Genomic DNA, 144,179 nt, shown 5'->3' with positions numbered 1-144,179 from the left:
CATTTTTACGCCCGTTTTTGGAGCTGTTTTTCTATAGAGTCAATGAAAAACGGCTCCAAAAATGTCCCAAGAAGTGACATGCACTTCTTTTTCGCGGGCGTCTTTTTACGTGCCGTTTTTGAAAAATGGCCCCGTCAAAAACGCCCCGTCAGAACAGAACGCCATATTTCCCTTTGAAATCAATGGGCAGATGTTTGTAGGTGTTCTACTTCCGGTTTTTCAGACGTTTTTCGGGACGTTTACGGCTCAAAAAACGGCTGAAAACACTACGTGTGCACATACCCTAACACCTTCTGTATTCTTAAATAGACTTTGCAAAGGGGCTTAATGATTTATTCAGATCACATGATTAACATAACATTTTATAAAATTTATAGCTAATAATTGTCTTTAAACCAAAATAACAGCATGATCATTGTGGTGACTGTGCTAAAAGGAAGGTCTTTTGTCAGTTACGAGCGCCAATATCACAAAACTACACTAAACTTTTCCAAGATTATAAGCCTTTTCAGATAACCTTTTATATCTAGATATAACGTCTGCACAGTCAAATAAAATGAATCGTTTTTTAGTCAAGTATCACTTTTTTCTCACTGAATGACTTTTCTAAAGATCAGAGTTTATAAGCCCTGATGGAGCTGACAATAAAAATACCAGCATACAAAAGAGCTGAGAAGTAATCAGTGACATTTCCATTGGTGTCAGAGGAGGTTATTTCCAGTATTGATTTTCATAGATTGCACTAAACTGTAATAGTATTGCCTAGTAGGTTCCCTTACTAAACTGTACAAAGAGTTTTACTGTTTTGTACACATTTTACAAATTTCTAGCATAAGATACACTCAGGTTTGTAGGAAGGATAATGTTGAGTGGGGGGGGGGGTCATATTATAGGCAAAACTTACATTTTCATGCTTGCCAGCAATTTCTTTGTAATACATATAAAAACAAAACAAACTGCTGGAGAAAAGGGTTTTAGGGTTTACCCAAGGCAGTATGGTACAATTCTTGTTGTTTTTTTCTTAGACAAACCCGAACTAGAGATCCTATAAAGGGGACGTGTATAAGGGAATTACTTATGCAAATCTTTCCTTTTTTTCTTTTTACTTAATCCCAGTTGGGTTCAAAATAAAGAAATACATAAAATCTGCAGGTAATTTCCTGATACCACAGTGCCACTTCCCACAGTGCCAGCAACAGGGCCCCCTTACAGTGCCAGTCACAATATTCAACTGAAAAGTTACAGCCACAGTGCCACCCATAGGCCAGTCAGAGCCCCATAATAGTGGCAGCTACAACGACAATGAAAGGGCTATCAGCAGCATACCCAACAAGGCAAACCAGAGTTCCCAAAAAAATGCCTGCCACAAAGCCCTCTAAGAGTTTCAGATAAAATACAACCTAACAGTGCCAACTATCATACTCCCAAAGCCCAATTAACACTGCCAGCCACTGCCCCTTGCCAAGCAAAGTTCCCTTTAATAGTACCCCCAGAGTAATCCTTAACAGTGCCAGCCTAAATTCCCTTCATAGTGCCAGTCAAAGACCCCCATTACCAGTGCAATACAGAAAGGTGGTTTTGCAAGTGGTGTTAGGCTTTAAACAAAATTTAAAAAAATAAGACAAAGGGAACCAGAGTAGCACAGTTTTTCAACATCACTGCAAATATGGAACAAAATCATTCAAAGCCCATATTATCCATGTTAAAAAGCAACCGCACCCTTACAATCAAGGTGTATTTATATTCATTTGACCCTTCTTAATTTCCCTGCAGATAGGTAATATAGGATCCAGAGTAGTGAAGATATATATTGTGGGACTTCCACAGTATGCACTCCCTTAGAAACAAATATAAATATAATGAAATAAAATAAAAAAGGTTGAGTGGGCATGTGCAGGGTTCATATCTGCTGTCAGGCTATTTCTATTAGCTGCACTGCAGTGAGCAGAGGATCACTATGTAGAGAACTTGCTGTGGGGAGAGTGATTGAGCATGTGTGTCCACCAGCACGCAACTCATTAGGTGGACATGCACATTGCTATACATTTCGAACACCGGGTGGCACCATACTATTTAAATAAATGTCATAACTCACTAAATTGTTTTTAACAACATGTAAATGGCAAACATTTTTCATTTTTTATGATCTATACAATGAATATGATATTAATTGGTGGGACAACTCTTTTAACTTATTCCCTAGTACTCACCCCTGCCCCCTTAAAGAATCTCCAAATCACACTTCTAGAAATTTCCAATCTGTGACAGCTGCAGACAATAAATGTAGTGAGACAGGAACCGAAGGCAAACCAACAGGTATGAAATGCGGTACCAGGGAACAGGCAGAAGCATAACCAGAGAAAAGAGCCAGAAGTGGAACCAAAAGATCACAGTCAGGGGCGTAGCTAAAGGCTCATGGGCCCCGATGCAAAAATTCTTACTGGGCCCCCCCCCCGCAAACTTCTCATGGCGGACGGTCCGCAGCTTTCAGCTGCAGCGCTGGGTCTCCTAAGTGACCCAACAATGCAGCACTAGCAGCCGGGGGCGTCACTAAGGCTGGGTTCACACACCCTATTTACGGACGTAATTCGGGCGTTTTAGCATTGAATTACGTCCGAAAATGCGGCTCAAAAGTGTTGGCAAACATCTGCCCATTCATTTGAATGGGTCTTACGATATTCTGTGCCGACGGTCATTTTTTTTTACACGTCGCTGTCAAAAGGCGGCGCGTAAAAAAAGACGCCCGCGTCAAAGAAGTGGCCGTCACTTCTTCAGACGTAAATGGAGCCGTTTTCCATGGACTCCATAGAAAAACAGCTCCAATTACGTCCGTAATGGACGCAGTGAAAGACGCCTGCACATGCCATTACGGCTGAAATTACGGTGCGGTTTTCTTCTGAAAACCGCACCGTAATTTCAGCCGTAACAGACGCTGCCATGTGAACATACCCTCAGGGCTTAAAATGTCAGGGAAATAGCCCCAATACATATGTGTCCGCCCAAAAAAAATGTGTGTATATGAGACAGCAAAGCATATCTATAGCACTACGACCCTATAAACTATGGATAGGATTAGATACAGTGGCTCAGCAGACAGTACCACACATGATAGGATTAGATACAGTGGCTCAGCAGACAGTACCACACATGATAGGATTAGATACAGTGGCTCAGAAGGCAGTATCACACATGATAGGATTAGATACAGTGGCTCAGCAGACAGTATCACACATGATAGGATTAGATACAGTGGCTCAGCAGACAGTATCACACATGATTGGATTAGATACACAGCTCAGCAGACAGTATCACACATGATAGGATTAGATACAGCAGCTCAGCATACAGTATCACATATGATAGGATTAGATACAGCAGCTCAGCAGACAGTATAGATACAGGGCCCAGCTCGCTGACATTGCGTCTCCAGCGCTGGACCCAGGATAGGTAAGAATAATAATTTTGCTTCTTTATGTGTTACTGATTATTTTTGTGTGATTGTGTTTTTTTTACAGGTTCGGTTGTTGGACTTCTTTTTTTTATTCTCAATAAAATGGTTAATGAGGGTTGTTTTTTTATTTCAATAAAATATTTTTTCTATGTGCTTGTATCTTTTTAAACTTTATTATCACTGCCTTAGTAATGGCCGCTGGCTGATTGACAACCTCCATTACTAAGGCGGGGCTTAATGTTGGCCGGTGCAGAGGCTACACTAACCCCCATTATTACCCCGGTACCCACCGCCACCAGGAGTACTGGGAAGAGCCGGGTACGAACCAGTACCCGACCATCTGTAGTGACGGGCAGGCACAGGGGCGGCCGCAGGCTGGTAGTATTAGGCTGGGGAAGGCCAAAAACAGTGGCCCTTCCCACCCTGGTAATGCTGCCTGCTGCTGCTGTGTGCTATCTGGCTGGTTATGAAAATTGGGGGGGACCCCACATCGTTCTTTCCAATAATTATTATTATTTTTTTTTTTTTTAAATGACGTGGGGCCCCCCCCATTTTTCATAACCAGCCAGATACAATAAAGCACCAGCAGCCTAGCATCACCAGGGTAGGAAGGGCCACTGTTTTGGCCTTTCCCCTCCTGATAATACCAGCCTGCGGCCACCCGAGTGCCCGACCATCCATACAGATGGTCAGGTACTGGATCGTACCCGGCTCTTCCCAGCACCCCTGGTGGCGGTGGGTACCGGGGTAATAAAGGGGGTTAGTGTTAGCCTCTGCATCGGCTAACACTAAGCCCCACCTTAGCAATGGATGCTGTCAATCAGCCGGCAGCCATTACTAAGGCGGTAGTAATATAGTTTAAAAAAAACCACAAAGACATAGAAAAAATATTTTATTGAAATAAAAAAAAAACCCACAGCCCTCATTAACCATTTTATTGATCATAAAAAAAAAGCCGTCATCGAAGTAGTCCTGGAATCCGACGTAGTCCAACGACCGAACCTGTAAAAAAACACACAAAAAATGATTAGTAACACAGGTGTTAGGCTTAGATACAGGGCCCATGTGTGATACTATCTGTAGGACCCTGTATCTAAGCCTACCACAAGGTAGGCTTAGATACAGGGTCCAGCAGACAGAATCACACATGGGCCATGTATCTAAGCCTACCATGTGATTGGCTTAGATACAGGGCCCAGCAGACAGGATCACGCATGGGCCATGTATCTAAGCCTACCATGTGATTGGCTTAGATACAGGGCCCAGCAGACAGGATCACACAATCTGTGATCCTGTTGTCAGGGATCATTACCATGTATATTTGACACTGTCTCATGGGCCCCCTAAGCCTGCTACATCGTAGGCTTAGGGGTTGTGCAGTCCCTAAACATTGATGGCCTATCCTCAGGATAGGCAATCAATAGCTGATGTGTCTCTCGGGACCCGCAAATCAGCTGTTTTGAAGGGGCCGCAGCACTCGTATGAGAGCTGCTTCCCCTTCATTTCACTACTCGCCCACACTGTGAATCGCCGACACGGATTCACAGTGTGACCGGAATGAAGTGACAGGAATGAAGGGGAGCAGCTCTCGTACGAGTGCTGCGGCCCCTTCAAAACAGCGGATTGGTGGGTCCCGGGAGTCGGACCCCGCCAGTCAGGGCTATCTTACCTTCCTCTTCGGCCGCGGCGGGAGTTCTGCCGTCTCGATGCTGTGCGCGGCGCATAGCGCTGTGACGTCATGCGCTGCGCACAGCGCTTGACTTCAGGACCTCCGCTGCGATCCGGAACCAGGAAGGTAAGTAAAGTATGTTACTATAGTAACAGGGGCCCGCGGCCCGAGTTACTATAGTAACTTTTTATTGATGTGGTGCGGGGGGCCGTCGGCCCCCTGGCTTCGGGGCCCGGTCGCAATTGCGACCGCTGCGACCCCTATAGCTACGCCAGTGATCACAGTGGCTTAGTGGTTAGCACTGTTGGCTTGCAACACCGGGTTCATGGATTCAAATGCGACCAAGGACAACATCTGCATGAAGTTTGTATGTTGAGTGGGTTTCCTTTGGATATTACTGTTTCCTCCCACACTTCAAAATAATAGTGATAATTTAATTTTTTATTTAGATTGTAAGCGCCAATGGGGAGCCAAGAACCAGAGACAAGTCCAGATGTCAGATGTACTGAAATAATGACAAAGGAGCAATTAGTAGAGGTTTGGACAGAATGACAACGATAACCTGCCAGCCAGGAGGTCTTGATGACCCCATCAGAGATAGGCAGAGGTTAAGCGAGATATGCTTGGTAACGAGTCACAGATGGGGTTAATAAGCAGGAAGAGGGGGACTTGGCAAGAAACGTCATAGCTATAGCAACACAACACCTCCTGTATACAGAAGCTGACTATGTAAAGGCATGTCTGATGAAGAGACCTAAGTAGTCTGGAACTTCGAACTCTCATTGTGTATTCGTTATTCCAAGATGAGAAAGACTGTTGTGAAATTATTGGATGCAACTCTTGCTCTTGGCGCAATAACTTTTTTAATTTGTGGGGGCATTAACTTTTTCACAGCAATGGTGGGTTTGTATTAAATAACATTATTACTTACAGGGGAATTCAGCAAATATATTTCATTTTTTATATAATGAAATTTAATTACATTTTGCAATATTTATAAGTTCTTCACAACTGTTTTTCTTAATCCCTACTTCCTGTCATTCAATAGGAATCTTCATGGTTTTCTTCTAGGGGATAAAACTCTGTCCCCTGGGGGTAAACAATGAAGGTTTCTATTGATTGACAATAAGCAGAGATCTTGTAAAGCGTTAGGAATTGATACAGAAAGTATATAAGAAAATAGTACCTTTCTGTTATAAAACAATGTATTTGCCGAATACCACGCAGTACTCCTTTAAATGACTACAGTAATACTGGTTATAAATAGGCAATATTAGGAGGGGCAAATACTTATATATATAGTGAAGGAAATAAGTATTTGATCCCTTGCTGATTTTGTAAGTTTGCCCACTGTAAAAGACATGAACAGTCTTTAATTGAGTCTGTGGACAGGAGTCTTTTATACAGGTGACCATTTAAGACAGCTGTCTTTAATGCAGGCACCAAGTTGATTTGGAGCGTGTAACTGGTCTGGAGGAGGCTGAACTCTTAATGGTTGGTAGGGGATCAAATACTTATTTCTCTGTGCACAATGCAAATAAATATATATAATTTTGATAATGTGATTTTCTGTTTTTTTTTTTTTAATATAATCTATCTCTCACTGGTAAAATTAACCTAGCCTAAAAATTCTAGACTGGTCATGTCTTTGACAGTGGGCAAACTTACAAAATCAGCAAGGGATCAAATACTTATTTCCTTCACTGTATATATATACACACACACCGGCACAACTAATAATATATACAGTATTTGCAAAATACGCAATTGTCTTCAGACAATTGGTTTCAACTGTGTTTTTATTGAAAATTTTTCAAAAATATACATATAACTTAGAGCAGCATGAAGGGCCATGCAATTCACATAGTAAGACAGTAACTTTCAATAGACAGACAAAACATCTGGGAAAAAACACAGGGGTTTAAGGGGGTGAGGAGGGGGGGATAGTCGGAGCTCCACCTACCACCTAATCTTGAGTTCCCTGTATCCAATACTTGTCCCACGGGTCCCACACCACTTTGAACCTGTCCAGTTCATTGTCAATAGAGGCCGTCATATGCTCCATTGTACGTATTTCCCTAATTCTAGTTACTAAGTCGATGTGGGAGGGAGGGGTTGTCTGTCTCCATTTCCATGCTATCAACGTCTTAGCGGCTGTGAGAAAGTGTCGAAAGAGTCGAGCTGGTGATTTCCCCAAAGACCTAGGGGGAACATTTAGGAGGTAATGAAGAGGGTCTAAGGGAATATCCTGCTGCAACACCGCCAATGCCAAGTTCTTAACTTCCAACCAATACTGTTGTACCAGTGAACAGCTCCAGAAAATATGGAACAGATCACCTCTCTGACCTCTACATCGCCAGCAATCCGACGGAATACCCGGATTGAAGCTATGCAGAAAGGCAGGGGTATGGTACCAAAACATAAGGATTTTATATTGGTTTTCCTTATATGCAGTGCAGATGGAGGTTTTAGCTGCTTGCGACCAAATAATCTGCCACAATGAGAGCGGGATGGATTTATTCAGTAAGGCCTCCCACTTCAACATGTATCTATGCCCAGGCGGAGGGGAACCCTCCGGGGATAGCAATAATGCATAAATGGCTGAGATAAGCCCCCTAGTGGTGGTAGCATACCGACATAACCTTTCGAAGCTTGTAGGTGCAGTAACCCGCGTGGATCTAAAAGTTTGCTGCATGTAATGTCTAACCTGAAGATAGTGAAAGAACGCAGCGGAGGGAATATTATGATGTTTTTGAAAGTATGAAAACGGGTGAAGCTCTTGCGTGTGGGGATCAACCATATCAGCCAGGTGAAATACCTCAATTCCCGTCCACAATCGGACTATTCGGGAGGTAGTGCCCCCCGGAATAGTGGGAGTGTAGAGTACCGAAGTCAAGGGCGGGCAACCCGATGCCAAATGGAAGCGGTTTTTACAGGTTTCCCACACCTCCCTTTGAAATCTCATGGGACCCAATAAAGATGCAGTCGGCATTACCAGTGGGTCACCCCATAACAGGGAGTTTGGGTGGACCGGGGCCATCCATAGCTTCTCTATTTCGGTCCATTTATTGTACGCCCTTAAAGACACCCAGCTGGGTATGCGACGGAGGTGTGCCGCCCAGTAGTACTTCACCACATCAGGGACCGATAGCCCACCCGCAGATCGACCCGATAATAAAACTGATTTCGGAATTCGATGTCTGCCGGAGTGCCATATGAACCTGAGGATAGAAGACTGCATGGCCCGCAATTCCTTCATAGGTACTGCTACCGGCAAAGTCTCAAAGTAGTACAGTAATTTAGGGAGCAAGGTCATTTTGACCGCTGCTATGCGCCCAAAAAATGACATGGGAAGAGGATCCCACCTGGCCATTAGCTGACGTAGCTCTACAAACAGAGAGGGGAAATTAGCCTTGTAAACCGACATATAGGAGGGAGTGAGTTGAACTCCTAAGTAAATCAGGGAGGTTTCCTTCCAGTTGTAGGTGTAGTTGTGTTTGAGTAGCTGGAGCTCCTGGTGTGGGACATTAAGAGGGAGCGCTTCCGTTTTAGATGTATTAGTTTTATATCCTGACAGCCTCCCATACCTACGGAGAACTGTAGTAAGGTTAGGGAGGGAGGTATGAGGTTTAGTGATAGTCAAGAGGACGTCATCTGCAAACAGGGAAACCTTAAACTCTTTATCTTGTATCTGGACCCCCGCTATATCCCTGGATTTCCGTATTTGAGCTGCTAAAGGTTCTATGCATAGCACAAATAAAAGTGGGGATAGGGGACACCCCTGACGTGTACCATTCCAGATTTGAAACGGAGGGGAGGTGGAGTGTGGGAGTTTAATTGCCGCTGTTGGTTTGGAGTAGAGACCACGCAGTGCTGTCAAATAAGGGCCCGAAATCCCAAATGAATTTAGAGTTTCGAACATAAATGGCCATCCCAAGCGGTCAAACGCCTTCTCTGCATCTAGACTAAGAAGGATCGCCGATTCCTTTTGCTTTTGGAGGGCATCAATGAGGTCAAGGGCCCTTCGTGTGTTGTCTCCTCCTTGCCTAAGAGGCACAAAGCCCACTTGGTCTTTGTGAATCAAAGAAGGGAGCCAAACATTGAGTCTATTAGCTAGAAGACGGGTGAAAATTTTTAGATCCGAATTCAGAAGGGCTATGGGTCTGTAATTGGAGCACTCTGCGTGGTCTTTACCCGGTTTAGGGATCAGCGTGATATGAGAATGCAGGAATGTTTGAGGGATGGGAGAACCCTGTAGGAATTCATTAAATAAGGAAGCCATCCGTGGAACCAAGATCTCTGCAAAGGTCTTATAATACCCATATGTAAGCCATCTGGTCCAGGGGCCTTACCACTAGGGAGGTCCTTCAATATATCAAACAATTCCTCCGCAGAGATCGGGGCATTCAGGGATGAAAGCTCCTCATCTTTCAGTTTAGGGAGAGCACAGGAAGAGAGATATGCTTGCAGCGTTTCCCTCCGACGAGCCGGATCAGGTGGTAAGGTATTTGGCAGGTGGTATAAGGATTTATAATAGTCATGAAAAAGTGTGGCTATCGTGTCTGGGTGATGCTGGAGTATGCCCGCCTTATCCCGAACCGCCTGTGGAGTACGAACAGTGGCCTGATCCCGCAATAGTCTGGCCAGAAGCGAGTGCGCCTTATTACCTTTGTCGTAATATTTCCTTTTTGTGTATAGTAATGACTTTTCTACCCCCTTCATAGCTAAGTCCTTGAGTTGTGCTCTAGCCTCTATCAATTTCCGTAGTGTCGGGACCGCCGGTTTAATCCCCATTTCTCTCTCCAACTTAGTAATTGTCCGATGGAGAGCCACCCGCTTGGCCCGAGAGTCTCTTTTCAATCTAGATCCCATTACTATGCATTGCCCTCTCATCACCGCCTTATGCGCCTCCCAAAGAGTGGATACTGAAGGAACCGATCCCTCATTAAGTGCATAAAATTCCCGCATATGTCCGGCCAGGCTGTCCCTAAGAGCAGGGGACTTAATCAAAGTTTCGTTTAAGCGCCAATGACATACTCTCGTATTTGGTTTCCCTATCTGTAGGGACACAGAAACTGGTGCGTGATCTGACCAAGAGATGGGGTCTATATTCGCCCCCTGGAGCGCACGGAGGGCAGGGACATTACCAAAAAAGTAATCTAAGCGTGTATGAGTGCTGTGCGTATGGGAGAAGAAGGTATAGGACCTATCACCTGGGTGATCCACTCGCCACAAATCATAGAGCTGGTGCTCTCTAATTAGTTGCCTAAAACGTGTAGAAAGTCCTGTAAGGGTGGGCGTCGGAGTAGCGTGTGTAAGAGAGACCCTATCCATGGACGTGGAGAACGGGACATTAAAATCTCCTCCCACCAGCCATGCCCCCCTAGGAAGCTTCTGGAGTTTAGAAAGGAGTCTACGTAGGAATGGAATCTGTGCGGTATTAGGAGAGTAAACGTTACATAAAACAATGGGCTGTCCAAGCAAAGTCCCCTCTATTATAACATATCTGCCTTTCGGATCTAGATGTGAGGTGTGAACTTGTATGGGGCAGGAAGCTGCTATCAAAATGGCCACCCCCTCCCTTTTGCGACCTGACGAGGCAGAGTACACAGCAGGATACGCCCCTCGGGCAAATTGGAAAGTTCCGGATGAATCTAAGTGTGTTTCCTGCAGAAAAGCAACTTCCGCTCCAAGCGATTTCAACTCCCTGAGAAGCAAGCGTCTCTTCACATTGGAGTTGAGACCCTTGACATTAAGTGTGACAAATTTAACCATGGTCAAAGATGTATGAAAGAGCAAAGAATGATGTGGAAAGTGCGGATGTATACAGCTCACAGTTATGTCGGGGCCAGTCCCATGTCGGTTTCAAAGCAAGCAGTGTTCTACGGCGTCCTTCTACCTTGGAGGTTCTTGGAGGATTCACTGTCGTCTCAAGTGTTATTTCGGATGAAAGTAGGAGGGGAGGGAAAGACACTGGGGTAAAGACGTACCAGGGAGACAATACACATATCTGCAGTGAGAACAAAGAGAAATGCATGAGATCAATGAATTTCAAACACACTCAGAAAATACTACCAGGGAGAATACTATACCCTGGGGCGGGTGATATTAAAGCAAAAGAAAACTGGTAATACAATATTACCCTTTGCAACTCTCTCTAAAAACAGAGGGAGAACTGCAAAACAAATTACCCCTATCAAAAAAGGAGGTCGGGTCTCAACAGTCGAGGAACCTAGTACAAAAGTACGTATAAATACGTACAGGCCGAGAAAAAACAAAAAGGGGGTGAAAGAGCCAAGTGTATCCCGGGCAATCGCGCCCTGCCACAATTTACGTTAACGAATTAAAGAGAAACAACATAAAATCAGAAATATAATCCTAAATGCATTTTTAGCCTAGGATAGTGCAACTGGCGAAGGGAGCAGCTGGTATGGGTGACCAGGCTCCTTCACATATATTACGGAGGTGCCGTGTATCTGCGCAGCGTCCATCAATTCAAATCAGGTCTTGGTGAACTTCGGGTAGACTGTCGTCTTGGAGAGGTCCTCCGCTTATTTCGGACCGACTGCCAGACTGGAGGTGGAGACGAAGGCGGCAAAGGAGTCTCCCAATTCTGCATCTTGGGCGTTGGTATACCAAGGGAGTCACAGAAATGAGGCAAATCCCCTGGGTACCTCAGGGTTGCAGAAACACCATCTCTTCGGGCTGTAAGGGAGAACGGAAACCCCCATCGATAAATAATATTGTGGTCCCGTAGGGCTGCGAGAAGTGGACGAAGCAGACGTCTTTTCTGTAACGTAATCCAGGAGAGATCCGGGAATAACTGAATCGGCACACCGGCATACTCCAGGTCTTTACGCTGACGGGCTTTAAGCATAATGTCCTCCTTAGTGCGGAAATCCTGGACACAGCAGATGATATCTCTGGGCTGAGATGTAATGGATTTTGGTTTCAGTGCTCTATGCGCTCTGTCAAGCGGTATCCGATTAGACGGGGGTGCACCCAAAAGGTCGTTAAAGATAGTCTCTAACACGATGGGAAGATCTTCAGACCCCGAGGGCTCCGGTATGCCCCTTATCCTTATATTATGACGGCGACCTCTGTTATCCAAATCCTCTAGATGCAGTTGCATATCTCTAATGGACGCCAGCTGGGAGGACACTGAAGACTGTATCACAGAGACATGGCGCCTAGTGGCATCGTGGTCATCTTCTAGAGCCTCCACCCTCGTAGCAATCTGCTGTATATGCTGCGACACCCCCGCCAATTCTGAACGAAAAGCTGCCTTCACTTCTTGTATCATACTCTTAAAGTCCTCTTTAGTGGGCAACTGTGAGAAACATTCCCTCCACATAGGGGGCACATCTGAAGGAAGTGAGGCTGAATCCTCCAGGTCAGAATCTGAGGCATATGCAGGGGCCTGGGCATAGGGGGTCAAAGATGGTGTATCCCCCAGATCGTCTCTCCTCCCCGGCTGCTGGATCGTGGGCCGTTGGGGTTTAGGTGCAGGCCAAATCTGTAGGGCCATTTGTGCTGAGGGCTGTGACATTGGTGGTTCAAGCAGGTGTACTGGGGCCTCTGACTGAGCTGATGCTCCTCGTGGCCTGGCCTCCATTGCTCCTGGGATAGGGGACCCCCTTCCCTGCTGTTCACAGGACGAGGTGGAGGACAGCTTAGGGGAGCTGGGAGGGTGAACTTTAGCCATCCGGCTATTCAGCTTACCCTGTACGTGGGGCACTGTCTCCTCTCCCTGCTCGGACATCTCCCCTTCCTTCTGACACGAGGCTGTCCAAGATGGCTGCGGCTGAGGGAGCGGCGTGTCTTGCCGCCGAAGAAAGTAGCCGTCGATCGTTGGTGGAGCGGCGGCAACCTGGTGCTGTGCTGCAGGGGTGAGTCTAGACCCTTGGGGTCTTTTTTTCCCCATATGAGGCACCTTTCCCCGCTGTAGGCTGCTGGATCTGCGTGGCAGGGCGCGGAGCTCTCAGTTTATGCGACCGGCGCCATCGACTGCTGGCCACGCCCCTGTCTTCAGACAATTGTAAAGTAGTTTAGAAACTGGATACTACACAGCATTTGTGTCTAGATTATTTTTGCTTATGGTTGCATTTCTGTAAAATTGTTATTGAATGTCCTCTAATTCCTAGAGTGAGAAGAGAGCGGAAAAACTCCCACATAATCCCATAAAAGAAAACTTAACAAATACTCCCAGCAGAGGAAGAACATAAAAGGGAACGGAAGATAACACAGCAGACAAGAAGGTGTCTTTAGCATCAGCTACTCAATGCTAAGTCACTTAGAAATCTGCAGCCTTTTATCAACCATCTACAAAGTGGATTGGACGGTAGTGCTTTGATCTTCCTGCCAACGCTCACAGCAAATGTGCCATCACGAAAAATGGTTTTGACAATTTTCCCACGTTCTTCTGTGTAATTCATTTATATGTTCTGATTCATATTTGCTTTACATGATCATAGTTAGGCAAAGGAAGAGTTCTGGCAGTGAGCATCTCAGCAGAAGAGTGTAACACTTGAAATTATTTTCATTCTGTGCTTTACAGATTTTTTTCTTAAAAACAAAATAAAAGCAGAAAGAAACCATCTAAAATCTTTGAATGTGTTGCAGAGATGACTGAACTGTAGTATCGTATTCTAGTTTTATCATATTAACTTTAATCAGACCAGGGGAACATCAGCATGGAGCTACTTATGGTTTCCTTGAACTTCCTTGAGGTATTCTGGTTTCCTTCAAGTGTGTTAGGCCAAGTTCCCACGGGTCTGATATGCTGCGTAAAAGTACGCAGCGTATCCGACCAAGAACCTGTAAGGAGTTCCACTCGAAAAACGACACCAAGTTATAGTTCAGGTCTATGGGCGGAATTTCCACTGCGGAAAGTAGAGGTAAAGAAAAAAAAAGCTCATAATCGCGGCTGTTGTCATGGCGACACTTCTGTCTGACAGTGCAGCCCGGCCCCCTGGGATGATGCTGCAGCCCATGTGACCGCTGCAGCCTGTGATTGGCTGCAGGAGTCACATGAGATAAGGAGGCCGGGCTGCACTCAGTACCATGCAACGCATCTCTATGACAGGGTCCAGGTGTAAGTATTAGCTTTTTTATTAATTTTAAATCAAATAATATTTTTTATTTTTTTCACTAGCGATTTTTGAATCGCAGTGTTTCCGCCGCAAAAGTCGCACACTTGGCTTTTAGTTGTGGGTTTAACATCCCCATTGAATTAAAATCTCATTCACCTGTCTGCTACTGTAAATGCTGTGGAATTTCCGCACAGAATACGTTACGTTACGTTACGTTACGTTACGTTACGTGGGAACCCGTCCTTAATGTTCATGTTTTAAGTGGGAAAATTAATTTTTAAGATTAGCTGGGGGCAGGGATTGAGTAGGTTCAATACATTCTTTTTAAGTATATTGCATCTTCATCTATGGCTCAATGTTCAATTGTCACGCTCAAAATGAGTTTCCTCCAACAAATTGCGCAAAGTCACAGCAAAAAAAGGTAACTGACCGTGACATGTGAACACAGCCTTAGGCCTCATTTACACGAACGTAATATACGCGCGTGCGACGCGCGTGCTTTGCACGCATGTCGTACGCACCTATATTAGTCAATGGGGCAGTTTAGACGATGCGTGAATTGCGCTCAGCGCGTGTGCGCAGAAAAAAACTCACGACATGTTCTATAATCGTGCGTTTTTCGCGCACTCACGCACCCATTGAAGTCAATGGGTGCGTGAAAACCACGCATGCCGCACGGAAGCACTTCCGTGCGAACTGCGTGATTCGCGCAAGAGCTGTCAAACTCCTGAATGTAAACAGAAAAGCACCACGTGCTTTTCTGTTTACAAACATCCAAACGGAGTGTCAAATTCGAGATGAGCGCACCGAACTTCACCGGGTTCGGCCAAACTCGTTTTGACCGAAACCGGTAAAAAATGTTCGGGCACGCGACGTCAGGAGACAGTCACTGTCCACGGTGCTGAAAGCGTTAAACTGGTTCAGCACCATGGACAGTGACTTCCGCACCGAAAATCCATGAACCTGTAAAAAAAAAAAGACGTTCTGACTTACCGATAACTCCGGTCCGACCTCCCGGGATGACAGTTAAGTCCAAGTGACAGCTGCAGCCAATCACAGGCCAAGCACAGGCTGCAGCCAATCACAGGCCAAGCACAGGCTGCAGCCAATCACAGGCTGCAGCGGTCTCATGGACTGCGGCGTCATCCTGGGAGGTGGGGCCGGATGACAAGAGAGGGACGCGTCACCAAGGCAACGGCCGGGAGCCCGGACTGGGGGAAGCAGGAAGTTCTTGGTAAGTATGAAAGTCTTTTTTTATTCACAGGTTGCTGTATATTGTGTTCGGCATTCACTGTCGAGGGTGCTGAAAGAGTTACTGCCGATCAGTTAGCTCTTTCAGCACCTTGGACAGTGACGGACGTCGACTAGCCTCATCTCTATGATGGCGGCTGCGCGAAAATCACGCAGCCGCGCATCATACACGGATGACACACGGAGCTGCCAAGTGCCTTTTGCGCGCGCAAAACGCAGCGTTTTTTGCGCGCGCAAAACGCACACGCTCGTGTAAATGAGGCCTTAAAGTGTCAGTAGTAATAAGTCCATCTCTCTCTCTCTCTTCTCTGTCTCTGGCTCTGTCTGTCTTTCTGTCTCCACCCAAAACGAAGCAAAAGGGACATGACAACGGTCACATGGGATGAAACGTCATCCCAGGATGGTGGTCTGCAGCATGTCAGAGGGCATTTATTTTCTTTATTTATTTTCTGTTTTTTGGCTAAAAAACTGTGTGGTTTTTCGGCTGAAATTCCCTGAAGGAAAATTTTAAAGCATACCCATTTATTTCAGTTGAGTTTACAGCATAAGTCATCATGTGTATAACATCAGTTTTCCCCCTCTATGGGCTCCATTTCTAATTGTCAGTTTTTCCTGAGCTCAGCTCCAAAAATACCAGGTACTACCTCCTATGATATTCTCCCTCACAGAAGCACTGATTTCTATCCCCAGGCCACAATTCTGTGCCTGCTCCTAATGAACCAGCAGAAGTCCTAATCCGTGTCCTGGGTGAACATCCCACGCCCTCCCAGCCTCAATGATGTGTACAATCATCTGCTCATCCCTGAGAGATCAGAATTGGCAGCCTGTCTGCTGATCCCTCCCCACAAACATACACAGCACCAGAGTGTTTAGTACATTACAAATAAGCTTTTACACTGAAAGCACAGAGTAGTGCTGCCCTTAATCAAGCACTGGTGTTGTAGTGGTTTTTCAGTGAGTGCAGAGATTCTGAACAGTTACCAACCATAGCCAGGCATAGGAGGAAAGAGATCTCCAATAAGTGGAGAAAGAGACTTTTTTCTTCAAGGGGTTATCCGTGAAGTGAACATTTTTTCTTAGGGGCTGCAAATGAAATAGTTAAAACAAAAAAAACATTACTTATCTATCTGGCGATCCAGCGCTGTTGTTTAAGCGGCACTCCCGGTGCTTGTTTAAACGCACGTAGCATGTGACCGCTGCAGCCAATCAAAGGGCTCAGCGGCCATATGTTGTAATTTTGGCATTATGCCAGAAATACAATTTGTCACCAGAGAGCCCTGCTGAGCCCTGTTTTTTGCAACGGTTACATGATATGTGCATGTAAACAAGCATCGTGACTACCACGGGAGCAAAGGTGCTGGATCGCCGGGGGCAAGAATAGGTACAGCTAACAGCCCAGGAAGCATTTATGGGACAGTACTGGATCGCCATGGAGATGCAAAAAAACTAACAAAAAATAAATCTAAATTTATATTATATATAATTCAAATTTTTATGATATCAGTATTTTATTTTACTAGAAAACAGCGGCATTTCTATTCCAATTGCACTCCATGTAACAGAATGCTGCAATATCTGAGGAGTGAACCATCTAAATTTTGTAGCATAGGAACCGTAATATCAAGCTACTATTAGTCGCTATACCTGTTATTTCCTCTTTGTCAAGCTCAAATGTAAAAGTTTCCTTTCCGTATTTATCTAAATTTTTTGTTAGTAGCAATTTTGTCTGTCTCAATTTTTTGTTAGTAGCAATTTGCAGTAATTGATTCTGAGAGTGTATGTTTTATTGCTATACTTCACTTATGGAAAACCATTGGTACCTTCTGTTTCCTCGCAATCTGCCCCCCTTAATCATTATTTATTCATACAGTAAAAGTGGTCCAGGCATTTTCTTTATCTGTAAATAAAGCTAGATTGGATTTCATGTTCTGGAACTTGAAACTATTTTGACATATCCACTTTAGTTTCTAGGTCATATAAGCATCTAAAGAAAGGCCTTGGGCGCTGTTCACATTAGCTGTAATAGGGTCCATTGGGCTTTCTGGTATTTTTGATGGCATGAAAAGCACAGTCTGCATTGATACTCTTGCCATCCAAATACTGTATCCCCAATTGGTCCCCAACATACCCCTTTAAAGGGAACCATGACTGGGATGATGGTCATGCAGGTTGCATGACAATGAAATCCAGTTATTGATGTCCCCGGCGCCACAATCACAAGTGTATGAAGGCAGTCCTTACATGTCAGGCGTTCCGGACTCTCTTCACTGAACGCTCACCAGCCCCTCACATCTACTCTTAGTGACATTTCTAGCGTCCAATCAGGAGGCCTGTCAGTATATGGCTGGGTTCACACAACCTATTTTCAGACGTAAACGAGGGCGTATTATGCCTCGTTTTACGTCTGAAAATAGGGCTGGAATACGTCGGCAAACATCTGCCCATTCATTTGAATGGGTTTGCTGACGTATTGAGCAGACGACCTGTAATTTACGCGTCGTCATTTGACAGCTGTCAAACGACGACGCGTAAATTGACTGCCTCGGCAAAGAAGTGCAGGACACTTCTTTGCAACGTAATTTGAGCTGTTCTTCATTGAACTCAATGAAGAACAGCTCAAGATTTACGAGCGTCACAGACGCCTCGTAAATTACGAGGAGGAGCATTTACGTGTGAAACGAGGCAGCTGTAAACAGTCTGTCTTTTCACACGTAAATGCCTCTCATCGTGTGAACATACTCTTAAGCTGTCAGTCTGACCATAGGTGAGAAGCTGGGGAGCGTTCAGTCAGTAAGGCTGGAGAATTGACCAAGAACTGTGGTACTTGCGATCATGGCGGGGACATGAAAAACTGGATTTCTCTGTCATACAACCTGCATGACAGTCACCCCATGTATGGTTACTCTGCTCACCCCGTACTCCATATAGCATTGTCATCAATTTTGAGGGGTCAAAACTAATGACAGGTTCCCTTTAAGAACGCACCGTATTTTGGCCTTCAAGACGCAGCAATTTTTTTTCTTGTTTTTTCATTAGCAATTTCTTATAGCTATCATTTTTTGGGGTATTTGAAGCTAATTTTTGCAAGACGAGTTGGATTTTTTTAATGGTACCATTTTCGGGTACATATAACTTCTTTATTAACTTTTAATAAATTTGTTTTGGGGGGAAACCCATTTTATTTTTTTCATGCCATTTATCGTATAAATAACATTTTACTTTATTCTATACACAATATCAGATATTTTGAGTTTTTTTCTATATATTTTAATACTATTGCATGATAAAGGCATTTTTCATAGAGAAAAAATGTTTTTGTACAGCTGCATTCTGAGAGTTATAACTGTCTTTATTATCCCACCGAATGTTGGGACGAATCGCTTTTCTCTGCCGAAACTGTTCGTCATACCGCAGCCAAGTCTGGCCACCATACGACCGATGCGCCTCGCCTATAGCATCCATGTACCCGAAAAGGGCGGAACAATTTTCCGGCGCCTTTTCCCCTATAACACTTGCCAAAATGGCAAACGCCTGCAACCAGTTCACAAACGTCTGAGGGATTAAACGGTATCGACGCTTCTCCTCCTCCTCCTTTTTACTTTCCCACCTTTTACCCTTATCTAAGTTAAATTTCTCCAAGGGAAGAAGCGAGAAGATTTCGACGTATTCATCTTTCCAAATCTTTTCCTTCACTTCAGGTTTTAAATGCGCACCCAACAAACCCTCAAAACAAACTTAAACTTCACCTTTTGCTTTGTCATCTTCATTCCTGCACTTTCCCCCCCCCCACTAACTGCGGACATCAACCTACTACTATCAACATCCCTAACTGTCTCACCCTGGGAACCCCCACCAGCCCCGGGGGATCTAAATATAGCTGGAAACGTATGTAAAGGTGAGAGTGACTCACCAGACTGCGTGGGCGCTGAGTTCCCACCAGCCGGGGCGACGGGACCCCCACGACGACCATCCTCCATCGGCACACTTCCATCCTCGCCCACCTCCGGACATCTGGGGCCTGATGCCGCGCCGCAGGCTCTACAGCCGTGTCCACCAACCTGGACCTCCGAGTCATCATGCGTCGTCAGGGGCCGTCCCGACATCCTCCCTCCATCAGCCACCTCCTCCACAGTCCTCCGCTGCATGACCTGCCGATTGCTGGTGCATCGCCAGATCGGCCCGCCGCAGCTCCACGAGGCATCGACCTGGAGACGGGAGGCTGTCCCTCCAGCCTGGGATCCTGTCCTTCTCTCTCCGTAGGGCCCGACCGGTGACTGGGATTCCTCACGGACCGGGACCTCCGCCCCCTAGCGGTGGAAGCGGAAGCCCGGCCCGAAGGGTCCCTTGAGGGGCTCCCAAGCCTGCGCTGAGCCCTGGGTAAAGTGTCTGGGCTAAGACGCTCCGGAGACCGCGACCGCCTGAGGGGGGATGTCGTCACCTCTGGCGATGCCCGTGTCCCGGCAGCAGACGTCCCCGCCATCTCCTCCAGCCCTGCAGACAGCTCCCGCTCCGAGACCACCGGACCAGTCCGCCCGAGCTCCTCCTCTAGCCAGGCCATACCACGCTCTGCCACAGCCTGCCACACCTGCTCCAGTAAGGCCTGCATCACGCCTCAGGTCAGTTCCGTGTGACAAGGGCTAACCTATTTTTAGGCGTGAATGGCGCGAACCCGGCACTCATCCACCTATATGCCCTCGTTAACCTCGCCCCTTCCAAGCCACCCCCCCTTTTCCTTCCTCCCTCTCAACCACTTGAACTTTTAACCTCCCTCCTTCTCCCCTGCAACCCTGGTCATGTCTAGCTCTCCCAACCATTTCATGTTGTGTCTGGCCATTTCTGTAGGAAAATGATCTGAAGCACACACTGAATGGCCCAAAATAAAATAAAAATTCAGATGAAATAAAGATTAAGCATCAAAGATAACAATGAATGTATATGTAAAATTAAGTTTTAGGGCATCATAGTAGGGTGACAGTTTGTTGTACTATTAGCCCAAACGATACAAAAATATTGTGGCGTTTGGCTAATAGCACCTATCAAAGGATACAGCGGATTCATAGTTATCAGTCATGAAGGGAGCGCTCCTCCAGTCTTCACCCGTCCCCCTCACCAGTGGCTGACTGACGGCTGCCATGTATATGGATGTATAAATAACAGCCATCAGTCAAGGGTAACAGATTCCCTTTAATCAGTATGTTTTTTAGAGTATGCAGAAAATCCAGAGTGCAAGCATTGGAGAATACTCAAAATACATGTAGTTGGTGCCCCTGGTTAGTCTCAAGCCTGAAAAAGGCAAAGGGAACTCAAGTGCTATAAAGACAATTGTGCTAACCACTGCTCCTAATGCTACATTGCACTTCTGTATCATAAAATAGGAAACAGATATAGTGACATCAGGCCAAGGTCTGTATATGTTAACAAACACATGCATTGTTCCCTTGGAGACATAGGTCAATTAACACAAATATCTAGGAATGGACCTTTCGGGGGGATGAGGGGGAGGGGAAACATAAAACAACAGGAGTGTAATTTATCTCCTGGCATGGTCTCCTCACCCCCTATTCTAGAATTGATAAAGTTCTGGACTAATGTTTTCTTAAGAACATTTGAGAATGGGGAGTTGGATGAATGTGGGTTTTCCCACATCTAATACATAGGATCCTACAGCGCTTGCTCCCATACTGAAGCATAGCAGGCAAAGCACGACGCTCTGTCTCCTACTGCCTAGTGGGCAGCCCGGAGCACATCCCGTGGCTGGTCCGTGCTGCAGTTTAACATCAATGTACCATAACACAATGATTTAGAAAAACTATTACTTTGTAAAGTTTAATAGTTTTTCTTTAATAACTGGAGGATGATTGCTCTATTGGGAGAGTTAACATCGTCCTCCCCTCAAATGGGCAATACCATCTGGCCAATATCTGCGAGCATGCAGAAATTGCTCTATGGATACTGACTTTATAAATGAGAGTCAAGATCTGCATCGGCAATTTAGAGATAGTGGATATTCTCGAAAACCCGTCAGGAAAGCATACCTTCGAGCCATAAAATGCCCCAGGAAGGACCTTTTAAGGATTAAAGTGGTTTTGCCACAATTAACATTTATCATTTATAAATGTATGATCTATAGACCCTATAATTAAAAGGACATCACCAAATAAAATAAAAAAAACATGTATCAGGTATCAATACAATATACAACCTATATATAAAGGGGTTGTCAAGGCTGGGGGCTGTTTTTTATACTGATGACCTATGCACAGGATAGGTCATCAGTATATAAGTGGTATGGGTCCGACAAACAGACCCCACACCGATCAGCTGTTCCCTTTGCCCCCAGGTACCAGAAGCTATGCAGGGTCGGTGCCGGAAGTTAATAGCTCTGTTCACTGTATAGCGGCCATGCTGGGTTACTGCAGCTCTGCTTTTATTCACTTGAATATGAGCAGAGCTGCAGTACTGCAGCATGGCCGATATACAGTGGTCCGAGCCTTCTGCTTCAGGCACCGACCCTGCATAGCTTCTGGCACCCGGAGGCAGTGTCGGACCCGACCGATCATATACTGATGACCTATCCTGTGAATAGGACATAAGATTATTTGTAATCTACCACGTAGCCATGTAAGACATACATGCAAGTTAATAGTGTTCTATCAACATTAAATAGCAAGATACATAATTCTAAAATACTGCATACCAATTATATCCACACCATGTATTCAATATCAAAACAGCTATCACCGCCAATACTAACTCTGTAACGTGGATACATCGTCCATCCTTCACCTCACCCTCTAACACACGTTTTGCTATGTGCTTCCAATGGGAATAGGGAGGTGAGTGAGTGCTGGAAAATACATAGGGAAGATTAATTAGCCTATGATTGAAACTAACCGACCACTTTAATACTGGCCATCTGAGTGATCGTTATGGTCAGCTGCTGCCAGGGAGAGGTCATCAGGCGCACAGAAGTACTGCGGCCTCCCACAAAGAGGGCAAAATGAGCAATACGTACATAGCGTCAGATAGCCATTGTCTATAGAATTAACAAGTATATAGTTATGGATCGAGTTCATACAAACAAGGGATATGGACACCCCATATAGATAAACACAAACACCAAGTACATATCAATATTATTAAGTGCAACATGTATATAAATTCAAACAACTCATTACAAAACATTTTAAAAATACATATTAAAATGCATATTAAGTATATATATATATATATATCTATGAGTGCTAGTGTGACAGAATCTTGAAAGTTTATATAGATTAGACAATTAAATGAATTAATAAGACTAAAAATATCAATAAAAAATAATGTGCACGTGCAGTATGAAAATACATTACCAATTCCTGTAAATAACAAACACATATCCCAATATACATGTGAATTCTCTTGTGTTAAATGCCGATATATATATATATATATATATATATATATATATATACACACACACACACACATATATATTTTTATATCATATGGTAAATATATGATCCTATATTCAATATATAGTTCACCACCCATATCCTTCTGTATCCTATTTGTCAGAAACCCCATAGTCTCAATCACAATTATAACGGAGGATTGCTTATTCCTAATACATTATATATTGTAAATAAAAGTAAATGTAATATACAGTTTTCTAATAGCTATACTACACACCCACATATACCATATTGAATACACCAACTACCCATTCTTCCACAATATAAAAGGACAGCGACAATATGGCGGAACATTTTTCCCATTCTTGAAAGGATTGTAATTGATGTAGACCAGTTGTCAGTCCCAGATTCCTAATTCAAACACCGAAGGAAGATGTTCAGTCCCTATCGTTGAAATGAATGACTTGAATGGGACAGCGCTGCAACACCTTGCATAGCCACTATGAAAGTAACGGCGTGTGCAAGTACAAACAGGAATGAAACCCGAGGTAAACAATGCAGAGACGGCATCGCTCGTGATCGGCGGGGGTGCTGAGAGTAGGATACCCACTGATTTAATAGAGACAGTCTACACCAAGGATAGGTCATCAATTTTAAAATCCTGGATAACCCCTTTAGGAGAAGCAATGTAAACCTATGCACCCCGAATAAATAATGATGATGGTTTATTATTTACACTTAAAAAATAATGTCAGATAAACATACTTATCCATTGTGTTGTGTAGCTTTTTAAATATATGAATTCATATTTATAACAACCAGGGAAGTTTTTTTTTTAGTATCAATTTTTGTAATAGAGGTTTTTTTTTTAGTTAAAAAAAAATAAAAATAAAAAATTCTTGCCTTCAGTATCAATAAAAGTCAGTTTTCATTTTACAGCTAAATGTGCTTTTGTGAGGACAAACAAACATAAATGGTTTTGATAGATGTCAAACCCGAGCTATCATTCAGAAAGTAACGGACGGCATAGCTTACATAATTCTGTAGGGAAACAAAGATGCATATGTATGCTGTCTTCTGTTTTCTTTGACCTTTCCAGGAGTCAAATAATAGCCTGAAAATGGATTGATGAGTGGGATGAGTTTGCCGCCACTGTGTAGTCTCTGACTTTTTATTTTAGTTCATCATATTAATACCATTTTATATAGGAAGTTTTCAAACCTTACAATATTACATAATAACACTACAACATAATAAATGATCAGTAATAGTTTATGGCAAAGAAAAACTCAATGGGAAAGTCTATTTAAAGAGGCTCTGTCACCACATTATAAGTGGCCTATCTTGTACATGATGTGATCGGCGCTGTAATGTAGATTACAGCAGTGTTTTTTATTTATAAAAACGATCATTTTTGACGGAGTTATGACCTATATTAGCTTTATGCTAATGAGTTTCTTAATAGACAACTGGGCGTGTTTTACTATATGACCAAGTGGGCGTTGTACAGAGGAGTGTATGACGCTGACCAATCAGTGACCAATCAGCGTCATACACTTCTCCCCATTCATTTACACGGCAGATAGCGATATAGCTATATCGCTAATTGCAGTCACATAAACACACTATAACATTCCTGCAGTGTTCTGACTATGAATGTACATTACCTCCAGCCAGGACGTGATGTGTATTCAGAATCCTGATACTTCTGTGATTTACAGCACAGCACAGCGAGATATCGCTGTGAATGACAGTTTACAGCGTAATCTCGCGAGACTACGCCTGCTATGCTGTAACTCACAGAGACGCTACAGAAGTGGTCAGGAGAATGAATATACATCACGTCCTGGCTGGAGGTAATGTATATTCATTGTCATGACACATGAGTAGCGTTACAGTGTGTTTATGTGACTGCACATAGCGATATACACTCCTCTGTACAATGCCCACTTGGCCATATAGTAAAACACGCCCAGTTGTCCATTGAGAAACAAATTAGCATAAAGCGAATATAGGTCATAACTCCGTAAAAAATGATCGTTTTCGAAATAAAAACACTGCTGTAATCTACATTACAGCGCCGATCACATCATGTACAATATAGGCCACTTATAATGTGGTGACAGAGCCTCTTTAAGAGATACAATGTCGACAAACATAAGCAGTGGAATAGGTTGCACTGAAGAACTTTAAATGTTCCACTATGATCAAAAATAAGGACATCATCTGTGCTTTCAACGATATTGATTTATTAATACCAACAATTCACATTAGGCAATGTTTCGGCTCAGGGCTTTCCATAGAGATTCAGTCCTGTAACGACAGCCCTAGGATTGGGCTGTGCTAGAGTCAGCAGGTAGCGGTGTGAACCCTCCTTGTCACTAACAGATTTTACTTGGGGCTACTCCAGAGAGTGGAGTCTAAAAGAACCCCCGGTTTTCAGCCTTTAACCCCTGTATGGGGATGTGGAATTTGCTGCAGTGGAACTCCAGGTTCCGAATAGTCTCCCTTGGTGATGGCTGACGTTGGCAGAGTGGTATACGAAGCAATGGGTCAGGGTCCCCACTAACGAAGCGTTGTGGAGAAAAGCGTTGGGTGTGTAAATGGGCATATTTCTACTGCTACTGATCTTGCCTGTTTCCTCTTCACTTGTTTGCCATTGTGCTTTTACAGTGCACTTTTATCTTCCTGGACATATTTGTTTTGTCCTCATACATGTGTCCTTTGGCTCTCTTTTGCAGACTATTTACAATGTATCAATCCGTGGTATATGTGTCATTGCCAGTGGCCCACTCAGGATTTGTTTGTCTCTTTGGACTCTTTATTCTATACCCCCCTCTTTTTATGCTATTGTTGTAATTTTTAACATGTCTTTCAATAAAATCATATTTTTTATATGCATACATTTTCTTAGTCATTTAACACTGTCAAGTATTGGTGTGTAATCATAACAACCAGTAGAATGAAGTAAAAATATAATTTATACCACACAGTGCATGGGGAAAAATAAACAATGTCAGATTTGCTATTTTTCCCATTCCTTTCCTTTAGAAAAGTTAATGAATTAATTATATGTACCTCAAAATTTTGCCAATAAAAACTCCTTGAGATCCCGCCAAATCAAGCCCTTAAATGTCTACATCAACTGAAAAATATAAAAAGTTATGGCTCTCAGACTGCTTTTATTGAGCATAAATACTAAAACATAAAAATATTTTATATATTTGGTATCGCATTAATCATAACAACCCAATGAATAAAGTTAACATGTTATTTGTACCGAACAGCAAAAAAACAAGAAAATAATGGTAGAATTGCTGGGGTTTACCCCGCCCCCCATAAATGAACAAATGTTAATCAATAAATTAACATTACCCCAAAAAGTTCCAACAAAAACTTCAACTCGTCCCGCAAAAAATAAGCCCTTGTACAGCTACGTAAAGAGGAAAATAAAAAAAAAATTATGGCTCTTGAAATGCAACAATGAATAAAGGCAAAGATCAAAACTAGACCTATCCTTCTGGAGAGATAAAACCAATATAATCACCAGGTGTCGATATTTTTAGACTGAATAAAAAGCTCAAAAGAAACTGTTCATTAAATTATTAAAATGTAGAGCTCATAGTAATATGATAGTGTTTTTAGGTGTTATTAATAGTAATAATAAGAAAAAAAATAATAAGAACAAGAATAAAAATAAAAATAATAAAAACGCTTTAACAAACAAACCCATTATGCTGCTTAATTTTGTGGCCACAAGGTGTCACTGCAAAATGTTCATATTGTCAAGAAGTGGAATGTTAAAGGGCTAATGTGGTAAAAATGCTAGCCACAAATGGATAGAAATAGTAGAATAAAAGCGGATTGCTAACTGGATACCTATGCCTGAGTCAAGAAGAATGGGTTTTAAATTGTTGCTTGAAGTGGAATTTTAAAAGCTGTTTCAAGTACATGCCTTTAGCTCAGTATTAAGTTTCCAGGTCTTGCTCAAGAGTGGCATACTATGTGAGCAGTGATCCGCAAGAAGTGTTTGGCACTAGCACACTGGACTGCATTGTGTCAGGCATAATATTGATACTGTTCTGTAAAAGACTTTGGCTTTTAGTTATGGCACAAACTTAATAATGCAACATTCTGCAAGAATAAAAACAGTGCACATATTTTGGTATTATTTACCAAACAAAAAACGTTATACCAAGAGCTTATTTGGATTCCAAAAGATTTCTCAATTAACTGCTGAATTACTAGTAATTACAGGCTACGTATTCAAAAATGTTCTAATTACTATTATTTAATATGACTATTTCTGTAAAAAGTTTAAAGTGTTGTTCACTTTTGAAAATCACTGGAACTCCCAGCGATCAGCTATAATGGTTGCGGAATCCAGCAGCAAGTGTTCAATTCTCTTGCAGCACCACCACAGGGGAAATAAAGCATTACACAGTGCTTACTGAAGGCAGATCTATATATGATGCATGCACTTCCTTGGTTCTCCAGAGTGACAGATTAGATTCTCTTTGTAGTCACTCTCTGCTCTGGCCAATAGATGAGGGTCCATTTAAAATGTCACTTAACATAGAATTCTCCTAATAAGATACATCAAAATGTTTTTTCTAAACCAGACAACTAATTTTAACACTTCAAATATAACTTATGTTTTTAGATACATTCTACATATTTGGAAGATGGAATGACATTGTTAGGAAATTTTAAGTAGCCGGCATGCACATGGTTAATCTGATGGTTGTCATAGGCCACTGCTTTTTACAGCAGTTTTTGTAAATGCTCATATAGTGTCAAATTTTAACATCTAACCTTGGCAAATTTCGAAGATGGGTCAACATACATCTCCTCAACCAGACTGAAGAGCCATAGTATGGTGAATTTATTTTATAAGGTTATGTTCACATGGGTCCAGTAGCAGACTACCAGAGGTTGGATGGGTCGACCACTCGGGGCCCAGGACTCTCGGGGGCCCATGGCTCCGTGGCCCCATCCACTCATGAAATGCTACTGGCTCCCTGCCCCACCATTTGCTCTCGTAGGCCACAGCCTAATTTAGTCCTGTGGCCTACAAGGAACCGGGATGACAGTGGCATGGCGTGATGATGTCACTGAATCACGCCGTCCGCGCTGGTCTGCTAAACTCATAGGAAGCCAGCTAGTAATCTATTAGGTATAATTAGATATAATTTTATTGTGGCGCAAAGGGGACACTATTAATAGGGGGCATATAAAAGGAGGCATGCTTACCGTGGGGGGTATGAAAGGTGGGGGACTAAATTGGGGGATTATTAGTAAGTGCGGATGAAAAAGGGGCATCAGTACTAAGAAGGTGCATAAAATAGGGAATTATTACTGAGAAGGGGCATAAAAGGGGCATTATTACTGAGTGGGGGGATAAAAGTGGGCATTATTACTGAGTGGAGCATAAAATGGACACTAACAGGTGGAACCGAGTAACTACCGTCCAGTAAGTTTGACATCTGTGGTATGTAAAGTATTTGAGGGTATTCTAAGAGATGAACTACAAAAGTATATAGCAGAGAAAAGTCTAATTACTGATAACCAGCATGGATTCATGAAAAACAGGTCGTGTCTAACCAACATGCTCGGTTTCTACGAGCAGGTAAGTGCAAATCTGGATGTTGGTGATGCGGCTGATATGATTTATTTGGATTTTGCAAAAGCTTTTGATACTGTTCCACACAAGTCTTATTCTGAAGCTAAAAGACACAGGGACTGGGGGAACATGTATAGAAGTGTGTAAAGAATTGGTTAAGGGACAGAAAGCAAAAAGTCGTTATAGATGGAACTTACTCAAAATGGGTTGAAGTCAGCAGCGGGGTACCACAAGGATCGGTGTTAGGCCCAATTATTTTTAATCTCTTTATTAATAACCTTGTGGATGCGATTGATAGCAAGCTGTCAGTTTTTGCTGACGATACAAAACTTTGTAGGATACTTAAAACTGAACTTGACTATAAAATATTACAGAAAGACCTAGATAACCTGGCAGCATGGGCAAAAACATGGCAGATAAAATTTAATGTTGATAAATGTAAAGTAATGCACTTAGGACGCAATAATAGCATTAATTCATATACATTAAATTGAATAAAACTGGGGATAACGGAACAAGAGAAGGACCTGGGTATTCTTGTAACAAATAAGCTAAGCGGCAGCACTCAATGTCAGGCAGCAGCTGCAAAAGCAAATAGGAGTTTGGGGTGTATAAATAGAGAGATAAAACCCCGGGATTCAAATGTAATATTACCAGGCCACTTCTAGAATATAGAATTCAGTTTTGGGCTCCACATTGTAAAAAGGACATAGCAGTGCTGGAGAGGGTTCAAACGCGGGCAATGAGATTATTAAATGGGATAGGAGGTGTCTCTTACAATGAAAGGCTAGAAAAATTGGGCTTGTCCAGCTTGGAAAAAATATGTCTTAGAGGGGATCTTATTAATATGTATAAGTATATGTGTGGTCAATACAGAGAGCTAGCACATGATCTGTTCCTTGCAAGGACTCTACAAAGGACAAGGGGACACCCATTGCGTGTGGAAGATAGACATTTCAGACATCAATATAGAAAAGGGTTCTTTACAGTTAGAGTGGTCAAGCTATGGAATGCCCTTCCCCAAGAAGTAGTGATGGCAGATACTATGTCAGCATTTAAAAAAAGGCTAGATGATTATTTACTGACAAATTGCATTGAGGGTTATAACTAATCAAGCAATGAATGACGCGTAATTTATTGAGAAAGGTTGAACCTGATGGACCTATGTCTTTTTTCAACCTATGTAACTATGTAACACTGTGTGAGGGACACTAAAAGTGTGTGGGGTCTAAAAAGAACACTAATATTGTGCCGGGGAACTAAAAGCAACATCTACTGTGTGGGCCCTATAAGGGGCACAAAAGCGGGTACTATTACGGTGTTGAGCACATAGGGTAGCATTATTATCGTTTGGGGAACTATGTATGGGGAGTTTGTGTAGAGATAGGGAAAAGGTAGGGAGTATGCTGGAAGAGCAAATATCCAAACATCTACTATGGAATCACTCTGAATTCACGCAATGGAGACAAAACAAACTTCTTCAGGAGTGGCAGGCTAAGTACATTAATACTGTACATACACTCTAACTTGAAAGTAAAGCCAGATGGCTGACCAGGGTTGAACTTATCTCAAAATATGGATTAGAACCATTTCAGTGTATCCAACTCTCCCAAATTAAGAGTTTTTCATGACACATTTGATTGATGTTCAGGAAGAGGTGACGCTAATAAATTACATAAAATACTGACCCCTGAACCAGGTGGGACATCTATCTCAACGCTCTTTAATAAAAGTAGAATTCCATCATAAGGCTATGTTCACACAGAGTTTTTTTGACGAGTTATGTGACGCGGAAACCGCGCCAAAAAACTCGTCAAAAACGGCCCGAAAATGCCTCACGTCGATTACAATGGGAGGCAGGGGCGGTTTTCTCCCGCGAGCAGTAAAACCGGCTCGCGGGAGAAAGAAGCGACATGCCCTATCTTCGGGCATTTCCGCCTCTGACCTCCCATTGACTTCAATAGGAGGCAGAGAAAGCTTATTTCGCGGCGTTTTATGCCCGCAGCGCCCAATCTGCCTCAAACTTCCAAACGGAATTTTGAGGCAGAAATTCTGCCTGCAAAATACTCTGTGTGAACATAGCCTTACTGTTCAGATAGTTTTTTTCTTCTGCCTAGGCTAGGCAATTGAGGGACAGTGAAGAAGGAAAAAAGATACTACAAGGCTGGAAAGTGGTAAGGCATACTATCTTAAAGAGTAACGGTCAGTACATAAAACTGTTGACATGACATAGTGACAAATCAGAAGTTTTGATCAGTGGGGGTTTGGGTGCGGAGACCACCGCTGATTGCTGAAACAAAGGGGAAGAAGCGCTCAGCCCCTTCAGTTATACTGGGATAGCTTCGGCTCTTTTCAGGAAGACAGAGTTAGCTGAAGACTCATAGATTTATAAGGGCTCATAGACTTCTAGTACCAGAAATTTTATCTATATCCCGTACTAGTCATTCCTAGTAAACTAGAAAAGGTATGGCAGTCAGACATGGCGCAAGCTATGTAGTCCACAGGGCATACCCTAAAACAACCCTAACTGCAGAGGAGCCCTACCTACATTGGGATTGCCACCCCGATAAGAGCGACCCTACTATCAGGAACCTCATAGTAACCTTCAGCGATCCCTGTTAGAAACTATCTGGGCAGCCGATGACTGTCCGTACGAGTAGAACGGTTCCTGAAAAATAAAAAGTAAACAAGAAAGCGCATAAAAAATCCAGCAGGACAATAACAGTAAAAGGGTAACCAGAAAGCACGTAATAAATCCAGTAGTATAAGTAAAAGGAAAACAAAAAGCATATTACAATTCCAGCAGTACAAGTAAAAGGTAAACTAGAAATCGCGTAACAAATCCTGCAGGATAATATCCACTCCACACTGAACCAAGAAAACTCAGGTTCAGGGGAGATTCACACGAGCGTTGCGTTTTTGCGCGCGCAAACAACGCGGCGTTTTGCGAGCGCAAAAACCATTTGACAGCTGCGTGTGTCATGCGTGTCTGATGCGCGGCTGCGTGATTTTCGCGCAGCCGGCATCATAGAGATGAGGCTTGTCGACGCCCGTCACTGTCCAAGGTGCTGAAAGAGCTAACTCTTTCAGCACCATCGACAGTGAATGCCGAACACAACAGCGAAAAACCTGTAAAAAAAAAAGATAAAGTTCCTACTTACCGAGAACTTCCCGGCCGTTGCCTTGGTGACGCGTCCTTGGTGACGCGTCCTTGGTGACGCGCCTCTCGACATCGGGCCCCACCTCCCTGGATGACGCGGCAGTCCAAGTGACCGCTGCAGCCTGTGATTGGCTGCAGCCTGTGCTTGGCCTGTGATTGGCTGGAGCTGTCACTTGAACTGAAGTGTCATCCCGGGAGGTCGGACTGCAGGAAGGAGACAGGAGTAATCGGTAAGTTAGAACTTCGGTTTTTTTTACAGGTTCATGTATTTTGGGATCGCAAGTCACTGTCCATGGTGCTGAAACAGTTTAACTCTTTCAGCACCATGCACCGTGAATCTCTCCCGACGTCGCGGACCGGAATTTTTTTTGCCGGGTTCGGCCAAAACGAGTTTGGCCGAACCCGGTGAAGTTTGCCTCGGTTGTCGGGGTTCGCTCCTCGCAAAGACACTCCGTTTGGATGCTTGGAAACAGAAAAGCACGTGGTGCTTTTCTGTTTTCATTCATCCTTTTCACTGCTGTTGCGCGAATCACGCTCGTCCCACGGAAGTGCTTCCGTGTGGTGCGCGTGATTTTCACGCACCCATTGACTTCAATGGGTGCGTGATGCGCGAAATACGCAGAGTTATTGAACCTGTCGCGCTTTTTGCGCAGCAGACAAACGCTGCGCAAAAAGCACGGACTGTCTGTACTGCCCCATAGACTTGTATTGGACCATGCGTGCCGCGTGAAAACCACGCGGCCCGCACGGACCGAATACACGCTCGTGTGAATCCCCCCTCAAACAAAGAAATAACACTGACAAGCAAAGAATATTTCATTACTGAAGAACATAGATAAATGTAATAATATATAATTGCTGGATCTGGAGACACAGAACACCACAGAGAAATCCAGACTCAGCCCAGTCTGTACACAGGAAAAACAATAAGGATAGTCAGAGTCAAATCAAAGAGAGAAGTACAATACAACACTACAATACTTGGCAGAAGAAACCAGGTAGAATAAACTATTACTGGCACATGAAGCCAGGAGGAGGCACTTTAAATAAGACATTGCCTAACATAAGTGGACGCCGGACCTGACAGCTGATTGAGCCAGCATCTCAGAACTCTAGCAGGCTGGCCAGATGGATCAGCTGATCGACTGCTCAGCCTGAAAGCCGGTGAGACTGTGACAGCTAGCATTTCTGCAATAGGTTTGCCAAAATACATTTAATTCTAAAATTCAAACATCTTCCTTTTTTATTTTAGACTGAAGAGCAAAATAATTTATAATAAACAGACTCAATTTGCAGTCAGGTCCACTATCCTATCATTGCTTTTAGAAACTTGAAAAAGCCTCTTAAATATATTTGATGAGTAAAGATAAAGGAATCGGTTGCCTGATTTCCTGGTTCATAGACTACAATGGGAGAATAGATTCACCTATTATTCTCATAAATTCACCAGAAGTAAAACTCAAATATGATGAATCAATCACCAATGCATCTTAAAAGCCAGGTTCATATCAGCGTAATAGAGCTTTACGTGTGGATTTGTATAACTTTTTATTTTAAAATTTTAAAAAATGAAAAAGGAATAGCACAGCAGTCAGAAACTATTAGACTGTGAAAGCAGGGAGGTAACAGTTTCCATCATTCTGTCAACTGCTGGCAGCTGGTGATCTCAGCGGACATCCATCAGTAACCATGCATGCTACTTATGCTCTAATGAAGATGATATCAAAGAGAGCATAAGAAAAAGAACAAAAGTTTCAGTGACATTTTATGCTTTTGATAATCACGTAATGGAACGATGAGTTGACTAGTCCATATCCATCTACTTTGCATGGCTGGAGACAGAATGTACCGTATTTATGTATGCTGTTTGGTATGTTGTATATAGCAGAAATGAATGAGCAAGTCTATCAAAGTAATATAAAAAGTTCTTGAGCTGCCCTATCAAGTTGTTAAAAAATTACTTAGTTGTTTCTTAGTTATATCTTTTTTTTTTTTTGAATAGCTGCATGACAACAAATATATCAGCACCCACAATGGTTGTTGCCCATATTTTCCAAGATGCAAATCGGCAGCAATGTGGGTGAGAGAACATGAAACAAACAAAAATAAATGGAATTGCCGTTTAAAAGTGGCAAAGCCTCTTCTATAGCTATAATGGCTGCCATATTAATTAAGACCCAGCCTTACCTGAAACAGTAATGACTAAATAATCTTATATCAACGACTAGATAAAAAATGGGCAATTATTGCAAATGTTTTTGGTACGTCAGCTATAGCTCTGTTTAAACTCTATAATTTGTAAAATAAGAAGATTTAAAAAAAATAAAAAAATACATTAAAAAAAAAAAAGGCAATGACTAAAAACCACCCTTACATATTACAAAGACATTAATTAAAGTCGGGCCTAAGTGCAAAATCTGGAACAAGGCCCCTCCAGCATTATGTGCCATTAATTGTATTGGTGCTCCTGAAAACTCTGCACTACCTTTATTTGCTTCTATGTAATAGATGGATATGTAACTAGACTTTTATAGATTTTATTTGTTAATTGTGGATATTTGCGTTTGTGCAAAATTCATTTTAATCTGCACTAAAGGGTTCTTTTGTGTGCATAATTACTTACGGTATATTCCCGGTTTGTTTAATTTTTTTAAAAGTCTTCATATTATATAAATAGGATGGCCAGAATGTGTCTCGGAAACAAAGGTCTTGCGAGAATATATCATAACATTATCCCTACAATTTTTTTTAGACAAAAGCCAATCTTATCTCTATCTTCAAATAATTTTCCCCTCATCACGGTCCCTCAGATCTTAGATGATAGTATACTTTATTTAAACACCTAAAAATAATACCACCATACAGTGACCAAATAAAACTACTATACAGTGATCAAATAATACTGCCATACAGTAATCAAACATTACCACCATATAGTGACCAAATAAAACTACTGTATAGTGGTCTTATAATACTGTCATACAGTGCCCAAATAAAACTACTATACAATGATCAAATACCACGACCTTACAGTAACCAAATAAAACTACTATATAGTGGTCAAATAATACTGCCATACAGTGACCAAATAAAACTACTATACAATGATCAAATAACACCACGATACAGTGACCAAATAAAACTACTATACAGTGGTCAAACAATTCTGCTATACAGTGACCACAAAAAACTACTATACAGTGGTCAAATAATACTGCCATACAGTGACCAAATAAAACTACTATACAGTGATCAAATAATACTGCCATACAGTGACCAAATAAAACTACTATACAGTGGTCAAACAATTCTGCTATACAGTGACCACAAAAAACTACTATACAGTGGACAAATAATACTGCCATACAGTGACCAAATAAAACAACTATACAGTGATCAAATAATACCACCATACAGTGACCAAAGAAACTACTATACAGTGACCAAATAAAACTACTATACAGTGGTCAAATAATACCACTACACAGTGACTAAATAAAACTACTATACAGTGATCAAATAATACTGCCATACACTGGCCAAATAACTGTGCCATACAAGTTGTCTATAGGCAGCATCATGATAAAGACTAAACAATTCTGCAATGTTCTGCAGCCATACAATCCTGACGTTAGTAAACATCTGGGCATAGGTAGTGATGTATTTCAAATTATACTTACTGCGCTATACACTGAATTTAATCATGTTATATACTGTAAAAAATATAATGAATGTCCACTTCAGTACAAGAAACGAAAATAATAACTCTGTATGTCCGTCATAATGATCTTGTGGGTACTGACACTGTAGATAATACTATGCAAAGGCAGAATATGCTAACATACAGAAGTATGCCAGCATATTGTACTTACAAAATGTTAACTAGTGATGTCACTTTATGGGACTAAAAAATATTACTTTACATAACATAACCACCACATTATCGTAACAAACTGCACTAAAAATATGTACACTTAGTTTAGCTTGAAGACAAACTGGTTTCTTTTTTTGCTTTTACTCCCAAAATGAAATAATTTTTAAATGATTAAATGTTAGTGTATACATACCCTCAAAATGGTACAAAATAAAACTTGTCCGACAAAAAAAAAGACCCAATAAACCTGTGTTGATGCAAAATTAAAAAAAAGTTATACATCCACAATGCCGACATGATTAAACAAAAATGGCTTGGTCCTTAAGGAGTTAAAGGGGTATTCCGGTTACAACAAGTTACCCTCTATCCGTAGGGTAAGGGATAACTTGCTGATCAGTGGGTGTCCAACAGCTGGGACCCCCACCGTTTACGAGATCGGGGAGCACGAAGTTGCCCGTACCCCAAGTTTGAACTGAGCGGCAGGTCGCTCATGCACACTGCCGCTCCATTCATTCTCTATGGCAGCACCGGAAAAAGCCGAACACTGCACTCAGCTATCTCGTGCGCACCCATATAGAATGAATGGAGCGGCAGTGTGCATGAGCGACCTGCCGCTCTGTTCGAACTTGGGGTACGGGCAACTTCGGGCTCCCCTTTCTCATAAATGGTGGGGGTACGAGCTGTCGGACACCCACCGATCAGGAAGTAACCCCTTACCCTACGGATAGGGGGTAACTTGTTGTAACAGGAATACCCCTTTAAATTCAATATTGGACTGAAACTGGATATAAAAGAAACAAACTAGCAGAGTTTTTCATAAATACAAGTATTACATTTTATTGTTTTCATGGTTTTTAGAACAGTTTTTTGCCTTTTTGCTAAAAATAGACATGCTGTATGAGTAACCAAGTAAGTCAGCCATATGGGGTTTAGTAATCAACATTGCTAGCAGGAATAAACTGCAATAACAAAGTTTAATTTACAAAAAAAGAAAAATGAATGTGGAGGCTGAATACATTTACACTTTAATGCGAACACTAATTGATACATCACCTGCGGTTCACGGGTGTCTTATTATATGATGAGATTCAGCAACATACATGAAACCTTACAGAATGATTTACAGCAGACAGATCACTATACATTAGGGTATCTATTATGGCAATATGCTATCTATTCTGCATCTGTGAGCTTTAGGGCATCCATTAAACGCATTATTAACAGTTGCTCAGCAGGTTCTTTTGCACTGAATATAAGAGATCTTGCTCTCCATGTTAAACAGTGCGACCTTCTTGGCTAACTGGCTGAGAGGATCATATGACTGGCTCTATGGATTCCTCACAACAAAGAAGAACGGTTCAGTGGGGCTGGCTGTGTGATCCCTCTCGACCAATCAGTTGAGAGGCAAAGATTTTTAAGGGTTATTCCCACCCTAGACATTTATTGCATATCCACATGATATTTCATAAATGTCTGATAGGTGCATGTTCCATCTTGGACCCAAACCTATCTCCAGAACAGGTATCACCCAACCTCTGTCCCGCCTACTGTGATGGCCACCCAGAATGGCCCCTGTCCTGGAGATAAATGTCCCAGAGTTGGAAACTGCATCTATAAGATATTTATGGCATATCCCATGGATATGGTCTAAGGTGTAAATACCACTTTATCATACAGCACTCTCTTATATATGTTTTGTAGAAAAAAAAGAAAAAACATGAAGCCTATCCGTTTTTTTTTCAATGATAGTAGGGTATGTTTTTTAGCCCAAAGTTTCTTTAACACTGTGTGCCAGCCGTACAGTGCTTCAAATGTCCTCATTCAGTAACTCAAACCCACAGAGCACCCCCCCAGGATTGCCTGCCACAGATCCCTGCCCCAGATTGCCTGCCACAGATCCCTGCCCCAGATTGCCTGCCACAGATCCCTGCCCCAGATTGCTTGCCACAGATCCCTGCCCCAGATTGCCTGCCACCGATTCCCCCAAGAATATCTGCAACAGACTAAGCAGGCTGGAAGGGCTTATAACTATGTTGTAGGGTGCCCAGGATTGGGCAGCTGTACCATTTTCCCGATGCATAAAACAGCCCTAATATTCATAAAATGGACACCTTGTCACATCTGCTTCTCCATACAGTTTAAACACATACGTTTGTCCTGAACAATCTAAAATGTTACATTATACCTTATTAAAACCTTTATTTTTTCTAAAACGTCACTATCTACAAACTTTAGCATTTTTGTAAGAAAATCGATTGTATAATTGATATTAAAGAGCAAAATCATATCAGTGCGCCATAGGTTGTCACTGGAAATGGAAATATATCTCACTCTCATCTGTAATCTCTAATGGAAGCTCCAGCGGTTCTCATGTATCCTCATTACCAGGGGTGTAGCTAAAGGCTCATGGGCCCCGATGCAAAAATTCTTACTGGGCCCCCCCCTCCCCCGCAAACTTCTCATGGCCGACGGTCCGCAGCTTTCAGCTGCATCGCTGGGTCTCCTAAGTGACCCAACAATGCAGCACTAGCAGCCGGGGCGTCACTAAGGCTGGGTTCACACACCCTATTTACGGACGTAATTCGGGCGTTTTAGCATTGAATTACGTCCGAAAATGCGGCTCAAAAGCGTTGGCAAACATCTGCCCATTCATTTGAATGGGTCTCACGATGTTCTGTGCCGACGGTCATTTTTTTTTATGTGCCGCTGTCAAAAGGCGGCGCGCAAAAAAGACGCCCGTGTCAAAAAAGTGCCTGTCACTTCTTCAGACGTAAATGGAGCCGTTTTCCATGGACTCCATAGAAAAACAGCTCCAATTACGTCCGTAATGGACGCATCGAAAGACGCCTGCACATGCCATTATGGCTGAAATTACGGTGCTGTTTTCTCCTGAAAACAGCACCGTAATTTCAGCCGTAACAGACACTGCCGTGTGAACATACCCTCAGGGCTTAAAATGTCAGGGAAAATAGCCCCAATACATATGTGTCCGCCCAAAAAAAAGTGTGTATATGAGACAGCATAGCATATCTATAGCACTACGACCCTATAAACTATGGATAGGATTAGATACAGTGGCTCAGCAGACAGTATCACACATGATAGGATTAGATACAGTGGCTCAGAAGGCAGTATCACACATGATAGGATTAGATACACAGCTCAGCAGACAGTATCACACATGATAGGATTAGATACAGTGGCCCAGCAGACAGTATCACACATGATAGGATTAGATACAGTGGCTCAGCAGACAGTACCACACATGATAGGATTAGATACAGTGGCTCAGCAGACAGTATCACACATGATCGGATTAGATATAGGGCCCAGCAGTCAGTATCACACAAGATACGATTAGATACAGGGCCCAGCAGACAGTATCACACATGATTGGATTAGATACACAGCTCAGCAGACAGTATCACACATGATTGGATTAGATACAGGGCCCAGCTCGCTGACATTGCGGCTCCAGCGCTGGACCCAGGAAAGGTAAGAATAATAATTTTGCTTCTTTATGTGTTACTGATTATTTTTGTGTGTTTGTGTTTTTTTACAGGTTCGGTTGTTGGACTTCGGATTCGAGGACTTCAATGACGTTTTTTTTTTAATTCTAAATAAAATGGTTAATGAGGGTTGTGTTTTTTTATTTCAATAAAATATTTTTTCTATGTGCTTGTATCTTTTTAAACTTTATTATCACCGCCTTAGTAATGGCCGCTGGCTGATTGACAACCTCCATTACTAAGGCGAGGCTTAATGTTAGCCGGTGCAGAGGCTACACTAACCCCCATTATTACCCCGGTACCCACCGCCACCAGGAGTACTAGGAAGAGCCGGGTACGAACCAGTACCCGACCATCTGTAGTGACGGGCAGGCACAGGGGTGGCCGCAGGCTGGTAGTATTAGGCTGGGGAAGGCCAAAAACAGAGGCCCTTCCCACCCTTGTAATGCTGCCTGCTGCTGCTGTGTTGTATCTGGCTGATTATGAAAATTGGGGGGGGACCCCACATCGTTCTTTCCAATTATTTTTTATTTTTTTAAATGACGTGGGGTCCCCCCCATTTTTCATAACCAGCCAGATACAATAAAGCAGCAGCAGCCTAGCATTACCAGGGTGGGAAGGGCCACTGTTTTTGGCCTTTCCCCTCCTGATACCAGCCTGCGGCCACCCCAGTGGCCGACGATCACTGCAGATGGTCAGGTACTGGATCGTACCCGGCTCTTCCCAGCACCCCTGGTGGCGGTGTGTACCGGGGTAATAAAGGGGGTTAGTGTTCGCATCGGCTAACACAAGCCCCGCCTTAGCAATGGATACTGTCAATCAGCCGGCGGCCATTACTAAGGCGGTAGTAATATAGTTTAAAAAAAAAACACAGACATAAAAAAAATATTTTATTGAAATAAAAAAAAAACCCACACAACCCTCATTAACCATTTTATTGATCATAAATAAAAAAGCTGTCATCTAAGTAGTCCTGGAATCCGACGTAGTCCAACGACCGAACCTGTAAGAAAACACACAAAAACTGATTAGTAACACGTGTGTTAGGCTTAGATACAGGGCCCATGTGTGATACTGTCTGTGGGACCCTGTATCTAAGCCTACCACAACGTAGGCTTAGATACAGGGTCCAGCAGACAGTAATCTTATACAGTATAAGATTACTGTGTGCTGGGGCCCTGTATCTAAACCTACAGTGTGGTAGGCTTATATACAGGGCCCATCAGACAGGATCACACATGGGCCATGTATCTAAGCCTACCATGTGATTGGCTTAGATACAGGGCCCAGGAGACAGGATCACGCATGGGCCATGTATCTAAGCCTACCATGTGATTGGCTTAGATACAGGGCCCAGCAGACAGGATCACACAATCTGTGATCCTGTATCATGGGCCCCCTAAGCCTGCTACATCGTAGGCTTAGGGGTTGTACAGTCCCTAAACATTGATGGCCTATCCTCAGGATAGGCCATCAATAGCTGATGTGTCTCTCGGGACCCGCAAATCAGCTGTTTTGAAGGGGCCGCAGCACTCGTACGAGAGCTGCTTCCCCTTTATTTCACTACTCGCTCACACTGTGAATCGCCGACACGGATTCACAGTGTGACCGGAATGAAGTGACAGGAATGAAGGGGAGCAGCTCTCGTACGAGTGCTGCGGCCCCTTCAAAACAGCTGATTGGCGGGTCCCGGGAGTCGGACCCCGCCAGTCAGGGCTAACCTTACCTTCCTCTTCGGCCGCGGCGGGAGTTCTGTCGTCTCGATGCTGTGCGCGGCGCATAGCGCTGTGACGTCATGCGCTGCGCACAGCGCTTGACGTCAGGACCTCCGCTGCGATCCGGAACCAGGAAGGTAAGTAAAGTATGTTACTATAGTAACAGGGGCCCGCGGCCCGAGTTACTATAGTAACTTTTTATTGATGTGGTGCGGGGGGCCAATTGCGACCGCTGCGACCCCTATAGCTACGCCAGTGCTCATTACACAAGTATCCCATTCACAATAAAGCAAAATCTGTTTTACTAAGTTAAATGTTTGAATGTCTTCAGCAATGGAAGATTGAGGTTACAGGCAACTAAGAATAGCACAGTATTGATCTATTCTAAACTGTTCCTCCAGGACAGGATTTCTTACAGAATCATCATAGGCAGAGCGCTAGTGGAAGACGCTTAATTACTTTATGAAAAGCAGTATGACCTATACAAGTAAATGAATTTGGCAATAAAAAGGATAAAGTCAACAGAAGCAAATTACATGTTGTATGGATGCATGCAATTTTTGATACTTTACTTCCAAATCCACTGTATAGACATACTGTAAAGTGAAATGAAAATTCTCGCTTACTACCACCACCACTGTGGGGCTTAGGAGCTCACAGTATACAGTTCTATTATTTAATTCAATGTATAAACAATGTGCAGTAATTTCCTAAGCTCCCCATAGTAGTTGCATTTTTGTATAATTTAAAGGGGTTATCTGAGAGTTTATGAAATGACAGTAGATGCAAGCAATGTTATAAAAAAAAAAAAAAAAATACTCATGTGTTAAATCCCCCACCCCCGGAGGTACCTGCCATGCTTTGGTTATTTACCTGGATCGATGAATGACGTACATCCACGTGACCGCTGCAGTCAATTACTGGCCTCAGCGGTGACGTGCTGTACATGCTAGTATCACTGCTGAGGCCAAAGATTTTTTTTGTAACATTTTCTGCATCTACTGTAATTTTTAAAGAGGCTCTGTCACCAGATTTTGCAACCCCTATCTGCTATTGCAGCAGATCGGCGCTGCAATGTAGATTACAGTAACGTTTTTATTTTTAAAAAACGAGCATTTTTGGCCAAGTTATGACCATTTTTGTATTTATGCAAATGAGGCTTGCAAAAGTCCAAGTGGGCGTGTTTAAAGTAAAAGTCCAACTGGGCGTGTATTATGTGTGTACATTGGGGCGTTTTTACTACTTTTACTAGCTGGGCGTTCTGACGAGAAGTATCATCCACCTCTCTTCAGAACGCCCAGCTTCTGGCAGTGCAGACACACAGCGTGTTCTCGAGAGATCACGCTGTGACGTCACTCACTTCCTGCCCCAGGTCCTGCATCGTGTCGGCCACATCGGCACCAGAGGCTACAGTTGATTCTGCAGCAGCATCAGCGTTTGCAGGTAAGTAGCTACATCGACTTACCTGCAAACGCCGATGCTGCTGCAGAATCAACTGTAGCCTCTGGTGCCGATGTGTCCTCGCTCGTCCGACACGATGCAGGACCTGGGGCAGGAAGTGAGTGATGTCACAGCGTGATCTCTCGAGAACACGCTGTGTGTCTGCACTGCCAGAAGCTGGGCGTTCTGAAGAGAAGTGGCTGATACTTCTCGTCAGAACGCCCAGCTAGTAAAAGTAGTAAAAACGCCCAGATGTACGCATATAATACACGCCCAGTTGGACTTTTACTGTAAACACGCCCACTTGGACTTTTGCAAGCCTCATTTGCATAAATACAAAAATGGTCATAACTTGGCCAAAAATGCTCGTTTTTTAAAAATAAAAACATTACTGTAATCTACATTGCAGCGCCGATCTGCTGCAATACCAGATAGGGGTTGCAAAATCTGGTGACAGAGCCTCTTTAAACTAGCCTAGATGTCAATGCAGAAAAATAGAGCACTGACTACTAAAAAAATATATTAAGAAATGAATCCGCAGAGAATTTGAAACCTATTTAAAAAAACAAAACAAAAACAATGGTGTTTAGGGGTGGAAATTCACCATAAAACCAATTTCAGATTGGCGCAATACAGCCACAAGTTTAGGTTTCATATGACGATATATGTAGTATCTGCACACAAAACCCAAAAAATGGTTTATAGACAAATAGCAATTTATTATTATTTTTTAGATTTTTATGACAGCTGGATCCACCACCATATTACAGTAGATGTAATTCTTTAATTTAGTTTCTTAGAAGCTGAAGACAACTGCTGATTATTTTTTCAGTATGCAAAAGAAAAGAAGCATTTTTTGTAAATTGCTGATAGGCCAATGCAAAAGGACCAATCAAAATGGTGATGGTTCCTGTTGTCTCATTGATCGGAACAGTTGCCTATATATATTATTGTATATTGGTTGATAAACTGTCATATTGACATATGCTATTACATTATAATATATATATATATATATATATATATATATATATATATATATATATATATATATATATATATAAACTTAATGGGGTAAAAATGAAGAGTAGAAAAATAACATAAATTTTTTTTTAATAAACACAGTAATACAGAGTAATACAGTAAAGATTACTAAGTATAGTTTAGCTGACAGCAAATGATTTGCATTTATTTGCCAAATTTGGTATCTCCATAATTGTAACAATTTCTACAATAAATGCAATAGCTTATTCTTGATGATTGGTATTCTTGATGATTTTTTTTATTATATTTTTTTTATTTTTTTTGGTGTACTTTTTTTTTTCTTTCACAAGGAAATCTTAAAAATTAAATAATAGATTTTAATGTTTCTCTATGTTGGCCAACAGAGGGAGCACTTCCCATAATTACAGGAAGGCGAATCAGTAGTAAACGTAGGAGGGACACTCTCCCTACTAGTGACCACATTCAGCACCCCTCCCATTTTTTGCCTACAAGAGGGGTTGCCTTCAAATTGCCTACCACTGTGCAGTCATCATAGCTGTGTCAGCAGCGGCTTCCAATTCATCAAGACTAGAGATGAGCGAACCGGGACAACCGAACCCAGTTTCGGTTCGAACATCGTGAAAAGTTCGGTTCGCAGCTAATCCGAACTTCACCGGGTTCGGCCGAACACGTTTTGACCGAACCCGGCTTATGAGTCACTGATTTTCCGGTACGCGACGTCAGGAGATAGTCGCTGTCCAGGGTGCTGAAAGAGTTAAGCGATCGACAGTAACTGTTTCAGCACCCTGCACAGTGACTTCCGATCACAATATACATCAACGTGTAAAAAAAATAGAAGTTCCTACTTACCGATAACTCCCTGCTTCTTTCTCCAGTCCGACCTCCCGGGATGACGATTCAGTCCAAGTGACCGCTGCAGCCAATCACAGGCAAATCACAGGCTGCAGCCAATCACAGGCCAATCCCAGGCTGCAGCGGTCACATGGACTGCCGCGTCATTCAGGGAGGTCGGGCTGGATGCCGAAAGAGGGACGCGTCACCAAGGCAACGGTGACGCGTCCCTCTCTTGACATCCAGCCCGACATCCCTGGATGACGCGACAGTCCATGTGACCGCTGCAGCATGTGATTGGCTGCAGCGGTCACATTGGCTGAAACGTCATCCAGGGTTGTTGGGCCGGATGTCGAGAGAGACACGTCACCAAGGCAACGGCCGGGAGGCCGGACTGGAGGAAGAAGCAGGAAGTTATCGGTAAGTACGAACGTCTTTTTTTTTTTTTTTTACAGGTTGCTCTATATTGTGATCGGAATTCACTGTCCAGGGTGCTGAAAGAGTTACTGCTGATCAGTTAACTCTTTCAGCACCCTGGACAGTGACTATTTACTGACGTCGCCTAGCAACGCTGCCGTAATGCCGGGTGCACACATGTAGCCACCCGTCATTACAGGAGCTCCATACACGATTTTTATGGGCTTTTTTGAATTACAGGTTCGGTCCGAATCGAACTTTTTCAAGAAATTCGGCGAACCAGCCGAACCGAACTTTTCATAAGTTCGCTCATCTCTAATCAAGACTATGGCGCTGGTCTTCCACCTAGAAGCGAGCTCCTCTGCAGGGCCGCTGTTAATTGCGCATGTCACAGAGAATGCAGTTCACAGCTAGAAGTGCTCCAGCATAGGAGATAGGACCAGCTCCCGTCCCTACCCTCCTATGTGTGTTCAGTATTGCACGTGTGTATGTATCGTGCAGAGACACATACACAGATGCGAATAAAGATGGATGCCCCCACAGAAAGAAAATGTACTACGTAAATTAACATTAAGGCACATAGTAAAATAGTTAGTTAAAGTATGCCCATATATTAAAACAGGAAATAAAAAAACTATTTTGTAGCACCTTTCTTTTAAATTCATGCCACAAACAACAAGGCCACATGCTTCTACATTAACCTAAAGTTAAAATAGTTGTGACTGCTGGAATGCCACGGGGTAAAAATGTAAAAAGGAGTTTTAGTTAACACACAGTCTGTGCTATATTTCGGTGTTTGGACGGAGCAGGAATTTTGTTAGTTATTTGAGATACCATTTAAACAGTCTAACGGGGAATTTAAAAAAAAAACTACGTGTCATACGCCAGTTTTAATATAAAGCTGGAGTAAGATGCGATGCATTTATGAAAAGGCGAGTGTGTAGCATCTTTCGGCCGACCATGTGCCACAATTGTAGCTTAACGACCGTGGCTTTGTGCCATCCATTCCCACATTCTCATCTGACATAAAATAAAAAAGAACTATACTCACCGCTCCTTTACTCCACTCTGGGTCCCATCAGGGACCCTCAGCATGCTGCGGCTCATACAAGTTCCTGACACTGAGCAGTGTATGCTTTACATGCAACGCAGCAATCAATGTCATCAGTGCTGCGTCACTTTCAACGTCCTGACACTACTTGGCGTCAGGACCCTGTATGAAATGCAGCATGCTGAGGGACCCGGAGGGGAGAAGAGGAATGTTTTTTTAATTTTTTTATTTAATTGTACGAAGGGTTGTGGCAAAGCATAGGGCCCAGTATGGAGCTGGCAAAGATTGACACTATAATTTTCCCCAGTTTTAAAAAAAATAATAATACATTTCTTGGACTGATGTGGCTCCGCCCCAATGTGAAACTATGCCCCTTTTCCACAAAACTGGTGAGAGCGACGTAAAAAAGCCAAACTTTTGGGTTCAGAGAACTAGAGTAGAAAGGTTGATAAATTCCCCCTCTAAATGCATTATTGACCATCCTAAAGAAGAGTAAGTATGAAAGTAGGGACACTTTAGAGCAGGGGTCTCAAACTCGGCCGGGTAAGTGGGCCACATATAGAAAAAATGGGAAGTTGACGGGCCGCATTACTTTCAAATTTGATACAATACAAAATTATTGTTAATCAATTAGTTATTTGAACTACTATAATAATACTACTACATTACTATAATAATACTACATTACTATAATAATAGCTCTAGGTTTAAAATTTGAGATATTTCTCCACGTGCTTATTTCAACAATCCAGTCTAAGTGTCGCTAAATGCAGTCCGGCAGCTCAGTTGGCAGCGTTTGGCAGACACACATGTCAAGATTGGGCAGCCCCTTTTTAGATAGTGCCACAGTGCCCTCTGTGGATGCTGCTGCAGTGCCCTCTGTGGATGCTGCCGTAGTGCCCTCTGTGGATGCTGCCGCAGTGCCCTCTGTGGATGCTGCCGCAGTGCCCTCTGTAGATGCTGCCACAGAGTCCTCTGTAGATAATGCCACAGTGTCCTCTGTATATAATGTCACACTGTCCTCTGTTGATGCTGCCACAGAGTCCTCTGTAGATAATGCCACAGTGCCCTCTGTAGATAATGCCATACACCCCTAGATAATGCCACAGTGCCCTCTGTAGATAATGCCACAGTGCCCTCTGTAGATAATACCACACACCCCTAGATAATGCCACAGTGCCCACTGTAGATAATGCAACACACTCCTAGATAATGCCACAGTGCCCTCTGTAGATAATGCCACAGTGCCCTCTGTAGATAATGCAACACACCCCTAGATAATGCCACAGTGTCCTCTGTACATACTGCCAGTGCCCTCTGTAGATGCTGCCACAGTGCCCTCTGTAGATGCTGCCACAGTGCCCTCCGCAGATGCTGCCACAGTGATGTCAGGGGCTTGCCCAGAGCTGGAGTCCCGGAGCAGAGCCGCTTCTAGCACTCTGCCTGGGATTCCAGCTCTGCTCCTGACATCACTGTCCATATATGGACAGAGATGTCAGGGGCAACCCCAGAGCTGGAGTCCCGGGCAGAGCGCTAGTAGGCTCTTCCTGGGACTCCAGCTTTGCTCCTGACATCACTGGGACTCCTGCTCTGGGGAAGCCCCTGACATCATTGTGAATGTATGGACAGCGATGTCAGAGGCTTCCCAAGAGTCCCAGAGCAGAGCCTATACTAGCGCTCTGCCCAGGACTCCGGCTCTGGTGAAGCCCCAGACATCGTGTGTCTAAACATGGACACCGATGTCAGGGAATTCCACAGAGTCCCGCAGCAGAGCCGATACTAGCGCTCTGCCTGGGTCTCTGCTCTGGGGAAGACCCTGACACACTGTCCATATATGGACAGTGATGTCAGGGAATTCCACAGAGTCCCGGAGCAGAGCCTATACTAGCGCTCTGCACGGGACTCCGCTCTGGGGAAGACCCTGACACACTGTCCATATATGGACAGCAATGTCAGGGAATTCCACAGGGTCCCGGAGCAGAGCCTGTACTAGCGCTCTGCACGGGACTCCGGCTCTGGGGAAGCCCCAGACATCGCTGTTCATATGTGGACAGCGATGTCAGGGAATTCCAGAATCCCGGAGCAGAGTGTGTAATAGCGGCGGCTCTGTGTCCCGCGGGCTCCAGATGACAGCCCCAGGGGCCGCATGCGGCCCGCGTGCTTGAGACCCCTGCTTTAGAGAATGCTCCCCTAGAAATGTCTTATGTAATAAATTCTGATTTTAGTTTCAAAATAACTTCCACGAAAAAATAATAATTTGAGTTTAAACATAAATGAAAATAAAAATATAATTTTGACCTGATTATGAAAACATGTAGCGTAATGGATGTTTGCGGATCTCTGCTAAAAATATTATTGTTCTTTTACAGCATAGAATAGATAGAATAGATAGCAGGTAGAATATGATTTTATTTTAAGTTTGCTTTGTAAGAAAGCTTTTAAGATGTTGTTATAGAGGTACTATGAAAGATAAAAGGACTGGTTTGTATTCACCTTCTCCTGTCACCAATTATTTTGGAACAAGACTCACATCTATACTGTCGAACACTCTACCTACTTTGTCAGCAATATCTCACAGCAGCAAAACCTGCAATATTTCAGTATAACACATACGACTGGGCCAGTGGCGGATTAAGTAGACCATAGGCCCTGGGCTGTTACCCAAAGTTGGGCCCCCCTTCTCCACCAAAGCCCTGTAACTATTGTTAACACTTCCTTTTTGTCCAGACATTAACAAATGGGTGTTACTACTCTCCTTGTCAAAAGGCAGTGTCCCTACATACTGACAGTCTCCAACCATCGCTGACAGTATCGCACGATGTAGGGACACAGTCTCCTGACAAGGGGAATAGTAACACTTATTTGTCTATCAGTCCTGGACTGCACAAAGACTTTTTGTGAAATACAAGGATTTCCTATAATAAACATGTCAGGAGAGATGACAGATTGTCTATAAATCTAGTGACTCACTGGTGACGACGTAGTTTTTTCCCTCTTTTCTACTCCATGCGGTCCAGACTTCATGACGACTTTTCCCGGCCATGACCCATTTCTGCAGAATTTGCCACTCAGAGGTCTTTGGCTCCTCACTTTTCCAACATTTCCACACATAAACAAAGATACAATAATCATGGTGCCACACACTGTGCCCAAAAATATAATAGCACCAAACACTGCGCCCCTGAATAAAATAGTACCAAACGCTGGGCCCCTAAATATTATAGCACCATAGACTGCGCCCCTGAATATAATTGTGTCAAACACTGTAAAGCACCACATACACACAGCCCCTGTAGATAGCGCTACATACTGACCCCTGTAAATAGCGCTACACAGCCCTCCCCCTCTGTAAATAGCATCACATAGCCCACCCCCTCTTGTCTATAGTGCTACACAGCAATAACCCTTAGAAATAGTGATACACAGCGCTCCCCCTTCTATATAGTGCTATACAGCAATCCCCCCTTGTATATAGTGCCACATAGCGCCACCCCCCTTGTATATAGTGCTACACAACGCCTCCCCCCTTGGACCTGCAGCTCTTGTAATTGCTCAGTATAATGTCCCCCATCGCTGCCCCCACAGTATATTGCCACCCATAGCTGCCCCATACAGTATAATGCCCCCATAGTTGCTACACAGTATAATGCCCCCATAGCTGCCACATAGTATAATGCCCTCCATAGCTGCCTCTACACAGTATAATGTTCCCCTTAGCTGTCCTACACAGTATAATGCCCTCCATAGCTGCCTCTACACAGTACAATGTTCCCCTTAGCTGTCCTACACAGTATAATGCCCCCATATCTGCCACATAGTATAATGCCCTCCATAGCTGCCTCTACACAGTATAATGTTCCCCTTAGCTGTCCTACACAGTATAATGTTCCCCTTAGCTGTCCTACACAGTATAATGCCCCCATAGCTGCCACATAGTATAATGCCCTCCATAGCTGCCTCTACACGGTATAATGTTCCCCTTAGCTGTCCTATACAGTATAATGCCACCATATGTACGTACCTAATAAAAAAATAACATAATTACTTACCTATCCCCGTTCCCACGACGGGTGGGGGATGCTTCTGAACGCAGGTTCAGTTGGAAGCGGGATCAGCGCGGTCCACAGCGTCAGTTAGTAGCGCTGCATAGTTTTTTAAGATTATGTGCGGTTCGGACCGAAACGCCCATATGATAATCCGCCATTGGACTGGGCATATCTTTCTTTGGTGAACTTTATTTTATAAATTAAACAAAATGAAACAATATACACAAACAATGCTGAACAGTAATAATAGAAAATCGTCCTAAAAAACGTTGTCCCAGTGCATTACCTATTTGAAGACTATAGTAACAAAAATAAGCCTCCTGTAGTATAGGATACTAGAATAAATCCACATTATCAGCTTGAAATGAAAAAAATATATAGAAATAATTTTAACTGATGTTTGCGTCCTTGTTACAAATAGGACCATATTTTATTTTTATACAATTATTTTATTTTTAGGCTTATTAGTGAAAAAAATTAGAAGAAAATGCTATATATTCCTAGAAGGGAAATCAATTAAATGGTTCCACCCTCTAAGGACTTAAAATGTGAAAATGAAACATTTTATAATATAATTACCTTATTAACACACCTACTTTCTTGGACCATTGCTGCATGTGTTGACATGCCCTTCATCTAATGTCATATCATTTTACTGGACCATATACAAAACGTCACCGTGGTAGGAGACCTGGCCACTGAGATCACCTGACTTAAAGGGAACCTGTCACCAGCATTTTAGCTATAAAGCCAGCAATACCTGGTGAAAGTGGGTGAAAAATCATTGTCATCTAAGCTATAAACATGTTCTAAGTAAGCTCTGTAGCTTTAGTATTCCGTTTTTCAGTGGTCCCACACGTATGCAAATGAGCAGAAAAGAGTCAAATCTTCATCTGAAAAGAGTCAGGTTTTCAATCCTCCAGCGTCTCAGAGTGGACTCCACCTCCTTCTTTTTGATTGACAGCTCCTTAGCCAGTCAGGGCCGGACAGGTGGTGGCAGTGGGCGTGGTTAAGAAGCTGCATCCCAGAGGGGAAAATAATTACCATAAAAGGCGGGAAAAGTTTAAACGACTATATTTACTGACAGAGGAGGACTTCAGGAAAGAAGAGAACAGGAACGCACTCTGGACAGCTGCGGCCATTGAGGGGTCAGGTGAGTTTAACAGGTAAGATGTTGATGACAGGATCCCTTTAATGTGGCATGCATGTCACAACATTACACACATTTTCTAAGCAGAGAGGAATATGAACAGAGGGACAGTATAGACTTGGGAATGGAGTTGTATTAATAAGGTATACATGTAACAGATTTTCTTTATTTTTACTTTTTAGTCCTTATAGAGTACATCTCATAACCCAGTACCCGAACTCCTAAAGTCCATGAATAAATTATTCCCACAGCTCCGTTCCACGTATGTTAGTCATGCTCCATTCTCTTGTGTGACAAGCACTGTACATAGCATTCTTTACTTCCCTTTCCCTGCAAAGCCTCCTCCCTGCTCTCTTGTTACTCATGTTGTATCGGCCAATCATACTGCAGCAAGGGTAAAGTGCCTGTTACAGGCCTTGCCGATCCTGTATACTGCTTTCCACGGGCACTGCTTCATTCACCCATTAGCGAGATCATGCATCTTCTTTATAAAACATTTACGTCCAAGGAGGAGCAATGACGGTCTCTGAGTGATAAGATCCTGTTCATATTTCCACCAAATCTTACAGGATAATCTAGAGTTAGACAAAAAAAAGACAGAGGGTGACAAGGGTCTACAGCTTTGAGCATGAACTGGTGTAATGGCAGGAAGGAGGTGAAGGGAAAGTGAGCCCTAATCTACCCACCGCCCTGTCCCTGCCTACTTGCAACGACCCGCCCTAGGCGACGAGGTACAACTGGGCGGCGGTCCCTACGCTGGCTAAGTGCACAGGAAGACAAACAGGGAACACGCAAGGGAAGGGGCAGTAGCCACGGAACGCCACGAGGAAACGGGGCGGCGAACGAACAGTCAGGACCAGGACGAAGTGAGTACACCCGAGCGGGCACGGAGACAGAAGCAAGCCAGGGGCAAAGCAAAGCAGGTCAAGCAGAACTGCAGCAAGGCAGAAGCACGGCAGAAGCAGGCTGGAGCAAGCAGCAGTGGGGCCAGGAATCCAAAAGAATTACAAGCACTGAGGGAGAGCACAGGGCAGGTAATAAAGGGCAGGGGGAGGAGCTAACTCCGACAGACCAGGCCGCGATAGGCTCTCCCACTCCTGAGCCTGCCACCCTGGTTGGTGGGAGATGGTGTCAGTCGAACAGGTCTGGCCTCAGGTGTGGATTGATTAATCCCAGGAGTATAGCTAGATGAAGTACCTGGCAGATCCCTAACAGTACTCCCCCTTTTATGAGGGGCCACCGGACCCTTACTAAGGGGACCCGGTTTAGTGGGGAAGAGGAGGTGGAACCTCCTGATCAATACCCCAGCGTGAACATCACGGGCAGGTACCCAAGTCCTCTCCTCTGGCCCGTATCCTCTCCAATGGACCAGGTACTGGAGGGAGCCCTGGACCATCCTACTGTCCATAATCTTGGCCACCTCGAATTCCACCCCCTCAGGGGTGAGAACGGGGACAGGAGGTATCCTCGAGGGGGACCAGGACGGGGAGCAGCGTTTAAGGAGGGAGGCATGGAAGACGTCATGTATGCGAAAGGATGGGGGGAGCTCCAGACGGAAGGATACAGGGTTGAGGACTTCAATGATCTTATAAGGTCCAATAAATCGGGGAGCAAACTTCCTGGACGGGACCTTAAGGCGCAAGTTCCTGGACGACAACCAGAACAAATCCCCGACGACAAACCGGGGGTTAGCAGAACGTCTACTATCCGCCTGAATCTTTTGTGCGCTCTGGGACGCCTCTAGGTTCTTCTGAACCTGGGCCCAGACAGTGCACAGTTCCCGATGAACCTCCTCTACCTCAGGATTATTGGAACAACCAGGGGAGACGGAGGAGAACCTTGGGTTAAACCCGAAATTACAGAAAAACGGGGAGACCCCTGACGAGTTACTGACCCGGTTATTCAGGGAAAATTCAGCAAGGGGAAGGAATGAGACCCAATCGAATTGACAGTCAGAGATGAAGCACCTTAAATATTGTTCCAGGGATTGGTTGGTCCTTTCCGTTTGGCCATTAGTTTCGGGATGGAAGGCGGAGGAGAAGGACAGATCAATCTCCAACTTTTTACAAAAAGCTCTCCAAAATAAGGAAACAAATTGTACCCCTCTGTCAGAAACGATATTGACTGGGGCCCCATGGAGACGCAGGATGTGTTTCACAAACAAAGAAGCTAACGTCTTGGCGTTAGGTAGCTTCTTAAGGGGCACAAAGTGGCACATCTTGCTGAAGCGGTCGACTACCACCCACACCACCGACTTGCCCTGAGATGGAGGCAAATCGGTGATAAAATCCATGGAGATATGGGTCCAAGGTCTCTGGGGAATGGGCAAGGAACGTAGTAGGCCCGCAGGTCGGGACCTAGGGGTTTTGGACCTAGCGCAAACCTCACAAGCGGCGACGTAAGCCCTAACATCTTTAGGCAACCCAGGCCACCAATAGTTTCTGGTAATGAGGTGTTTGGTGCCCAAGATGCCAGGATGACCAGATAGAGCGGAGTCATGGTTTTCCCTGAGTACCCTCAGCCGGTATTGCAGGGGAACAAACAGTTTGTCCCCAGGGACGTTCCCGGGAGCTGCACCCTGATCAGCCGCGATATCAGAAGCTAAATCAGAATCCGTGGCAGAGACGATTATACCAGGGGGTAAAATACAAGCAGGATCCTTCTCGGAAGGAGGATTGGCCATGAAACTACGTGACAGAGCGTCAGCCTTAATATTCTTGGACCCAGCCCTATAGGTAACCAAGAAATTAAATCTGGTAAAGAATAGTGCCCACCGAGCTTGTCTAGGATTAAGCCTCCGGGCCGATTCTAGGAAAACCAGATTCTTGTGATCCGTAAGGACCGTTACCTGGTGTCTGGCCCCCTCCAGGAAGTGCCGCCACTCCTCAAAAGCCCATTTAATGGCTAGAAGTTCGCGGTTGCCAATATCATAGTTACTCTCCGTGGGCGAAAACTTCCTAGAGAAGTAAGCACAGGGGCGGAGATGGGTGAGGGAGCTGGTACCCTGGGACAAGACGGCCCCCACTCCCACCTCGGAAGCGTCAACCTCCACAATAAATGGCTCCTCTTGGTTGGGCTGAATCAGCACGGGGGCCGAGATAAAGCACTTCTTGAGAGTCTCAAAGGCCTGGACGGCCTCAGGGGGCCAATGGAGGACATCGGCACCCTTGCGGGTAAGGTCCGTAAGAGGCTTAGCGACGACCGAGAAGTTGGCAATAAATCTCCTGTAATAGTTGGCGAACCCTAAAAAACACTGTAACGCCTTAAGGGAGGCAGGTTGGACCCATTCCGCCACAGCCTGAACCTTGGCAGGGTCCATGCGGAATTCATGAGGAGTGAGGATTTGCCCTAAAAATGGTATCTCCTGTACCCCAAAGACACATTTTTCAGTCTTAGCAAACAGATTATTCTCCCGAAGGACCTGGAGCACCTTCCTGACATGCTCCACGTGGGAGGACCAGTCCTTGGAAAACACCAGTATGTCATCAAGGTACACAACAAGAAAATTACCCAGGTACTCTCTCAGGATTTCATTAATAAAATTCTGGAACACAGCAGGGGCATTACACAACCCAAAGGGCATGACCAGGTATTCGAAATGACCCTCGGGTGTGTTGAACGCAGTTTTCCACTCATCCCCCTCTTTGATGCGGATAAGGTTATATGCCCCCCGTAGATCGAACTTAGAAAACCATTGGGCTCCCTGAACCTGATTAAAAAGATCCGGAATCAAAGGAAGTGGGTACTGGTTCCTTACGGTGACCTTATTCAGGTTACGATAATCAATGCACGGCCTAAGACCACCATCCTTCTTCCCCACGAAGAAGAAGCCAGCACCTACAGGAGAAGTCGAGGGGCGAATGAAACCCTTGGCCAGGCATTCTTGGATATACACCCTCATCGCTTCACGTTCAGGACATGAAAGATTAAATATCCTACCCTTAGGAAGCTTGGCACCAGGCACCAAATCGATAGCGCAATCGTAATCTCTATGGGGGGGCAACACCTCGGAGGCCTCCTTAGAAAACACATCGGCGAAGTCCTGAACAAACTCAGGAAGCGTGTTTACCTCCTCCCGGGGAGAAATAGAGTTAACAGAAAGACATGACATAAGACATTCATTACCCCATTTGGTGAGATCCCCAGTATTCCAATCAAACGTGGGATTATGCAACTGCAACCAGGGAAGGCCTAAAACCAGATCAGACGATAATCCCTGCATCACCAGTACAGAGCACTGCTCCAAATGCATGGAGCCAACCAGGAGTTCAAAAACAGGAGTATGCTGAGTAAAATAACCATTAGCAAGGGGAGTTGAGTCGATACCTACTACAGGGATAGGATAAGGTAAATCAATAAAAGGCATCTTTAGAGACATAGCAAATTCCACAGACATGATATTAGCAGATGAGCCAGAATCCACGAAAGCACTGCCCGTGGCAGACCGGCCAGCAAACGAGACCTGAAAGGGAAGCAAAATTTTATTGCCTTTCACATTAACGGGAAATACCTGTGCGCCCAAGTGACCTCCCCGATGATCACTTAGGCGCGGAAGTTTTCCGGCTTCTTATTCTTGCGCCTGGGACAGGTGTTCAGTAGATGCTTGTCGTCCCCACAGTAGAAGCAGAGACCATTCATTCTGCGAAACTCCCTACGTTGTCGAGGGGACATGGAGGCCCCGAGTTGCATAGGTACCTCCGAGTCCTCCGTGGAGGGGCGAGGAGACGGGACCTCGGGGGGGATCGCAGAAAAGTCAGAGGGGAGCACACTGAAGCGTTCTAGCTGACGTTCCCTGAGACGTCGGTCAAGTCGTACTGCTAGGGCCATAACCTGGTCAAGGGAGTCAGGCGAGGGGTAGCTAACCAGCAGATCCTTCAGGGCGTCAGATAATCCTAACCTAAACTGGCACCTTAGGGCCGGATCGTTCCACTGAGAAGCTACGCACCACTTCCTAAAATCAGAACAGTATTCCTCAACCGGTCTCCTACCCTGACGTAAGGTCACCAGCTGACTCTCGGCTAAAGCAGTCCTGTCAGTCTCGTCGTAAATGAGTCCGAGGGCAGAGAAAAAACGATCAACAGAGGAAAGTTCAGGGGCGTCAGGAGCCAAGGAGAAGGCCCACTCTTGGGGCCCTTCCTGGAGTCGGGATATGATGATACCCACCCGCTGGTTCTCGGAACCTGAGGAGTGGGGCTTTAGGCGGAAATACAGTCTGCAACTCTCCCGGAAGGAGAGAAACGTCTTACGGTCCCCTGAAAACCGGTCAGGTAACTTGAGGTCGGGTTCTAGAGGTGAGGTGAGGGGTACTACTAAAACAGCGTCACCCTGATTGACCCTTTGGGCCAGGGCCTGGACCTGTAGGGAGAGGCCCTGCATCTGCTGGGTCAGGGTCTCAAGGGGGTCCATGACAGCGTCAGTGTAGGAGAAAGGGTAGACTAGGTAAGGGCTTGTAATTATGTAATGGCAGGAAGGAGGTGAAGGGAAAGTGAGCCCTAATCTACCCACCGCCCTGTCCCTGCCTACTTGCAACGACCCGCCCTAGGCGACGAGGTACAACTGGGCGGCGGTCCCTACGCTGGCTAAGTGCACAGGAAGACAAACAGGGAACACGCAAGGGAAGGGGCAGTAGCCACGGAACGCCACGAGGAAACGGGGCGGCGAACGAACAGTCAGGACCAGGACGAAGTAAGTACACCCGAGCGGGCACGGAGACAGAAGCAAGCCAGGGGCAAAGCAAAGCAGGTCAAGCAGAACTGCAGCAAGGCAGAAGCACGGCAGAAGCAGGCTGGAGCAAGCAGCAGTGGGGCCAGGAATCCAAAAGAATTACAAGCACTGAGGGAGAGCACAGGGCAGGTAATAAAGGGCAGGGGGCGGAGCTAACTCCGACAGACCAGGCCGCAATAGGCTCTCCCACTCCTGAGCCTGCCACCCTGGTTGGTGGGAGATGGTGTCAGTCGAACAGGTCTGGCCTCAGGTGTGGATTGATTAATCCCAGGAGTATAGCTAGATGAAGTACCTGGCAGATCCCTAACAACTGGGCTCTAAAAATCTACAGCAAGGTGCCGACCAGGTAAATTAATGAAGTAATTTATGCATTACTGGTGATGACATAATTAACGGAGCATATTGAAGAACTAAGTCTGCTTTAATGAGTGTGCCAGAGATTCTTCTATAATCTTTTTGCATATATCTGCAGCATAAGATACAGTACATCGACTAAAAATACCACACAAAGTAACTGGCACTACTTTACGAGCTTAGTGGTCTGTACCAGTGTAAGGTCTCTGGGATAGCCAGATTGTGTAGGGTCCAGTGCAGGTTGTGTCACAGAATAGATAATGCAAAGAAAAGAGTGATGGCATAACATGTCTTTATTTTTAGACCGGTGATAAACGTCACACACATGGCCACAGCAAACACTTCTTCTCAGTAGTCACTGAGAGACACAGTCTTATATGCAATGGTTCAGTCAGGCAGATGATGGCTATCTTGTGGTATATATATGTCGCAGACAGTGCACGCCTCCCTTGATGTAAGGGGTTGTCCACTTGGGCCTTGTAGGCCTTAAGATGGTGGCTGCGTCTGGGTACTTCAGGCCTATTGCCCTTTTTAAATTGTGGTGGATGGCTGCCAACTAAGCAGACCCCTATAGTCCCATTGTATGAGGACCGGCCCTTTACTAAGTGCTTTTGGTCCTGCTAGACACTGCAGGCTCACTCTTGACTATGACTGCTCGAAACATCTCCATTACGTTCTTCCTCTAACCGCCTAGCTTGCTCTCTACAATGTTTGGGCTACTTCCCCAACCACTGCTTGCTCTTCTGGACCCTGCTGCCACTAAAGCCTTCTAGCACGATACAGCCTAGCCCAGTTTTCACCAGTCTCCTTATGGCTCCTCGGTTGCAGTCCTTCTCTCAGACTCGAAGATAAAGGTAGAATAAAAGATGCAGAGATTTACCGTATCGGCGCCAGGCTAGTAGAAAAGGATGGTACTTGGAGATGGTTAGTTGAAGAAGGTTTTCTTTATATAAAATGACGAGTTTCAGGACTGGACCGGTCCCTTCCCCAGGTCTATTACACCTTTTTTTTTTTTTACACTGTCCCTTCACTTAGATAGAGAGGGATTTTTGAAATGTACGTACTGTCAATTAAATGCAATTTCCTGTTTGAAGTAATGAGGTTATACAGTGAAGGAAATAAGTATTTGATCCCTTGCTGATTTTGTAAGTTTGCCCACTGTCAAAGACATGAACAGTCTAGAATTTTTAGGCTAGGTTAATTTTACCAGTGAGAGATAGATTATATTAAAAAAAACAACAGAAAATCACATTGTCAAAATTATATATATTTATTTGCATTGTGCACAGAGAAATAAGTATTTGATCCCTTTGGCAAACAAGACTTAATACTTGGTGGCAAAACCCTTGTTGGCAAGCACAACAGTCAGACGTTTTTTGTAGTTGATGATGAGGTTTGCACACATGTTAGATGGAATTTTGGCCCACTCCTCTTTGCAGCTCATCTGTAAATCATTAAGATTTCGAGGCTGTCGCTTGGCAACTCGGATCTTCAGCTCCCTCCATAAGTTTTCGATGAGATTAAGGTCTGAAGACTGGCTAGGCCACTCCATGACCTTAATGTGCTTCTTTTTGAGCCACTGCTTTGTTGCCTTGGCTGTATGTTTCGGGTCATTGTCGTGCTGGAAGACTCAGCCACGAGCCATTTTTAATGTCCTGGTAGAGGGAAGGAGGTTGTCACTCAGGATTTGACGGTACATGGCTCCATCCATTCTCCCATTGATGCGGTGAAGTAGTCCTGTGCCCTTAGCAGAGAAACACCCCCAAAACATAATGTTTCCACCTCCATGCTTGACAGTGGGGACGGTGTTCTTTGGGTCATAGGCAGCATTTCTCTTCCTCCAAACACGGCGAGTTGAGTTAATGCCAAAGAGCTCAATTTTAGTCTCACCTGACCACAGCACCTTCTCCCAATCACTCTCAGAATCATCCAGATGTTCATTTGCAAACTTCAGACGGGCCTGTACATGTGCCTTCTTGAGCAGGGGGACCTTGCGGGCACTGCAGGATTTTAATCCATTACGGCGTAATGTGTTACCAATGGTTTTCTTGGTGACTGTGGTCCCAGCTGCCTTGAGATCATTAACAAGTTCCCCCCGTGTAGTTTTCGGCTGAGCTCTCACCTTCCTCAGGATCAAGGATACCCCACAAGGTGAGATTTTGCATGGAGTCCCAGATCGATGTCGATTGACAGTCATTTTTGTCTTCCATTTTCTTACTATTGCACCAACAGTTGTCTCCTTCTCACCCAGCGTCTTACTTATGGTTTTGTAGCCCATTCCAGCCTTGTGCAGGTCTATGATCTTGTCCCTGACATCCTTAGAAAGCTCTTTGGTCTTGCCCATGTTGTAGAGGTTAGAGTCAGACTGATTAATTGAGTCTGTGGACAGGAGTCTTTTATACAGGTGACCATGTAAGACAGCTGTCTTTAATGCAGGCACCAAGTTGATTTGGAGCGTGTAACTGGTCTGGAGGAGGCTGAACTCTTAATGGTTGGTAGGGGATCAAATACTTATTTCTCTGTGCACAATGCAAATAAATATATATAATTTTGACAATGTGATTTTCTGTTGTTTTTTTTTTATATAATCTATCTCTCACTGGTAAAATTAACCTAGCCTAAAAATTCTAGACTGTTCATGACTTTGACAGTGGGCAAACTTACAAAATCAGCAAGGGATCAAATACTTATTTCCTTCACTGTATTTATATTTGTATAATCTTACTATATTCCCTACTTCGGGAAAAAAAAAGGGATGGATTGCATATAGTGAGACACTTAAGCTAAGCTGTAATCAACAGACTAAGAACAGTATCGCTAGGAGGGAAAAGCCGTTCCATTTGTTGAAATGCAAATGGTTATATTTGGTAACATGAAAAAAGGGGAGGTTTATAAGGACCTATATACAAGCATCATTTAGCCCATCTAGGGTCAAACTGTGATATTTATAGATCCAATAGGCCTCCCTATTCTTTAGTCGGGAGAATCTATTATTAGCAGTGTTGGGTATCTGTTCTAGAGCTGTGATGGTTACCTCGAAGCTTCCGCCGTGTTGATGGTGCAAATGCCTTGATACATTATATTTGAGAAAATGGTTATTAGTGTTTGATCTATGTTTATTGACTCTTGTTCTAAGTGGCTGCATGGTCCTAACTATATACTGAAGGCCACATGTACATTCTAACAGGTAAGCTACGTAGTTCGAGGCGCAGTTCAGAAATTGTTTAATTGGAAAGGTTTCATTGGTAATGTTTCATATAGACATTGTTTGCCTATGGCTAATAGTATCACAGCACTGGCACCTTGCAGTGTTGCATCTGTACTAACCAACTATTTTGGGGAGGAAGCTTATGGGGGGCTTTATTTTTATTGTTTCTTCTTTATTGTTTCTTCTCTCAGACTCAGCATTTTTATGGTCCAGTCCACCACAGTACTGGCAGACCACTCACTGTCTCAAAAGCCACCACACTCTTTTCTTCTTAAATTTCACAGCTTGTTACTGCTTTTATCTCCACCTGCACTGCAGCTTGTCAAAACTCCTCACTCTCTCCTGCACAGACTTACTTCCTGAGCCAATGCCTGCACTCTGAACACTGTATGACAGGTTCCCTGCTGTTTTATACAATAAGCTCTGCCCCCTGTGCTAATCTCCACATCCAGTGCTAGACTTCGCCCTCAAAACGGCACCCGTGTTGTGCAATCCGTTTGTAAAGATCACATAAAAACGAAAGCACGGAACTCACCGATTGAAAATCCAGTCTTTAGTTAGGTGCTATTGCAGTATGCAATGAGAACAATCATGTGGAGTTCTGTGCTGTGTCTCCTTCTTTTTACATAATCCCAGATGAAAAAACAATCAGCAGGTTTAATTTTCAGTGCTGATTGTGCAGTGACATTTCTTCTGCCCCTCTGAACCACACAGGTGTCAAGATTTATACCCAGAAACTCCTGTGTCCCAGGCAGTAGCTCTTCTCATTGAGCCATCTGAAATGTTGGACAGCTCCACTGCTGAATCTGTTGTTAAGGTCCTCTTGATTCCTGCCGCTCTGTATTCCTTGTCTTGATTGCCTGATTAGTCTCACCCTTTTGGCTTACTATAAAAGTGTGGCCCTTGCAGTCTAGTTCCTTTTTGCCTTACTCTACAAACTGTCCCTGCTCATTTGTGTACTGAACTTGGATTGTTTCCTGATTACGTCTTTGCCTCACGCTCCAACCTGTTGTTGCTGCTTATCTGTGTACCGAACTTGGACTATTTCCTAACCACATCTCTGCCTCATGATACAACGTGTTACCATTTATGTTTGTACTAAACCTTGACTGGTACTTGACTACTCTTGCTCTTTTTACCTCACTTGTCAGAACGCTTCGGCCACTGGACTCCGAATATTTTACAGACATTGACAAATGTTTTCTGCTTCTAAGGGAGTATTTGTAGCAGTTAGGAGCCCGGCTAAGAGGAACCACATTTGATTTGAGATTTTTCTATTCTGCACCCATTATTTTAACATAAGCAACTGAAATGTAACATACATCTCTTTCTAACCTTAGGGATTTGATCCCCACTGAAGTCCCACCCTCCCCAACTGCCCCCAGGATGTTGCCCTGGAATTACCTCCATTTCTAGAGCTTCTCCCATGCTGCACTTATTCTCTAGATACTAGAATGACTTGCCTCAGACCATTAGAAAACCATTAGTGTTAGAATATATTTTTAAGTGAAACTAACAGTTTATTTTTTTATACTAGTTTTTATTGTTTCAATGGACAGACTGTATAGTGATGTTATACTGACAGGTATTTTGTATGATGGAATAGTTGTTTTCCCTGTGTACTGAATGTCTGTAAACACCTGAGTTCAGAATGACAGCCTCTGTTAAAGAGCATTTTCCCCTAAAACAAAAGTACAACAATCAATATATAAGCACTTTAGTGTGTGTCAGTTTACAAAAAGACATTTATAAAATGATCAAAGCATATTATTTAAATATATTTTAAATATTTTAACTATATGCTTGTTTGTTCATTTTAGAACTGTTTTCTGTAAACTTTTACACACTGTTTATGAATAGTATATAACCTTTACACATGATAATTGTGATTGGTCTTCAAGAAATACATAAAAACAGGTGTTTGTTAGAGAGGGTATTCTATAACTACGAGATAGTGTTTCCCGATACACGTCAGTGGACCTTGCTATGTTTCATTATGGATTTTAAACTGCACCAATAAAGAATTCATATAAATAAGTGCTGGACATTGTTTTTACTGTTACTGAGTTTCAGCGTGTCCTGACTGCCGTCTGTGCACCATTTTCTAAAAGTGGGTGACTTGACTAACACATATGTTTTGAATAGTTGAAATGGGAGGTACACTATTAAGTTTTTTATGTGATTAAAATTAAGAAACTATAATGGAAATTACAAATTGAGTCAAACACAAGCATCAACTACAAGTAATATCTTAGTAAAGATGCTGTTTTCGGAACCCCAAGTCTTGGGTTTTGTCTTGCTGTATGCCAGTCGTAGATTTGAGACAATTTTGACAGTTTCTCTTTATTAATGGCCAAGTTCTTTTGTGTAAACAACCAATTTTCGACAGTTTGTTCAAATTTTGATCTGTCTTGTTAGATTTTTTTCAGCCAGTTAGCCATATTGTAAAGTTTATAGTACACCTGGCCATTCTAAAGTTCATTGGAAATTCTATAAAAGTATTTTGTTTTTTTCATCCACCTGTTTAGTCGTCCATTTGTCGGCTTATTAGAATCCCATGTCTATGGCCAGTTTTTCTCCTCATGTACACTACCGTATTACGGCTCCGTACAGTGCTCAAGTTGTACAGAGTTGTAATATTGCACCCAAGGAAGTCTTAGGGGACCCTACTGTACTTTATACTCTTTCCCCATAGCTTGTATAGAATTCTAGAACTTTCTACTTTTCAACAATTAGGGTATCATAATACTTTATTTACAGTAGCAAATAACAATCAACTTTTGAATTAACATATCGTCATCTGGCAGATATGCAAATGTAATCATACTCAGTCTCCAGTTTACCGTGCACCTGTGTACAACACTACAAATAATGATGTGAAGTTGTCTCCCACTGAGCCAGTAGCAGTACCGCTAGTAATGAAGCAAAATGCCTAATTAAGTAGTTAAAGAACATTTATAGCTCTCTAGTTATACTTGGAAAAATTAATATTTAATATTTAAAGTTTTAAATAATTGAAATCTCCACAGCTCACATTCAAATCACTTTGTTAATACGTTTAGTTAGAGATATAACAGATGAGAGATTAGAGATTGCCAGAACACATAATTGACCAGAATGAAATTACATTTTCAATAAATTTAAATCTGACTGCAAAAGTTAAAGGAATCTTGTCCTTTTTAAAAAGGTAGTTCAGTAAACTTTACATTTTTATCATTTTTAGCTAGACTTTCTGTCATGTGACCTTCACTAAAAATAAACAAATTTATATAGGAAGTGTTAAGGCTCTTTTACACCGGCCAACACTCGGCCGGTGCAGCGAGCCCCGATCAACGAGACATCGATGATCGGAGCTCGCGTGCTCCTGTCACACGGAGCTACGGATGGGGACGAGCTGCCGTTACTCCAGATCGCTTGTCCCCATACATTATTATTATGCCGGCATCGTGTCTCCCTGTTTACACAGGGAGATGTGCTGCCGACAACGATAATATTTTACTTTTTTAAAACGATACGATCAGCAGATGATGGAACGTTTGCTTGTTCATCTGCTGATCGCTACCCTGTTTACACAGGGCAATTATCGGCAATGAGCGTTATATGAACGCTCGTCTGCATGATAATCTGCCAGTGTAAAACCCCCTTTAATTCTTAGACGTAACCATGCAAACAATATATTTACATTACGGAAGCAGTAATGATATCAAGAGACGGTAAGCCACAAATAACAAGGCATATAAAGACAAAGGAATAAATTAACTTTAATCAAGCTAATAAAAAAATCAAAAAAAGGCTGTAACCGTCAAATTTCAAAATAAATAAAACAGAAGCAAATAATAACAACATTTTTTTTTACCTTAACATTTGTCAAAAGACCATTGTATAAAAATGTATGGTGTATTACCCTATATCTGCAAAGCACTTGTAGACATTGGCCTTAAATTTAGATAACCTCATAATGAATACACTCAAACAAATAATGTCATCAATGGAAGTGGGAAAATAAACAACCCAATAAATGTATACAAAAACCATAATATGTCAATTAGATTTCTCCATATTCCCCATAATAGGGAGATATTCTACACTGATATTGCTTGCTTTTAGTTGATCTTCCATGTATGTAAATATTGTGAGGACCAATTTGGGACAATTCAGTAAATCTGTACAGACAAGAAATCAAATTAATAAACTGTGCATCAATCTATGGTTGTTGGTTTTTTCACAATAATGCATAGTTTTGTTTGCCTTGGAAATATTGTCAGCCCATGGAACATTTAGGGTCAATTTGTTCATGGAAAATTATTAGCAGATGTAATTTTAACAATATCATGGGTTCATTACTCTAAGACAGGCAGATCGTGCTAGTAGAGTATATGTGAATACATGAATATACAGTTAGTGGTCTTTCTTACTTTTTTTTTAACCTTTCTTTATTTGTATTAAAGAGGCTCTGTCACCACATTATAAGTGCCCTATCTTCTACATAATCTGATCGGTGCTGTAATGTAGATTACAGCAGTGATTTTTATTTAGAAAAACTAGCATTTTTGACGGAGTAATGACCTGATTTAGCTTTATGCTAATGAGTTTCTTAATGGACAACTGGGAGTGTTTTACTTTTTGACCAAGTGGGCGTTGTGGAGAGAAGTCTATGATGCTGACCAATCAGTGACCAATCAGCGTCATACACTTCTCCCCATTCATTTATTCTGCACATAGTAATCTTACTAGATCACTATGTGCAGTCGCATACTCAGACATTAACGTCCTGGCTGGAGGTAATGTATATTCACCGTCAGGACACTTGAGTAACGTTAGTGTGTGTGTATGTGGCTGCACATAGTGAACAATGCAGGATCACTATGTGCAGAATAAATTAATGGAGAGAAGTGTATGACGCTGATTGGTCACTGATTAGTCAGCGTCATACACTTCTCTCCACAGCGCCCACTTGGTCAAAAAGTAAAACACGCCCAGTTGGGCATTAAGAAACTCATTAGCATAAAGCTAAAATAGGTCGTAACTCCATCAAAAATGATCGTTTTTCTAAATAAAAAACACTGCTGCAATCTACATTACAGCGCCGATCACATCATGTACAAGATAGGGCACTTATAATGTGGGCCTCTTTAATTTACATGTATTGGTCTTTTTGGTTACTGACCATATCTTGTACTACTTAACAGGTAATCAGTTCAGTCATTTATAGTGAGTCAACAACTATACCACATACTGCTACATTTTTTTTAAATGTTGTAGCTGGGGCGACCATATGAGAGACACTTCTTTCCTGTATGGTCTGTATGGAAAGTACAGCAGAGTGTGTGCACTTTATGGCAGCTGAAATGAATGGCAGTCAATTGACAGAGAAATGTCGTAGATTATTAAAGTCCCCATGAAGTAAGTGGGTACAGCCCCTCCCTCAGAAACCAGGGAAATAAAACAGCATTATCTGTGTGTGTATAGTGTTAATAACAGCTCTATTATATTATACTCGAGCAGTATAAGAGCTGTTATTAAGGCTCTATTCAAATAGCATTACAGCCTTCCCTTGGAGGTATACGTCGGGAGGATTCCACCCTTTAAAGGGAGTCTGTCAGTAGATTGTACACTACCAAATGGCTGACATCGCTAGGTAGCCATCGGGTAACAAAATAGGGATATACCTGTTTTCCTCTTGTCACTGCTTGCATTAGTGAAAAAAAAATCCAGTGCTTTAACCCCAAATAGGCTCCCATTTTTCCCAAGTATAAGCTAAACATAACTTAGTAGAGCATATGTTTAACCTGAGATAACTCTATTAAAAGGATTTCCCACTAAGAAGAAGTTAACGCCCTATCCCCAGGTTAGGACATGAATATCTTATCAGTGAGGGTCCGACTCTTGGCACCCCTGCCAATCAGCTGTTTTGAAGAGGGTGCAGTGGTGCTTCCCCTTCACTTCTGTCACTGCTCCATACTGTGAAACGCTGACTCACTTGTGGCGGTAATTTACAGTATTACAGCCTTCTACCATTCAAGGGAATGGGAGAAGGCTGCAATACTGTAAACCACTGTAGGAACTATGTAGGCGGTTCACAGTATAGAGTAGTAAAGGGAATGAAGGGGAAGCAGCTCTCGCAGCGAACCATTCAATATAGCTGACGAACGGCGGTTTCAGGAGTCAGACCACCCACTGGTCAGATATGGATGTCTGACATCAATTTCTTCTCACTGGAAAAACACTTTAATAGAGTTCTCAGGTTAACCATATGCTCTACCAAGGCATCTTTAGCTTATACATGGAAAAAAATCATCAGAGCTTACTTGGCACCCCCCCAAGTTAGTTAAAGCCAAAAGTCACTTCCAGCATTGCTCTAGTTCTAGAAGACCACAAGCAACCATTGATTTCACCTTGTAATGCTTTTTTTGGTTTTGTTTTTGCTACAACTGCACTTCAGGGAAAATATGCATTTATATTGAGTTTTCCCAACAATAGCAGCCGTTCTGCTGTAAAGTTAGGCAGGATGACTCAAACATTCCACTTCTTTATTGTTCAAGCTAATATGAAGTGCACCGAGGCAATTTCAAGTGTCCCAAGTGGTGAGAATATGTGAACATAAGAACATGCACAGAATGTCAATATATTTATTTAAGCAGAAACATCATAGTTATTTAACCCCTTCTAACAACATTTGTAATAATCAGTGGTTGGTGATACATACCTAAATTAAAGGGGTTGTTTGGTTCAGTAAAAACCTTTTAAATACCCAATTAGTCTCTCTCTTTCTTCGGAGGGCCCTGCATATCTGCGCATTACATGGACAGCCTTTTGATGGGCACTATGTAATGCATAACTTCCCCTGTGGTGGAGCTGCAGAAGAATTGAAAACTTGCTGTGAGGTTCCAATGCAGATTGAAGCTGATCACTGGGATACCCTGTTATAAGCTTAAAGGGGTTATCCACTTTCTGACAACGAATGACCTATCCACCAGATAGGTCATCAGCAGTGGCGTAACTACCGCTGTAGCAGCCGTAGCGTCTGCTACAGGGCCTGCAGCATGAGGGGGCCCGCGCCGCCCATCGGCACGGCCCCCCCACATGGCCGGAGGCTCCACTAGCAGCCGCTATGGCTGCTACAGCGCGACGCCACTGAAGGGTTTGTCCCTACAAAAGACATGCATCCCCTATCCACAGGATAGGGGATACATGTGTGATCGCTGGCAGCGATAAGGAGAACGGGGGACCGAAAGTCCCCTGAAGTTCTCCATGACAAACCTCAGGGTCCTTTCATTTTTATTGAACTGCGCAGACTCCGGAAGTCTGAGGTTTGTCATGGAGAACTTCAGGGGACCTTCGGTCCCCCGTTCTCCTTATCGCTGCCAGCGGTAACACATGTATCCGCTATCCTGTGGATAGGGGATACATCTCCTCTGTAGGACAAACTATAGGCCTTTTTTTGGGGGGTGGGGCTCTATGGCATTATCTACAGGGGGGCTGTATGACATTATCTACAGGGGGGATTTGGGGCTGTATTGCATTATCTACAGAAGGGGCTGTGTGCCGTTATCTACAGGGGGGGTTTGGGATTGTATGGCATTATCTACAGGGGGGTTTGGGGCTGTATGGAATTATCTACAGGGGGCTGTATGGCGTTATCTACAGGGGGGGTTTGGGGCTGTATGGCATTATCTACAGGGTGCTGTATGGCGTTATCTACAGGCATGGCTGTATGGCGTTATCTACAGGGAGCTGTATGGCGTTATCTACAGGGGGGCTGTATGGCGTTATCTACAGGGGGGGCTGTATGGTGTTATCTACAGGGGGGGCTGTATGGTTATCTGCAGTGGGGTGGCTGTATGGCGTTATCTACAGGGCGCTGTATGGCGTTATCTACAGGGGGGATGTATGGTGTTATCTACAGGGGGCCTGTTTGGTGCTATCTACAGGGTGCACTGTGTAGCGGAATCTACAAGGAGTCACTATCTACAAGGGGGGGTTGTGTGATACCCAGGGGAGGGTGTCCCCAGTCAAAAGTTTGCTATGGGGCCCAGTCTTTCCTAGTTACACCCCTGGTCATCAGTAAATGATCGGTGCCTGTCCGACACCCGGACCCAGCATCGATCTGCCACTCTGACTGCCTCCGTGCACCGGATGTTCGGAACGGTATGCCGTAGCTGGAGCCGGAAACAGATGGCTCCGACCACTGAACAGCGGCTGTTCGGCAGAATTGCAGCTCTGCTCCCATTCACTTGAATAGGATCAGAGCTGCAGTACTGTAGCTCGGCCTCTATTCTTTCACCAGAGCCATCTGTTTTCAACATTATCGTCCGATGCCCGGAGGCAGCCAGAGAGGTTGATCTGTGCGGTGTCCGAGTGTTGGACACCCACCGATCATATACTGATCATCTTTCCGGTGGATAGGTCATCAGTTGTCAGGAGGTGGAAAACCCCTTTAAGGTTTTTATCAGAAAATTACCTATTGTTTTAGTCAAGTTTTTATGTTAGACATAAGAATTTTTGGTTATTTTTTTTTTTTACATTTTCCATGTCACTATCTAGACTTAAAAATAATCCATAAATCATGCACTGAGCCTCACAATAGACTGACACTTCCTGTTCTGTAGAGATGACTTCTACACAGTCATCTCATTATCATCACAGGCAGGATTACAATGACAGGTAACACCTCTATATACACCGTGTTCCAAATTATTATGCACATTGGATTTAAGTGTCATAAACATTTAATTATTAGTTTTTCAATTAAACTCATGGATGGTATTGTGTCTTAGGGCTCTTTGGATCATTGTAATCAATCAAAGACACCTGTGATAATTAGTTTGCCAGGTGTGCCCAATCAAAGGAAAACTACTTAAGAAGGACGTTCCACATTATTAAGCAGGCCACAGGTTTCAAGCAATATGGGTAAGAAAAAGGATCTCTCTGCTGCCAAAAAGCGTGAAATAGTGCAATACCTTGGACAAGGTATGAAAACATTGGATATTTCAAGAAAACTTAAGCGTGATCATCGTACTGTGAAAAGATTTGTGGCTGATTCAGAGCACAGATGAGTTAGTTCAGATAAAGGCATAATGAGGAAGGTTTCTGCCAGACAAATTAATAGGATCAGGAGAGCAGCTGCTAAAATGCCATTGCATGCAAAGCAGCAAATAGGTATTTGAAGCCGCTGGTGCCTCTGGACTCCCGCGAACCTCAAGGTGTATGATCCTCCAGAGGTTTGCAAGTGTGCATAAAGCTATTATTCGGCCACCCCTAAACAATGCTCACAAGCAGAAACGGTTGCAGTGGGCTCAGAAATACATGAAGACTAATTTTCAAACCGTGTTGTTTACTTATGAGTGCCGTGCAACCCTGGATGGTCCAGATGGATGGAGTAGTGGATGGTTGGTGAATGGCCACCATGTCCCAACAAGGCTGCGACCTCAGCAAGGAGGTGGCGGAGTCATGTTTTGGGCTGGAATCATGGGGGGAGAGCTGGTAGGCCCCTTTAGGGTCCCTGACGGTGTGAAAATTACCTCTACAAAGTACGTAGAGTTTATGACTGACCACTTTCTTCCGTGGTACAAAAAGAAGAACCGTGCCTTCCGTAGCAAAATTATCTTCATGCATGACAATGCACCATCTCATGCTGCAAAGAATACCTGTGTCATTGGCTGCTATGGTCATAAAAGGACAGAAACTCATGGTGTGGCCCCCATGTTCCCCTGACCTCAACCCTATTGAGAACCTTTGGAGCATCCTCAAGCAGAATATCTATGAGGGTGGGAGGCCGTTCACATCAAAACAGAAGCTCTGGGAGGCTATTCTGACATCCTGCAAAGATATTCAAGCAGAAACTGTCCAAATACTCACAAATTCAATGGATGCAAGAATTGTGAAGGTGATATCAAAGAACGGGTCCTATGTTAATATGTAACTTGGCCTGCTAAGTTTTTTTTGATTGAAAGAGCTTTTGATTTCTGTAAATATGACCTCCTGATGCTGGAAATTCAACAAATTGCCATTTTAGTTCTCTTTACAACCTTTAAAATGTTTTGATCTCTGTTGTGCATAATAATTTGAAACCGTGCATTTTGAGTTTTTTTACTTCTAAAAAAAAATCTGTTATCATTAGGAGATTTGTTCAATAAAATTCGCATTATACGGTTGATGGCTTGAAGATTATACTGACTGTAATTTGCATCGACTATTTAGGAAAATCAGCGAAAAATATTTGCATAATAATTTGGAACACGGTGTATAGACGACCCCCCTGTAGATAGAGCCCCCACTATAGATAATGCTACTCACAGTTTTATGAGAAAGCCGCTGGTGACGGCGATGACATCATACGCTGGAACTAGCGCTATGAGGAATCCCTGCCACTGCAGAAGAACGAGATTTTAAGATAGCTCCAACCTAATCTGAGCCTCTTGTTAAGGGGGTCATCTGGCCTTATCTCCCCTGAAGAATTCTGGCCACAAGGAAATGCGTCGGGAGAAGGCAAGGACTGCCTAAAATATAAGAAAGGAATAGGTGAGGTTTCCCAGTCCCCAGCCATAGGAACGGAACGGACTTTGACAAACCACGGAAAGGGTAGGAGGGTTTATAACCCCACAGATATTAACATCTATCTTTCTGGGGAAAAAAACTATTGATATGTATTGAAACCAATTGGAGCACTATTTACACTCTGCAAAAAATGTTAACATCATCAACATAAAATTGACGTTTAACCCCTTTAGGACACAGCCTGTTTTGGCCTTCAGGACACAACCTATTTTTTCAAATCTGACATGTGTCACTTTATGTGGTAATAACTCCGGAATGCTTTTACCTATCCAAGCGATTCTGAGATTGTTTTCTCGTGACATATTGTACTTTATGTTAGTGAAAAAATTTGGTCGATAAATTCAATATTTATTTGTGAAAAACTTCAAATTTTAGCAAAAATTTGCAAAAATTTGCATTTTTCTAAACTTAAATGTATTTGCTTGTGAAACAGATAGTAATACCACACAAAATAGTTACTAGTTACCATTTCCTATATGTCTACTTTATGTTTGCATCATTTTTTTTCACGTACTTTTATTTTTCGAGGACGTTACGAGGCTTAGAACTTTAGCAGCAATTTCTCATATTTTCAATAAAATTTCAAAAGGCTATTTTTTCAGGGACCAGTTCAGTTCTGAAGTTGCTTTGAGGGCCTTATATATTAGAAAGTCCCCATAAATCACCCCATTTTGAAAACTGTACCCCTCAAGGTATTCAAAACCACATTCAGAAAATATTTTAACCCTTTAGGCGTTTCACAGGAATTAAGGCAAAGTAGAGGTGAAATTTACAAATTTCATTTTTTTTGCCGAAATTCATTTGTAATAAAAAAAAATCTGTAACACAGAAGGTTTTACCAGAGAAACGCAACTCAATATTTATTGCCCAGATTCTGCAGATTTTAGAAATATCCAACATGTGGCCCTAGTATGGTAATGGACTGAAACACAGGCCTCAGAAGCAAAGGAGCACCTAGTGGATTTCGGGGCCTCCTTTTTTTAGGAATATATTTTAGGCACCATGTCAGGTTTGAGGAGGTCTTGTGGTACCTAAACAGCCGAAACCCCCCCAAAGTGACCCCATTTTGGAAACTACACCCCTCAAGGCATTTTTCTAGGGGTATAGTTAGCATTTTGACCCCACAGTTTTTTTGCAGACTTTAGTGGAATTAGTCTGTGAAGATGAAAATCACCTATTTTTCTGTGGAAACATAGAATTTTTTCATTTTTACAAGGAATAAAGGAGAAAAAGCCGCCCAACATTTGTAAAGCAATTTCTCCCGATTACGCCAATACCCCATATGTGGTCGTAAACTGATGTTTGGACCCACAGCAGGGCTCAGAAGGGAGGGAGCGCCTTTTGGATTTTTTGAAGCAGATTTTGCTGGATTGGTTTTCAGTGCCATGTCGGGTTTGCAACGCCCCGGAGGGACCAAAACAGTGGAAACCCCCCAAAAGTCACCCTATTTTGGAATCTACACCCCTCAAGGAATTTTTCTAGGGGTATAGTGAGCATTTTGGCCCCTCAGGATCTTTTTTAGAGCTAGGGTGACCAAAAAACAGCGATTTTGGCGCTTTAAATTCTTTATTTATTACAGCGTTCACCGTGCGCAATAAATTACGTTTTAATTTATTCTGCCGGTCGGTACGATTACGCCGATACCATATGTGTATAGTTTTTTTTAAGTTTTGCAGCGTTTGCACAATAAAATGAAGTTTCTATAAAATAATTTATTTTCTGGGACACGCTATTCTGAGCCGTAACTTTATTATTTTTTCGTCAAAAAAGCTGTGGGAGGTCTTGTTTTTTGCGGGACGGGTTGTAGTTTTCATTGGTACCATTTTGGGGTAAATGCAACTTTTTGATCACTTTTTATTCTATATCTTGGGAGGGGTGGTGACCAAAAAATAGCGATGCTGACCGTTTTCAGTTTATTTTGTTTGCGGCGTTCACCGTGCGGAAAAATTAACATTATAGTTTCATAGATTGGGTCGTTACGAACGCGGCGATACCAAATATGTGTACTTTTTTTTAACGTTTTCATTTTTTCCCTATAATAAATGACTTATTATAGGAAAACAAAACCTTTTATTTTTACACTTTTATAAAACATTTTTATTAACTTTATTTTACTTTTTACACTTTATATTTTTGTTTATTAACTTTTTTTTTTACTTTTTACACTTTCTTTTTTTGACCTGCAGCTCTGATCGCTGCTAGAATACATTATACTACCTAGGTAGTGTAATGTATTCCAACTGTCAGTGTGACGTCACAGTCACTCTGACAGTTGGTCTACGAGGATCAGCAGAGGCTAATCCTCATAGGCTGACATACATGGCAGACCTGGGGGCCGTTGTCTGGCCCCCAGGTGCCATCACAAGCATCAGAAGCCCCCACGATTGCATGGGGGCTGCTGATGCGCTACAAACCCGCTACATGCGGAGATCGCAATCGAGCCCCGCATGTAACGGGTTAATTGCCGAAATCAGCGGCGATGAGCCGCTGATCGGCAACACTGGAGAGTGTCAGCTGTCGGGGACAGCTGATCTCCAAGTTCCCGATGCACACTGTCGCCGACAGTGTGCATCGGGAACGGCACAGTGACTTTCTGTCACTCTGACAGGAAGCCTATCAGGACCAGCCGAAGGTTGGTCCTGATGGGCTTCTGTCCATGGCAGACCCGGAAGCCATTGTTTGGCTTCCGTTTGCCATACTAACTATCGGCAGACCCCGCGATTTCGGACGGGGGTCTGCCGATATGTTAGAAACCCCTAAAATTCGGCGATTGCACCCGATCGCCGAATTTAAGGGGTTAATGCGCCGAAATCAGCGGCAAAGGACCGCTGGCCGGCAAGAGGGGAGTGTCAGCTGTCGGCGACAGCTGACCTCCTGGTTCCCGGTGCACACTGTCGCCGACAGTGTGCACCGGGATTAACTCAGTAACTGTACGTCCTCGTGCGGGAAGTAACTTCCTGCAACGACGTACAGTTACGTCCTGGTGCGGATAGGGGTTAATTGCATTGAGCATTACATCTCCTTCACGATAAGGAAGATTTTTTTTGTTGTAAACAGTCTTGTCCTGGTGTGTTATCTGTATTGCACACTTTTTTTAAAAAAAAGTTATGAGTAAAAGTTATATTTTAAAACAAAACTTTAGTCCTAATCCAGTGATTTGATTACAATTTTGTGTATAGAGTATAGAAAACAATAAATCCTGTGGTGGAAGGCTCTGCATACACCACCAACACTTTAACCCCTTCCTGACATCCGCCGTATATATACGGCGCTGCTGGGAAGGTGTTCCCACAAAGCGCAGTACAGTTACGTCACGGTGATGGTGCGGGCTCAGAAGCAGAGTCGGCACCATCACCGCAGGGTGACAGCTGTATTATACAGCTGGCACCCTCCTGTAACTGCCAGGACTGGAGCTATTCTCCGATCCGGCAGATTAACCCCTCAGATGTTGCGCTCAATATTGCGCAGCATCTGATAGGTTTTAACCCGACCGGCAACCCAGTGACGTAATCGATGGGTTGCTGTGGCAATCGGACGCCAGAAAATGGCGTCCGAGTCTGCCTTGTACGGGAGCCGATGAGGACCCGCCTGCGGCGCATTCTCATAGGCTTGCTGTCAGTGAATAACTGACAGCTCTAATACACTGCACTACGTATGTAGTGCAGTGTATTAGAGTATCGATCGGGGCATCAGGCCCTCAAGTCCCCTAGTGGGACAAGTCAAAAAAGTAAAAAAAGGTTAACAAAAATGTGGTAAAACAATAAAAACACACACGTTTCAAATAAAAATAAAGCTAAACTGACTTTTTTCCCATAGTAAGTCTTTTATTATGGGAAAAACCGTAAAAATTAAAACTATACATAATTGGTATCGCCGCGTCCGTAACGACCCAACCTACAAAACTATTATGTAATTTATCCCGCACGGTGAACGCCGTAAAAAAACAAAAACATGAAAAACAACGCCAGAATCTTTGTTTTTAGGTCACATCTCCTTCCAAAAAATGCTCTAAAAAGTGATCAAAAAGTCACATTTGCTCCAAAATAGTACTAATAAAAACTAAAAAAATAATCCCTGACACCGCTTTGTGCACGCAAAAATAAAAAAAAGTTATGGGTCTTAGAATATGGCGACACAGAAAACAAATGATTTTATAAAAAAAGTCATTTTATTGTGCAAAAGCTGCAATACATGAAAAACACTATATAAATTTGGTATCGCCGTAATCGTATCGACCCGCAGAATAAAGCTAACATGTAATTTAGGGCGCACTGTGGATACCGAAAAAACCCCCCAATAAAAACGATTCCAGAATTGCTTGTTTTTGGTCATTTCCTTTACCAAAAAATGAAATAAAAAGTGATGAAAAAGTCGCATGTGTTCTAAAATGGTACCAATAAAATCTACAGCCCGTCTCGCAAAAAACAAGCCCGCACACCGCTCAATCAACTGAAAAATAAAAAAGTTATGGAACTAGTAATGCGGTGATGAAAAACATCTCAATGCGCAGGCCGGAGTGGAACATTCCTTCAGTTTCAGGGCCCTAGTATTTAGGAACTAGGAAAGGGAAGGAACATAGCACATCCGCTGGAAGTGAGGGTGCCCGTATCATACCAGCGCAAAACTTTCCAGCAATATTTCCCAATCTACGAAGGAGAAAAAGTCCCCAAAAGGTGCAGAGCGTTACAAAAGGGGGATACGAAAGAAAACCGTTTATCAGTGTGACACCGGCCTGCGCATAATAGTGGATAATTATGCATGGATAATTGTATTATTTACCCCATTATTATACCCTCTTATTATGGCCTGATGTACTCCGCACAGATTACATATACTCCCACATTCTAAACTGAAATACCAGCAATACCCCAAACAGAACTACTACCAAGCAAAATCCATGCTCAAAATGGCGGTCTTTCCCTTCTTAGCCCTACAGTGTGCCCAAACAGCAATTTATGGCCACAAGTAAGGCATTACCATACCCGGGAGAACCCGCTTAACAATTTATGGGGTAAGATTCTCTAGGGGCACAACATAACGTTCGGTGAATAGGCATATCAGTGGAAAAATTGCAATTTTCACTTTGCACCATCCACTGCGTATTCATTTCTGAAAAACACCTGTGGAGTCTAAATTCTCACTACACCCCTTGATAAATGCCTTTAGGGGTGTAGTTTCTAAAACGGGGTCACTTTTGTTTGGTACATCAGTGGTTTTGCAAATGCAACATGGCGTCCGCAAACCATTCCAGCAAAATCTACGCTCCAAAAGATAAATACCGCTCCTTTTCTTCTGAATGCTCCCATATATGTAAACAGCTGATTATAACCACATATGGGGTGTTACCGTACTCGGGAGAAATTTCTTTACAAATGTTGGTGTGCTTTTTCTTCTCTATTCCTTGTAAAAATGAAAAATGTTGATATAAAATTACATCTTGTTGGAAAAAAAAATATTTTTCATTTTCATGGCTTAATTCTAATTAATTCAGCAAAAAACCTTTGGGATCAAAATTTTCACTATACCCCTAGATGATTCCTCAGGGGGTGCAGTTTCCCAAATGGAGTCACTTTTGGGGTGTTTCCACTGTACTAGTACTACAGGGGCTCAGCAAATGTGACATGGCGCCCAGAAACCATTCCAAAATCCAAATGGTGCTCCTTCCATTCTGAGCCCTACCGTGTGTCCAAACAGATGTTTATGACCACATGTGGGGTATTGTTTTACTCGGGAGAAATTGCTTTACAAATGTTGCGGTGCTTTTTCTCCTTCAGTCCTTGTGGAAATGAAAAAAAATTAGCTAAACCTACATTTTATTTTAAAAAATTTAGATTTTCATTTTCATGGCCTAGTTCCAAAAAAACCTGCAAAAACCCTGTGGGGTCAAAATGCTCACTATACCCTAGATAATTTCCTCAAGGGGTATAGTTTCCAAAATGGGGTCACTTGTTGGGGGTTTCCACTGTTTTGTCCCCTCAGGGGCTTTGCAAATGTGACATGGCCTCCGCAAACCATTCCTGCTTAATTTGAGCTCCAAGAGACAAATGGAGCTCTTTCCGTTCTAGGCCCTGCCGTGTGTCCAAACAGCCATTTATGACCACATTTGGGGTATTGTTTTACTCGGAAGAAATTGTTCTACAAATGTTGTGGTGCTTTTTCTACTTTAGTTCTTTTGGAAATGAAAAAAAATTAGCTAAACCTACATTTTATTTGAAAAAAATGTAGATTTTCATTTTCATGGCCTAGTTCCAAAAGTTTTTGCAAAAAAAACTGGTGGGTCAAAATGCTTGCTACACCCCTAAATAAATTCCTCGAGGTGTGTAGTTTCCCAAATGGGGTCACTTTTGGTGGGTTTCCACTGTTTTAGTTCCACAAGACCTGTTCAAAGCTGACATGGTGCCTAAAATATATTCTAATAAAAAGGAGGCCCAAAATCCACTAGGTGCTACTTTTGCTTCTGAGGCTGGTGCTTCAGTCCAGTAGCACACTAGAGCCACATGTGGGATATTTCCTAAAACTGCAGAACCTGGGCAATAAATATTGAGTTGCATTTCTCTGGTAAAACCTTCTGTGGTACAAAAAAAATGGATTCAAAAATGAATTTCTGGAAAAAAAGAATGGACTTTGTAAATTTCACCTCTACTTTGCCTTAATTGCTGCGCGATGTCTAAAGGGTTAAGAAACTTTCTAAATGCTGTTTTGAATACTTTGGGGGTACAGTTTTTAAAATGGGGTGACTAATTGGGGGTTTCTAATATCTAAGGACCTCAAAGCCACTTTACAACTGAACTGGCCCCTGTAAAATTAGCATTTTTAAATTTTCTTGAAAATGTGAGAAATTGCTGCTAAAGTTCTAAGCCTTGTAACGACCTAGAAAAATAAAATGATGTTCAAAAAACAATGCCAAACTAAAGTAGACATATGGGGGACGTTAGCAACAATTTTGTGTGGTATAACTGCCTGTCTTACAAGCAGATACATTTAAATTGAGAAAAATGCTAATTTTTGCAATTTTTCGCTAAATTTTGGTGTTTTTCACAATTAAATACTGAATGTATCAGGCAAATTTTGCCAGTAACATAAAGTCTAATGTGTCACGAGAAAACAATCTCCGAATCGCTTGGATAGGTATAAGCATTCCGGAGTTATTACCACATAAAGTGAAACATGTCAGATTTGAAAAATGAGGCCATGTCAGGAAGGTCAAAAGTGGCCAAAGAGGGAAGGGGTTAATCTGAAACATCACACACAGTAAGACACACCCCTAGCAACCGGCCAGAATAAGGAAGTGTGAGAAAATAGATGTGGACTGTTTAAAAAGAAAAAAAGGTGCGAAAAAGGTACTTTGAAGTGAAAAAAATTGCTAGGAGTAATGTATTCACATAGAGTTACATAATAGCAGTTTAAATTATTATTTTTTTGCGAAAGTTTAGCTACACTTTAAGCTTTATTTATATAAAACAGGAAACCCCTTTAAAATGTAAGACAGTGAACACTCATTTCCTCTGAATTCAGGTTCTATGAAGAATAACAGTTGTGCCAGAAGCAAGAATAAATATTTTTTTCTAAGGATTACACTCCCTATTATTGCTGCCTTTGTATGCACTCTTTATACCACAAGCCTTGCATATATCTAAACAGAAAAGCCAGTTAAATGTCACATTACGTGTAATGGGATTATGTGGTTAAACAAGCCCCTTTCATGTGTAGCAAATAATATTATCACATTTTTAAACTCATTTTGTAAACAGAAAATATTTCAAGTAATTTTGACAGCCTGATATTGTATAATGTCAGCGTATTTATAATGTTAGACATACAAAGTACCTGACAGCCTATTGTAAATGTGCTACAAGTGTATACTCAGTAGCGGCACATCCCATAAGCCCCTGGTATAAAAGGCCCTGTTCACACTGAATTTTTTTTACACATTTTTGACGCGGAAACCACATCACAAAAGGCGCCAAAAAACGCCTCCCATTGATTTCAATGGGAGGCGGAAACGTTATTTCCCACGAGCGGTAAAACCGCTGAGTTTTTCATTCAGCGGAATATGTTGTGGAAAATCCACAGCATAATACAGTAGCAGCAAAGTGGATGACATCGAGCAAATCTCATCCACACGCTGCGTAACTAGTGAGCAGAAGAACCGCTCAGAAATTGACATGTGGTGCAGAGTTTTATTCCGCAGTATGTCAATTGTATTTGTGTAAATGCTGCTTATTTGTTGCAGGTTTTCCCCATTGAATTGAATTCAATGGGGAGGTAAAACCCACCACAAATAGCAGTTGTTGCATTTATTGCAGCGGAATCGCAGCAATTCGGCCTCAAAAATGCAGCTCAGAAAAAAAAAGACAAAAAAACCCCAAAACGTATACTTACCGAGATGTCTGTGTTCTTCCTCCAGGCTGGCCTCCTGGGATGATGTTTGATCCCATCCGACTGCTGCAGCGGCGGTCACATGGAGTGAAACATCAACCCAGGAGGCTGGCCTGGATGACATTATAGGGCCGGACCCCTGACCTTTCATCCCATGTGACCGCCGCTGCAGCCAATCACAGGCTGCAGCAGTCTCCTGGAATGAAATGCTCAGCAGTTTTCTGCAGCGGAAATTCCCTGCGGCCACCACAGATACCGCAGCCTGGTACCAAATGATCCGTGGCCCAGTACTTGTCTGTGGCCCGGTGGTTGGGGATCACTGCCCTAGGGGGCTTGAACCAGCGAATGTCAGATGGCTGGTACAAAACACTGCAATACTGTATTGCATGATATTGTCATTTTTACAGAATTCTAACAGAGGCAGAGAAAAGGCAGACCTAGGGGGCTTCATTAGGCCCCTTGCCTGCCATGACAACCACAGGCACCCCGCGATTGTGTCGCAGGGGGGCTGCTGGTCTGCCGGAGGGGGCCGTCCCCCTCTTTCTAACGGCTTAGATGCTGCAGTCGCTATTTCCACGGCATCTAAATGGTTATAAAGTGATCGCTGTTCCTGGATGTTAGTCCAGTGTCGCTTCTGTAATACACAGCTGACGCTTGCAGTGTATGGAGCGGGTTCAGCATGTGAGATTTTGTAGTCACTATTGCCCACGGCATCTGAGGGGTTAGATAGGCGCAGATGGGTGACAGCTGTTAGATATAGCCAGCAACTGCTGCGTAATAGTACATCGAAGGTCACCAAGGCATTAAGGGTATGTTCACACGTAGTCAACAAAAACGTCTGAAAATCCAGAGCTGTTTTCAAGGGAAAACAGACCCTGCTTTTCAGACGTTTTTTTACCAACTCGCATTTTTCGCGGCGTTTTTCGCGCCGTTTTCGCGGCGTTTTTTACGTCCGTTTTTGGAGCTGTTTTCATTGGAGTCTATGAGAAAACAGCTCCAAAAACGTTCCAAGAAGTGTCCTGCACTTCTTTTGACGAGGCTGTATTTTTACGCGTCGTCATTTGACAGCTGTCAAACGACCACGGGTAAATAACAGGTCGTCTGCACAGTACGTCGGCAAACCCATTCAAATGAATGGGCAGATGTTTGCCGACGTATTGGAGCCGTATTTTCAGACGTAAAACGAGGCATAATACGCCTCGTATACGTCTGAAATTTGGCCGTGTGAACATACCCTCATAGTGTATGTGTTGACATTACTGATGATAAAGCAAAGCCACGTATTCAGCACAAGTTCACATTTGTTGACAAGGTACATGGCTCAGGAAGTCTGTTTCCCTGGAAACCGACCTAACAAGCTTCTTTTGTTCTAGACTGTCTGCTGATCACCGTGCTCTGGAAAGTATTGGAACTGTGAATAGTGGGGCATCATAGAGTTAACCACCGTCATTCATATAATACATACATTTTTTACTTTAGTCTTCCTTGTAACGATTCCTATTTCTCTACATTTTTAATCCATTTTAAATTTTACTTGTATAATATTAAACTCTTTTTTGGTCTTAAAATTAATTTATCTACATAAATGGAAGCTGAAGACCTTTCTAAATTGTCGATTAATTTTATTCTTAATATGCCCAAGCCCTGTCCCTGTGTTGACTTGTTCATTTTGTGGATACTTAGGCCCAGTTCACACAGAGGTTTTTTTGACACATTTTTTGACGCGGAAACCGCATCGGAAAACGCGCCAAATAATGTCCGAAAATGCCTCCCATTGATTTCAATGGGAGACGGAAAAAAACGCTGGCGGAAAAAAGAAGCGACATGCCCTATCTTTGGGCGTTTACGTCTCTGACCTCCCATTGACATCAATGGGAGGCAGAGAAAGCGTATTTCGCAGTGTTTTTGCCCATGGCGCTCAATGGGCGCGAACGCTGTGACAAATGCGCCAAACGGCCTGCAAAAAAACTCTGTGTGAACAGGGCCTTATTGTGTTATACATATATTTGCTGAACGTTTAGAGAGAAAGGATTTGGTTTGTATTATCCGTGCAGAATATTAATGGGAATAAAGGTTAACAGGCTGATATTTGGAGGACAAAACTACCTGAAGCAAAGACAAAATTAATGAGAAATAACCCGAGATCAGTGTTTCAATTATCATTGTGTGTAGGTGAAGTCAAAATAGACATATCAGGTCTTCCTGCCGTATTACTGACAGAATACAAAGATATAAAAAGCTATTTTCAGGTTATTTTGATTGAGCCTTGGTGAATGTTTTTCATTTGGTAATGTCAATGTTAAATTATACGGACAGTCAATGTGACAGGTCTAAAACCTGTAAATAAGTGTCAAGTGCCACCGAATGGAATACAGTACTTTTTATTTCAATTACCGCACTTTGTTGCCCTTTGCACTTTTTGTTAGGATCCAAGCACACAGCAAAGCCTCGTGCTCTTATTCCGTACAGTGGGTGTTATGGACCCGTATGTACACTATGTGTGTCCCTATGGTGCCTCTGAAAGGTGTGGGAAGGGGGGTTCCCCCTCCCTTCCTTATAGTGTGGAACTACCCTTCTCCAAAGTGGATAGAGAAAGTGGACTTCTTCATGTGGAAAGCAAAGGACTGCGGCAGTAGTGGGTTAATTGTAAAGATATTTATTGATAAAGCTAGCGTAACCCTTAGGGTATGTTCACACGGCAGCCTCCGTTATGGCTGAAATAACGGAGCTGTTTTCAGGAGAAAACAGCTCCGGCATTTCAGACGTAATGGCAAGTGCAGGCGCTTTTCGCAGCGTCCATTACGGACGTAATTGGAGCTGTTTTCCCATGGTGTCAATGGAAAACGGCTCCAAATACGTCTCAGGAAGTGACAGGCACTTCTTTGACGCGGGCATCTTTTTTACGCGCCGTCTTTTGACAGCGGCGCGTAAAAAAAATGACCGTCGGCACAGAACATCGTAAAGCCCATTCAAATGAATGGGCAGATGTTTGCCGACGCTTTGGTGCCGTATTTTCGGACGTAATTCGAGGTTAAAACGCCCGAATTACGTCCATAAATAGGGTGTGTGAACCCAGCCTTTGTCACTGATGAAGGACTATAGAGTCACTTAGGCATTGATTAACCTAGCATTTTCCTATGTAGGAATAATGGAGTGTTACTGTCCCTTTAAATGTACAAAGTTGTTAATAACTTCTTTTCTCCACCAGTGTGGGACCCTAAAGACCAAGATGTCACTATGTGAAATATTAATATATTTTGTGTACTTTATCTTTATTTTCAGGCAGGCAGCAATGGTGGTTTACTGTGGCTCTTAATTGGGCGCTGGGAGAAACGGCCCCTTAGTCATTTTCTTGTAGTAAATTGTTGCGTTTTTAAGTGTATGTTCACACGCTTACTAAGAAATGTCTGAAAATACGGAGCTGTTTTCAAGGCAAAACAGCTCCTGTTTTTTCAGCAACTCACGATTTTCGCAGCGTTTTTTTACGGCCGTTTTTGGAGGTGTTTTTCAATAGAGTCAATAAAAAACGGCTCCAAAAATGGCTTAATATGTGTCATGCACTTATTTTTCATGGTCGTTTTCTTTACATGAACGTTTTCCAAAATTGCCACGTAAAAAACGGTTAGTCGGAACAAAACGCAAAAGTTTTCCCATTTGCAATCAATGGGCAAATGCTTGGAGATGTCTGCTTCCATTTTTTTGTCCGTCTTTCGGCCGTACACGGCCCAAAAAACGGCCAAAAATAAGCCGTGTGAACATACCCTAACAGTGGTGAGGACAGTGCAGGTGCCTTCCCACAAGTAGTGACATTGGGTGGAAGTTGCCTGGGGCCTCCCTGAGATAGCAACAAAGATTATTGTAGACCAAGAGATAGGAAGTGGATGTAACCCCTGCATCAGCTAGGAGATCGAGCTCTGTCTATAGAAACTGAGTGAGTGAGCAACCATAGCCGCCATTTGTGTAGCGTTTTTTTCAATAATGTAGCAAACTGTTGATTTAGCCACTACTAACATTTGTGCTATCTCTCTGATGGATTTCTTCATTTTATTCAGCCTAAGGGTATGTTCACACGCACTATTTACGGACGTAATTCAGGCGTTTTACGCCTGGAATTACGGTCGAAAATACTGCTTGAAAGCGTCGGCAAACATCTGCCCATTCATTTGAATCAACTCCAGACCTTTTACCTGCTTAATTGATGATGGGTTAACAGGGGAATAGCCCATGCAGCCTATTAAATAGCTTTTGAGATAATTGTCCAATTACCTTTGCTCCTTTGAAAAAGAGGCAGCTACATATTAAAGAGCTGTAATTCCTAAACCCATCCTCAAATTAGGATGTGAATACCCTCAAATTAAAGCATAAAATCTGCACATTAAGCCTATATTGATTATATAACTGTATATTCAATATGTTTTGGTAAACAGCTAAAATGCCAAAACTGGTGTCACTGTCCAAATAATTGTGTACCTAACTGTATATGATTTTCAAATGAAAAGCAATGGTAAATGCAAAGTAAGGAGTGGTGATATATAGTTCTGTGAAAGTCAAAAAGAGACTAACAAGCATACACCTTTGGCATCAGCCATTAATGCAGCCTATGGGCTCGTTTACACGAACGTGATATACGTCCGCGCAACGCGCGTGATTTTCGTGTGACACGCATTATTCGCGCAACAGCTGTCAAACTATGAATGTAAACAGAAAAGCACGTACTCCTAGCATCGTACATAACTATGATGCTAGGAGCCCGGCTCCCTGCAGTGTGTTCGGTCCGGGACTTCCAGCCGAAATACGTTCCGTCCATTACGGACGTAACATGCTCGTGTGAATCCAGCCATAGGTGTTTTTCCTTTGCAATTGGAAAAGATCAGTTTTATGATGAACTGAAGAAAAGAAAATGATAGTCAGTGTTTCCTTCTTCACAATCTACAGTAACTCACCCAACCTCTGCTTATTTTAGAATGTCTTCCCTTTGGATCATGTTTAATTTTTGCTGCTGTATAATAAAGTAACAAGTCTACCCATAAAGACATGGTATTTCTATTAGCGTGTACGTCTGTCACGCGAGTCTTGTACAATTGCAGCCAAGTGCAAGTTTTCCACTCTGGTACTCCAATATGCAAACTCTGGGATTTGTGAATAAATGAATCATGCACATCCTGCAAACACACGATAAAAACAGGTGCACCAATCTTTTTTTAGTACGGGAACACAGATGTTTCTGGCTGATTTTTGACTTTTAACTAATTGTTATGCTTAAAAGTAAATGAATATCTCTATGTATTATCATCGTCATCAATATCTATTTATCCATCTATCGCATTAAAAAATAACCTTCATCTTTATAGCAGCAACATATTCCATAACATAATCATATATATATATATATATATATATATAATCCTAGACCCTACATCAAAGAGACCTGACCTGTTAGATACTGGAGCTGTCAGACATTCTGAATTATAAAACAATTATAGAAAAGTATATGAAACACTTATATGGCTAAATAACGTTCAGGAGTTGAGCCCAAAATAACATGTTAGCGTAGAATCTGGTAGTATGACTCCACATCCCAACTGTGGGTCTCGGTAAAATCCTGGAATTAAGTGCCTCTTAGGGTATGTTCACATGCAGTGTTTTCAGGCGTATTTCGGGCCGTTTACGTCTCGAAAAACGCCTGAAAAAACGAAAGCTGAACGCCTACAAACATCTGCCCATTGAAATCAATTGGAAAAACAGCATTTAGTTCATATGGGCGTCTTTTTACGCCTCGGTTTTAAAAAACGGAGTGTAAAAAGACGCTCCATAAAAAGAAGTAGCATGTCAGTTCTTGATGTGTGTTTTGGAGCTGGATTTCCATTGAACACTATGAAAAACGCCTCAAAAGAAGCTCCAAATTAAAAGAAGCTTCATTTTCAGCCTGAAAATCAGAGGCTATTTTCTCTGAAAATAGCTCCGTATTTTCAGACGTTTTTGGTTAAGGGTATGTGCACACGCTAGCTTCCTTTTACATCTGAAAAGACAGACTGTTTTCAGGAGAAAACAGCTGCGTCGTTTCAGACGTAAAAGCTCCTCCTCGCATTATGCGAGGCGTCTTTGACGCCCGTAATCTTGAGCTGTTCTTCATTGAATTCAATGAAGAACGGCTCAAATTACGTTGCAAAGAAGTGTCCTGCACTTCTTTGACGAGGCAGTCATTTTACGCGTCGTCGTTTGACAGCTGTCAAACGACGACGCGTAAATGACAGGTCGTCGGCAAACCCATTCAAATGAATGGGCAGATGTTTGCCGACGTATTAGAGCCGTATTTTCAGACGTAAAACGAGGCATAATACGCCTCGTTTACGTCTGAAAATAGGTCGTGTGAACCCAGCCAAAGCGTGTGAACATACCATAAGGTTTACCTACAAGAATAAAATCTGAGCATTTGGACAAAAAAAGGAAACACCAATAAACACCTTAGGCCAGGATAAGGCGAGAATCACACATTCAGTTTTTGCCAGAGTTTGAGGCGCATTTTTTAGGATGATTGATACAGAGTTTAGCTGCGATTTCCATGGCGATTCAATGGCATTTTTAATGTATTTTTTAACACGGCTAGATGTTACATTAAAGTCTATAGTGATATATAAAATGCACTAAATACAACTGCGTTTTGATTTGTGGCATTTTGTTGCCTTTTTATGGTCAGTGGCATTTTTTGCTCGATGCCTTTAGTGTGGTGTATTTTCTGGCCTTTTTCCATAGGCTTCTCGATAGGACTTCAGAAGCGCAATAAAAAAAGCATGTACAAAAAGACACTAAATAAAAAACACGCCATTAAAAACGTTGTTACATTTTACGAAACGCTTGCGTATTAACATTTGTTTTTCATGCAGAGCTGGATACACACACTACATTTTGCTGCGTTTTTGTACGTTGTTCATACCATTTTTAACAGCATTTTTTAATGCGTTTTTAGTGTGGCCAGATGTTACATTAAAGCCTGAAATAAAATAGAAAATGCACTACATACAATGGCGTTTTAATTTGTGGCGTTTTGAGGCAATTTTGTGGTCAGTGGTAATAAAAGACAATAAAAGTCTGTTTAGTAAAAAGTTTGCGCAAAAAAATGGAGCGCTGCAAAACCAGTTTAGAAGCAGGTTGAAAATTCTAAATAAATGCTCAAAATAAAATTAAAGATTTGTGCAGCTCACGGTTTAGATACTTCATCTAAACCGTGAGCTGAACAAATCTTTAATTTTAATCTTTAATCTTTCATTTAATCCAGTGACTTCCACTGGATCGCACATAGGGTTTCAGAAGCTTTAATAAAGGTGCTCCTTCAATAGTTGTTGAAGAACATGTTGTAATTGCAGGGTCTCTGTTAGGGTATGTGCACACACACTAATTACGTCCGTAATTTACGGACGTATTTCGGCCGCAAGTTCCGGACCTAACTCACTGCAGGGAGCCGGGCTCCTAGCATCATAGTTATGTACGACGCTAGGAGTCCCTGCCTCGCTGCCGGACAATTGTCCCGTACTGTAATCATGTTTTCAGTACAGGACAGTAGTTCCACGGAGAGGCAGGGACTCCTAGCATCGTACATAAGTATGATGCTTGGAGCCCGGCTCCCTGCACTGTGTTCGGTCCACTACTTGCGGCCGAAATACGTCCGTAAATTACGGACGTAATTAGTGTGTGTGCACATACCCTTAGGGTATGTTCACATGCAAACTCCAAAACGTCTGAAAATATGGAGCTGTTTTTAAGGGAAAACAGCCCGTGATTTTTAGCCGTTTTTTAAGCCACTCGCGTTTTTCGCTGCGTTTTTTTACGGACGTTTTTGGAGCTGTTTTCAATAGTCTATGAAACACGGCTCCAAAAACGATCCAAGTTACCTGCACTTATTTTAGCTGTTTTTTTACGCGGCCGTTTTTCAAAACGGGCGTGTAAAAAAACCGGCCCGTCGGAACAAAACGCAGTTTTTCCCATTGAAATCAATGGGCAGATGTTTGGAGGTGTTCTGCTTCAGATTTTTCGGCCGTTTTTCGGGTGTTTACAGCCCGAAAAACAGCCGAAAATAGGCCGTGTGAACATACCCTTATTCTTCAAGATGTACTTCCCATCAAGATCACTGGAACACATCTTACTAAGCTACATTCACACGACAGTGAAAGAAAAATAGCCATTAAAAACTGATCAACTGGGGATTCCACTCATAGACGGAGCCCGTGACGTCTCTGGCCATATATGGATAGTGACGCTGGGGGCTTCTCCAGGAGCGGAATCCCCTGCCAGAGCGGGGTCTTGCCGCCGGGGATTCTGCTCCTACAGGGAGCTACAGTGCCGCTATCTACGGGGGATGGGGGTGTTTGCTATCTTCAGGCAGGGGGGTGCTATTTACATGGAGGGGTACTAGCTACAAGACTGAAGTCCCCGACCAGAGATCTTGCGATGCTCTGGCCAAGCATTCAATTGTTAAAAGCCCAACATCACTGTTTTTCTATGGACAGTAATGTCAAGGGCTTCCCCGGGCTCAGCGCTCAACGTAGCGCTGGGTGCGGTGGAGTCCTCTGCGAGGATCAGTTTGTACCGGCCATTACAAGGACTGTTTCCTAAAAAACGGCCGATAAAAACTGATCCATTGACTTCTATGGGAGCCGTCTGTCCTATTTTTTTGCGGCCAATATTCACGGGACTTTAAAGAAAAAACAGCCGTGTTAATACACCCATAGAACTTCATTGTTCATTAAAACGGACTGTTTCCATGATCGTGTGAATGAAGCATAAATCACTCTATTAGGGATTATTCACACAAACTAGTACAAACTCGGACATGAAAAAAAGCAGTTTTTCATGTCCGAGTGGCACCCATGCAAGACCCGTTTTCAGGGATTCCTCATAGGTATGAGTCTATCGAGGGATCCGTGAAAACGGAAGAAAATAGGTTCTATGTTTTAACGGACCCTTCACACGGTCCGTTGAAACAACGACGGTGTGAAAGGCCCCATTGAAATACATGCGTCCGTGTGACGGCCGTTGTTTTAACGGCCATCACACGGACGTATACAACGTTCGTGTGAATAAGCCCTAAGGGAAAGAGAAAGAAGTAAACTGGTCTCCGATGGTGTGATAACGTAACGGCTCCAAATGATATAACATTATGAGTTTATTATACTCACAACAACCCTAAAACAAAGACATATAGATAAAATCAAAGTCGAACTCGTGGCCCAGCCTGACTTGAGTTTTACCAAACGGCTTCTTCTGGGGCATATGATCACAAATACCCACTCCTTCCTTTTATTACAAGCATATACAAAAACATTGTACATTAGTCAAAAACCTATAAATATACAAAGAATAGTATAAAGTCCTAATAAATAACAGTAGTAATACCAATAATATGTACGGCAAAGCAAAGTGTTCCATTATTACCCAATACATGTTTTAATCTAAAACCGCCATATCTGCATGAGGTCATATTACTTCTAGCTTTAAACTATAAAATGGAGAAAACTCCATGTATAATCAAAATGGACCAAAGACCACAGATCTCGGCATGTGACTTAGGGCTTATTTAGACGAACGTGATATACGTCCGTGCAACGCGCGTGGTTTTCACGCGCCTCGCACAGACCTATTGTAGTCTATGGGGCCGTGCAGACAGTCAGTGATTTTTACGCAGCGGGTGTCCGACATGTCCTATATTTGTGCGTTTCTCCACTTCAGTGTGACGCGCGTGATTCGCGCAAGAGCAGTAAAAAGAATGAATGAAAACAGAAAAGCACAACGTGCTTTTCTGTTTACAAACATACAGAGTGTCATAATGATGGCGGCTGCGCGAAAATCACGCAGCCACGCATCATATGGTAATGACACACGGAGCTGTTAAGTACCTTTTGCATGCGCAAAACGCCGCGTTTTTTGCGCGCACAAAACGCACACGCCCGTGTAAATCGGCCTTAAAGCGTACCTAACTTATCAGAGGACTTTTCAGTCATAAGCTGTCATATGTGTGTGTACATGAGGAATAAGGGCACGTTCAGACATGGCGGAATTTTATGCTGCAAATGGTGCAGATTTGGGGCAATTACGCAACGAATCTGCACCAACATTTGCATATTTGACAGGTAATTCAGACGTTGCAGAAATCACAGCGGACTTGCCACAGATTTCAGTTTTTGCATTGCAAAGGCTGAAATCCGCAGTGAAATTCCGCTTCTTCTTCGCAACGTCATGAGCATGCTGCGGAAGGAAAATTCGGCACCGCAGCCTGATTTCTGCACAGTAATTTTCTGCAATGTCTGAACTAACTTTCTTACAAATGTATAGAAACAAATGTAAAAAATAACTGCTGCAGAATTCCACTGCGTAATTGCAAGTACTCGCGTTTTTTCGCGGCGTCTTTTACGGACGTAATTGGAGCTGTTTTTCATTGGAGTCAATGAAAAACGGCTCCAAAAATGTCCCAAGAAGTGTCCTGCACTTCTTTGACGCTGGCGTATTTTTACGCGCCGTATTTTGACAGCGACACGTAAAACTACACCTCGTCTGAAGAGAACATCGTAAAACCCATTGCAAGCAATGGGCAGATGTTTGCAGACGTAATGGAGGCGTCTTTTCAGGCGTAATTCGAGGCGTAAAACGCCTGAATTACGTCTGAAAATAGGTCGTGTGAACATACCCTCACAGGTATCATGTCTTCTCTACACTGCACACATAGAAGAGCAGAATCCTGCTCTCCTGTCTCTATCTATCACATATATAGAAGCTGCAGCATCATGTCGATTATACAGCAGTAAAGAGGAGTGTAGCTAAGAATACGGAACTGGGGGGAGATTTATATCTTACCAGCAGCGTCTCTGTGTGTTTCTCTCTGCTCCTACTTCCCCCATGATCCATGATCAAAGATACATGAAAAACAAAATGCATTTTGTTAATAGGAATTAATATTTTCCTATAGACTACCAGCAAACATTTGACCACTGTGCTATAAAACAACCCAAATTTGGCTGAAAAAAACACAACTAAAAAGAAAAACAGCTAAGGGTATGTGCACACGTAGTGACCAAAAACGTCTGAAAATACAGAGCTGTTTTCAAGGGAAAACAGCCCCTGATTTTCAGACGTTTTTTGAGCAACTCGCGTTTTTCGCGGCGTTTTTTACGGCCGTTTTTGGAGCTGTTTTAATTGGAGTCTATGAGAAAACAGCTCCAAAAACATCCAAAGAAGTGTCCGGCACTTCTTTTGACGAGGCTGTATTTTTACGCGTCGTCGTTTGACAGCTGTCAAACGACGACGCGTAAATGACAGGTCGTCTGCACAGTACGTCGGCAAACCCATTCAAATGAATGGGCAGATGTTTGCCGACGTATTGTAGCCCTATTTTCAGACGTAAAACGAGGCTTAATATGCCTCGTTTACGTCTGAAAATAGGTCGTGTGAACCCAGCCTTATTGTGACATTAGCTTAATAGAACCCAGTCGAGGAATAAAGACGCAAACTGCTGTGAAATAGTAAATAAAGACCACAGATCAATTAACCCTTTCCCGACACTTGACGTATCGATACGCCAAAGTCGGGTAGGGGAAGTGAACCCGCTACATATGATGCCGGTGTCGGCTGTTTGTTACAGCCGACACTTCATTGTAACGAGGGGCATCGCGTTCGAGCGCGATCCCGCTCGTTTAACTCGTTAAATGCCGTAGTCCATATCGACCGCAGCATTTAAATCGTTAGAAAGAGGGGGGCGACCCCCTCTAAATGCTCATCGCGCCCCGCGCAACGCAATCGCGCGGAGGGGGGGGGGCGATGGTTGCTATGGCTGCCTGGTGGCCGAATGAAGCCCCCCAGGTCCGCCATGTTTGTGCACCTAGTAAGGGCTTAATAGATGCCTGTCAGAATCACGATATACTGCAATACATTAGTATTGTAGTATATCGTGCAAGCGATCTAACGATCGCTGGTTGAAGTCCCCTAGGGAGACTAATAAAAAAAAGTAAAAATGAGTTAAAGTTTTTTTTTTGTGTAAAAAAAAAATAAAATATTAAAAGTAAAAAAAAAAAACCTTTTCCCATTTCCCCCTTAGAGCATAGTAAAAAAATTTATAAATAAACATAATTTGTATTGCCACATCCGTAAAAGTCTGAACTATTACAATATATCATTATTTAACCCGCACGGTGTACACCGTAAAAAAATAAAAATGTAAACGCCAGAATCTCTATTTTTTGGTCACCTAATCTCCCACAAAAAATTAAATAAAAAGTGATCAAACCGTCGCATTTACACCATATTATTACAAACTACAGTTTATCCCGCAAAAAATAAGCCCTCACACCACTTAATCGACGGAAAAATAAAAAAGTTATGACTCTCGGAATTTGGCGACACAAAATTAGGTTTTTACTTGTAAAAGTAGTAAAATATAGAAAAAACTATATATATTTGGTATCACCGTAATCGTATTGACCCACAGAATAAAGTTAATATGTTGTTTTAATTGCACAGTGAATTCCGTAAAAACAAAGCGCAAAAAACAATGGAGGCATCGCTGTTTTTTCATTTTCTACCCCACAAATATTTTTTTCCCGTTTCCTAGTACATTATATGGCACAATAAATGGTGCGACGAAAAACTACAACTCGTCTCGCAAAAATCAAGCCCAGATGGGGAGGAAAAAACGAAAATGAAAAATGGCTGCGGCATGAAGGGGTTAAAGACAAAGACAATAGTGACTAGGGATGCACGATGCATCGAAACTTGGATACTGTTTCGATATTGTGCATCCCCAAACGGTTCGATACCGTTGTGTCATGTATTTCGATACTTAGCTGTGCTCCGTATTTGCAGCCTTTTTTTGTTAAGTGTGTGAACATAGCCTAAATCTTTTTTACCCTTTCTGACTGATTGAAATGGGGTTTTTGAGGCGGAAACCGCCTCAAGATGGGTCATGTCGCTTCTTTTTACCGCAACGCGTTTTTTTTATTCACGGTAAAAAAACTCGTCCAACTCCAATTGAAATCAATGGGAGGCATTATCGGGCGTTTTTTAAAGGAAGCTTCATTTTCAGCTTCAAAAACGCCTGAAAATCAGAGGCTGTTTTCTCTGAAAACAGCTGCGTATTTTCAGACGTTTTTGGTTAAGCGTGTGAACATACCCTAATAGAACACAGCTTCTAAATGGAGACACAGGCCATTTTGTCATTATCACAATACAACACATTATAAATAAAGACAAATACTATTGTGACAGTATCACAAAAGAAGACAGCCTAGTAATAAAGACAGTATTCTTTATTGGATTAGAGTGGATTAACACGCAGCAGATAATGCTGCAGAAAGTTGAATATGAGCAGAAAGTATATCCCTGAACACTTCAGAATTCATCCGGCTGCTTCTGTCTTCAGTCACATCATCAATAAACACTAGTGACCCAGTGCCTTTGGCAGCCATGCATGCCCATGCCATCACACTGCCTCTACCATGTTTTACAGAGGATGTGGTGTGCTTTGGACCATGAGCCGTTCCAAGCCTTCTCCATACTTTCTTCCTCCCATCATTCTGGTACAGGTTGATCTTAGTTTCATCTGTCCAAAGAATGCTGTTCCAGAATTGGGCGACTTCTTTAGATGTTGTTTGGCAAAGTCTAATCTGGCCTTTCTATTTTTGAGGCTGATTAATGGTTTGCACCTTGTGGTGAACCCTCTGTATTTGCTCTCATGAAGTCTTCTCTTTATGGTAGACTTAGATTCTGATACACCTACTTCCGGGAGAGTCTTCTTCACTTGGGTAGATGTTGTGAAGGGGTTTTCCTTCACCATGCTTCTAAACGCCACACCTGGAATCCACTCCAGACCTTTTACCTACTTAATTGATGATGGTTTAACGAGGAAATAGCCCATTAAATAGCTTTTGAGACAATTGTCCAATTACCTTTGGTCCCTTGAAAAATAAATATCTACATATTAAAGAGCTGTAAGGCTGGTGTAAAGGATCTGCCAGGCACAGCTTCTGTGTCAACGCCCATAGGTTATCAGTCTGCACCTGCTTCTATGTCTGTGAGACTGACTCCATCTTCCACCACTCAGGATGGCAGGCTTAGGAGTGGGAGAGCCTATCACAGCCTGGCCAGACTGAGCTAGCTCCCGCCCTCTGTCTATTTATACCTGCCTTTCCTGTTCCTCCTTGCTTGTGATTCTTCTCGTTTGGTTTCCTGGCCCTGCTGCAGCTTCTTGTACTATTTGTCCCTGCTTCATACTGACCCTGGCTTACTGACTACTCTCCTGCTCTGCGTTTGATACCTCGTACACTCCTGGTTGGACTCGGCTTGTCCACTACTCTCCTGCTCTGCGTTTGGTACCTCGTACACTCCTGGTTTGACTCGGCTCGTTCACCACTCTTGTTGCTCACGGTGTTGCCGTGGGCAACTGCCCCATTTCCCTTAGCTTCTGTGTACCCTAGTCTGTTTGTCCGTCGTGCACTTATTGAGCGTAGGGACTGTCGCCCAGTTGTACCCCGTCGCCTAGGGCGGGTTGTTGCAAGTAGGCAGGGACTGAGTGGCGGGTAGATTAGGACTCACTTGTCTGTTTCCCTACCCCATCATTACATAATCACAAGCCCATATACCTAGTCTACCCTGGTCCCTGACACTACTATGGACCCCCTTGAGACCCTGGCTCAGCAAATGCAGGGTCTCTCCCTACAGGTCCAAGCCCTGGCTCAGAGGGTCAACCAGCCTGATGCTACTATGGTAGTGCCCCTCACCTCACCTCTTGAACCCCACCTCAAGTTGCCTGACCGGTTCTCAGGGGACCGGAAGACTTTTCTCTCCTTTCGGGAAAGTTGTAGGCTCTATTTTCGCTTAAAGCCCCACTCCTCAGGTTCTGAGAGCCAGCGGGTGGGTATAATTATGTCCCGGCTCCAGGACGGGCCCCAAGAATGGGCCTTCTCCTTGACTCCTGACGCCCCTGAACTTTCCACTGTTGATCTTTTCTTTTCTGCTCTCGGACTAATTTATGACGAGACTGACAAGACTGCCTTTGCCGAGAGTCAGCTGGTGACCTTACGTCAGGGTAAGAGACCTGTTGAGGAGTATTGTTCTGACTTTAGGAAGTGGTGCGTGGCTTCTCGGTGGAATGACCCTGCCTTAAGGTGCCAGTTTAGGTTGGGTCTGTCGAACGCCCTGAAAGACCTGCTAACTATCCCTCTTCTGACTCCCTAGATCAGGTTATGGCTTTAGCGGTACGACTTGACCGACGTCTCAGGGAACGACAACTTGAATGCTTTTGTGTTTTCTCCTCTGACTCCCCCATGATGCCTCCCGAGATTCCGTTGCTTCGTTCTTCCACGGAAGACTCGGAGGTACCTATGCAACTCGGGGCCTCCGTGTCCCCCAAACAACGTAGAGAGTTCCGCAGGAAGAATGGTCTCTGCTTCTATTGTGGGGATGACAAGCATCAAGTGAACAACTGTCCTAGGCGTAGGAATAAGCAACCTGGTAAACTTCCGTGCCTAAGTAATCATCGGGGAGGTCACTTGGGCGCACAGGTATTTCCCGTAAATATGAAACTTAATAAAATCTTGCTTCCCTTTCAGGTCTCTTTTGGTGGTAGGTCTGCTACCGGCAGTACCTTCGTGGATTCAGGGTCTTCTGCTAATATCATGTCTGTGGAATTTGTTATGTCTCTAGCTATGCCTTTGATTGATTTGCCTAAACCTGTCCCGGTAGTGGGTATCGACTCCACTCCTCTTGCTAATGGTTATTTTACACAGCATACCCCTGTTTTTGAACTCCTTGTTGGCTCCATGCATTTGGAGCAGTGCTCTGTACTGTTGATGCAGGGATTATCGTCCGATTTGGTTTTAGGCCTTCCCTGGTTGCAGTTGCATAATCCCACGTTTGACTGGAATACTGGGGATCTTACCAAATGGGGTAATGAATGCTTGACATCATGTTTTTCTGTTAATTCTATTTCTCCCCCTGAGGAGGTGAACACGCTACCTGAGTTTGTTCAGGACTTCGCTGATGTTTTCTCTAAGGAGGCCTCCGAAGTGTTACCTCCTCATAGAGAATACGATTGCGCTATCGATTTGGTACCAGGAACTAAGCTCCCTAAGGGTAGGATCTCTCTTGTCCCGAACGTGAAGCCATGAGAGAGTATATCCAGGAATGCCTGGCCAAGGGTTACATTCGCCCCTCTACTTCTCCGGTAGGTGCTGGCTTCTTCTTCGTAGGGAAGGATGGTGGTCTTAGGCCATGCATTGACTACCGTAACTTGAATAAGGTCACTGTAAGGAACCAGTATCCCCTTCCTTTGATTCCTGATCTCTTTAATCAGGTTCAGGGGGTTCTCTAAGTTTGATCTACGGGGGGCGTATAACCTTATCCGCATCAAAGAGGGGGATGAGTGGAAGACTGCGTTTAACACGCCCGAAGGTCATTTCGAATACCTCGTCATGCCCTTTAGGTTGTGTAATGCTCCCGCGGTCTTCCAGAATTTCATAAATGAGATTTTAAGAGATTACCTGGGGGTATTTCTTGTAGTGTACCTTGATGACATACTTGTGTTTTCCAAGGACTGGTCCTCCCACATTGAGCATGTCAGGAAGGTGCTCCAGGTCCTTCGGGAAAACAAACTGTTTGCGAAGACCGAAAAATGTGTGTTTGGGGTGCAGGCGATACCATTTTTGGGTCAAATCCTCACTCCTCATGAATTCCGCATGGACCCCGCCAAGGTCCAGGCTGTGGCGGAATGGGTCCAACCTGCCTCCCTGAAGGCGTTACAGTGCTTCTTGGGGTTCGCTAATTATTACAGAAGATTTATTGCTAACTTCTCGGTCATCGCTAAGCCTCTTACGGATCTCACTCGCAAGGGTGCTGATCTCCTCCGCTGGCCTCCTGAGGCTGTCCAGGCTTTTGAGGTCCTTAAGAAGTGCTTTATCTCGGCCCCGGTGTTGGTTCAGCCCAACCAAATGGAGCCATTTATCGTGGAGGTTGACGCGTCCGAGGTGGGAGTGGGGGCTGTCTTGTCCCAGGATACCAGGTCCCTCACCCATCTCCGTCCCTGTGCCTACTTCTCCAGGAAGTTTTCGCCCACTGAGAGTAACTATGATATTGGCAACCGCGAACTCTTAGCCATTAAATGGGCATTTGAAGAGTGGCGCCACTTCCTGGAGGGGGCTAGGCACCAGGTAACGGTCCTTACCGACCACAAGAATCTGGTTTTTCTAGAATCTGCCCGGAGGCTAAACCCGAGACAAGCTCGATGGGCGTTATTTTTTACCAGATTCAACTTTTTGGTTACCTATAGGGCTGGGTCTAAAAATATTAAAGCTGATTCACTGTCGCGTAGCTTCATGGCCAGCCCTCCTTCGGGGGAAGATCCTGCTTGTATTTTGCCTCCAGGTATAATCATTTCCTCTATTGATTCTGATTTAGTTTCTGAAATTGCTGCTGATCAAGGTTCAGCTCCCGGGAACCTTCCTGAGAACAAGCTGTTCATTCCCCTGCAATTCCGGGTAAGGGTACTTAGGGAAAATCATGACTCCGCACTATCTGGTCATCCAGGCATCCTGGGTACCAAGCACCTCATTGCCAGAAACTATTGGTGGCCTGGGTTGCCTAAAGACGTTAAGGCCTACGTCGCCGCTTGTGAGGTTTGTGCTAGGTCCAAGACTCCCAGGTCCCGACCAGCGGGCTTACTACGTTCTTTGCCCATTCCCCAGAGACCTTGGACCCATATCTCCATGGATTTTATCACCGATTTGCCTCCATCTCAAGGCAAGTCGGTGGTGTGGGTTGTAGTAGACCGCTTCAGTAAGATGTGCCACTTTGTGCCCCTCAAAACACTACCCAAAGCTAAGACGTTAGCTACCTTGTTTGTCAAACACATCCTGCGTCTCCATGGGGTCCCTGTCAATATTGTTTCTGACAGAGGGGTACAATTTGTTTCTTTGTTTTGCAGAGCCTTCTGTAAAAAGTTGGAGATTGATCTGTCCTTCTCCTCTGCCTTCCATCCTGAAACTAATGGCCAAACTGAGAGGACTAATCAGTCTCTAGAACAATATTTAAGGTGTTTTATCTCTGACTGTCAATATGATTGGGTCTCATTCATTCCCCTCGCCGAATTTTCCCTTAAAGGGGTTGTCCCAAGTTGATAAATGGAGCTATAAAGCTCCCCCATGTAAAAATAAGAAGAATTCTAATTACCTGTCCGTCGTCCAGCGATGTCGTTTTCTTGATATCGTTGATTGAAGTTGCGGTCGGTCCCTCTTTGTATCCTGCTCGCTGCCTAGGTTCCCGGCCACCGCTATTTACCTTTAGCGGTGGCCGCGCATGCGTAATGACATCCTCTGCGTCCCGAGCCGAGGATGTCATTTACTCATGAACGCGCATCCCGGCGCATGCGCAGGAGATGCAGTGGAAGGCACCCGTCGCGGGAAGTCTGCGCTCCGCTAAAGGTAAGTGTGTGTGTGTGTGTGTCTGTGTATATATGGGTGTGTTTGTGTATATGTGTGAGTGTATATATGGGTGTATTTGTGTGTATATGTTTGTGTATATTTTTGTGTTTGTGTATATGTGTGTGTGTATATATGGGTGTGTTTGTGTGTATATGCTTGTGTGTGTGTTTTTGTATATGTGTGGGTTTGTGTATGTGTATATATGGGTGTGTTTGTGTGTATATGTTTGTGTATATGTGTGTGTGTTTTTTTGGTGTGTTTATGTGTGTGTGTTTGTGTATATGTGTGTGTGTATGTTTGTGTATATATTGGTGTGTTTGTGCATATGTGTATAGGTTTGTTTGTATGTTTGTGTGTGTTTTTGTATACGTGTGTGTTTGTGTATGTGTTTGTGTATAAGTGTGTGTGTTTGTGTATATATGTGTGTGTTTGTGTATATATGGGTGTGTTTGTGTATATGTTTGTGTATGTGTTTGTGTACATGTGTTTGTGTATATGTTTGTGTGTATATGTGTGTGTTTGTTTATGTTTGTTTATGTTTGTTTGTGTGTTTATGTGTGTTTGTGTAATATATGGGTGTGTGTTTATGTGTTTGTGTATATGTTTGTGTGTGGTTGTTTGTGTGTGTGTAGGTGAGTATAAGTATCGGTATTGTTCACATTGATAACTTTTTTTTTATGTTGTTGCAGATTTTTATGTACCAATTGGACTACGTCTTCGATTCGTTGGACTACTGCGTAAATCTACGTTTTTTGAAAATTTTAATAAAATGGTTAACGAGGGTTTTGTTGGGGATTTCTTATTTCAATAAAAAAAAATTGTCTTTGTGTTTTTTTTTTCAAACTTTATTAGTGCCTAGATAATGGTAGTTGGCTGATTGACAGCGTCCATTATTAAGGCGGTACTTAGTGTTAGCCGGTGCAGAGGCTAGCACTAACCACACATTATTACCCCGGGGGTGTCGGGAAGAGCTTGGTACGATCCAGTACCCGACAATCTGTTGTGATGGTCGGGTACTGGGGCGGCCGTAGGCTGGTATTATGAGGCTGGGAAGGGCCAAAAACAGTGGACCTTCCCACCCTTGTAATGCTAGGCTGCTGCTGCTGTGTTGTATCGGGCCGGTTATAAAAATGTGGGGGACCCCCACGTCGTTTTTTTTTTTTAAATTTAACAATAGACGTTAGGTCCCCCACATTTTTAATAACCAGCCATATACAAGGCCGCAGCAGCCTGGCATTACACGGGTAGGAGGGGCCACTGGTTTAGTACATTCCCAGGCTAATAACACTGTGTTGTTTGTGGCTGGTTATGATAAATTGGGTGGAACCCCATGTCTTTTTAATAAAAATAATTTTAAAAAATGACGTGGGGTCCCCCCATTTTTATAACCAGCCAGATACAACACAGCAGCAGCCTAGCATTACAAGGGTGGGAAGGTCCACTGTTTTTGGCCCTTCCCAGCCTCATAATACCAGCCTGCGGCTGCCGCCCCAGAGCCCGACCATCACTACAGATGGTCGGGTACTGGATCGTACCCAGCTCTTCCCGGCACCCCTGGTGGTGGTGGGTACCGGGGTAATAATGGTGTTTAGTGTTAGCCTCTGTACCGGCTAACACTAAGCCTCCCCTTAGTAATGGACCTTGTCACTCAGACAGCGGCCATTACTAAAGTGATAGTAATAAAACTTGAAAAGAAAAGACAAAGATATAGATAAAATATTTTATTGAAATAAAGCACCCCCAACACAACCCTCATTAACCATTTTATTGATGAAAAAAAAGCGTCATCTAAGTAGTCCTCGAAACCGACGTAGTCCAAACACCAAACCTGTAAAAAATCAAAAATATTTAAAAAAAAAAAATGAAATAAAACATGTCGTAGGCTTAGTTTCACTTTCATGTGTGATACTGACTGTTATACCATGTATAGAAGCCTGCGGCAAAGTTGGCTTAGATACAGGGAGCCAGCAGACAGTATCATACATGGCCATACAGACATTTATACAAACATACATACATACATACATGCAAACATACATGCACATATACACATACAAACATGACAACATACATACATACAAGCAAACATACATACAAGCAAACATACATACAAGCAAGCAAACATACATACAAGCAAACATACAAGCAAACATACATACATACAAGCAAACATACATACAAGCAAGCAAACATACATACAAGCAAACATACATACATACATACAAGCAAACATACATACATACAAGCAAACATACATACAAGCAAACATACATACAAGCAAACATACATACAAGCAAACATACATACATACAAGCAAACATACATACAAGCAAACATACATACATACAAGCAAACATACATACATACAAGCAAACATACAAGCAAACATACATACAAGCAAACATACATACAAGCAAACATACATACATACATACAAGCAAACATACATACATGCAAACATATATACATACATGCAAACATATATACATACGAGCAAACATATATACATACGAGCAAACATACATACAAGCAAACATACAAGCAAACATACAAACATACATAAATGCAAACATACATGCATACATACATGCAAACATACATGCACATATACACATACATGCAGATATACACATACAAACATGACAACATACATACATACAAGCAAACATACATACAAGCAAACATACACATACATGCACATATACACATACATACAAGAAAACATACATACATGCAAACATACATGCATACATACAAACATACACACATACATGAAAACATACATACATGCAAACATACATGCACATATACACATACAAACATGAGTACATACATACAAGCAAACATACATACATGCAAACATACATACATGCAAACATACATACATACATGCAAACATACATACACATACATGCACATATACACATACAAACATGACAACATACATACATGAAAACATACATACAAACATACATACATGCAAACATACCTACATGAAAACACATACACACATACATACATGCAAACATACATACATGAAAACATACATACATACATGACAACATACATACATGAAAACATACATACAAGCAAACATACATACATACATACAAACATACATACATGCAAACATACATACATGAAAACATACATACACATATACACATACAAACATGACAACATACATACATGAAAACATACATACAAACATACATACATGAAAACACATACACACATACAAACATGACAACATACATACAAGAAAACATACATACATGCAAACATACATACATGAAAACATACATACATACATGCAAACAAACATACATGCACATATACACATACAAACATGACAACATACATACATGAAAACATACATACAAGCAAACATACATACATACAAACATACATACATGCAAACATACATACATACATGACAACATACATACAAAAATAAACTCACCTAAGACGTTCCCACGAAGAGCTGAACGGTCCCGTCACTTTTCTTCTCCCATTCACAATAACAGAGCGGTGGGCGCAGATGACGTAATCACGTGGGCCTGATATGATTACGTCATCTGCGCCACAACGCATTGTTACTATGAATGCGAGCTGCGCCAAGAAGAAGGAAGATGGCAAGTGACGGGACCATTCAGAGCGCCGTTAGAATGTCTTAGGTGAGTTTATTTTTTTTAAATATATTTTTACTTGTTCACCGGGTGCTGATGCAGCACCGATGCGGCGGGTACAAAAAACAAAAATGTAGTGACAGGGAAGGGGGAGGGAAAAGTGGCTTGCCGAAACGGGGAGAATGTAGTGTAGTGTAGTGTAGTGTAAGGTTGATGACATTCACGGTAAGTTCGGCTCAATCGGGCTTACCATGCCCGCTTGAGACGAACATTCTCCCGATGTTGCTAGAACTACAGTATCTAGCAACATCGGGAGCGCGCACACTGCAGAGAGGAGCGGCTTGATTGACATCGAGCCGCTCACGCCCCTTTTTAGAAAAGATAACCAGCACTTGCTGAGTTATCAAGTGTAAAAAAAAGGCACTTAGGAAATGAATTTTTAAATTTTTTTAACACCAAATGTTTTCAAATTCATTTCCTGCTTAGAATGTATAAAAAAAAAAAATTTGAGTCAACTTGGGACAACCCCTTTAATAACCGGGTCAGTAACTCATCAGGGGTCTCCCCATTTTTCTGGAATTTTGGGTTTAATCCACGGTTCTCCTCCGTTTCACCTGGTAGTTCCAACAATCCTGAGGTAGAGGTCGTTCATCGGGAACTGTGCACAGTCTGGGCCCAGGCTCAGAAGAACCTAGAGGCGTCCCAGAGCATACAAAAAACTCAGGCAGATAGAAGACGTTCTGCTAACCCCTTGTTTATGGTCGGGGATCTGGTGTGGCTATCGTCTAAGAACTTGTGCCTTAAAGTCCCGTCCAAGAAGTTTGCTCCCCGATTTATAGGGCTGGACAAGGTCATTGAAGTCCTCAATCCTGTCTCCTTCCGACTGGAGTTGCCCCCATCTTTTCGAGTACACGACGTGTTTCATGCCTCCCTCCTTAAACGCTGCTCCCCATCCTTGGCTCCCTCGAGGAAACCTCCTGTCCCCGTTCTCACCCCTGAGGGGGTAGAATTCGAGGTGGCCAAGATTGAGGACAGCAAGATGGTCCAAGGCTCCCTCCAGTACCTGGTCCATTGGAGAGGATACGGGCCTGAGGAGAGGACTTGGGTACCCGCCCGGGATGTTCACGCTGGGGTATTGGTCAGGAGGTTCCACCTTCGTTTCCCCAATAAACCAGGTCCATCTAGAAAGGGTCCAGTGGCCCCTCATAAAAGGGGGGGTACTGTTAAGGATCTGCCAGGCACAGCTTCTGTATCTACGCCCATAGGTAATCAGTCTGCACCTGCTTCTATGTCTGTGAGACTGACTCCTTCTTCCACCACTCAGGATGGCAGGCTTAGGAGTGGGAGAGCCTATCACAGCCTGGCCAGACGGAGCTAGCTCCCGCCCTCTGTCTATTTATACCTGCCTTTCCTGTTCCACCTTGCTTGTGATTCTTCTCGTTTGGTTTCCTGGCCCTGCTGCAGCTTCTTGAACTATTTGACCCTTCTTCATATTGACCCTGGCTTCCTGACTACTTTCCTGCTCTGCGTTTGGTACCTCGTACACTCCTGGTTTGACTCGGCTTGTTCACTACTCTCCTGCTCTGCGTTTGGTACCTCGTACACTCCTGGTTTGACTCAACTCGTTCACCACTCTTGTTGCTCACGGTGTTGCCGTGGGCAACTGCCCCTTTTCCCTTGCTTCTGTGTACCCTTGTCTGTTTGTCTGTCGTGCACTTATTGAGCGTAGGGACCGTCACCCAGTTGTACCCCGTCGCCTAGGGCGGGTCGTTGCAAGTAGGCAGGGACTTGCATTTTGCTCGATAGGGAGATCATTGATTTTGGCAAGGAGATCCATCGTGTCCCTTGTATAGGAGAGTAAGGTTTCCACAAAGTTTCTGAGAACCTTATCAATGTAAACCCCTACGTTTTGTGTCAGTCCCGCAATACCTGACACAATAGGGCGCCCTTTGAGGGAATTGGTACCCTTCTGTATTTTGCGAAGGGCGTAAAACGTGTGGGTCTGAGGTTTTTCCACTGCCGTGAACTTATATTCATGTTCATCAATTAGCTTTTTCTCCTTTGCCTTTTTTAAGATTTTGAAAAGTTCCATTTTGAATCTTCTGTAAGAATTTCATAACTCATTGGGTCATTTTTTCTAAACTAGACCTGCGGGGGGCCTACAATTTAATACGGATTCATCAGGGTGACAAGTGGAAGACTGCATTTAATACTCGTAATGGACACAATGAATACCTGGTCATGCCCTTCGGCCTGTGTAACGCCCCCTCGGTGTTACAGGAATTTGTCAATCACATTCTTCGTGATCTCCTCTATGTCTGTGTTGTGGAGTATCTCGATGACATTTTGATTTTTTTCCCCAGATCTTGTAACTCATGTCCGAGTCATGTCCGCCAGGTGTTGCTTCGATTAAGGGAGAATCATCTTTATGCCAAGCTGGAGAAGTGCGTGTTTGAAAAAAAGTCTCTACCCTTCCTGGGCTATATCATCTCCGATCAGGGTCTCAAAATGAACCCTTAGAAAGTTAAGGCAGTCCTGGAATGGCCACACCCCCAAGTCTTAAGGGCCATACAATGATTCCTGGGATTCGCCAACTTCTACCGGCTGTTCATCCTCAACTTCTCTTCATTTACAGCTCCCATCTCTACCCTCACTAAAAATGGCATGAATGCCAAGGTGTGGACTCCGGAGGCAGAAGCCGCATTTAATACCTTAAAAAAGGCCTTCACGTCAGCCTCTATTCTTCATCACCCTGATGTATCCCTACAGTTTTCATTATAGGTGGACGCTTCCTCTGTTGGTGCTGGTGCACTTTTGTTCCAGAGAGGTTCGAAAGGCAAGACTGTGGTATGCGGCTACTATTCTAAGCTGTTTTCTTCCGCAGAGCGCAACTACTCAATTGGGGATCGGGAGTTACTGGCCACCAAGCTGGCCCTGCAAGAGTGGAGACACATACTGGAAGGCGCAGCTCATCCTATCCTGGGCTTTACGGACCACAAGAACCTGACCTAACTTCAGACAGCTCAATGGCTGAATCCTCGTCAAGCCAGGTGGTCGCTGTTCTTTGCTTGGTTCCGGTTCGAACTCCACTGCCGACCTGCTGACAAGAATATGAGGGACGATGCCTTGTCTAGGTCGTTTGAGACAGAGGATACTGTGGAGTCCCCACAGAATATTATTGATCCTTCCTGCATCTTCTCTGTTAACCCTCTGCAAGTTAGAGACATTCCTCCGGGAAGGACTTTTGTACGTCTGGCAGACAGAGAAAGAATTCTTCGCAGGGGTCACAGTTCCAAGCTAGCAGGTCACGTGGGTGCCCGTAAGACCTGAGACCTAATTGCACGTCAGTTCTGGTGGCCCACGCTGCCCAAAGACATCATGGACTTTGTCTCCTCCTGTACGGTATGCGCAGCAAAAAAAGTTGCCCACTCGAGACCAGCTGGTCTGCTCCAGCCGCTGCCTGTGCCCGATGCCCCCTGGCAGTATGTTGCGATGGACTTTGTCACGGATCTGCCTCCCCCTGCTGGATGTAGTGTGATCTGGGTGGTGGTGGATCGATTTTCCAAAATGGCTCATTTTGTTCCCCTGACTGGCATGTCTTCTGCTGCTCGACTGGCCAACCTCTTCGTTCAACACATCTTCAGCATGGCTTGCCCCTTCATATTGTCTCGGATCGAGGGGTCCAGTTCACTTCGAAGTTCTGGAGAGCACTCTGCGGTCTCCTCGGTGTAAAGTTGGACTTCTCCTCGGCCTATCATCCCCAGTCCAATGGTCAAGTCGAGAGGGTTAACCAGATTATGGAGAACTATCTGCGGCACTTTGTCTTCAGCCGGCATGATGACTGCTCCCGTGCACGGAGTTCTCCTATAATAACCATACTAGTGAGTCCACCACCTCCAGTCCGTTCTTCATCATCTACGGCCAACATCCTAAAATACCTCTTCCTGTCTCTACTATGTCCCAGGTGCCTGCAGCTGACTCTACCTTCAGGAACTTTCTGCAGATATTGCAACAGACCTTGAGATGTTCTATTCTGCTGGCGGTTGACCGCATGAAGAGAAAGGCAGACACTAGAAGACGAGAGCCTCCTCAGTTTCTTCCAGGTACGAAGGTCTGGCTGTCTTCCAGGAATATCCGGCTGAGGGGGCCGTCTTGCAAATTTGCTCCCAGTTTCCTCGGACCCTTCGAGATTCTGCTACAAATTAACCCTGTGTCTTACAAGCTTCGGCTGCCTCCTACCCTCAAGATCCCTAACTCCTTCCATGTCTCCCTGCTGAAGCCCGTGGTTTTGAACCGCTACTCCAGGACTCCTAGTTTCGCAGTGGCTCCTGGCGGCTCGTCAGGGACTTTCAAAGTAAGGGAGATCCTGGCCACCAAGAAAGTGGGAGGAAGGACATTTTATTTGGTGGATTGGAGGGGATTTGGTCCAGTTCTCGTGAAGTAGTTTCTCTCCCGCTCTGGCCCCAAGAGGAGGGGGAGTAAGAGGGGGGGATACTGTTACGTCTATGGCCGTGGCCCGTCGTACTGACTTGCCCTCCGGCGGCCGCAGCCATGGACACGTGAGTTCTCTGCGGCGTCTCATTCCTGTGCGACGCCGGCACTCACTTCCTGGATCTGAGACTGTCTCCCGCAGGGCGCGCGTAAACGCACGTGCACGGCCTTAAAGGGCCAGTGCGCGCACAATTGCAGGGAGTCTGCAATCAGACCAGAATGCTGCTGGAATATAAAAAGGGCTCTGCCCTCTTGATCATTGTCTGAGCGTTGTTGTTTACCTAAAGTTTGTCTTGCAAATGGTATCCTAGTGTTTTCCAGTTCCCAGTGTTACCCGTTCCTGCTGCCTGTACCCTGTATCCCATGCTACCGTGCCTCTGTGCCGTCTAGAGTTGAAGTTGAGTTGTGTCTTCCGCTGCATATACTGTGTCACACCCCGCCGGGTGTCCGTCTACTGCCGGAGTCTTATCTTCAGCCTGAATCACCGCTACTGTCTACATTGGCTCCGGTACCCTTTCTGGACTATAGACTTTGTACTGTACCTGTTTGGCCAGCTGCTATCCCGCTACGCGGTACATCCCAGTGGGTCCACACCCCACGTCGTGACAATTCGCTTCTACATCTGACTTTCTTTCAAACTATAAACCGTATTTTTAACACCTTGGCACATAATAATGTACATGCACAGCATGGAAAGGCAACCATTCACGCATTCCGCTGCGCATGTACGTGATTGCGATCATGCGGCACAGAAGCTGTGCCCACACGATACCTGCGGGAGCCCATCAGCCAGGCTCCCACTGCAACGGCTAGGATTACAGAAACCTCCAATCCATGTAATTTAACCCCTTAAATTAAAACGGTTAAATAATGTTGAGTAAAAAAAGAATACAGTAAAAATGAAAATAAAACCACTTTTTTCCCTAAGAAGTGGTTTTATTTACTAGGAGTGTAAATAAATAAATAAACATATCCGGTATCGCCACGATCGTAACGACCCGAACAATAAAGTTAACATATTAATTAACACATTATATATAAACCGCCGGGTGAACCCCATACCAAAAAACACACAAAAACATTCACCCACCAAAAAATTAAACAAAAGTTAATCAATAAGTCCCATGTACTCCAAAATAGTACCAATGAAAACTACATCTCGTTCTGAAAAAAACAAACCCACATATGGCTACATCAAAAAATAAAAAAGTTACAGCGTAGTACAGTAGCAGCAGAGTGGATGAGATTTGAACAAATGTCATACATACGTGGCGTAAAAAACATGCCAAACAATATTTCATAAATCGACCTGCGGTGTATGTTTTTAATCCGCAGAATGTCAATTTATGCTTTGGAATCGCTGATTTTCTGTTGATGGTTTTCCCCATTGAATTCAATAGGGATGTAAACAATAGCAGATGTTGCCATTTTTCCAGTGAAAAAACACTGATTCCACCACAAAAACTGCAACTCAGAAAAAAAAAAAAAAGATTATATTTACCCAGATCTTTCGGTTTCTGCGTCCAGCCTGGCCTCCAGGGATGACGTTTCATCCTATGTCACTGCTACAGCCAATCACAGGCTGCAGCGACAGTCACATGGGATGATACGTCATCCCAGGATGCCAGCCTGGATGACGTCAGAGGGCCGGCCTCCTGGGATGACGTTACATCTAATGAGACCACCGCTGCAGCCAATTACAGGCTGCAGCGGTCACATGGGCTGCAGCGTCATTCAGGTAGGCCGTACCGGACTGCACAGGAGGGACGTGTCGCCATAGCAACGGGTTACGTAAGTATTAGCATTTTTACCACTGCTTTCCGCAGCAGAACTTCCGTCCGAAAAAACTCACCACAACGGAATGTACTGCGGTTTCCAGGTCGGATACGCTGCGTGGTTTCTCCGCAGTGTATAACCCCACGTTAAAGTAACAACCACCTCAGACAACCTCATTGTTTTAGGGCTCACACACACACAAACACACGTTTCTGTTGTTCTAACTAACATACATTTCTCACTTGAAGATGCTAAATAGTTCATGAAGTTAGTAAATACACAAAAAACATAAAGCATAGATTCTGTTTTGATTTCTACTGTAAAGATACCATTGGTCCTGTTACTTATCAAAAGATGCTACAGCCCATTTTGTCTCACCATCTTTATAGAAACAAGTCCAGACGGCCAGTTCAAATGTTTCTTTCTTTGAAACATCCATATCCAATCCCCTATTCAGCTTACACCACTTTGACAGGGGCTTGCTAACCCATATGCCATGTCTATTCATCTGCTGCTGTAGGGTGGGAGGAGCCTGCGGAACATCCTCTACTCTGATCTGGTGATCGCCCAGATCCTCATTTGCTGTGACTGTTGCCCATAGCCCAGCTATGCTGGAGGATACTTGTGCCCTTCTCACTAGGTATCACGCTTTATTTTGTTTTTTGATCTTTTAAAATTTTCCAAAGAGCCAAATGATAAAAATATAAGAGAGAATTACAAAAACAATTTGCTTTCTTTTATTCTAAGTCTAACCACACTAGAAAGGTATCTTCTGAGCTAGCAGTATGATTTTTCATGAGGGAGACAAGCCTGTTGCAGCTGCGGGACACGTCCTTCAGTGTACAATGTGTAACACTTATTTACTTTCACTTTAGTTCTTTCACTGTGCAGGCTGTTTGTTATTTAAGTCAAGATAAACTCAGAAAATAGAGACACTCGTGTCTAAGGACGATAGAGTCCTCTTATTTAGACTGGGTTCACACAAATCGCGTAAAAAAACAAACGCACTTTGACCGCGATGTGAAAACTCAGTCGTCACACTTCATTGCCCCCACTATGTGTTCTCCGTTGGAGGTGCGTCTTGAGGCAGTACAATCACGCAGCCGTAAAGGACTTTTTCACCCTGATGTAGACACAGACATTTTTCGTTTTTACGTTTGTTTTTCACTCCCCGCCTTCCAAAAGCTATAACTTTTTTCTTTTTCTGTCAATAGAGTGGTTTGAGGGCTTATTCATTGCGGGAGGCGTTGTTGTTTCTTTTTTGTTTGAAAGGCAATTTTATTAAGACCTCAGCAAACAGCGATACAAAATAGAAAAGTATAAAATAATGTTCCATACAGCAAATAATACAGTAGTACCAAGTATACAAGGTCAATTATTAACAAAAACCTACGGATATACTTCTACACATATCATCATGTATAAATATTAGGAAACAACAAAAAAAAAAACCTGAACAAACAGCCCTTCCTTATCAGAAGAAAATGTAAAATAAAATCTGGTGAGGACCAGTCAAGGGAAAAGTTTAGTGGAGGGATGGGGGACTGGAGACGTAGGAGTTATAGTTTCTATTGACACCATTTAAAGTACCATATAATGTACTGGGAAACGGAAAAAAAAAATTATTTGTGGGGCGGAATTGGGAAAAAGTTTTTGGGGTTTTGTTTTTACGGCTAAAAACGGCAACTAAACTTTATTCTGCGGCTCAATACAATTACGGCCAAATTTATATAGGTTTTTTATATTTTACTACTTTTACAAAGAAAAAACTATTTGTTAAAAAAAAATTGTTTTGCTTCACTATATTCTGAGAGCTGTAACGCAATCATTTTTTCGTCGATTGAGTGGTGTAAGGGCTTTTTTTTTTTTGCAGGACGAGCTGTAGTTTTTATTGGTACCATTTTTTGGTACATTAGATTTTTTTATCACTTTTTCTTAAAAATTTTTTAGTGCTAAGATGACCCAAAAATAAAAATTCTGGTGTTTTACAATTTTTTTTTACACGGTTCACCATGCGAGTTAAATAATGGTATATTGTAGTAGTTTCGCCTTTTACAGACACGGCAATACAAATTTTGTTTATTCTTTTTCTTTTTTTACATTGTGCTTACACTCCTGAATAATGTATTTAACTTTTTTTTACACTTTTTATTAGTCCCCTAGGGGACTTGAACCAGCGATCGATAGATACAATACACTGCAATACAAATGTATTGCAGCATATTGTCATTTTTATAGGATTCAACTAAGCCCTGCCAGAGGCATGGCTTAGCAGAGGCAAGGCTTAGCAGAGGCAGACAGAAGGCAGATCTGGGGGCCTTCATTAGGCATGGGGACAAGCGATCGTAGTAACCATAGTTCGTCCCCATACTAAACCAACATTGCTTAGTTTAAAGGGAGAAACTAAAGCGGATTGACAAGCTGTATTGTCAATCGGCGCTCATTTTAACAGTGGTAAACACGGGCAATATCTGCCCATGTAAAACCACCTTTAGGGTATGTGCACACACACTAATTACGTCCGTATTTGACGGACGTATTTCGGCCGCAAGTACCGGACCGAACACAGTGCAGGGAGCCGGGCTCCTAGCATCCTAGTTATGTACGATGCTAGGAGTCCCTGCCTCGCTGCAGGACAACTGTCCCGTACTGAAAACATGATTACAGTACGTGACAGTTGTCCTGCAGCGAGGCAGGGACTCCTAGCATCGTACATAAGTATGATGCTAGGAGCCCGGCTCCCTGCACTGTGTTCGGTTCGGTGCTTGCGGCCAAAATACGTCCGTCAATTATGGACGTAATTAGTGTGTGTGCACATACCCTTAATCTGTCCCAATGTTCTAAGTTGTCTCCGTATCTTCTTTCTACAGAAGGGTGTGGATTGCCTGGTTGGGTGGTTTTTGAATCCATTTGTGTGATTTTGTAAGTCTTTTTGTGTATAAGGGAGTTAGATAATTACCTTTCACACTTTCCATCTTTGTCTGGTCATGGCCGGTTCTTCCAAGATACAAGAGCCACCTATAGTGGAGGGAATGTAATACAGCCACAACAGCAATGCAAGGCAGGAAAACAAGGGCACTTAAAGAGGCTCTGCCACCACATTATAAGTGGCCTATCTTGTACATGATGTGATCGGCGCTGTAATGTAGATTACAGCCCAGTTGTCCATTGAGAAACTCATTAGCATAAAGCTAATATAGGTCATAACTCTGTCAAAAATGATTGTTTTTCTAAATAAAAAACACTGCTGTAATCTACATTACAGCGCCGATAACATCATGTACAAGATAGGGCACTTATAATGTGGTGACAGAGCCTCTTTAAAGGCACAGTATCCGATAAATAACCACAGAACACATCATGGATCTAGGAAGACGAAAGCATAATCAAATCAATGCAATAAACTATATTTTACTTGGGGATGCAATCCCTGCATGTTACAATGGTACCATACTATTGTAGAAGACCAACTACGCCTTTCATCATGCCTCCCAACCGTCCCATATTCTAGGCAGTGTCCCGGTTTTAACTGTATCTGTGTCCTCAAGATACAATTACAGTTTAACCCAATGGTGGAGCAGGGAGCTGTCAGCTCCCTGCTCCACCATTCACCCTTGATGTGGGGCTAGGTGAGTATTTATTTTGATATTTTTAGGAGGCACTATGAGGGCATTATACTGTTTGGGGGGCATTACACTGTGTATGGGGGGCATATGGATGCATTATACTGTATGTGGAGGCACTATAGGGGCATTATACTGCATAGTGGGCAATATCGGGGCATTATACTATACATATATACTATATATGTACTATAAGTGCACTTCACTTGGGGCACTATGGAGGCCTTATACTGTGTGGGGGGCACTATGGGGGTATTTTACTGTGTGTTTGGGAATATGGGGGCATTATGCTGTGTGGGGGGCACTATGGGGGCAGTGCACCCTTTGTGGAGGCACTATGGGGGCATTATACTCTGTTGGGGGCATTAGACTGTGTGGGGCAATATACTGTGTGTGGGGGCACTATATTGTGTGGGGGTACTATACTGTGTGAGGAGGCACTATGGGGCATTATGTGTGAGGAGGCACGATTGGGGCATTATACTTTGTGTGGGGCACTATGGGGTTTTATACTGTGTGGGGGCACTATGAGGGCATGATACTGTGTGGGTCACAAAGGGACCTGGAAATAGAGGCTTGGCAGTTGGGAGGTACGCTATCATTATTTTTGCCTACACTTTGTAACATCCCAGTGGTCTATATATGTAATTAAACTGATCCCGACTTGTCATGGCTATCTGACACGTATATATATAAAACCATAACCACCTATACCTGTTCGATAGCATATATTACCTGCTAGTGCCACTTTGGCCACTAGGTGTCTTCAGTCACATTACAGCCAAATTGCGCCAAAGAGTCTGCTACCGGTAGTTGTGTATGCACTTGTAGGCATATCCCGTCTTGCCCTCTCAGCTCCCGGCTTCAGATTGAGCTTGTGCGCATGTCCCACACGCTTTAGCCCTAGAACAGCTGCCAATAAACCAATGAGAGTGTGTGTGGGCGTGGTTTATATGCCAGGCAGACTGGGACGGACTGCTTGTACCCTCCATTGCCTTGTGTGGAGGCTGCTACTAGCAGGCGCCTTCCTGCGCTCTTTCATCTACATGCAGATGCCCACGGGGGTGCCCGGGTAGCACATAGGCCGCTCGTAGAGCTCATCAGGTAGCTTTATAGTTGTATCTGCAGAGAGAAGGTTTCCTCTGTGCTGCCATGCTGTGCTATGTGACGAGACCGGACTCGGTGGTCATGGAGGTGGTGGTGGATGCCAAGGCTAATGGAGAGGACTGCCTTAATCAGGTACATGTTATCTGTGGTCATGGGGGGGGTCTAAAGTTTGCTATTACCCTGTGGTGTTCTACTTTTCAACCTTCTGTTATGTTGACCTCTTCCTTCCTACTTCTGATAGCTGCTGCCAACCAAACACCAGTTAATGCCCACTCTGTGCCAGGCTATTCCCATCCACCTGTGCTGAGACTCACAGGCAGGAATGGTGTGACCAACACCTGCCCAGCAGCAGCCTGTGTCCTTGGCTCTTTATATGATATCATGTTGGTAAATGGTTAACTCTCTGGGTCTCATTGTTCCTGTAGGTAGAGCAGGGGCACAGATGGTTTTTGTTTCTGCCTGATAACCACCTGTCCGGATGTTGCTGTTTTTATGTACATTTGTATTGGGATTCTTGTCTTATTACATGGCAGCTATTCTTGTTATTTATACCTGTCATATATTATAATTATATACATAAAGCACAGTATAGATGTGGATGTAGTCATACTGTAAGCACGACATGCTACTTCTGCTGGACATTCAGGAAAACCTCGTTGGTGTCCTATTGCTATGTAAACATCTTACTCCGTGGCATGTTTATCTTACTCTTTCATGTATGTAAGACGGTCTCAAAACTGCAGCCGACACTTGGAAACTGTGACTTGTTGTATGGATGTTTCTTGACAGATTGGCCCGCAGTGGTGTAGCTCAGCTGCTATTACAAAACTTTAACTCCCAGCGTGCCCTAACCGTCACATAGTGGGAGTTGTAGTCTTGCTATAGAGTCCCACTGATCAATGGTGTTTGTAGCTTAGTCTACATAACAACTCAGACACCAATATCTGGGCACCGTCACACAAAAGTCCCAGCGATCCATTAGAAACAGTGCCACTCTTGTCCGTAGTCCATATCTGGTATTGCATCTTATCCCTATTTATCATTGTTTCAAATTCCGGATGACTTCTAAACACATCATATTGATTTTCTGAGTGAATCGTTTTAGAACCACAACCTCCTAATTTTTTTCCTTTTCCCATTTGTTTTTGGTGGGATCATCTGAATCCTCTGTGACCGCCTTGAGATCAGAGCTTTGGACCTGTATTCTCCCTCTTGAGATGAGAGCTTTGGCCCTGTATTCTCCCTCTTGAGATGAGAGCTTTGGCCCTGTATTCTCCCTCTTGAGATGAGAGCTTTGGCCCTGTATTCTCCCTCTTGAGATGAGAGCTTTGGCCCTGTATTCTCCCTCTTGAGATGAGAGCTTTGGCCCTGTATTCTCCCTCTTGAGATGAGAGCTTTGGCCCTGTATTCTCCCTCTTGAGATGAGAGCTTTGGCCCTGTATTCTCCCTCTTGAGATGAGAGCTTTGGCCCTGTATTCTCCCTCTTGAGATGAGAGCTTTGGCCCTGTATTCTCCCTCTTGAGATGAGAGCTTTGGCCCTGTATTCTCCCTCTTGAGATGAGAGCTTTGGCCCTGTATTCTCCCTCTTGAGATGAGAGCTTTGGCCCTGTATTCTCCCTCTTGAGATGAGAGCTTTGGCCCTGTATTCTCCCTCTTGAGATGAGAGCTTTGGCCCTGTATTCTCCCTCTTGAGATCAGAGCTTTGGCCCTGTATTCTCCCTCTTGAGATCAGAGCTTTGGCCCTGTATTCTCCCTCTTGAGATCAGAGCTTTGGCCCTGTATTCTCCCTCTTGAGATCAGAGCTTTGGCCCTGTATTCTCCCTCTTGAGATCAGAGCTTTGGCCCTGTATTCTCCCTCTTGAGATCAGAGCTTTGGCCCTGTAGTCTCCCTCTTGAGATCAGAGCTTTGGCCCTGTAGTCTCCCTCTTGAGATCAGAGCTTTGGCCCTGTAGTCTCCCTCTTGAGATCAGAGCTTTGGCCCTGTAGTCTCCCTCTTGAGATCAGAGCTTTGGCCCTGTAGTCTCCCTCTTGAGATCAGAGCTTTGGCCCTGTAGTCTCCCTCTTGAGATCAGAGCTTTGGCCCTGTAGTCTCCCTCTTGAGATCAGAGCTTTGGACCTGTAGTCTCCCTCTTGAGATCAGAGCTTTGGACCTGTAGTCTCCCTCTTGAGATCAGAGCTTTGGACCTGTAGTCTCCCTCTTGAGATCAGAGCTTTGGACCTGTAGTCTCCCTCTTGAGATCAGAGCTTTGGACCTGTAGTCTCCCTCTTGAGATCAGAGCTTTGGACCTGTAGTCTCCCTCTTGAGATCAGAGCTTTGGACCTGTAGTCTCCCTCTTGAGATCAGAGCTTCGGCCCTGTAGTCTCCCTCTAGACTGTCAGGTTTATGGTGTTTGTATGGCTCAATGTGTCAGATCCATATTGTTCTAGTGATTCTACTCTATAATCACATATACAATCCAGTTGTTTTTTGTGATTCATACTTGCATCAGGATGTTATTCAGCTCCAACATTCCAGCTCACTACTCACTTCTCGAAGTGCCAAATAATTTCTAACCGGGTTACTAGAGTTCAGTTCTATTTTAGCCTCCATATCTGGAACGTGGTGCTGGAACGCAAATTTAGTTTTCACTTACCAGACTCAATACTGCACTTGGCCCAGTTAGAAGTCTGTATACATTGACACATTACAAGGCCATACATTGTTTTAATTCCCGTATCGACTTACAAGCTCGAGGCTATTGTTAACGGTGGCTCCATTATTGGTGACTTAGAACCCCGTAAAGTAATAATGGTTCTCTTCTTCTACACATGAAGGTCTACAATGCGTTCATGTCATTGAAGCCGCCTTTTCATAGCTGTTACTGTGGCAGAATGGATACACAATAACACAGCAATTGTTAATAACAGATGTCAGTGTCTGGAAAATCAGCTCGGATTATATGTATTCATTGTCTGGGATGTGGAAGAGAACTGGAGCGTGAATCTATGAACACCAGCGTGATTATCAGTCCCTGGGCACCTGAATATTTATTCGTAGTATTTTCAACTAAAAAATGTCTGACTATGACCGATGTGAGTGCTGCGGAATATGTTGGCGCATAAATAAAATACGGTTCGCCTAGTCTACAGCCCTTTAAAGCGGAGTTGGGAACTGGCTTATTTAGCGATTTTTGTCCCATATCCTTCACGATAATGTGTTTAAGAAACCCAAATATGACTTATAAGGTCTTGTACATCCTGTATGCGTTAAAGGGTTTCTCCGGTTTCAGGAAATAGTTAAACTTGTGGTATAGTGAAAAGCTATGCAATTTTCTAATATACTTTGTATATGAATTTTGCTAAGTTGTCAAGATCTCCGTTTGTTGTCATTGAATGGAATTCTAAAGACGACCTCAATCTGCAGTATATCCATTTCTCTTGCAGAATTTCTGCACGGAAATTCCGCAGTATAAAAGCTATATGTGAAGTTAGGTTCCCAGAGATCTTAAAAAATAAAAACTCCAAAAAAAAACATTAAAAATTAATGCAAAAAGTATATTGGAAAGATGTATAATTTTGCATCATACAATTTAATATACTTCATGTGCTGAGCTGCCTTTTAAACATGTCCCTATCAATCTGCCCATGGTCTGATGTGTTTTTATTAGGTTTTATTTAGTCTTTTTTTTATAAAATTAAGGTTTCTCAATGTGCCAAAGCAAACAGTCTGTTTGGATTTCACTTGGTTATCGTTGTGATCAGGTACATATTGGATGTAATTGGCTTGCAATACTCCTGTAATTCGTACCTTTGTGTAAGCAAACTGCAGCAGGAATTTGGTTTGAGTGTATTTGCTCGCTCAGTGGTTGAACAAGTGCCAGCATGTCTGTTTCAGGGCTTACCCATAACTTGTCTATTCCGTTTTCATAGAGTAAGGGCCTGTTCACATCAGCGTTGCCCTTCCGTTGAGGGGTTCTGTCTGAGGTTTCCGTCAGCTTAACCCCTCAATGGCAAACCTTAGCTTCCATTTCCCGCACCATTGATCTCAATGGTGACGGAAACGTTAATGGTTTCCGTTGGTCAGAAGTTCCCCATCTAATGACTTTTTGCTGTAGTGCTTTTACAGAAGTAACTTGAGTTTTTTTACTTTTGTGCTACTTTTTGAAAATGCTTAACTTTTCTTTAACCTTGGTTTTTAGGTTTGTGAACGGCTGGGTATTATTGAAGTGGATTACTTTGGCTTACAGTTCAGTGGAAGTAAAGGCGAGAGTCTATGGCTGAATCTGCGAAACCGAATATCCCAACAGATGGATGGCCTGGCTCCCTTCAGGATGAAACTAAGAGTCAAGTTCTTTGTGGAGCCCCATCTCATTCTTCAGGAGCAGACCAGGTAAAACATACTCTTACTGATTGAAGATGAAAAGAAGTTCTTACTCATTGTTGTTTTTCTCCGATTATTACTTATAGCTGGTTTTATCGCGCTACGTTTCCCGTAAATGGACATTTAACTTTTTAAACAATGTATGCTAATCTAATCGCGTTCCTGATATAGATCAACTTTGTAACTTACTACTGTTAAAGGGGTTGTCCGGGCACGGGGCGGTTTTTCATACTGATGACCTATCCACACGATAGGTCATCCGTATATGATCGGTGGGAGTCCGACACCCGGACCCCGCACCGATTAACTGTTTCGGCGGCCTCCAGAAGCTATGCAGTGGTCGGTGCCGGAAGCAGAAGGCTCCATACACTGTATATCGGCCATGCTGGGTTACTTCAGCTCTGCTCCTATTCACTGGAATAGGGGCAGAGCTGCAGTACGGTCACGATACTGTGACCAGAGGTGACGTTATGAGTCACTAGACAGAATATCTTGCTAATTTAAAATGTCGACACAAGGTAAATTAAAAATTAATCGTTTTTCATGCAGATTTTTAATAATACATTTTAATGCTTGATTAGCCAGAGTCCAAAGTGGATAAAAAGCCTCTCACGCTTGAGGACCTGTCATGTCTATGCATCACATGGACAGCGTGTTGATTTTTAATGGGAACTGTGTAATGCTTAATTTCCTCTGTGGTGGCGCTGCAGGGAAATTGAACACTTGTTGCTGGATTCTTCAACAGATTGCAGCTGATCGCTGTGGGCCCAGCAGCAGGACATCATGTGATCAGCTTATTGTTGGGGGACGGTTCTTGCATATAGGCGGCAACCCCTTTTAATGAGACTTGTTCTGGTTATATTCAGGCATTGTCCTCATGTAGCATGTGGTAATACACTGTATCATATTTTATTCGTAGTGATGTCGGACACTTCATCTTGGGTGAGAACTAGGTAAAGTTTCCGCTGCGTGACGGTCACCTTCTATAGTAACACTTCCCGTTGACCATTCTATATATAAAAAAAAAACTGTGGAAATTGACACTACTTTCATAAGAAAAAAAAAATCTTCAGGAAAGTCACCAAATGGCACTACAATCATATGGCACTGTCGTACCATGAGTTGTATGGCACTATTATCCATCTGCCTGAAGTTGTATTTATAAAATTACATGGGAAAAGCGGCATGGCTTTGTTTCTACGATGCTCCATATCCACACATTGCATAGTATAGTCTTTGTTGGAAATTATATAAACTAAGGTCTCAAAACAAAAAAGTTTCAACACACCAAGAAGCTCTCTGTAAATGGTCTCTTCTACTTCTGTACGGGGAAGTTAAGTGGCTTTGGTAACCTCTTTCTTTTCGAGTCTGCCCTGTAGTAACCTCATATAGCAGACTGTATTATTATAGGTCATACAAAACCACAAGTACAGCAGAGCAGGAAACTCCCTCCCTGAACTGGCTCGGCTTTTTTTCCAGCGCCGGGTGCCAGATAAGACCGTGTTTTTTCAGGAAGTATAGTGCAGACATGTGAACGCAAAAATGTTTGGGGCCATATAGACGTCTTGTTGGAATTGTGTGTTGTGAAGCCTCCATCCTTAGTGGCTTCTACTTTTTTTATGGTGTTCCAGCCTGTTTTTAATACCCTTGTATCTTGTGCGTAGGTACAGTATTTGTGAATAATTTATTAGTGTCGTCAGAGGAATTCACAATGTGTGTGCAGACACCGCTTAATAGATTGGTGTGTTTGCGGAGGAAATTCTTTACTTTACATTTCCTATGTACAGAGACTTTTTTTTTTTTTTTTTTTCTCTCTCTTTTTGGCAAGACCGTGTTTGCATGCAAATTACATATCTCTATACGTAGAAAAACCCACTTTCAAATACCCTATTAGGAAATTCTGTGGTCCCCAATTCAGGACCCTCACCAATAAGTCAAAGTGGCTACAAATAGTGTAGTGAATCTAAATCTATTCTATTCTGTTCCTGCCCTCCGTAAACTGATCATGTGCCATGTTTTTTACTTTGCATCCTCTGGCAGTAACCCTAAGGCCATATTCAGACTCAGCGGATTGCCATGAATCTGCAGCATTGTGCAGTATATGATGAGGTTTTCAAAATCCCATCTACATGTAGCAAAATAAAAAAATTAGCATGGAATTAAGGTCATTCTGCAGATTTCTGAATCCGCAGAGTATTCCTTGTTTCAGAATTTCATCGTAGATTTCACCTCTGCAATGTATGGGATTAAGTCTGCGTTAACGCATGCAGATTTTGCTGCTGTTTTCTCCACGAGTCCGCGGCAAATCCACAACGGATTTCTTCCGCTACGCGTGGACTCGGTCTAAAACGTAATCTGTCCATTTCACTTACATCTTCAGTCCGATAACAAACCATTTCTATCATCGCACCTACACACTGCATAGGCTTTTCTGTTTTTTTACTTCTGTGAAAGCGAGCGGCATCATTTACTATGGCTAAATATTTATCGAGCTTTCTTAATACTTCATGAAGTCTCTTGAGCAAGTCACATGACTCTGTAATATATGATGACATTGGGTTACAGCGGGTCATTGACTCATAGTAACCTCTGGTAATAGCTGTTGGCTTGAGATGCAGAATATAGATTGGTGTAAGAGGAAACTGCCTGGTTGGCCGCGCTTCTTGTTTCTATGCAGAAGCTGCGGTGTGTGTAACTTTCCTGTTTTTGCATACGAGTTTAAGACTCGTATATTTAACACTTCTAGACCATGATTTATTTCACTGGATAATGTAAAGTTCAGTCGCTCTTTTTATTTTAAGCTTTAAGAAATCCGTTTAAACCCATTTCTGTTTATCAATGTGCCCCATTTAAGCTTTGGCCTTATTGATCTATAGAAATTGTTTCTGAATGTATATAAGCAAAAGGAACTTTATCTGACGTGCTGAGAAAATATTACCCAGTGGTGATCACCAGGATGTAGTGTCGTAAATACAAGTTCCATTAAGGCCCTGTTCAGACTGTTTTTTAAACGCGGATACCGCGTCGGAAAACTGCGCCAAAAAACGGCCGAAAATGCCTCCCATTGATTTCAATGGGAGGCGGAGGTGTTTTTTTTACCGCGAGCAGAAAAACCGTCTCGCGGTAAAAAGAAGCGTCATGCCCTATCTTCGGGTGTTTACGCCTCTGACCTCCCATTGACATCAATGGGAGGCAGAGAAAGCGTATTTCGCTGCGTTTTTTGCCCGTAGCACTCAATGGGCTCGAGTGTGATCTGATGCGGAGGGGTAGATTATATCCTGACCGTCTGGTACTGGAGACTGATTTTAGGGGTTGATCTTGCACCCTGAAACGCTGAGGGTCTCCACTGCATTGACATCGATGCCAGGATCTAGATGGATCTGTTTTATACAGACGGGAGTATGACCAGGTCTAAGGTACCCGTCTGTAGGGTAGAGTTTTCCGTGAAGTATACAGCTGCAGAGTGCACATATAAAGCTGTTCTGTGGCAGTAGGGGAAAGGTCAGCACACAATGAGGTTTGTAACCGGAGAACACCAGGTGCCGAGCCTTCCTCCTCCCGTTATTGTGGCGGCTGCTGATGTTGAGCCTTCCTTGCTTATAGCAAGTCGTGTTCTACCTATGAAATGTGGAAAACCATTTCCTATAGATGGTATATGTTGTCGCTATAATTGATCCAGCGCAGTTTAAAGCATGTAGACCCGTTAACACATTGAGATCTAAATGCTATACTTCATATAAAGGAGGTGTGCTGATCTATATATAAAAAAAATCTAGCAAAGCCGGTTATGCAATGCAGCAGCTTTATAAACTTCTACCCAGATGTAAATCTTAAATGTATACCTAAAGCATGTTTTGCCATATATTTACACCCTAGAAACCTATTGGAAAATGTCTAGGTGCCGATAGGATTTGTCCACACTCCAATTTTGCATGTGATCCAATTAAATCCAATTTGTTGTTTTTTTATTAACTTTAATCACTCATTGTAATTCTAGAATAGTAAAATGAGTCCGGTTATGTATATTGTGAAGGAAAGATTTTCTTGATTTATTATTTTTTTTTTCCCCACGCATACTATCTGTAAACCGGAGTAATTCAGTCACTGGAGTCTCTTGCGTTTGTGCACTATAATCCTCCTTTCCAGGGGCGTAGCTATAGGGGCTACAGAGGTGGCAGTCTCACCTAGGCCCGGTTACCTGAAGGGGGCCCAAATGCCCCTCTACCACATAAGAAGAAACCAATGTTCTAAATGGAACATGGCACTGCTACCAATTTTTGCATTGGGACCCCAATTTGGACCTCTGATGAGAACACCTGCGTGATATAGCATGCCACAATTGTATTCTGTTTCCCGCAGACACCATATGAATCTGTAAGAAGAAAACGTGTGTATCTCTCCGTATAATAGGGGCTTATAACAGGTTATGGGCACTGTACTACAGATCTGTACAGCACTGATCCATAAAATGGCCATGTGCCCATTACACAGTTGGGGTAGGGATGACTTCATTCCCTGTTCTTTTATATAAACCAGGATGACCTCTGAGCATGGGTCCTGTTTGGAGCCATTTGTCATCCAATTTTTGACAGGATTTCATATAGACCCATAGAGCAACATGCTGCGCTTTTTCAATTGTCTGTCAGAAATCTAAAAAAGGGCTGATGGCGCTCTGCCATCTTTTGAACAAAGACAAGTTTCCACAAATGACATGAGAACAAAGCTTTTCCATCCTTGAAGATGTTCTCATAAATTAGATGCTGTTAAAATATACAAGATTGAGCAACTCGTGTGTTGTCATTTTTAAAGAGGCTCTGTCACCAGATTTTGCAGCCCCTATCTGCTATTGCAGCAGATCGGCACTGCAATGTAGATAAGAGTAACGTTTTTATTTTTAAAAAACAAGCATTTTTGGCCAAGTTATGACCATTTTTGTATTTATGCAAATGAGGCTTGCAAAAGTCCAAGTGGGCGTGTTTAAAGTAAAAGTCCAACTGGGCGTGTATTATGTGCGTACATCGGGGCGTGTTTACTACTTTTACTAGCTGGGCTTTCTGACGAAGTATCATCCACTTCTCTTCAGAACGCCCAGCTTCTGGCAGTGCAGACACACAGCGTGTTCTCGAGAGATCACGCTGTAACGTCACTCGCTTCCTGCCCCAGGTCCTGCATCGTGTCGGACACATCGGCACCAGAGGCTACAGTTGATTCTGCAGCAGCATCAGCGTTTGCAGGTAAGTAGCTACATCGACTTACCTGCAAATGCCGATGCTGCTGCAGAATCAACTGTAGCCTCTGGTGCCGATGTGTCCTCGCTCGTCCGACACGATGCAGGACCTGGGGCAGGGAGTGACGTCACAGCGTGATCTCTCTCGAAAACGCTGTGTGTCTGCACTGCCAGAAGCTGGGCGTTCTGAAGAGAAGTGGATGATACTTCTCGTCAGAACGCCCAGCTAGTAAAAGTATTAAAAACGCCCCGATGTACGCACATAATACACGCCCAGTTGGACTTTTACTTTAAACACGCCCACTTGGACTTTTGCAAGCCTCATTTGCATAACTACAAAAATGGTCATAACTTGGCCAAAAATGCTCGTTTTAAAAAAAAATAAAAACGTTACTGTAATCTACATTGCAGCGCCGATCTGCTGCAATAGCAGATAGGGGTTGCAAAATCTGGTGACAGAGCCTCTTTAAAGTGCGGTCATCACCCGATCGTTGTAACTTATCGCTGGTTGTGACTTTAGTTCTGTGAGATCCGCACAGGTTTACAATGTACCGATGAGAGACGAAAAACGATACGTTTATCAGAGGGAAATAAATGCTGGACAAAAGTACTTACTGCATACGTCCGGCCTATTGTACCGTGTGGACCCATTCGGCCTATACATTGAAAGGTTTTCCTGTCCTATATGCTGAACGTGCACCACAAAAGAGAAACGTGCTGTAAACTGCCTAAGTTGGTAGAAACCATTTATTTTATAATTGTCAACTTGGTCTCTAATAGGCTTTGGGCTACAACTATATCATTGCAGGGTGGGACGTCCTACGAGCCGGGTAATGTGCGATCGGTGTCTACGGTTTCAGAGCTGAAACGTGTGTGTGCGCGCGTGGGTTTTTTTTGTTTTTTTGCGCATGAAAGGCAATGAACCCAGGCCACTGAAAGACCCTACTGTTCAGGAGATCTAACTGTGTCTACTTTTATGCCACTCTTGCTGGCATATCCATGCCCTTGGCCGTATTTTCTTGTAGACCGTTTTGCTACGTGATGTCAATTCATTTATATGTTACTCTTTTTATGGCGATGTTCAATCTGTAGCGTTCATTAGTATCTAACTACATAGATGGCTCGCTCCCTGAGGTGGATGAGTATTGTTATGGTGCCTGCTTTTTGGACATCCTTTTAATTTGATAGGTTTGTTTTGTTCTTCCATAATTGCTTTGTTGTTCTAGTGTTAATCCCTCCTTTGACTGAGTATACGACTTTAAAATCCTCATTTTGGGAAGGGTAATGTTCCTGTACTTTGTATTAATAGAAGTCTGTCTCAACCGGAAATATGTGCAGTTAATTCCAACATTTCTAGTGCCTGGCCACGTTTTTGTTTTATCTCATAATAGTATCAATTAACCGACTAGTTATGTTTCTGTTCCGTACAGTATGTGCCGGGTACATTACATGCTGGGCATAGTAAAAGGGCTTTCTAAAAGATGTTTGATTTATTTTTAAATGTCTAAAACCTCACCCAGTATATTTAGGTAGGACAGTAATGAATAAATATGAACACCTATGACCCATTGATGGGTATGAGAAACTTCTATACAGCTTGGGTTCAGGAGTATTTTTCATTCTTACGTTTGCCTCATTCGTGTGTGTGTGTATGTATGTATGTGTGTGTATGTGTGTATATATATATATATATATATATATATATATATATATATAACATGACCACCATTACAGCTTCATCTAGAGTTTTCACACCGCTTTCCGAGGAGCAGATTATAGATTTTAACAACTCGACCAAAGAGGACTTCTCCAAGAACCGGAGACGGCTGAATGACCACTCCTGAACATCTTTTCGCTGTTGCTTATTTTGCTCATTAGTTTCATTCCAACAATGGACACTCAATTGCCAGTACTGTGAAATCTGAATATACAGAGATGTGCAAGTTACTGAGGAAAAATAATAATAGAAGTGTTCTTCATGCAATTTTTTTTTTTTCCCTCCATTAGGCACACCTTTTTCTTGCACATAAAGGATGACCTCCTGGCTGGCCGCCTGCAATGTTCTCCAGAGCTAGCGGTGGAGCTGAGCGCTCTGATGGCCCAGTTGGAGTTTGGCGATTATAATCAGAACACTGCCCGATACCAGAATCTCTGTACAAAGGAGCTGGAAACGACTACATTAGAAAGGTGTGTGTGTCCTACTGCAATCTGACATATTGTAGGAGAGCTTTTGCCATTCAACATTCCCAGGTTAGAGCCATAGTCAAAATCTGGTCATTTTCTTTTTTTACGGAGATCATGCTTTTGCAAAAGTAATAAAAGGTTATTACCCAATTTTGGCTACTGCTTTTACTTCTGATTTACTAATGCATGGCTAGGTTGTGTGAAAATATTCTAAATGTGTACTCCAAGCATTGAATTTTACGGCATATCTCTAGGATACATGGCAGTGACTCTGCTGTTTCCTTAAAGGCTATGTAAACCCTTGTAGGCTTTTCTTGACTTTTTGTGATGCAGCGTCTATGCGCTATACCTAGAAGCTGCCTAGCTCCACTGTAAGCTGAATCCGTCAGTCTGCTGGACCGACGACTCGGCTGACGGCAGCTCCTCTGTGCATCTGACACACCGGATTACCCTAATAATCATCACATCTAAGCGTATTACAGTAGCAGCAAAGTTGATGCACAGAATACATAAATCCCCAGCATGTCTGTCTATGCTGCGAATTTGTTGCAGAATTACCCCATGAAGTTTAAAGGTATTTGCTTGTTTGCATAAATTTTAGCAGGTAAAAAGAGCACCTATACTTTCCTCTCGCAGCACTGCCATAGCAACGCGTTCCTGCTCTTTCCTAGGCTGCTGTGTCAGGACCGTCTCCTGTGATGTTTTATCACGTGACCCCCTGCAACTAATCGCAGGCTGCAGTGGTCACATGTGGTGATGTCATACAAGAGACCGTCCATACACTGAGCAGGCTGAAAGAGCAGGGATGCGTTCCAATGGCAGGAGAGTAGACTGTAGGCGTTTTGTTTTTGGTTTTTTTCCTTTGACTGCCGTTTACATTGGACAATCCGGTCAAATGTACGCACCAAATTAAAGCACCATTTGGTATGAATATTCAGCCGGATTTTCCGGTGTTCTGGGTCGTATACGCAAGAGACTTATTCAGAGCTTATACGACCTGTGTAAGAATAGCCTAATAAGAGCAGTGTGCGTACTCCGCCTTGTCCTTTTTGTTGAGTGAGGATCCCACTTTGAGGGCTCCCACCAATGAAATATTTATGGCTTCTCATATGGATATGCCATAAGTCAGTGGTTGGATTATCCCTATAAGACCCCTATTTATGAGATGCCTCAGACATCTCATATAGATCTCCTCCATGGCAATAATATATGGGTGTGAGTTTGCCTAAAAACTCCACTATTCACTGAATATTTGGTTTGTAGGGTTTACTGTTTGATATCTTTGACTTCAGTCCTTATAAACCTTTAATAGTTATAAATATTCCCCGAGTGTCTAAGCACATCTTAATTCCGTATTGCAACCTCTGATATAATATCTGCTTGTAATGACATCCCAGGCTTTGATGATAAGTTCAGAAGTAAAATCGACGCGATGGTACTAATCGTAATGATGAGTTGAAGGTGCGGTCACAGGAAGTTAAAATTAGACTACTTGTTCTGTTCTAGTCCTTATTACATAATTCATGTGAACTTGAAGTCATTATTATGGCAGACGTGTTACTGTAGGAAATTGTCTTTGTCCTGTACAACTAGCCGCCCTAAACATGGGTGTGGCGAGAGATCCATTTGTGCATCAGTCAATGAGCACAGCGTGCACAATTTTGCCATCTTTCTAATAACATAACCCTACACAATGTCCGCTGATGACCTTAGTCCAGATACGTGTTTCACAAAAAACTCTATACATTTTTGTATGAATCTAGTCCACGTGCTGCTGAGCAGATTATAATATACATGTAAGAAGAATGATGTTTGACCCTGGTAAGTAAAATGGGGACATGCCTTCAATTGCTTAACGCGTACGGAGATGGCACGCAATGGTTGTGCTTGAGGAATAGGTAAAGTTACAGCATAAGCTCTTCTGGCATTAAAAAAAATAATTTTTTTATTTTTTTTACTGTAACAAGATTATGCTGTCGCAATATGTGCATGCAGCGGACTATCTCCTGAATGTAATAACGGCTTAGGATGTCTATGAGAAAAGATTAGCAGTGGATGCACAATCCTGGTTTTTACATCGCTCAGCCGGCACTACAGATTAGTTCCAGTCACTTTGTCAGCAAGCAGAAGTCTCGATAGTCCGCTTTTGTCAAGCTTCTTGCGTGTTCATCCAGACTGAACTCCCTGTCGTCGTCTTCTTGTCACCTTACAGTATTATTGAAAAGCACAAAAGCTTGGAAGGACTAAGCCAGGCATCAGGGGAGTACCAGGTTCTTCAGATCGTATCCGCGCTTGAAAACTATGGGGTAGAGTGGCATTCTGTGCGAGACGCGGAAGGACAAAAGCTTATAATAGGCATAGGCCCTGAAGGTGTATCTATTTGCAAAGAAGACTTCAGCCCAATTAATAGGTAGGTATGATGTAAATGTTCTACTTAATGCCAGCCTTTGTGTGTTGTTTAAAAATATTACGGTCTACCCATCGTTTGGTTGGCAGCGTGTTCTTGTGTACATGTCCATGCTTCCTGTTTTGGAACAGGACCGTACAATTACTGACGCCTCTGTCTTGTTGAGTAACTAAATATGTTTATATGTACTGAAGATGGGTTACAAAGTTCTGAAATATTGTGCTTCTAAAGGAAGTGTGGCTTCTGCTGACCGTTTTTATAGAACACAAATTTGCATAAAGTACAGATATTTTAGGATGAAGTAAATTATATGGGTGAGAGAGCAGTGTACTTAAATAATTACTTCATGACAACCCAAAAGGGGTTATTCCACCAGGACCTACCGTGACCTGATTGTTGTACGACCCTGCATGGAATATGTATTACACCGCGCCCATTTACCCCTTAAGAATGTGCCGTATTTTGACCTCCTTGAAGCAGTGTTTTTTTAAATAAAAAAGAAAGGTATTTATTTTTTGTCATTCGACTCTGAGAGTATGTTCACATGTCGTTTTTTTTTTAGGCCTATTTCTAAGCGTAAACGCCTAGAAAAACAATAGCAATATGCATACAAACAGCTTGGCATTGAATTCAATGGGAAATACTCTGTGCTGTTCACATGAGGTGTGTCTTTATGCTACTGAATTCAAAAAACCCCCCCGTAAAAAGTGGCATGTCACTTCTTGAGGCGTTTTTGGAGCTGATTTTTCATTAACCCTATGAAAAACACCTCAAAAGAAGCTTCAAATGAAAAAAGCTTTATTTTCAGCATCAAAAAACATTTTTGGCGCTACTTTTCAGCCACTTTTTTGTACGTGTGAACATACCCTAAGAGCGATGACTAACAGATGGCAAAGCTATGTGAGAGCTTGATTTTTCTGGGCCAGTGGCGGGTAGCTGTAATGTAAAACACATTTACAAAGCTATAGGTTATTGGTACCACCTTCTTTTGCTGTATGCATTCAATTTTTATTTATTTATTATGTGTTCCCCATAAATTAGGATTACGTATCCAGTTATCCAAATGGCAACACAATCCGGAAAGAATGTATACTTGACCATAACCAAGGACTCTGGGAATAGTTTGGTTCTTCTTTTCAAAGTGATCAGCACCAGAGCAGCCAGTGGACTCTACAGGGCGATAACAGAAACACACGCATTTTACAGGTTCGTGGACTGTACAACGGGAACATAGTCAGTCTGTTTTGATGTGACGTCTCATAAGGACAATCCCTTTTTCATTTGTCCTGCTGGGGCATATGGACTTCATAGAGGGGTAATCCCCGTCACAGGAGTCTCTTAGCAAGAGTGGGATGCTGAAAGCAAAGCGCGCTTCACGTTCTGGTGGACCTGTCCCGTCTATGTATTAATTTGAATGGCGGGCATGCAATATTACATTTACCAGCTGCAGCTTCCTCGTGCGATAACAGCTGGACCAGCTTCAATTTTAGACCGCTGCTGTCATAATGAGACCACCTCTTTAAGTGCTTGCCAGTTAATCAATGTCTGCCATTGTAATGGGGAATGCAATAAGTTTGGCAGTGCATGAGTCCGATTCTTCTCTGAACTTCAGACAAAATATTAGCGCAAACAGTAATTTTGAGCTGGACTAAATTGAATATTCTACATAATCTTGCACTTTTCATTTCAGGTGTGATACTGTTACTAGCGCTGTTATGATGCAGTACAGCCGAGATCTGAAAGGACACCTAGCATCATTATTTCTAAATGATAATATCAATGTTGGCAAGAAGTATGTGTTTGATATTAGAAGGACATCAAAAGAGGTTTATGACCATGCAAGAAGAGAATTGTACAATGCTGGCATTATGGATCTGTTCCCGAGGAGTGACCATAGTGGGCAGGGTTCCCCCCTCAAGACATCTGAAAGTACTCTTAACTGTAACAGCTGTGAGAGCCTCAGCTGTCAGCAAACAAAGGAACTTCAGGAGAAGCTGAGGAAACTGAAAGAAGCCATGCTGTGCATGGTGTGCTGTGAAGAAGAAATCAATTCTGCCTTCTGCCCATGTGGGCATATGGTGTGCTGCGAGAGCTGTGCCACCCGATTACAGGTAACTGCTAAATCATTTAGTTATTTTAACAGTTGGCTTTTCAATTCCGTGTTTCATTTTGAACTTGGTGGACTTGAATTTTATTTTATTCAACCCACGAACTATGTATTTACTGTAAAATACTCCAATGTCCTGTTCACTCTGAACACAAAGCTGATTAAGATTTGGCTGGTTAGATTACACTAAATTAGGCCATGTTCACACTACGTTATGGGCTTCGATTTGAACAGATACATTAGGAAAATCTCCCAACGTAGATGATAATGGAGGCTATGACATGCCATACAGGAGCTTCCCGTCACTCTGACCCCACTGGAGCTTCCCCGTCCGACTCTGTCCCCCTACTCCAGCTCTCAACTGATTTCACCCCCCCTACAAGATCTTAAAAGGACACAGAGTCCTAGATTTCTTATCTCTGCCCATGTAACTTCCTCGGGTGTAAGGAAGCAATTGGTGACTCTACCTGCTTTGAAAATGTTAAAAGGGGGTGATGGAATTCTAGCACCCTCGCTCCCTCTATCTTGTCCCCTGTGTTGCTGTATGCAAGTAGGATTAGTTATCCCCCTTCAACATCTTCAAACCGGCTGAAGTCCCTGGCTGCTTATCTGCCACTCGGAAACTGCGTCGCTGGGGCTAGCCTTGGGAATCTGCAATGACGTGGCAGCCAGGGACTCCGGCTGCTACAGAACACAATCACTGCGCCGTGACCGCAACACCTCTCAAAGCAGCTGGCGTCCCCGACTTCAAACTGGGGAAAACTACCTCACTGCAGTTTCCCTAGGGTAGCCACAGCGACGTAGCTTCCCCAGGCTGCTTTGCAGCTGTTAAGGAGGGGATAGTTGCGGCCTGCTTGGGAGGGACTATCCCCTCTCTATCATGTCCCGTGTGCTGCCCCTCAATGCTCCGCCGTGTGCAAATAGGATCAAACCCATTCGCACAGAGGCCTCCTGTGGTAGCTGTCACTGGAGCTTCTTTGGTGTAGTTCCAGCAACGTAACTGTCCATATATACAGTGACATCGTCGCCTTTAGGTTATTATGGCATAAGTTAAACAAATGTTTTTTTTTACTGGATGCCTCTGGAAGGATTAGCGTAGTCGACTAGGATATTCTATCCAGCAAAAAGTGTTATACTCTATGTATACCGCCCCGTGGAGGCCAAAAAAAAATGCTCTTTTGCTCTTCGTCGGTATGATGCTAGCCTATGGGTACATTTGACATATGCGCCGTGATGTTTGCTGACGTAAACTTAAAAAATACGGGGAAGATGCAGTGTGATCATATAGCCCAAGTTTTATGTAACCTGGTAGACTTACTGAATGTCATTTACCAATAATTCATCTAAATCCTAAAATGTTTACATTTGACTGGAAGGAAGTGATGGGCACACGTAGCCGTTTTCACCCCTAGAATTGAAAAAGGTGAAACGTGGTGCGTATTTTAAAGTCCCCAGCGCATCTTAACTTCTGCACTGAAATTCCTCAGCATGTAGATAATTGCTGAAATCTCATCTACGTAGCTAGTAGTATATTCCGCTGAAAATCGGCAGCCTTTCAGTCCCGTGTACAGAGGGCGTTGGGAGAGTGAGGTCTGAATACTTGAAAACATGGCTCTTCAGAGGTGAGCGTCGCTTCATTCTTGATGAACAGTCCTGTTCAGACACGTGAAAAATCTGAAGTGTTCTTTGAGGGGTTGTTTTTGCCTTTAAGATGTAGTGCCGTATGAACAAGTGTAGACCAAAAGCTTTGTACTAATTAAATTTTTTCCCTCCCTTCCTAGTCATGTCCAGTTTGCCGGGCTTCGGTGGATCACGTTCAGCATGTTTATTTGCCAACACACACGAGCTTATTAAATCTGACTGTTATTTAAGACGAAAAACTTTAATTAAGCCTTGGACACTTTAAAACAAACTCTGTATATTACCATGAACTACACTACGAAGTGCTACAACCATTGAATTTGCTACAACTAAAGAGGAGAAAAGAGAAAATGCATCTTTCTGCCGGAAGACTCCTGTAAACAAGGATTCTTCTATTTTTGGTCCTTTCTTGTGTTTAAATTTGTTTTATTTTTTTTAAAAATTAATAAGCCACTTTTTTGGTTTTCGCCAAATATAGCACAGAGCTTTTCCAGACGTACTCCTACGGTGGACGTCAAGTTTTAGTGTTTGTTTTTTTTTTGTTTTTTAAATAGTTAGGTTTTGAGGTTAAGCCATTTTCTTGCCACTTGTTCTTAGATTTTTAACTGAATATTGTCATACCAGTCATCTACTCATGTTCATGAGCTCGCAGCCTATTAATTCACTAGAAACTTGTGAAATTGACTAGAAGGGAAATCAGTGCTGCTGCTGCTAGACCCTGGTGAATTAAGAACTGTTTAGATGGTGGGACGCTGGTGTCTGAGGCGATAAGAATCTGTGGTAGTTCTAGGCAATCATTACTTTTTTATCTTTTTTTTTTTATGTGCAGTATGAATAATTTTTACATTTGTTTCTCTGTCTTGGTTTTTTGAGAAGAGTATACTAAGAGTTGGGGAAAGACTTCTTAAGGCCCTTTTCCACCGGCCGACATTTGGCCGCTGCAGCGAGCGCTGATCAACGAGACATCGTTGATCGGTGCTCGCTTGCTCCTGTCACAAGGAGCCATGTATGGGGATGAGCGTTCGTTACTCCGATCGCTCCTCCCCATACATTATCATGTCGGCAGGGAGATGTGCTACCGACAACGATAATCTTACTTTTTAAAAAAAAAAAAAAGAACTATATGACCAGCGTTTGCTCGTTCATCTGCTGATCGCTGCCCTGTTTACACTGGGAAATTATCGGCAACGAGCGTTATATTAGCGCGCATCTGCCCGATTAATCTTCCGGTGTAAAACCCTCTTTAGTCCAGACTAATTTACAATCCTTTTACTTTGTCATTGTGTTCTCAACCAACTTACTAGTTTGTTCTTTTTAGATAAGACATTGGCTTAGATTTTATTTGCTTACAGTCTCTATATTTATATAGATAATTTTATTTATTTTCCATAGTGCTATACCTTGAAATCAGTATTCGCATTTAGATGCTGTTCTAATTTTATTCTTTTATTCTTCTGGGTTTGTCTTTTTTCCTTTTTATTTTTAATATGGATAAATAGCTTTATGTGCTCTGGTTATACTACTATTTTTTATTTTTTTATATATTTTTTTTTTTTAGTGTGACATATACAGAAAATGAATCCTAGGTCAAAGGGCACAAAGTATTGGTTGCTGGCGTAGATTTTTTGTTTTTCTTTTTTTTTTTCTTTTTTTTAAGAATGTCCGTTTTGCTAAAATAATCAGGTTCAGTATTTGTTCTTTTGCATGTGTACAGTCATTAATATTTAGAGCTTATGTACCCTGTCCACTATCCTCCTCCCTTTGTTCCTTATTACTTGGGCATTATGGTCACCTAGTAGGTTTACTATACATGTGTAGTATGTGGGTTTTCACGCTCTCTAAGTTCGCTTTGAATAATGTAATCTACTCAGTTGTAATGAGTCAGACTTTTGCCACAGTGAGCGGTAGAAGCTTTACTACACAGATATAGTACAGCCAAGATGGCCATTTTGGTGCAATACCCTGCAAATCTAAAGCTGGGAAAATTTACACTGTCACTTTATGGAAAGATGTTCTTTATATACCTTTCTTATTGCCTTAATGTAGCAGTAATTTGTTCCTTATGCATTTTGTTTCTTTGCACAGACATTTTGTCAAAACTGATTTGAAAATTTGCTCTACTTTTTTATGGCACATTGATGTAAAGCCTCAAATTCCTAGAGGGATTTATTTTTTCACTTGGTAAAATATGGATTTTGCCTCCACATACAACACTGGAGTCCTTTCCCGTCTAGTGTGGTAGACAAGATCTATGTCTTTTTATATTTAGTTAAATAAAGGATTTCTGAAGATACCTTGATGTCTGTGATTCTCTTAACACGGTTAATTTAGTGGTTGCTGTTAACTTTTTTTACAAGTTAAAAATTCCATTTCCTTGTATCTTTGGAAGGAACAAAGATAATCTGTTGCTGAGACCATCTCTTGACTGTGCAAACATGCAGGATAGTCCTCCGGCTCATATAATGAACTGTTCTGAAAGAATACATTGTGTGCTTTGTCTTTATGACAGCTTTACATTGGAAAATGCATGGTTGTCAACATGAACGAAGTCGCTTAACCGTTCATTTTCCAACAGAGTGGTCCATTATGGTTTCCTGGCAGTTGGATCAAAGATGCAAAATACAGAATAAAAGAAGACTACATGTATAATAAGAATTGGATTACAAAGGAAGTCCTTCTACTGCCCTAGCTAAATTACTATGTTCTCTATCTAGCTCAACATCAGTGTATATAGAACGTACTATATGTGTAGTGGCAAATAATTTTTTTTTATCAGCACTTAATACTTTGTTGGGCCAAATATTGTCCACATGGCATTGTCTTATAGATAGGGGGCTGAGATCTGAAAACATTAACACCTCCTGCTATTAAAGAGAACCTTTCACCTCCCATATATGTGCAGCATCTAATGGGGAGGGCTGCACAAACCCTGGGGCACTTCACATTTTTTTTTTTCTACCTCCCTCCGTTATTTAGATATCGGTGCTGTTATAGTTGGCGCCCGATATTTAAATAACCCCCTGAACAATCAATGGGGCGTGTACTGGCAAGGGGGCGTGTTACTATGGCTGTGACACTGTCCCATCAGGTATGGACAGTGCCACAGCAACAGCGAGCAGCTTTGAAGATCAGTCTTTTCACCTGAACTTGCAAGGGGGCGTGTCACTGCTACGGACAGTGTAAGAGCTGTGGAGCGCTTACAATGTCCGTCGCAGTGACACGCCCCCTTGCCGGTTTGGGTGAAAAGACTGATCTTCAAAGCTGGAGAGAGAGCATGCACTCTCTGCTTGCTCTTGCTGTGGCACTGTCCATACCTGATTGGACAGTGTCACAGCCATAGTAACACGCCCCCTTACCAGTACACGCCCCATTGACTGTTCAGGCGGTTATTTAAATATTTGGCGCCAAATATAACGGCACCGATGTCTAAATAGCGGAGGGAGGTAGAAAAAAAATGTAAAGAACCCCAGGGTTTGTGCAGCCCTCCCCATTACATGCTGCACATGTATGGGAGGTGAAAGGTTCTCTTTAAACATTTCGTCCAGCCATTTTGCTTATCCTGCCTCCACAACTTCACTCACATTCAAAGCTTGAGAGATCACACGTTATGTTTTCTACTAACCACTCTGGTATTTGCTGAATGCTGTCGCCACCTTATACCTCCCAGTGATCGGACGCCAGTCATTTCTGTGTGGTTATCACTTTATATAAAATGTTTCACTGGGCATCATGAATTGTAAACGGCAATTGAAGTTGGTGTAGTACATCTATAGTAGCATATTTCTATTCTATAGCCAAGGTATAGTGGCAGTTTTGGATTTACCTTTCAGGAGCCTGTAGGCACAGATTGTCTGGCACCTTGGACACCACCTATCAAGTAGACCATACCTTAAGTCATGCATGTACTGCTCTAAAAAGCTTGTCTATAGCCTCCCCTGCCCCCTCTCCTGGGTGTCCTTTTGCCGTTTACTGCTCCATGATAAATGCACTGATCAGTAAATTCATATAGGAATTCTCCCTTCAGCAGGTAAACCGTTCTCCAGTACTGCCTATAGGCACGAGCCTGTGTGCGGTGCAAGGAGCTCGGAGAACTACATACGTAGCACAATATAAAAGGTGCATCTCAACCCGGTGCTAAGGAAAAGTGGAGTGGGTTGAGATCCAATCAGACTGTTTTAATTACTCCTACTTTTCCTTTGCAGCAATTTTGATATATCTCCCCCCAATGTGCGTGTGGAAGTTCTGTAGTTTCTATAAAGACTATGTTCACATTTGAGTTGGAGGCCGTGCTATTCTTGCAGTTAAAAGAAAAATATAACCTCAATAGATCTGGCCCAGCTGAGCAAGCTGCTGTGCTGTACTATACAGAAGAACATCAACTAGGAACCACTGCTTAGTTTATATATAATGCTAAAAAAATGTACACATGTTACACATTATTGACCTGCAAAGTGACTACATCTGCTATTTCTATGCCAATATGTAATTACATGTTTGACCTCCTTTCTAAGGAATGTATAGGAGCTTTGGGAGTTTCTAATCCCAGGTAAGAATGTAAATTTGCTAAATGCGACAGGATTATACAGCTGATTATTATATAGTCATATTCTGATTAGAAACCATTAGAAACCATTTTTATTTATACTTTTTTATTATAGCCATCATACAAAATATAAAATATTGTCCTCGTTCCAGATGGCTCATGTTATTGCACGTGTCCCAACAAACGGTTTCTGATCTTTAAACTAAATAGAGAATTAAATCGTACCTATAATTTCAGGTGAATTATCTGACTAAGCCATCGTGTGTGTACTTGAGTGTTAACAGTATTTCTGACCGCAACGTTGCCTGTATACGGCATTTTTTTCCCCCAGTTTTGCCTACGTACAAGTGCTCTAGTTGTCAGTTGACCTATGCGCCTGTCTCAATACTGTGATCTAGTCCATCATAAGACCTGGAAACCTGTGTGCCGATATCTCCCGTCCCACAGACACAGCAGTAGAGTGTATAGAACAATATAGGATTGTACACAAAAATTAATGAGCAGTGCTGCAAATAAGTGTATGCTTCTCTACCTCAAGCTAAGGCCCACTTTCGTGATCAGTCAATAAAAGACTTGGAAAAAGTTATATGCATAGAAAAGTAGCAATGACCACTTCTTTCCAAGAGTTACATCAGTACCCGTCTTACATTTGCTGGGAAAAGCAAAACTGAAAATCCTGTATGATTAGTAACCATTTCAGCTAATGTTCTAAGGAAAACCAAGAGATGTATCCCCTAGCAAATAGAGCATTCCATGAGAAGCACCTCATACCAACAGTCAATACCTGGACCATCTGCTATTTTTGAAGCCCACGTGAATTCTTCATTGTGCCAGAAAATCCTTAAAGGGCTTTTGCCATAATCATTTATCACCGATCCACAAGATAGGTGATAAATGTCTGATCGGTAGGAGTCTGACCGCTGGGATCACCCCCCACGATTGCTAGAACAGGCTTATTGTGCCGTGAGTGGGAGCGGTAGTGTGCATGCTCTGCCACTGCTCCACTTATTTCTATGGTGCTGCCAAAGATAATGCTCGGCAGCCCCATAGAAATTAATGGTGTGGTCAAGCATCTACATTACCACTTCATTCCCATGGGGCACCCTGGAATGACAAGGTAAGCCTGTTCTCGTTGTCCGTGGGGTTTCCAGCGGTCGCACCACCATCGATCAGATGTTAATCACCTGTACTGTGGATAGGTGATAAATATTGGTTATGGGAAAACCCCTTCGAAGGGGTTTTCCAGGTTCAAATTATAGCAATCCTGAAGATATTCTTACTAATGTGCAATTTGTTCCAAGTCTTCATCACTCTGCCGAAAGCCTAAACAATAGGCACAAAACCGCAGTGGTGAGTACAGAATATATATATATTTTTTTAAACACTCAAAACTACACCTTCAGGTTTTCCCGGTCTCTTTAGAACCGCTTGACTCAATCTCCCTCCATCCCCCTTCGGTGGAGCGTCCCTAAATAAGTTCCAAACATGTCCGAGCAGATGACCCTTCCCGCATTTTCACGTACATGCACGTCGGGGAATGCTGCTCTTTAGCGCATTCCCACGTGCATGTACGTGATGCAGTTAAACTGTCACAGCACCGCGGGACGAGGTGACCGTTCACTGCAAACTGCTGTCCAAGACAGCTTAGCAACAGAGCTAGCCGACAGGGGACCAATGAAAGTGGTCCCCTGTCGGCGATCGCTGTGATTGGTCTGTCTGCATTGACAGACCTATCACACTTAGTGTGATGTAGGCAGGACTTGTTTTTCTATAGTCTCCGTCTCTGATCTAGTCTGTTGGTTTTGAGAGGAGATCAGAGACGGATTCTAATTTTACTTGTGAACGAATTATACCCCCAGTGCTGACCAGTCACCCCCCCAGTGCTGACCAGTCACCCCCCCAGTGCTGACCAGTCACCCCCCCAGTGCTGACCAGTCACCCCCCCAGTGCTGACCAGTCACCCCCCCAGTGCTGACCAGTTACCCCCACAGCCTGATCCGGCCCCCCCCCCCACAGCCTGATCAGTCACCCCCCACAGCCTGATCAGTCACCCCCCACAGCCTGATCAGTCACCCCCCCACAGCCTGATCAGTCACCCCCCCACAGCCTGATCAGTCACCCCCCCACAGCCTGATCAGTCACCCCCCCACAGCCTGACTAGTCACCCCCACAGCTAGTCAGTCACCTCCTGTGCTCCATCAGCACATCCCTGTGCCCCATCAGCACCCCAGTGTGCCACATCACCCAATCAGCATCGTCCGTTGCCTAGTGACAGGCATCACAGAATCAGTTCAGTCAGTCAGCCAGACCGTGTGTTTTTTTGTTCTTGTAAAAATACCCAAAAAAAAATAAATATAAAAAAATATTTTAAAAAAAAAACCTATATAAAAGTTTGTTAGTGAGGGATAGTATCAGACTAGCTTGTTAGAGTATACGTGGTGTAAGGTTAGGTACTGTCAGGGCTAGTTAAAAATAATTTAGCGTTGGGGTATTAGGTAGGGCTAATTAGGGTTAGAGGTTCAGGGAGTTAAAAACTATTACAATGAAAAAGCGGGTGTTCACTGCTGAAGAGGCGTACGCCTTATTCTGGTCAGAGTCTGACAGTGGAGATGAGGTGACATTTTTGATGTCGTCATCCTCAAGTGACACATCTAGTGATGAACCCCCCGTAGACGTTCTGGGGTTAGTGCGCAAGCACAACCAAATTCAGATGCCCCTGCGTGTATTGCCCCTGATAATTATATGCCCCTGGTGCCTGAATTTACAGCCACCCCAGGCACCAACGTGGACACTACTGGATTCAGAGAGAGAGATTTTTTAAAATTATTTAATTATTTTTCTCTGATTAAATTAATTTGTCTTATGCTACAGCAGACAAATATTTATGCGGCACAATTTATTGCCCACAATCCCAACAGTTACTATTCCAGGCCCCAAAAATGGACCCCTACCAATGCATATGAAATACAGAAATTTTGGTGCCTAGTACTTAACATGGGCATTACAAAAAAGCCCTCTATTCGCTCCTATTGGAGCACTGATATGCTACACCATTGCCCACTTTGGCGCCTCACCATGCCTAGGGCTCGTTTCGAGATCCTGCTACGTTTCCTGCATTACAACAATAATAAGGAATGCCCACCCACAAATGACCCCAGTTTTGACAGACTGTTCAAAATTAGACCTGTAGTGAACCACTACAATTCAAAATTGAAAGAGATTTACACCCCACAAAAATGCATTGCAATGGACGAATCCTTGGTGCATTTCAAGGGCAGGCTACACTTCCGCCAGTACCTGCCCATCAAAAGGTCTAGGTATGGCGTGAACTGTATAAAGTGTGTAAAAGCGTGTCTGGATACACTTCTAAATTCAGAATCTATGAGGGAAAAGATTCTGCAATAGAGCCCCCAGACTGTCCCCCTGTCCTAGGAATAAGTGGGAAGATAGTATGGGATTTGCTCCACCCCTTACTGGACCAGGGATACATCTATTTATTGGTAACTTTTATAATAGTGTCCCCCTTTTGAAGTGCCTTGCTGCTAGAGGAACCGCAGCTTACGGCACAATTAGGAGAAACCAAAAGGGTCTCCCCAAGGACTTTGTAGATCATACAGTGCGCCGAGGGGAAAGCAGGGCTGTTTGCAGTGACAATTTGCTGCTGGTCAAATACAAGGACAAGCGTGATGTCCTTGTATTGATCACTCTCCATGTAGACCGATCCAGCCCTGTCCCAGTGCGAGGAACCACAGAGCAGAACATCAAGCCTGTGTGTATCCAGGACTACAACCAGTTCATGGAAGGGGTGGATCTTTTGGACCAGGTTCTGCAACCCTACAATGCCTTCAGAAAATCAAGAACCTGATATAAAACATTGGCCGTATACCTGACACAAGTGGCACTATATAATTCCTTTGTTCTGTATAAAAGTGCAGGCCATAGGGGGACTTTTCTTGATTTTGAAAAAAAAATTATTAAAACTTTGATTTTTGGAGACCAGGAAGGGGAGAGCGGCAGTGGAAGCAGCAGTGCTTCTGGAATAGTGGGCTCAAGAATTGTTCATGGGCAGCATTTCCCTGGCGTACTTCCCCCCCCCCCCCCCCCCCCCCCACTGAAAAGAAAAGGAGGCCCCAAAGAAGGTGTCGAGTATGCTCGATGAGGGGCATTAGGAAAGACACCACCTACTACTGTGAGATCGGGCCTCTGCATTGGAGAGTGCTTTCGAATATATCACACCTCTGTTGATTTTAATTAAGTCCCTTTTCCTCCTGCCTTCTCCTATCGCCTGGGTATTTACTTTCTAAAATGTATTTTATTTCCCATTTTGTCCCAATTGACATTTAAAAAAAACAAAACTACCAAATAAAACAAAAAATTCCCATTATGCCCCTAGATGAATACCATGAAAGTTTAAATTTTATTCAAGGAGGCATTTTATGACTTTTCTAAATGTTCTGGCACCCGTGTTGCATAAAATCTTACGAGTAAAAAGTGGGCCCTAAAAACCTCTGGCACTCCTTCAATTCTGAGTTCTGATGTGCAATCCTGACATCCCAGTAAAACCACTAAATAGTACTAAAAATTTCCATTATACCCCTAGATGAATATCTTGAAGCACAGGAGAAAAGGCACGCTAAATATTAAGGCCTCAATATTTGCAGGGTCTAAATACTCACTACACACCTAGATAAAAAGCATAAGGGTTATAGCTTTCAAAATGTGACCCTATGTTGTCACTGAAATGGCATATCTTTTTTTTTTTCAAAATGTAAGATGACCTGTAATGGCTATGTCCTGCCGCACAAAGCTCAATTTGTTTTACTGTATTGTGAAATGGGCATATTTTTTTTAATTTGGAGGATCTCTAATAATCGAGCTGTTCCATATCAATACACCATGTGCTTTACTACAGTTTTATTCAGGTTTTTACTGGATCTCTTACACCCGACAATACTTCTGGCAATACTGACATTATTTTGGGGACTAGTGATCCTTTACTGTTCCTATATATGGTTTTGGACACTGTCCCTTTATATATTCTGCAGGTGATTGGTTGTTTAGTGCGCATAGCGGTTCCTACCTTGCCGGGCAGGGGTCTGTAAGGCTGGGTTCACACTACCTATTTTCAAGTGTAAACGAGGCGTATTATGCCTCGATTTATGCCTGAAAATACGGATCCAATACGTCGGCAAACATCTGCCCATTCATTTCAATGGGTTTGCCGCCGTACTGTGCCAACGACCTGTCATTTACGCGTCGCTGTCAAACGACAACGCGTAAAAAAGACGGCTCGTCAACAGAAGTGCAGGACACTTCTTGAGACGTAATTTGAGCCATTTTTCATTGATTCCAATGAAGAACAGCTCCAAATTACGGCCGTAATTGACGCCTCGCAAAACGCGAGTACATGCAACTACGTCTGAAATTACGGAGCTGTTTTCTCCTGAAAACAGCTCCGTAATTTCAGACGTAAATGAAGTTATCGTGTGCACATACCCTTATGGTGTACCGCGTCGCATGGTACGTTCGTCCCTTATATAGGGATTGATGAGGCTAAAGAGACGTTGTATGACCAGTCACTATAAAAAACAAGATGTCATCATAGCCCTACAGGTGTTTTTATCTTGTAAACAAACTCCAGTTTGCCACATAGTTGGATACGTTTTCCTCGATTTTTTTAAATAAATATATTGCCTTTCACTCCAGAACAGTTTTTCCCACTATAATTTATTATATATCAGACTAGAATGCTGTTCACAACGGCATCAGAATGACACAAATGTGGGACAATTGCTTTGTTAGCAAGACACAGTCAAACAGGCAAATGCATTTTTCAGGACATGCCTCCTTTATGAGAACATAGTGGTCAGCATGCTCACTACAAAAATTTGAGTTTTTTTTTCTAAATTTAATGCATAGCAGGTGAAAAATAAAAAATGTTCACTTTTTCCATAAAAGTATCAGTTTGAAGACCGCTTTCTTTGTAAAGCGAACATGAAAATGAAGAAACACACATCAAAATCTATCACCCTATTTCTCCTGTGTTCAAAAATACCCCCAATGTGGCCCTAATGCGCTGCCTGGACACATGGCAGGGCCCAAAAAGGAACAGAGCACCTGGTAGCTTTCAGGGCACCAATTTTGCTTGAAAATGTTTTAGGCCCCAATGCACATTTGGAGAGGCTTTGAACTGACAGAATGATAGAAACCGCCAAGAAATGACCCATTCTTAAAACTACTGTCTGTGACATCAGTGACACATGAGAAAAGTTCGTCACAAGAATTCACGGAGATTTAGGCAAAAAAGGTTCTATCCTTCCACCCTGGCTGAACAATAGGTGAAAGCAGTAAAGAAGGGAGGAAACCTCCAGCTCACCAGTTTGATGCGTCTCCAGACTCTCCGCTCGGATCCCCGCTACGGCTGGCGCCGCAGTGTACAATAGAAGAAACAGGAAAAATGATCCAGCGCTGAGTCGTACTTTGGGTTTAAAAAGGAAGCAGTATTCCCACCTTTATTGGGGTATTGAGATTAAAATTGAAGGGAGACACAGTCCCAAGACATGTGTAGATAGTAGGCAGTTTGCCCTGGCCTACGCGTTTCAAGCAGTACTGTGCTCTTACTCATGGCATGGACAGTGACATCAGGATAAACTCCTGAAGTGGAATCCCCGTCCACAGCGTTGCCGACGCTGTGACTGGGGATTCCACTCAAGGAGAAGCCAGTGACGTCACTGTCCATAAATGGACACAGACGACAGGGGCTTCTCCTGGAGTGGAATCCCCGGTCACAGCGTCGGCAACGCTGTGGATGGGGATTTCGCTTCAGGAGTCGCCCCTGATGTCACTGTCCATATATGGACAGAAAGAAATATGTAAGGATGCACACCAGAGTAAGGTGTGGTGGTGCTATAAAGGTCCGGGTTTGGAAATATATGGACAGATACATCAAGCGCTCCGTCCAGGAGCGGAATCCCCAGCCACAGGGGGATTCCGCTCCTTCAGGGAGTGACAGTGGCGCTATCTACAGGACGAGGGGGTGCTATCTATAAAGGGGCTGTGGGCTGTGTGCAGGGCCGGCCTTAGGAGTGTGCGAGCTGTGCCTTCGCACAGGGCGCATCACTCCAGCAGGTGGAAGGGGGCGCTGCGCTGGCTCCCTTCCCCTGCTTGTTTCCGAAGCGCCCTGCCCCGGCGACTCAGCAGTCGCCTTTCCGCCTGGGCGCTTCTTCACTTAGTGCCGTCGCTACCGCTGTAGCAGCCATAACGGCTGCACCAGCCATGAGGGTGGTGATGCCGCTAGCAGCCGCTGCGGCTGCTACAGCGGTAGCGACGGCACTATAGCAGAGCAGGGAGGTATCTCCCTGCTCTGCTATCTACTAGCGTCACTGTAGCTCCCTGAAGGAGTGGAATCCCAGTGTGGCCGAGGATTCCGCTCCTGGAGCGCTCCTTGATGTCTCTGTCCATATATGGATAGTGACATCAGGGGAAACTCCTGCAGCTGCAGCGTTATCCCCGTCCACAGCGTTGCATACATGCTGCGGATTAAAAAAACGTACCGCAGGTCAATTTATGGCAGTTTTTTTGGTGGAATTTTTACACCGCGTGTAGATGAGATTTGTTCAAACCGTATCTACTCTGCTGCTACTGTATTACGCTGCAGATATTCCGCAATGAAATCCGATACGTAAAATCTGCAGTGTTTACGCTACGTGTCGACATACCCTAATTGTTAGAAACTTTTGGTAAATAAAGTTCTAGAATACTCTAGTTTAGCCTTAAGCTACATGCACACAACCGTTGATTTAGTCAGTGTGCTATCTGGTTTTTTAACCGATCGCACACTGACCCATTAATTTCTATGGCCCCATGCACATTACCGTGTTCTCTATGAATCCGTGTGGGGGCCATGGGACCGGGCTGCAAAACTCAGAGCATATCCTATTCCTGTCCGTGTTTGCGGCTCGGTCTCACCCGTTCAAGTGTAATGCGACGTAAAAACCACGGGTGCCATTTATGTGCTGTTCGTGTTTTGCGGATCCGTTGTTTACGGGCCTTATAATACACACAGTCGTGTGCATGTAGCCTAAGGTGGATGGCTAGAATAAATAAACGCTTCATTAACATATTGCAAACTTTTTTAACAAAATCTCAGCGTTTTATTCCAGAAAATACTTTAAAGGAACAGTGTCACCAAAATTTTTTTTCTCTATCAGTTTTATGTTAGGGTTTTATTAAAAACGTTTATATTTATTTGTGTGTTTGTGTCTTTTTTCTATTTTTACACTTTTTCTTCCCTATGGGGGCTGCCATTTTTTTTTCCATTTCTGTATGTGTCAATTAACGACACATACAGACATGGAATACGGCAGCTTCAGTCCCATAGTGACTGCGAACGGGGCCCGTTCCATCCACTATGGTGTACGCCAGGTGTGTGGGAACGGCGCATGCGCCGCTCCCACACAGTCCAATTTGAAATGCGCGCCGTCCGGCACCATTTTCCTGTGCCGGACAGTAAGATTACTACTTCCGGTCGCGGCTTCCGGACTTGTGCACATGGAGCAGCGGCAGCAGACGGAGCGGACGGACCGGAGGGAGCGGCGGCGACTGGAGCAGGTAAGTGATTTCTATGTATGTTCGTGTTTCAGTGTGTGTTTACTAGTGTATGTAAACCTTCTACACTGTGTGTTAGCTCAAAAAATGGCGACACACAGTGTAGGAGGTTAGACCGTTCAAACCCCTCGTTTCTCCCGGCACTAGCCAGGATAAAGGAGGGGGGGATTCTGAGAGCTCACTAGAGCGAGGGATTTTTTCCCAATTTTGCAGCATAAAGCAATGTGGTTGCTTTACCACATGCAATGCTGCAATTTTGGGAATTGCTCCATCTAGTGACCAGTGCTGGGAAATATTATAAATTGAATCCAATTTATAATATTTCCTGACTCGTGAAAAAAATAAAAAAAATTAGAACAATGTTTAATCACCTACACACTAATTGTTTAACTAAAAAAAAAAAACATGTTTTGCTGGCAACACATTCCCTTTAACATAAATGCTCTTTGTAATTTTCTCCTTTTCCAGGTGGGCCAACCTGTTTCATCTTTTTAATGACAGTCCTGCATTATCATCATGGTTCCTCATTCAATTGTGAATAGTTAACACCTGATACTGTTATTCAAGATAACTTCCAGTAATATATATAAAAGAATGTGCAAAGGTTTATTACAGTCTGACCTTTGGAAGACACATAGCAAGGAAAGTCCCAACAAGCACAATTACACTCCGTGATTCTGCGATTGAATTATACAGCTAGGCTTACCGTATTTAATTCTGTATTGTATAGTCATCTGGTGTGCAAGTATTCTGACGGTGGTACACTAGGTAGAAAACTATGTGGAGGCAACAGAAAGAAGTATACTACAGGAACATACAACTATAGAAGTGGTTGCTATGCCAGATTACAAAGAAATTAGAAAAAAAATAAATATATATATATATATATATATATATATTAGAAACTTCAATATCGCTGCTTTATAGCAGTAGTATCATGGGTTTAATTTTTAACTAGGGTTATATACTTACTGGGTTACCATAAGGCTGGGTTCACACGACCACATTAACGTCCGTAATGGACGGACGTATTTCGGGCAGAAGTCCCGGACCGAACTCAGTGCAGGGAGCCGGGCTCCTAGCATCATAGTTATGTATGATGCTAGGAGTCCCTGCCTC

General features: G+C 43.1%; 1 protein-coding gene and 1 long non-coding RNA gene across 3 annotated transcripts; one reads left to right on the top strand and one right to left on the bottom strand.

The window, feature by feature from the left end:
• Window positions 1-63,765: 63,765 nt before the first annotated feature.
• On the bottom strand, window positions 63,766-111,732 carry LOC142652744 (uncharacterized). Of its 2 annotated transcripts, none has more exons than XR_012847913.1 (6): window positions 111,613-111,732; window positions 110,214-110,272; window positions 89,749-89,782; window positions 70,264-70,466; window positions 66,674-66,822; window positions 63,766-64,130 (listed from the first exon to the last, which is right to left on the bottom strand). It is a non-coding gene; the product is annotated as an uncharacterized LOC142652744 (long non-coding RNA). The 2 variants fall into 2 exon arrangements; XR_012847912.1 differs by having other exon boundaries at window positions 89,749-89,779.
• Window positions 111,733-111,869: 137 nt separating this feature from the next.
• On the top strand, window positions 111,870-132,203 carry MYLIP (myosin regulatory light chain interacting protein). Its single transcript, XM_075828415.1, has 7 exons — window positions 111,870-112,116; window positions 116,163-116,353; window positions 123,579-123,758; window positions 125,968-126,165; window positions 127,204-127,368; window positions 127,853-128,273; window positions 130,051-132,203. The coding sequence occupies exons 1-7, from the start codon at window positions 112,030-112,032 to the stop codon at window positions 130,138-130,140; spliced, it is 1,332 nt and encodes a 443-aa protein (XP_075684530.1). The 5' UTR covers window positions 111,870-112,029; the 3' UTR covers window positions 130,141-132,203.
• The last annotated feature ends 11,976 nt before the right edge of the window (window positions 132,204-144,179 follow it).

The sequence above is a fragment of the Rhinoderma darwinii genome, chromosome 5 (genome assembly GCF_050947455.1).
Source record: "Rhinoderma darwinii isolate aRhiDar2 chromosome 5, aRhiDar2.hap1, whole genome shotgun sequence".
NCBI lineage: Eukaryota > Metazoa > Chordata > Amphibia > Anura > Rhinodermatidae > Rhinoderma > Rhinoderma darwinii.
The sequence above is the reverse complement of the archived record's forward strand: the minus strand, read 5'-3'. Positions and strand labels throughout refer to the sequence as shown.

Excerpts from the sequence above, each read along its gene's own strand:
- MYLIP (XM_075828415.1), top strand. The coding sequence starts at position 112,030 with ATGCTGTGCTATGTGACGAGACCGGACTCGGTGGTCATGGAGGTGGTG. Across the intron at positions 112,117-116,162 it reads GAGAGGACTGCCTTAATCAG|GTTTGTGAACGGCTGGGTAT; the intron begins GTACATGTTATC and ends CTTGGTTTTTAG. Across the intron at positions 123,759-125,967 it reads GAAACGACTACATTAGAAAG|TATTATTGAAAAGCACAAAA; the intron begins GTGTGTGTGTCC and ends GTCACCTTACAG.